This window comes from Pongo abelii, chromosome 8 (assembly GCF_028885655.2).
Source record: "Pongo abelii isolate AG06213 chromosome 8, NHGRI_mPonAbe1-v2.0_pri, whole genome shotgun sequence".
NCBI classification, from domain to species: Eukaryota; Metazoa; Chordata; class Mammalia; order Primates; family Hominidae; genus Pongo; species Pongo abelii.
Window position 1 is genome coordinate 127289726 of NC_071993.2, and position 144179 is coordinate 127433904.

General features: G+C 40.6%; 1 long non-coding RNA gene across 2 annotated transcripts; it reads left to right on the forward strand.

Annotated features, from left to right (window-relative positions):
- Positions 1-19256: 19256 nt before the first annotated feature.
- Positions 19257-78422, forward strand: LOC134762018 (uncharacterized). Of its 2 annotated transcripts, XR_010141455.1 has the most exons (4): positions 19257-19430; positions 27002-27140; positions 75283-75371; positions 78213-78422. It is a non-coding gene; the product is annotated as an uncharacterized LOC134762018 (long non-coding RNA). The 2 variants fall into 2 exon arrangements; XR_010141454.1 differs by lacking the exons at positions 75283-75371; positions 78213-78422 and adding an exon at positions 38916-39219.
- Positions 78423-144179: the final 65757 nt, after the last annotated feature.

A 144179-nucleotide genomic window follows, 5' to 3' on the forward strand; every position in this document is an offset into this window, starting at 1 on the left:
AGCCCCTATTGAAAGCTAGACATAGGCAGCCGGGCTTGTCTTAGGACCCTACTCAGTGACTGTTGACTGGACCAAGGGCGCACCTGACCAAGGAAGAAGCAATGTGGGTGGCTTGAGAAAATGAGATTCTCTGGAAATGTGAATGAATAACTGGACACGTAGTGGGGGTGGTCCTGGACATTGGCCTGCTAAAGTGGGAGCTAGAATGGGTACTGCAGGAAGAGTAAAACCTGTGGGTGGGTGGAATATGGCAGACAGGAAGAGCCTTGCTGGCAAGACAATCTGTGGGGAGAAGCAGATGAATGGAAGAGAGGGGGCAAAAGGGAGAGGGAGAGAGAGAGAGATGAGAATTCAGGCAACTGTGTAGGAGCCAGAAGCCTTGTATCTCTACTGCTGGTTTGAGTTCCTGTGTAAAGGCTCAGCTGTCCTTTACTTCCCATCCTTGGATGCTGGTGAGTCTGCCTAATGTCCCCTCCATGCATATCCTCTTTATCTATGCTCCCTTGAGATAGTTTTTGCTCCTTACAACCAGTCAGTCCCTAAATAGAACCAAAGTACCAAGGGTCATGGCACAAGAAGTGGACTCAAAGTGAAGTTTGACCTGGGTCTCAGTGCATCAAGGGGTGGGGAGGGTGAGGTCACAACCAACACATCTCTATTACAGGAATCAAAAGACATTTCTTAGGAGGCATCAGTGTGGCATGGGGACAGATTGGATGAGAGGGAGGTGAGGGAGAGGTGGAAGGCAACATTGAAGTTTCAAGTATGGACATCTGGTGGATGGATGTCCCATTGACAACAGAACTGAGGATAGGTTTTGCAGAGAGCAGGTAGAAAGGAAGCTATTCTGTTTAATTTTAAATGTATTGATTTCTCATCATCAACTGATCACTTTTACTGGTTGCAGATAATATCAAAGAGGTTGATTTTAATCAAGGGAATAGGCAAAGGAACCAACGAAGAAGCATCTTATATCCATCTTGAAGGAGAAATCATAAACACGTGAAGAAATCAAGTGTTCAAATCTTTCTTATATTTACAATTTTAGAATAAGTGTTCATTGGCATGTGAGTACAATCTTCTGGTTTCGATCTCTCTTGGGGACTTTCTTGCCTGCTATCTTCAGGATTTCATACAAGATTTTTGAAAGAGATCAGTAGGGGTAAGATAGAGCCTCTGGTTATAGTGGGGTGGGACTGGTTGAGGATGGGGAGGGTATGTCTATCTCCACAGTGAGGTGTTCCTTATGTGCAAATGGAACTTTGGGATAGGCTTTTGAAAACTGTGTTCTTAATGTAGTCTCATAAATAATTATCTGACACCTGAATAGTCTGGGAAAAAAAGAGTCTCTGCTCGAATCACTTGAACCTGGGAGGTGGAGGTTGCAGTGAGCCGAGATTGCACCACTGCACTCCAGCCTGGCAACAGGGCGACACAGTGAGACTGTCTCACATAATAATAATAATAATAAAAGAGACTCTGCTCTCTGGTTACCAGGGAATAATTTGTTTTCAATAGGTTGAAGTCCAAGGGCATCAGACTTGCATTGTTTGGGGCAAAGAGCCTTGAACTAGGAATCCTCGAGTTTGACATTTTTGCCCTGGTTTTACCACTGACCAGCTGTACTGATTTGGGCAAGGCACAGAAGCTCTCTGTGCCCCATTTTTTCACATGCAAACAGAAGTGGACTACATTTCTAGTGTGCTTTCTAGTTTTCAGGTATGATGATTTTATAATTCTTATGCTTTACTTAGCCATGAAAACCTCACCTAGGAGAAGCTGAGTGCTGAGTAAATGCGAGATATGGGCTGTTTTATACACATACCATAGAAAGAGAACAAAAGGTCAATATGGAAATACATAGCCCATATGCTCCTTGGTGAGTTAATGGTGCAGGAAAATCTCAATGTTTGTATCTATCTATCTGGAAATAAATATACTTACTGGCCAAGGAGATAATGGATCTGAAGCAATTTTTCACAATTGTGCACATGAGAAGCACATTATTTATTCCTGAAGACATGGAAAGGTGCTCATTACTGAACAGTGATAGAGGAATTATTACTAGTATGAAATTCATCAGGAGACCACATTCTCAGACAATATGCTTACAAGGCTCTCATTACACATTGCTCAGATTTCAGATGCTGCATAGAAAACAGTCTCTTGGGATGTTGTCTCATCCCTGTTTTTTTTTTTTTTTTTTTGGTCATAATATGGTCCCTGAATGTTAACCTTCCTGAGGAAAGTCTAAGATGTGGTCAACACACTTATTTGGATCTTATGAAGGTGGCATGAAATAATTAAGGGTAAAAGCATAGGTCATGGGTATGATTGATCAAATAACACTAAAGGCATTGTTAAGTCTATGACTTTTGTCTTGCTGGGAAATGTATAATTTGGAAGTTCACTTCTTGCCAAAGACCAAGGGTCTAGAAAGTAGAACTCTTCTCAGTTAGACAAAAGCAAATTATGGTGAGAAGCATGCATTTTGCAAAGCTCCCATGATCAGTATCAGTAGTTGTAGAGATCCTTGTGGTTGCTAATTGAAATGAGGATGTAAAACTAGAGAAAATTCAGTTCATGATGACTTTATATAAAATCTAAACTATGAGCAACTGAAGTCAGGGAGTTAGAGTATTCCAAACAGCTGTCATGAAAAACCAGCTATGAAAAAGGGAACATTGGAGGATAGACTAGAATGATGATGTGGATCACTTTCATTCACTCATTAATTCATTCAACCAACTTGATGGATTCAATTTCAGATATATTTGGTTTGAAGTTCCTTCTGCATTTCCAAAGAAAGATGACCAGTGCTATAAAATAGCTACTACCCTTTGATAAGGGCATGACCAATGGAGAAATGAAGGTCAGAGCTTCTTGAGAGTTTACTCTGGGCCAGACCATATAATCACTATTTCTCAGAAGAGAAGACTGAGCATTATAGAGGTTAAATAGCTTACCCTAAATCATACAACTAGGGATATGGCAAACCCAGGGAAAAAGCTTTCTATAACACTTTTTATAGAAAAGTTCAAACATACACAAAGGTAGAGAAAATAATGTAATGAGCCCAATATGTGGTTTCAGTAATTATTGGGTTATCTTGTTTTATCTATACCTGCCACTGGAATAGTTTGGAAGCAAATACCATTTTATCTGTACTATTTCAGTGTCACCTCTGAAAGATAAGGGCTTTAAAGAGCAAAACCCAATGCCAATATCATATCTCCCCAAATTAACAGTAATTCCTTATCAGCAGATGTCCAGTGTGAGGATGCCCCATTATCTCATACTTCTTAAAAAACTTTGCTTAAATCAGGGTCTAATAAGGCCCACATGTTGCAGTAAGTTGATATTTTGCTTATCAATTTTGATCCCTAATTTCTCCCTTTTGCAAATTATTTGTTGAAGAAATACATTAAAATTTCCTCTTCCACGTCTCATTTCTCTTTCTCTCCCCATAGGGAACCATTTTCAAGTGTTTACTATTTAGGCTCTGAGACCTTCTTATATCTCAGAGACGTATGCACACATATAAAATATATCTATTTATGTTGATATATATGATACATTTTACATGTGCATATGTATGCATGCCTTGGCTATTGCTACATGCTGGTTGATCCACCTAATCCTTCTAGTGGCTATACGGTAATTCCATGAGAGGTATTCCTGTACCCCAGTGTATCCCACTGACATAAATCTAGATTCTATTTTTTCTCCGGACTCTGACTATGAAACACAGTTTAGAAATCAAGGTTCAAATTCTTTCTGTTTTGTTGTCATGGACATAATATAAATAGCCACTAGCACTTGTAGAGTGCTTTATTCTTTACAAAACATTTTCATGTCTCTTTTCATACTTAATCATTGTGTAGAACATTGTGGCTTCGGAGTTAAAAATATTTCTCTTGCTGGTTGACAAGGAGGCTTGGTATAGGGATAAAAATTCTATTTCAGAATTATTATTACCCTATCTATTTGTAAACATTTAGCTACCCAACTTGTAGCGGCAATGTTACCAACATTGATGGGAACCTCCTGTGAGAAAGATGTACAGCCACCCAAGGGCTTGGGAGGCCATGGATCAGGCAGTGAGAGGTATGGGTCAACATCAAGGCGGCAAATACTGGAGCTGTTTGCCAAGAGCCAAGGAAAGAGGCATTTGCCCTTGGGAGTACAAAGACACATGAGGTCTAATCAGCCCAGAGGCCAAAACTGGGTAACTGAGGCTGACCCTGCCTCTCTTATATTCTTACTCTAGAATGGCACTCCTGACCCCTGCGCTCAGGGTCTCAAATGCTATTGCCAGGATCCAGCTTGTTCCACCTGGATCGCTGGAAGAGTGAAAGAGAAGTCAGTCTGGATTACTGAACATTCTGAATGGTGCCATACTAATATGATAATGTGTTAGATAAAATAATATGAAATTGCCAATATTTGTTATTTTTGACCTACAAAAATGCCACATTTAATATTTAGTACATTTCTAAGAACATTCATACCTAGAAGTAATAGTAGTTCTAAGTACAAGATACTTGCCCTAGGATAGCCATTTTTCTTCCTAGGAATAGATTAGCATTTTACCTAGTGTAATGGAAAAAACCAAACTACTTTCTCCTCTGTATTTACACTCAGCACTTAATACTCTGGCCACCAAAATGTGTGGGAGTGTCCTCACACTGACAATTTATTCAACACCAGCAAACTTTTCTATAATTTAATTGAATTCTCCCACTATCTACCTACAGATAGCATCAGATAACCCCTTAAGGGCTCAATCCCAAAAGGCTGCCCTCCACTTCAGATGCCAGTTGCAAATACCAGGTTCCAGGTTGTCACCCGTGCTTCTGACTGACAGAGGGTATCAGACCTGACTCCTCATTGGGTTTAATTATTTGTTAGAATGGAATTCAGGGAGACCCTTTATTTACATTTATTAATTGTTCACTTATTACAAAACGATGTAATTCAGAACAGCCATATGGAAGAGATGCACAAGGCGAGGTATGGTGAGGCTGTAGAGCTTCCATGCCCTCTCTGGGGGTGCCAGCCTCCTAGCACCTCCATGTGTTCAGCTACCCAGAAACTCTCTGAAACTTTCAGTTCAGGGATTTTATGGAGGCTTTGTTGTGTAGGCATGATCGATTATTAACTCAGTCTCCAGCCCCTATCCCCTTCCTGGACATGGGCAATAGGGATGAAAGTTCTAAGTTTCTAATCATGGCCTGGTTTTTCTGGGGATCAGCTCCTATCCGGAGTCACCTCATTAGAACAAAAGATGTTCCTATTACTCAGGAAATTCAAAAGGATTTACGAGCTCTGTGTGAGGGAGAAGTATCAAAGACCAAATATTATTAGAACAAAAGATTCTCCTAGCACGCTGTTGCTCAGGAAATTACAAGAGTTTTAGGGATCTCTGTGCCAGGAACTGCGGATAAAGAAAAAAATATATTTCTTATTACAAATCACAATATTTCATCTAGTACATAGGAGACTAAATTTAACAACTAGAAAGTACTGAGTCACCACATTTATTTTCTGGAGTTAAATAATAATTTTGAAATACTAGCAATGCATACAAATAATTGGTATTTGAGTAGTTTATTCTTTCTGTAATGATAACCGCTCTAGAGGGGAACCAGCTCAGTCATCATCTGTAAAATGGGAAAGATGGCACCTACTTTGTAGTATAGAATATATATTTGGATTCTGACAACAGAGGGGAGTTGATACGGTTTGAATGTTTGTCCACTGCAAATCTTATGTTGAAATGTAATTAATCGCTTATATTGAAGGTGGGGCCTCCTGGGAGTTGTTTGGGTCATAGGGGTGGATCCCTCATGAATTAGCTTGGTGACCTCCTCATGGTAATCAGTGAGTTCTTACCTGAGTTCACATGAGATCTGGTTGTTCAAAAGAGCCTGATACCTCCCTGCTCTCTCTTGCTTGCTCTTTCCGTGTGACATGCTGTCTCCCCTTCATCTTCCACCATGATTGGAAACTTCCTGAGTCCTCACCGGAAGCTGAGCAGATGCCTGTGCCATGCTTTTGGTATAGCCTGCAGAACCATGAGTCAATTAAACCTCTTTTCTTTATAAATTATCCAGCCTCAGATATTCTTTTATAGCAATGCAAAACAAACAAAAAAACAAAAAAACAAACAAACAAAAAACAGAATAACACAGAAAATTGGTACCAAGGAGTGGGGCATTGTTACAAAGATACCTGAGGATGTGGAAATGGCTTTGGAACTGGGTAATGGGCAGAGGTTGGAAGAGTTTGGAGTGCTCAGAAGAAGACAGGAAGGGAAAGTTTGGAACTTCTTAGAGACTGGTTAAATGGTTGTGACCATTTAATGCTGATAGAAATATGTACAATGAAGGCCAGGCTGAGGAGGGTTCATATGGAAATGAGGAATTTATTGGGAAGTAGAGTAAGGGTCACCCTTATTATGCCCTAGCAAACAGCTTCAATGTGTCCATGTCCTAGGACTCTGTAGAAGGTTGAACTTGGGAGTGATGACCTAGGGCATTTGGTGGAAGAAATTTCTAAGCAGCAAAGCAGTCAAGATGTGGCATGGCTGCTTCTAACAACCTATGATCAGATATGGGAGCAAAGGAATGACTTGAGGTTGGAACTTATATTTAAAAGGGAACCATAGAGTAAAAGTTTGGAAAATTTGAAGCCTGGCCATGTGGTAAAGGAAAGAGCATTTTCAGCTGAGGAACACAAGTGGGCTGTGTTCTACTTGCTAGAGAGAATTGCACGACTAAAAGGGAGCTAAGTGCTAGCATACATGACATGCAAAAGTCTTTGAAGGTGTTTCCGAAGTCTCTGAGGCAGCCCCTCCCATCACAGGCCAAGGTCTAGGCAGAAAGAATGGTTTTGGGGGCCAGGCCCAGGGCTCCACTGACCTGTGCATCTTTGGGACCCTGCTTCCCACATTCCAGCAGCTCTGTCTCCAGCCTCAGGTCAAAGGGACCCAGATACTGCTTGGGCTGCTCTGGATGGTGCAAGCCATAAACCCTGGTGGCTTCCATGTGGCGTTAAGCCTGCAAGCGCACAGAGTGCAAAAGCAAAGGAGATTTGGCAGCTTCTGCCTAGATTTCAAAGGATAGAAGAAGTCTGGGAGCCTGGGTGCCCAGAAAAAAGCTTGCTGCAGGGGCGAAACTCCCGCAAAGGGACTCTACGATGGCAATGTCAAGGGGAGCCCCCTCACAGATTCCTCACCTCTTTTTTTGTTTAAAAGAAATTACCCAGCCTCAGGTATTCCTTTATAACAATGCAGAAATAGACTAACGCAGGAGTTAATGCTGAATAGTTATTCCTGTTTTAAGAAAATTTATACTAGTGATAAATACCCAGATAGAATACTTGAGGCCCCCAATAATACTAAAATATTTGATGATGGGTTTTTGAAAAATAAACTTGACCAACTAAGCAAGCAACTTTGCGGAAAAGACCTTGTGCCTCCAAAAGGTGTCATGGAACAGAATGGAGACACCATGAGATGGTGAAGGTACAGCTTCTGGGCTACCATGGTTTTCCAGCTGGGTGCTCTTGGACAGAAAACACACTTGTTCTCATCTCAGAGGGTCATTGTCAGCATTAAAGTAAATGAAAGCAGCAGAAGCAAAGTGATTGGGACAGAGTAGCTTCTCAGCCTCTGCTAGCCTTATTTTCCCACCTCCAAAAACCAAGCACAAGTTTAATCATCTTCCCCTGGCTCTGAGGCTTAACATATTCTTCATTCCAGCACATTATTAATATATTACTAATGGAAAAATACAATTTAACTGTGAATTGCCAATTAATGAAACTCTGCTGTGGAGGAACTAATTTAAATCAAACCACTCAACAGATGATGGTAATACAAGAGCATGAAAAAAACCCTTTGAATAGAAGAGATTTTTGAAAGATGATGGAAGCATTCTGAGCATGTTATTCATAGACTTTTCTTGAGACATGATTAAAAATGTTTCAAATGGTATTAATGTTGAGACTTGGAGTTGCACAAGAAGAAATGGTCGGTGTAGAAACAGAACATGTTTGTATGTCAGAATACATTTGTGTGTTTAGTAAGACTTTAGTAAGTCCTGCAGATAGGATGAGAAAATCTGTCAGCCTATTTCTCTTTTTTCTTTTCAGGCTCTGGATTTTCAAGATCTGATTTTCTCCTTCTGTAGACCAATTCAGTTTCTGGCTTATGTCTGTGGAGTAGAATAATTTCTCTACCTCCATGTCTTCCCTGTCAAACTTACTGTCAACACTAAAGTCAAGATGACTTTATATAACACAATTCTGATCACATCACTCCCTGATAACGTGAGTCACCAACTCCCACAAAGTAAGCCATATAGCTTTAATATCTGAGTCAAGGACTGTCATCCTCTCATGGTATAGAGATGTGGCTAAAGAGCCTGGTCAATGGAGCCAGACTGCCTGAGTTCACACAAGTGAAGAGCTTAGAACCGTGCCTGGCATGCAGGGAGGGAACAGGAAAATGCAGTGGTGATGGTAGGCTCTGGGCTATCTTTGTCTCATTTCCATTCTGATCCCTCCCACAGAATCCAACATCATCTTTATTAATACTTCTTAGGAACTCTGTATTTATTATTTCATGTAATCCTTTTGACAACCCATGGAACTGGGTTCTTTAATTAGCCCTCTTTACAATAATCCCTTGGGATTATGCCACATTAGAATCACTTGGGATGCTTTTAAGACACTGATGCCTGGACCCCACACCTAGAGATTCTGAAATAATTGGAGTGGGACTCAAACATTGACTTTTATTTCTTAATTTCCTGGGCTGAGGCTAACATGCAGGTAGAGTTGTGGACCACTGAGTCTGGTGACTTGCCCAATGTCCTCCCAGGTCATAAGCCAGAATTGGTGGTAGGATGGACTTCAAAGCCCACATTCCTCTTCCTGAAGGGCTACTGGTCATCCTGTCCAGGCACTACCTATTCCAGGCCCTGGTGTCCTTGCAGGCACTGCTCCTTTAACCCCATGGACACTCTATTCCTTTACTTCTTCACCTAATGAACTTTTTTCCTTTTCCAAATTCCAGTTCATAAATCACCTTCTTCTCATGTGGCAATAGTCATTCCTAATTCTGAGCTGCTGCTGTCAGCTCTTGGGCACATATGACATTATATTGTAATCTGTTTACTAGTCTGGCTCCCCCTCCCAGACTATGGTTCTTTGAAGGCAGGTCTGTGTCATGCCTTTGGGGCCCAGTATATCGACACTCCTAGTGTAGATGTCAAGAAGCGTTTAGTGAATGAATGGATGAATGACTGCATGCATGGTTTTAAATCAGATTCTTCCCATGGCGGAAGGGTATACTTGTTCAGAGTCCCTAATTTTTTCCTCCAGTGATTAAATGTCTCCCCTATGTAAACCCTCCCTTTCCCTGTATGTAACTGATCCGGTTTCCTCCTGCCTCCCTCACCCCCACCATTGGACTATTAGGAAGAGGTGTTCTAAATGCCTGATTTGGATAACATCAGATGCATTCCCTTCCACTTGAGTGTTTCCAAGGTCAAATCCTTAAATGTGCTTTTAGGAAATGAGTCTAAAGCTCCATTTTTTCCTTTAAGTCTTTGAAGAGAGGGTAGGAAATAGAAATGCAACTTCTTATAATGGCATTCAAGAAAAAGTTTAAATGTCCTATTTTCCTGAGAATTCCAGAACCCAAGAGAGAAAGATAATTGAAACTACAGAGAAGAGCAGGGATTTGGAGGAGGGAAGACTGGATTTCTAAGCATGAGACTGAAGACTGTTGGTGCTGTAGCATGTGCTTTCTGGAGTTACTTATGTTCCTGACATCTGTTTGTAGGGGAGCCAGCAGCGCCCTGTGACGCTCCAGCTCTGAAGAGTTGCTGACCTCAGGGCCTTTCATTAGAGAGGTCCTTGCAAAGGGAAGATGCCTACTCTGCTTGGAGTACCTAGCTAAAATACTTCATATATCCAAAATCAAATCCCCAAAATCAGTGAAATATTTATTTATTGAGACAGGGTCTCGTTCTGTCACCTAGGCTGCAGTGTCGTGGTATATTCACAGCTCACTGCAGCCTCGACCTGATGGACTTAAGCGAGCTGGGACTATAGGAGTGTACCACCATGTCTGGCGAATTACATTTTTTGTTGTTGTTGCTGTAGAGACAGGGTTTTGCTCTGTTGTTCAGGATGGTCTTGAACTCCTGAGCACAAGCAATCCTCCCACCTCAGCTGCCCAAAGTGGTAGGATATTACAGGTGTGAGCTACCATGCCTAGCCAAATATTTTTTAACTGAAAGATTTATTATTATTTGGGTTTTTCTAAAGGGGGAGAAGTTAAACAGTGACATGGAATAATAACTGTTATTTACTGTGTCTGAAAGAGAAACTATATTGTGTTTAAATTTTCATCAGGAGAAGTTGACTCTCTGTGACACCACTGGGGATTATAGTTTTGACATGGTAAAGAATATTTTCTTATTGTATTGAATATTCACTTTAAGAAATTACCATAAAATATGAATAAACATGAACAGGGACTTTAGAATGGTTATCCTCTCAAATCCTCAGGGTATGTTTGTGGAAAGCTGATTTTCCTGTCTTAATAAATTCTAACTCTCCTAATAAAATAAGAGTGTTGAGAAAGAGTGGCTTGAAACAAGTTTTACATGAGTGAATTCTTTTTTTGTGAAGGTTTCAAAGAATAATTTTGTGGCATTCAAATTTTAAAAATCTGTTATGGGTCTCCAATTCTACTCTGGGCATTGATTTGTTTTTCTGCAAAAAGACACTTTGGTGGATTTCATAAGACATACTGGAGGGGAGGAGCCAAGATGGCCGAATAGGAACAGCTCTGGTCTACAGCTCCCAGCGTGAGTGACGCAGAAGACAGGTGATTTCTGCATTTCCATCTGAGGTACCATGTTCATCTCACTAGGGAGTACCAGACAGTGGGTGCAGGTCAGTGGGTGAGTGCACCGTGCACCAGCCGAAGCAGGGGCGAGGCATTGCCTCACTCGGGAAGCACAAGGGGTCAGGGAGTTCCCTTTCCAGGGGTGACAGATGGCACCTGGAAAATCGGGCCACTCCCACCCAAATACTGTGCTTTTCTGACAGGCTTAGGAAACGGTGCCCCAGGATATTATAGCCCGCACCTGGCTCAGAGGGTCCTACACCCACGGAGTCTCGCTGTTTGCTAGCACAGCAGTCTGAGATCAAACAGCAAGTCGGCAGCCAGGCTGGGGGAGGGGTGCCCGCCATTGCCCAGGCTCGCTTAGGTAAACAAAGCAGCCGGGAAGCTTGAACTGGGTGGAGCCCACCACAGCTCAAGGAGGCCTGCCTGCCTCTGTAGGCTCCACATCTGGGGGCAGGGCACAGACAAACAAAAAGACAGCAGTAACCTCTGCAGACTTAAATGTCCCTGTCTGACAGCTTTGAGGAGAGCAGTGGTTCTCCCAGCACGCAGCTGGAGATCTGAGAACGGGCAGACTGCCTCCTCAAGTGGGTCCCTGACCCCTGACCCCTGAGCAGCCTAACTGGGAGGCACCCTCCAGCAGGGGCAGACTGACACCTCACATGGCCGGCCAGGTACTCCAACAGACCTGCAGCTGAAGGTCCTGTCTGTTAGAAGGAAAACTAACAGAAAGGACATCCACACCAAAAACCCATCTGTACAGCACCATCATCAAAGACCAAAAGTAGATAAAACCACAAAGATGGGGAAAAAACAGAGCAGAAAAACTGGAAACTCTAAAAAGCAGAGTACCTCTCCTCCTCCAAAGGAACGCAGTTCCTCACCAGCAACGGAACAAAGCTGGACGGAGAATGACTTTGACGAGCTGAGAGAAGAAGGCTTCAGACGATCAAATTACTCCGAGCTACGGGAGGATATTCAAACCAAAGGCAAAGAAGTTGAAAACTTTGCAAAAAATTTAGAAGATTGTATAACTAGAATAACCAATACAGAGAAGTGCTTAAAGGAGCTGATGGAGCTGAAAACCAAGGCTCGAGAACTACGTGAAGAATGCAGAAGCCTCAGGAGCCGATGCGATCAAATGGAAGAAAGGGTGTCAGCCCTGGAAGATGAAATGAATGAAATGAAGCGAGAAGGGAAGTTTAGAGAAAAAAGAATAAAAAGAAACGGGCAAAGCCTCCAAGAAATGTGGGACTATGTGAAAAGACCAAATCTACGTCTGATTGGTGTACCTGAAAGTGAAGGGGAGAATGGAAACAAGTTGGAAAACACTCTGCAGGATATTATCCAGGAGAACTTCCCCAATCTAGCAAGGCAGGCCAACATTCAGATTCAGGAAATACAGAGAACGCCACAAAGATACTCCTCGAGAAGAGCAACTCCAAGACACATAATTGTCAGATTCACCAAAGCTGAAATGAAGGAAAAAATGTTAAGGGCAGCCAGAGAGAAAGGTCGGGTTACCATGAAAGGGAAGCCATTCAGACTAACAGCAGATCTCTCGGCAGAAACCCTACAAGCCAGAAGAGAGTGGGGGCCAATATTCAACATTCTTAAAGAAAAGAATTTTCAACCCAGAATTTCATATCCAGCCAAACTAAGCTTCATAAGTGAAGGAGAAATAAAATACTTTACAGACAAGCAAATGCTGAGAGATTTTGTTACCACCGGGCCTGCCCTAAAAGAGCTCCTGAAGGAAGCTCTAAACATGGAAAGCCACAACCGGTACCAGCCACTGCAAAATCATGCCAAAATGTAAAGACCATCGAGACTAGGAAGACACTGCATCAACTAACGAGCAAAATAACCAGCTAACATCATAATGACAGGATCAAATTCACACATAACAATATTAACTTTAAATGTAAATGGACTAAATGCTCCAATTAAAAGACACAGACTGGCAAATTGGATAAAGACTCAAGACCCATCAATGTGCTGTATTCAGGAGACCCATCTCACATGCAGAGACACACATAGGCTCAAAGTAAAAGGATGGAGGAAGATCTACCAAGCAAATGGAAAACAAAAAAAGGCAGGGGTTGCAATCCTAGTCTCTGATAAAACAGACTTTAAACCAACAAACATCAAAAGAGACAAAGAAGGCCATTACATAATGGTAAAGGGATTAATTCAACAAGAAGAGCTAACTATCCTAAATATATATGCACCCAATACAGGAGCACCCAGATTCATAAAGCAAGTCCTGAGTGACCTACAAAGAGACTTAGACTCCCACACATTAATAATGGGAGACTTTAACACCCCACTGTCAACATTAGACAGATCAACGAGACAGAAAGTCAACAAGGATACCCAGGAATTGAACTCAGCTCTGCACCAAGCGGACCTAATAGACATCTACAGAACTCTCCACCCCAAATCAACAGAATATACATTTTTTTCAGCACCACACCACACCTATTCCAAAATTGACCACATACTTGGAAGTAAAGCTCTCCTCAATAAATGTAAAAGAACAGAAATTATAACAAAGTATCTCTCAGATCACAGTGCAATCAAGCTAGAACTCAGGATTAAGAATCTCAGTCAAAACCGCTCAATTACATGGAAACTGAACAACCTGCTCCTGAATGACTACTGGGTACATAATGAAATGAAGGCAGAAATAAAGATGTTCTTTGAAACCAATGAGAACCAAGACACAACCCAGAATCTCTGGGATGCATTCAAAGCAGTGTGTAGAGGGAAATTTATAGCACTAAATGCCCACAAGAGAAAGGAGGAAAGATCCAAAATTGACACCCTAACATCACAATTAAAAGAACTAGAAAAGCAAGAGCAAACACATTCAAAAGCTAGCAGAAGGCAAGAAATAACTAAAATCAGAGCAGAACTGAAGGAAATAGAGACACAAAAAACCCTTCAAAAAATTAATGAATCCAGGAGCTGGTTTTTTGAAAGGATCAACAAAATTGATAGACCGCTAGCAAGATTAATAAAGAAAAAAAGAGAGAAGAATCAAATAGATGCAATAAAAAATGATAAAGGGGATATCACCACTGATCCCACAGAAATACAAACTACGATCAGAGAATATTACAAACACCTCTACGCAAATAAACTAGAAAATCTAGAAGAAATGGATAAATTCCTCAACACATACACCCTCCCAAGAGTAAACCAGGAAGAAGTTGAATCTCTGAATAGACCAATAACAGGAGCTGAAATTGTGGCAATAATCAATAGCTTACCAACCAAAAAAAGTCCAGGACCAGATGGGTTCACAGCCGAATTCTACCAGAGGTACAAGGAGGAGCTGGTACCATTCCTTCTGAAATTATTCCAATCAATAGAAAAAGAGGGAATCCTCCCGAACTCATTTTATGAGGCCAGCATCATCCTGATACCAAAGCCTGGCAGAGACACAACAAAAAAAGAGAATTTTAGACCAATATCCTTGATGAACATTGATGCAAAAATCCTCAATAAAATACTGGCAAACAGAATCCAGCAGCACATCAAAAAGCTTATCCACCATGATCAAGTGGGCTTCATCCCTCGGATGCAAGGCTGGTTCAATATATGCAAATCAATAAATGTAATCCAGCATATAAACAGAACCAAAGACAAAAACCACATGATTATCTCAATAGATGCAGAAAAGGCCTTTGACAAAATTCAACAACCCTTCATGCTAAAAACTCTCAATAAATTAGGTATTGATGGGACGTATCTCAAAATCATAAGAGCTATCTATGACAAACCCACAGCCAATATCATACTGAATGGGCAAAAACTGGAAGCATTCCCTTTGAAAACTGGCACAAGACAGGGATGCCCTCTCTCACCACTTCTATTCAACATAGTGTTGGAAGTTCTGGCCAGGGCAATTAGGCAGGAGAAGGAAATAAAGGGTATTCAATTAGGAAAAGAGGAAGTCACATTGTCCCTGTTTGCAGATGACATGATTGTATATCTAGAAAACCCCATTGTCTCAGCCCAAAATCTCCTTAAGCTGATAAGCAACTTCAGCAAAGTCTCAGGATACAAAATCAATGTACAAAAATCACAAGCATTCTTATACATCAATGACAGACAAACAGAGAGCCAAATCATGAGTGAACTCCCATTCACAATTGCTTCAAAGAGAATAAAATACCTAGGAATCCAACTTACAAGAGATATGAAGGACCTCTTCAAGGAGAACTACAAACCACTGCTCAAGGAAATAAAAGAGGATACAAACAAATGGAAGAACATTCCATGCTCATGGGTAGGAAGAATCAATATCGTGAAAATGGCCATCCTTCCCAAGGTAATTTACAGATTCAATGCCATCCCCATCAAGCTACCAATGACTTTCTTCACAGAATTGGAAAAAACTACTTTAAAGTTCATATGGAACCAAAAAAGAGCCCGCATCGCCAAGTCAATCCTAAGCCAAAAGAACAAAGCTGGAGGCATCACACTACCCGACTTCAAACTATACTACAAGGCTACAGTAACCCAAACAGCATGGTACTGGTACCAAAACAGAGATATAGATCAATGGAACAGAACAGAGCCGTCAGAAATAATGCCACATATCTACAACTATCTGATCTTTGACAAAGCTGAGAAAAACAAGCAATGGGGAAAGGATTCCCTATTTAATAAATGGTGCTGGGAAAACTGGCTAGCCATATGTAGAAAGTTGAAACTGGATCCCTTCCTTACACCTTATACAAAAATCAATTCAAGATGGATTAAAGACTTAAATGTTAGACCTAAAACCATAAAAACCCTAGAAGAAAACCTAGGCATTACCATTCAGGACATAGGCATGGGCAAGGACTTCATGTCTAAAACACCAAAAGCAATGGCAACAAAAGCCAAAATTGACAAATGGGATCTAATTAAACTAAAGAGCTTCTGCACAGCAAAAGAAACTACCATCAGAGTGAACAGGCAACCTACAAAATGGGAGAAAATTTTCGCAACCTACTCATCTGACAAAGGGCTAATATCCAGAATCTACAATGAACTCCAACAAATTTACAAGAAAAAAACAAACAACCCCATCAAAAAGTGGGTGAAGGATATGAACAGACACTTCTCAAAAGAAGACATTTATGCAGCCAAAAAACACATGAAAAAATGCTCACCATCACTGGCCATCAGAGAAATGCAAATCAAAACCACAATGAGATACCATCTCACGCCAGTTAGAATGGCAATCATTAAAAAGTCAGGAAACAACAGGTGCTGGAGAGGATGTGGAGAAATAGGAACACTTTTACACTGTTGGTGGGACTGTAAACTAGTTCAACCCTTGTGGAAGTCAGTGTGGCGATTCCTCAGGGATCTAGAACTAGAAATTCCATTCGACCCAGCCATCCCATTACTGGGTATATACCCAAAGGACTATAAATCATGCTGCTATAAAGACACATGCACACGTATGTTTATTGCGGCATTATTCACAATAGCAAAGACTTGGAACCAACCCAAATGTCCAACAATGATAGACTGGATTAAGAAAATGTGGCACATATACACCATGGAATACTATGCAGCCATAAAAAATGATGAGTTCATGTCCTTTGTAGGGACATGGATGAAACTGGAAATCATCATCTCAGTAAACTATCACAAGAACAAAAAACCAAACACCGCATATTCTCACTTATAGGTGGGAATTGAGCAATGAGAACACATGGACACAGGAAGGGGAACATCACACTTCGGGGACTGTTGGGAGGTGGGGGGAGGGGGGAGGGATAGCATTGGGAGATATACCTAATGCTAGATGACGAGTTAGTGGGTGCAGCGCACCAGCATGGCACATGTATACATATGTAACTTACCTGCACATTGCGCACATGTACCATAAAACCTAAAGTATAATTAAAAAAAAAAAAAAAGACATAGTGGAGACATTTGTAAAGCAGGGAGACACACAACTTGTATCAATAGGTCTCTACAGGTAAAGTCATCAAAAATCTCTACTAGATGTAGAAAAGGCTGAATTTTGGGTGCCTGGCCATCCCCAAACTTTTCATGGACCCATTTCCAGTATGTGATTTAGGCCTAGGTGGACACATTTGGTCTAAAAGATTCTCCATGACCTATTTTATATTTATTTTCCTTTTATCTCTTTTGGGAGAGTTGACAATCATCTCTAGGTGGATAGCAATAGCTACCAAACATTATACCTCCTGAGCTCCAGTGAGTTCATGTCTTACCACCTGCAGCCTGAGGTAATTTGATTTCACTTATGGCTAAGCAGAATGGTTTCTTAAATTCCTGAAAGACATAAGAAAGAGAAACTCAAGGAAGAACAATTTCTGCTGGAAAATGTGCTCTCCACACACCATAAATAGTGACTCCAAAAGTATATTTCAACCTAGAACGACTTTTCCATTTGTCCAGTGATAAAAGTGCTTGTCAGAAAGATAGTCTCAGAATGAATATCTGAGATATGTATCAATCACACAGTTTATTTATAGTTCTCTTGGTAAGCTTTCTCACCCTAATCTTTTCTCTCCTCTTTTTTTCTTTTAGGCCAAACTCCTAGTCTAGGCCTTTATTTGCATGTAAGTTATCTTTTTTGTTTGTTTGTTTTTTTGAGACACAGTCTTGCTCTGTAACCCAGGCTGGAGTGCAGTGACGTGATCTTGGCTCACTGCAGCCTCTGCCTCCCTGGTTCAAGTGATTCTCCTGCCTCAGCCTCCTGAGTAGCTGGGACTACAAGTGCACCCCACCATGCCTGGCTAATTTTTTTGTGTTTTTTTTTTTGGTAGAAATGGGGTTTCACCACGTTGGCCAGGCTGGTCTTGAACTCCTGACCTTAAGTGATTCACCTGCCTTGGCCTCCCAAAGTGCTGAGATCACAGGCATAAACCACCGTGCCTGGCCAAGTTATCTTTAAGATGATAGTTGGAATAGCATCTAAAATTTCCTTCTAGAATTTTCTAATATGTAATCAATATTGTAGTAATAAATAATATTTAATGACTTTTTAATAGGAAAAATTCTGATTCCTGACTAGCTTTTTGAGAGCAGATATAATGCTCTTTTTTTCTTTGCACTTTCTGAAACGGTTCTGGCACATAACATGTATTTGTTGAATAAATAAAAATAATTTTATTATAGCACATTGCTGATGTCATAGGAAAACAGTAACTGTTTCTGAAAGATTACAGTAGAAATAGAATGGAAATATGAATATAGGGATTTTATTTTATCTGCAGCGTGATAGAACCCGTGGAAGAAAATGTGAGAGGCACATGATATGAGGCTCCTGGTCTCTTTTTTTCTAACCCTTCTTCAAAGACACATCCCTTAATTCTTTGGTAAAGAAGAGAGCTGCAATAGGACATTAGTCAGAGGTTGATTGTTCATCCCCACACTTGGGTAGTAACATTCTGGAGTCAGGCAAGTGTGTCCAGAATTGGTGGGTTCTTGGTCTCACTGACTTTAAGAATGAAGCTGCGCATCCTCGCGGTGTTACAGTTCTTAAAGATGGTGTATCTGGAGTTTGTTCCTTCTGATGTTCAGATGTATTTGGAGTTTCTTCCTTCTGGTGGGTTTGTGGTCTCGCTGGCTTCAGGAGTGAAGCTGCAGACCTTAGCAGTGAGTGTTACAGCTCATAAAGGCAGTGCGGACCCAAAGAGCAAACAGCAGCAAGATTTATTGCAAAGAGTGAAAGAACAAAACTTCCACAGTGTGGAAATGGACCCAAGTGAGTTGCCGCAGCTGGCTCAGGCAGCCTGCTTTTATTTCCTTATGTGACCCTACCCACATCCTGCTCATTGGTCCATTTTACAGAGAGCTGATTGGTCCGTTTTGACAGGGTGCTGATTGGTGCGTTTACAATCCCTGAGGTAGACACAGTGCTGATTGGTGTATTTACAATCCTCTAGCTAGAGGTAAAAGTTCTCCAAGTCCCCACTAGATTAACTAGACAGAGAGCACAGGTGTGTTTACAAACCTTGAGCTAGACACAGGGTGTTGACTGGTGCGTTTACCAACCTTGCGCTAGACACAGAGTGCTGATTGGTGTGTTTACAAACCATGAGCTGGACAGAGTGCTGATTGGTGTATATACAATCCTCCAGCTAGACATAAAAGTTCTCTAAGTTCTCACCCAGTTAGGAGCCCAGCTGGCTTTGCCTAGTAAATCCTGCCTGCCAGTCCCGCCGCACCCGCACTCCTCCGCCCTTGGGCGGTCAATGGGACTGGGCACGCGGAACAGGCGGCGGCGCCCATCAGGGAGGCTCCGGCTGTGCGGGAGCCCAAGGGGGCACGGGGTGGGGGGTGCGGGAAGAGGGGAAGGGGGCGGGAAGGGGGGTTGGCTGGGGCGTGGCGGGCTGCACAAGGATATAACTGTCACTGTTTCAGATTCAGTATCTGTCACATCACATTCTCTATGCAGAAAGAGCCTACGAATGTGGCAACTGCCACAAGGCTGTTGAGTCTGTGCCAGCTACTTGCCATGGTAATTGGGAATTGTGGGAACGACAGGGAGGAGTAGGTTCAGCCTTCCAATAGCAGATTTTTAGATCTCTCTCTCTCTCTTTTTTTAAGGAATGGGAAAAATTTCTTATCAAGACTATCTTAGCTGTTTTGTCTAACTCTGGGACTTTGTCATTTAACCTGTCTGGACTAAAATTTCTTCTTCAATTTCTATGAGAGATATAAATTTAAAAATTTAATTTATCTTTTATACATGATGTTCATACGTATTTATGGAGTACATGTGGAATTTTGTTATATGTATAGAAGGTGTAATGAACAAGTCAGCATATTTAGGGTATCCATTACCTGAAGGTTAATACTTTCTAAGTATTAGGTACATTTCAAGTCCGCTTTTCTAGCTGTTCTGAAATATATAATACATTGTTGTTAACTGTAGTCACCCTACTTTGCTGTCAAACATTAGAATTTATTCCTTCTATCCAACTATATGGTTGTACCCATTAGCCCACCTTTCTTCATTTTCTTCACACCCTTCCCGGGAGGGACATAAATTTTTATGGCTACATTAGATATGATGAAATTGAATCCCTTTTACTTCAGTAGTTTAAACATTTTTGTTTTTGTAAAATTTATATGAACTCATTGTATTTTGAAAATCAGACAAGACAGAAAAACACAAAGATGAGAGGTAAGAAATAAATAAAAAATCTTACCACCCCAAATAAACAACTTTTATTAATATTTGATTAATATTATTCAAGTTCTTTCCTTATGTACAGAAAGAATAATAGACAAAAATAGTTTGGAAAAAATGGGATTACAGTATATTTTTATTAGCAAAACCATGAAGTTTCATTTTTCTTGAATTTAACTGAAAAAAAAGTGAAATGAAATGAGAAGAATTGTTGGATTTCAGAAAATGTTTCTATGCTGTTGACTGGTCTCTGAAAACTCTAATGCCCTGCAATACCTCATCGAAAGCAGAGAACTGACAAATATTTGTTGAATGAGTATATGAATATGTTTCAGTGTTTGTTTTTAAGAGGTGATTTTTCTTAAGATTATAATTCAGTCTTGTGTGGCCTCAAACTCAAGGTTGATTTTGTGTTTGTTCATGGGTTATAAATTCTTTTGCAAATATTTATTGAGCCCTATTTCCCAGGCACCATGGTAAGGGCTGGATACATGTCAACACGCCACAGGGGGTGGAGTGTGTTAAAACCTCTTCCTAGACCTACCTTTGCCTAAAATCTCCTGCTAGACCTACCTTTGCTGTTCTTTAGCCTCATCTGTGGCACTCTGCTCCTTGCCCTAGGACTCTAGCAACACTGGCCCCTGTTCTTCCCCTTAAATGCTCCTTCCTATCTTGAGAACTTTGGGTTGGTTACTGCTTCCATTGAATGCTCTTGTTTATCCTTTTGCCTGATTTCTCTCAACTCTTCCTTCAGCTCATATATTTCTTCCTGAGGGAAGCCCTCTAGAACCTTCCAAATAAACCAGATCCCTTTGTTGTACATCCTGCTCTATTTGCCTGTAGGCTTTTCACAGTGTGTATTTATATACTTACTTATTTGGTCATTCACTTGTCTTTTTCTGCCACTAGACTCTCAGTGCCATTGGGCAAGAGGCCTGGGTCCTCACCTTCATACCCTCAGTACCCAGCACGTCTTGGCCATGTTGTCTCAGACATTTAACTTTTCATATAACACATGGAGGTTAAATAAAACATGGTCCTTATCCTCAAGGAGTTTATGCTCTACTGTAAGTGAATCAATTATTGTAGTAGAGTATGAACATTGCTATGAGAGACGTATATTTGTACATCTTTGTAGGGAGTTTTGAAGGATGGGTAGGGAGGTGCTGGATTATGACGTGTCCATGTGTATGTGGAGGTAGTCGTGGTGATAGGGATGGGATGAGACAGTGTGGGAAAGAAAGCACTCTAGCCAGAGTCACTGAGTAGAAAGGCTCAAAAGCCTTAAATAGAGAGACATGTTCAGGGAAATACAGGTTATTCTGATACAGCTGAGGCCAAAGTCGGGTAGTGGAAAGGGAGAAAATTGAGGAAGATTATGTGCAGAATATTATTGGCTTTAAATGCTGCTCAAAACATTATGTTGCATAATGTAATAACACTTTTCTTTCAAAATGAAATTGAACCATTAGGTTAGCAGTGCTCATAGCATGAGAAAATGTATTTACTAGTTAGAAAAGGTTGCTTGGTTTGTCTCACTACACATCAAATAAATCTATTTTTTTAGTCTCAAGTTTTATTCTGATATTTACATGAAGCCACAGAGGTAAAACTTATTGTATAAAATAAAACAATAATTAAAGCTGTGGATAAAGTCTGATTATCTAAATAAAAGTAGAGGTTAAAGCTAGTTAATTTTGCCATGAAGGATTTAAAAAAAACCTCTTTTTTATGTCACATGGCCTTTTTTGGTGATAATTTTGAGGATTTTAGAATTATTCTGTGAAAAGTGGACAAAATGGGTCAGTTAAATTACAGATTTGTAAGTTAAGTGGAAATGCCTTTGTATGAAAGAACATTATTCAGGAAAGGAACAGCATGTAGTCTGTGCTTATTACTTCTGACAGGAGGACATTGAACAATATTTTGCTCTTCTGTGGAGTGAGAGAATACGTTTCATGAATGTGCTAAGTTAAACTGCTCCCCAGTATCTTCTACCACTAACATTCTTTCAGGAAATATGGATTCTCATCCTGGCTCTGCCAATACTAGGATGGCTGGACCCAGAGAGCTTGATAAATGTGCATTCCTGGACCCTATGCTCAGATTTCTGCTTCAGAAGGTCTAGAGTGGGGCCCAGGAACCAATTTTTAAAAAGTCCCTGACCAGATTCTAATGCATACTGAAGGACAGGAGGCGAAGTCTTCGGTCCATGAAAAACAGCAGTCTTCATAATGCAGGGAGCCTTGAAAAGCATATGAGAAATTCTATTCACCTGTCTAGGGCGCAGTAAGAAAGCTGGGCCTCTATTCAGGATGGTAGATGGGAAAAAAGAAGAGTCTGAGAAATTTGACACTTCTCAGACATTAATTAGTACTCCCATGAAAAATGGAATCACTAAACTACCCATTTAAAAAATAAAAAGCTCACATGAGAATAGAAAAACACCATGAGGATTATCACACTGGTGGATTTACATCACAAGAATTAGAGATAATAGGCCAGACGTGGTGGCTCATGCCTGTAATCTCAGTACTTTGGGAGGTTGAGGTGGGCAGATTACCTGAGGTCAGGAGTTCGAGATCAGCCTGGCCAACACGGTGAAACCCCATCTCTACTAAAAATACAAAAATTAGCTGAGCATGCTGGTGTGTGCCTGTAATCTCAGCTACTCAGGAGGCTGAGACAGGAGAATCCCTTGAACCTGGGAGGCAGAGGTTGCAGTGAGCCAAGATCGTGCCACTGCCCTCCAGCGTGGGTGACTGAACAAGATTCTGTCTCAAAAAAAAAAAAAAAAAAAAGAATTAGAAATAATAGCAATAAAATTTCCAAAAAGAGAAAAAGTTGGGCTAGAAACCACAAGACAAAAACAGGATAATATGATACATAAATAGGAATATTCGAAAAGAAACTACATAGAAATCATAGAAAATAAAATATGGCCATTATAAGAGAATATCCCTCAAATAATGAGTCTAAATGTAGATTAGACACAGCTGAAAAGAGAATTATTTAAGTAGGGGAAAGATGTCAGGAAATTATTCAGGATGTAGCATAGAGAGATAAGGAGAAAGAAAATATGAAAAAAAAAAGCCAAGGGACGTGAAGCAGAGATTGAAAGGCATACTGAGGCTCCGGTAGAAAAAATGAAGAATGTGTATACCCAGACAGCAACATAGTGAAATGGCAGCACATGAATGTCAAAGCAGAAATCAAAAAAGCTGCCAAGGATAAAATATTGATTATGTATGGGGAATGACAATCAACTAATAACAAGGCTCTTATCAGAAATAATAGGTGCCAGAAGATAATGGAATAATGAATGTATAACGCTGAGGGAAAATAAGAGTTCACCTAGAATTTTACACTCAAATTACCAGTCAGGAGAGAGGATGGTGAATAAAGACATCTAACAGTATATGAAGACTGGGAGGGTTTGCTACTCACAGACCCTGCTAAAAGAAATGTCTGAAAGATATTTACCTCATGGAGGCTGGGCGCAGTGGCCCACGCCTGTAATCCCAGCACTTTGGGAGGCAGAGGCTGGTGGATCACGAGGTCAAGAGTTCAAGACCAGCTTGGCCACGATGGTGAAACCCCTTCTCTACTAAAAATACAAAAATTAGCCGGGCGTGGTGGTGGGTGCCTGTAATCCCAGCTACTTGGGAGGCTGAGGCAGAGAATTGCTTGAACCCTGGAGGCGGAGGTTGCAGTGAGCCGAGATCGTGCCACTGTATTCCAGCCTGGGCTACAGAATGACACTCAGTCTAAAAAAAAAAAAAAACAAAAAAGATATTTACCTCGTGGTAAAGCACAATACAGAAGGAAATAGTAGTATGCAAGAAGCATTTGGTGGGGAAAACTGATGTTTGTGTATTAGGTTTCTGTAGAGAAACTGGCTCTGTATATGAGAGGAGATTTAAAATTTTTTTTTTATTTTACTTTAAGTTCTGGGATACACAAGCTAAATGTGCAGGTTTGTCACGTAGGTATACATGTGCCACGGTGGTTTGCTGCCCCTATGCACTCATCATCTAGGCTTTAAGCCCTGCATGCATTAGGTATTTGTCCTAATGCTCTCTCTCCCCTTTTACCCCACCCCCAATATGCCCTGGTGGGTGATGTTCCCTTCCCTGTGTCCACGTGTTCTCATTGTTCCATAAAAAAAGAACTCATTATTTTTTATGGCTGCATAGTATTCCATGGTGTATATGTGCCACATTTTCTTTATCCAGTCTATCATTGATGAGCATTTGGGTTGGTTCCAGGTCTTTGCTATTGTAAATAGTGCTGCAATAAACATACGTGTGCCTGCATCTTTATAGTAGAATGATTTTTAATCCTTTGGGTATATACCCAGTGATGGGATTGCTGGGTCAAATGGTATTTCTGGTTCTAGAACCTTGAGGAATTGCCACAGTCTTCCACAGTGGTTGAACTAATTTATACTCCCATCAACAATGTAATTTACTTTCCTACCAACAGTCTGGAGCCTTGCCAGCATCTGTTTTTTTCTTTTTAATAATAGCCATTCTGACTGGTGGGAGATGGTATCTCATTGTGGTTTTGATTTACATTTCTCTGATCATTAGGGATGCTGGCATTTATTTATATGTTTGTTGGCTGTTTGTATGTCTTCTTTTGAGAGGTGTCTGTTCATGTATTTTGCCAATTTTTAATGGGTTATTTGTTTTTTGCTTGTTGAATTAAGTTCCTTATAGATTCTGGATATTAGGCCTTTATTGGATATATAGTTTATAAATATTTTCTCCCAATCTGTAGGTTGCCTATTTATTCTGTCGATAGTTTATTTTGCTATGCAGAAGTTCCTTAGTTTAATTAGGTCTCACTTGTCACTTTTTTTTCAATTGCTTTTGAAGACTTATTCATAAATTCTTTTCCAAAGCAAGTGTCCAGAATGGTGTTTCCTAGGTTTTCTTCTAGGATTCTTATGGTTTGAGGTCTTATATTTAAATCTCTAACACATCTTGAGTTGATTTTTATATATAGTGAAAGATAGGGTTCCAGTTTCAATCTTCTGCATATGGCTAGCCAGTTATAGCAGCAACATTTATTGAATAGGGAGTTCTTTCCCCATTGCTTATTTTTGTCAACTTTGTCAAAGATCACATGGCTGTAGATATGCAGCTTTATTTATGGGCTCTCCATTCTGTTTCGTTGGTCTGTGTTCTGTTTTTGTGCCAGTACCATGCTCTTTAGGTTACTGTTACCCTATAGTACAGTTTGAAGTCAGATAATGTGATGCCGCTGGCTTTGTTGTTTTTGCTTGGAATTACCTAGGTTATTTGGGCTCTTTTGTGAGCCCATATGAATTTTAGAATAGTGTTTTCTAGTTCTGTGGAAAATGATATTCAGAGCTTGACAGGCATAGTGTCGAATCTGCAGATAGCTTTAGACAGTATGGCCATTTTAACAATATTGATACTTCTAACCCATGAGCTATTTTTACCACATTTGCAATTACTTCATTTAAGTCTTGAACTCCTCCAAATTACCCAGGAGGGTTGAAATCAACTTCTTCCAAATTCATGTTAATGTTGACATTTTGGCTTCCTCTCATCAATCATGAATGTCCTTAATGACATCTAGAATGGTGAATCATTTCCAGAAAGTTATGAATGTATTTTGCTCAGAACCATAAGAGGAATCATTATCTATGTCAGTTATAGCCTTATGAAATATATTTTTTTAAATAATAAGACTTGAAAATTGAAAATTCTCCTTGATCCATGGGATGCAGGATAGATATGGTGTTAGCAGGCATCAAAACAACATTCATCTCCTTGTCCATGTCCATCAGAGTTCTTGGGTCTCCAGGTACATTGTCAATGAGCAGCGATATTTTGAAAGGAATCTTGTTTGCTGACCAGTAGGTCTCAACAGTGGGTCTAACATCTTCAATTAACCTTGTTGTAACCAGATGTGCTATCACCCAGGCTTTACTATCCTATTTATAGAGCACAGGCAGAGTAGATTTAGCATCATTAGGAACCCTACAATTTTTGAAATGGCAAATGAACAGTGCCTTCAAATTAATGTCACTAGCTGCATTATCCCCTAACAGGAGAGTCAGCCTATTATTCAAAGCTTTGAATTCAGACACTAACATCTTCTCTGTACCTATGAAAGTCCTAGGTGGCAGCTTCTTCCAACAGAAGGCTATTACTCCGTTGAAAATCTGTTGTTTGGTATAGCCACTTTCATCAAGTTTGTTAGCTAGATCTTCTGGATAATTTTTGCTGCTTTGACATCAGCACTTGCTAGTTTACTTTACACTTTTATATTATGGAGACAATTTCTTTCCTTAAACCTCTTAAATCAACCTCTGCTAGCATCCAACTTTTTTTCTGCAGATTTTTTTTTTTTACCTCTCTCACGCTTCGTAGAAGTTAACAAGAATTAGGGTCTTCTGCTGGGTTAGGCTTTGGCTTAAGAGAATGTTGTGGCTGGTTTGATTTTCTGTCCAAACAAATCACTAAAACTTTCTTCACATAAGCAATAACGTTTTGCTTTCTTATCATTCATGTATTTACTGGAGCAGCACTTTTAATTTCCTCAAGGACTTTTTCTTCACCTCTACAACTTGGCTGTTTGGTGCAAGAGGCCTGGTTTTTGGCCTGTCTTTGCTTTTAGTATGTCTTCCTCACTAAACTTAATCATTTCTAGTCTTTGATTTAAAGTGAGAGAGTTGTGACTATTCTTTTCACTTGAACACTTAAAAGGCCATTGTAGGGTTATTAACTGGCCTCATTTCAATATTCTTGTGTCTCAGGGAATAGGGAGGCTCAAGGAGAGGGAGACAGACAGGGGAACGGCTGGTCAGTGGAACAGTAAGAACACAGACATTTGTTGATTATGTTTGTTGTCCTTCATAGGTCTGGTTCGTGGTGCCCCAAAACATTTACAATAGTAACATCAGAGGTCACTGATTACAGATCATCATCGCAGATATAAGAGTAATGAAAAAGTTTGAGATAGTGCAAGAATGATCAAAATGTGACACAGAGACACACAGTGAGTACATGCTGTTGGAAAAACGATGTGAATAGATTTTCTTAATGAAGGATGGCCACAAGCCTTCAATTTATAAAAAAATATAATACCTGCAAAGCATAATAAAGTAAAGATCAATAAGATGAGGTATGTTTACATTTTAAAGTATACAAAATAATACACAATCTTGCATATATATACTAAAAAAATAAAAATATAAAAATGGAACATATCTTTAAGATAATGGTTGTCCTTGCAGAAAAATAAGGAATGAGACAGAAGAGAGATACCAAGCATACTTGAAATGTATCTGTAATAGGTTTTTATGTAGAAAAATCCAGAGAAAACACAGAAAAATGACAAAATTCATAAATGATCTGTGCTGGGCACTTGGCTGTTTTAATGCATTACATTTCTGTGTGTTTGAAATATCTTATAGTGATATTTCAAAGCTCTAGAGTTATTCTTTTGTGCTATTAGGTTTGGGAATGGACAGAATAGATGACTCTCTGTCACCTTCCGGTTCGACTTTTGGCCAAGTCGATACATTACTTGAAAAGCGCCTTGATGAAGCTTATGTAGACCCAAGCCTCTTTGTGTTTCTGGGGAAGTTAATAAGAATTGGGCCACAAAACTGCTGAAGACTTAAAGGGAGCAGTTTAATCTTGGGCTGTCACATTGAGTAAGTGGCTTCTGTTCCAGCCATCTGTTCTAGTCATAGTGCACCACATCCCATCCTGTATGCTTGGCAGGGTCTCATTCCCATCATTATCCCTCAAAGAGCTCTAGACTGGAATTTTAAAAATTTCACATTGACACGTGGGGGAAATTGTTGACAGGAGAAAGGCTCTAGATGACATGTTTTCACCCCTGGCGTTTTTCATGGGAGAGGGAAGGGGTGTGTAAAAGTGTAATTAGATGATTCTTCAGAGTTTTGTCCAATCGAGCTCTGTGGGTAGCTCCCCCCGCAACCCCAGCAGAACTATCACCCATTTCTTGCCAATGTGTTCTTTTCAGTTACTCTTAATATCCCATCCAGAATTAGAGATGGAAGAAATAACCGGGTCAGCTCATCTTTGCTTTGCCAATGCAGGTGTTTTCTAGCATGTTTTCTGTGGTGGTGCCCAGTTGTTAATAACATGCCTGTGCACAGTGCAATTATTTTGATAGTACAGAGAAGACGATAAATGGAGCCTGTTCTGTGCTACAAGGACCGTTTCACCACAGCCCTTCTATGCAGCATCACTGGGGAAACTCATTAATTTCCACATCTGCATTGAAAACGCTTGACTGAGACTCCCTTGCAAATCAGGAGTGAGAAGGAATGGAATGTTTTGGGTAACAAGTAAAGCTTCATGTCACCTTGTTTTTAATGTCTTAGTTCTAGCCAGATATGGTCTAGCCACAGGAAGCGTATAATCATATAGTCTTAGATATTTCAGGACAGCTTTTGTTAGACAGGATCTGTCCTATGGTCCTTATAGCACTTGGCAGATGATGGTCACTGTAACTATAATTCCTTCAGCAACTGAACCAGCCTCTTTCGGCTATGAGTTATGTGGCTCTTAGCACCTGTACTTATTTTTATTGTGGCATATATTATTTCGTGTTGTAATGACTATTTGTCTCTCCCACTATATAGAGCCCTGTGAGTATAAAGATTGTATACTTGCCCTTCTTTCCTCAGGATCCCAGCATAGTATGTGGTACATAATTTGTATTTTGTGAATATTTTTGAATGGATCAATTAATCTTGATCTTAGGTCCTCATGAAAGAGAGGTGGTTATGATGCCTGAATTGTAGGGGTTCCATGGTTAGGTGGCATAGTTAGTGCTGGCAAATTACTTAAGAAAATATACAAATTTCATTAATCACTTTTTCATTCAGTAAGAATTTGAGTGTCTTTGAGCCAGGAAGCCAAGATGTTAGAGGTCATGCAGAGTCCAAGAGAGAAGATATATTCCCTGCCCCACAGGAGCAGGGGAAAGAAGAGAGAACTCAAATAATTAGAGTAATGAGATAGGATGCTAATTAGGAATGTTGACAAAAATATTTCAATGGGCTAGAAGTTGACAGTAGTTTTGGCTAGTTTAAAATAAATTGGTACTATCTGGTTAGGAAAAAACCTCTTCTGTTGGAGTTTTAGGGAGACAATAAGTATTATCCCTTTTCCCGTTCCCAGTTTGAAAAATATTTTTAATATGTGTCTCTTGAGAACAAGAACACTTTCCTATATGGCTACAACACCATTATTGAACCCAAGAAATTTAAAATGGATTCTAGGCTGTTTCAGTAGACAGAGCTGGGAAAAAAAGGTGTATTTCCCTCTAATTAAAAATCTCATCCAGTTCTTCCTCACTCTCTCGTGTTCTATATTTGCATCTCCCTTCTCCTTTTTGATAACTCTTTAAATCAATACATTTATGAATTTTTTCTATCTTTAAATACATCCAAGCGGTTTCAGGATTATAACACTAATATCACTACCAATAACAAACCTACTGAACAAAGTTCAAGATTTTTTGGCAGTTCTTTTGGCTCTTAAAATGTATCCCATGAAGTGTATGTAATCAGATGGTTGTGCTAAAACATTACGTGAATTATTTTTTGTTCTCTGTGTGGCACTGATATCAAGTTGATATACAATTCTATTAATTTGTTTCTTTTTACATTACATTTTAGGATTTTCTATGTCGTTTAATATTAATTTTGAAAATGAAAAACAGCTGCACGTTTCAAGTCAAAACTACACAAAAGATGTATTCAGAGAAGTCTCTTTGCCATCTTTTTTCTTTCTACCTCCATTTCTACCCTTCCCATAGATAACTTTTTATTAGATTCTAGGTAATCTTTATGTTTATGATAAATGACGTAAATATGGGTCTATTCTTCCCTTTTATTCTCATGCAAGAAGTAGCATGCTAAATAATTCTTTGGAACTTTGATTTTGAAAATTAACAATACATCCTGGAAGTTATTCCATATCACTCTATAGAAAGTGTTCTCATTCTTTCTGTAAATGGCTACACATTACTCTGGTGTGTGGACATACCACAAGCACATGACTCATCTACAGTTGGCCATTTGGGCTGTTTCTAACAAACAACATAGCAATGAATAACTTCTGCATATGCTGTTTCTTATTTGTAGAGGTGGTTTCTCAAGGTAAATTCTAGAAGGGGGATTTCTGGGTAATAAATTACCCACTTGCATTCTGAGTCAGTTTGAAACAGAGAAGTCAGGCAGATGGAGAGGAAAATGTCGGCTTTCTTACTCCTAGATCATTTGGAAAAGGTGGCTCAGATGCTTCCTATACTAAATCCCTGGAGCAGTCTTAACGACCCAGTGCAGGCTATTCTAGAAAACTGTGAGCAGACTCTCAATGGGCAGAGCCGCTACTGCTAAGCTTATGGCTTTGCCCATGGGAGACCAAAGCGCTTCCATTCTGCAGGAAGGCAGATGCCAAGGGATAGCAAAGAGATGGAGCCATGAGGTATAAGTATCCCAACTCCACCAGTCAGAGAAATCTCTCCTCCTCCCATGGGGAGAAAAAAGTAAGGGGCAGAGAGAGGCCAGGAGTGTTACTCTAACTGACGTCCCTCTATGTGGAAACATGAAGATGAAGGAAAATGTTCCCCCTTTCCTCAATGCCCTGTAGCCACTAGCATCAGGCTCTTTAGTGGACTCTGGTGGGGTGGGTGAGGGCTAGGAACATCTGAAGAATGAATAAAAATGAAAGAGTAAAACCTAGAAACCTTGGAGACTGTGAATCACATATTCAGTTGAATGGCCTAAAAAACTGTACCAGCTTCCCTCTGCTTGGTATAATTTAAAATTAAAATTAAGCTTAAAAATTAATTAAAAATGTAAATTAAAAATTCTGGGACCTCTTTGCCATGATAGAACATGTAGGGAAGGGATGGGGTGCACCGTGTGGACACGGCTGTGCTGGAGGTTGTGTTCGCTGCTCTCACACCATGTGGTTAGCGGGACGTCAGGGAGGATCACTATGTTACACATTTGGTTCTGCTGAAAATGTCCTACTTTTATTTTGACTGTAGTCACACCACTATAGGTGGGGTGACCATAAGAGATGGGGAGGCGCATATCATTCTTCTCATCTATAAAGTGTTGTGGAGGCATTCGGATTAGGAGAGGTGCATTTTTTATTTAAATTTTCCAGAGGCTGTTTGACCAATAGCTATGCTTTTAAATATTTTGTGTAAAAGGAGGGCAGTGCATTGAGTTGTCAATCTGGTAAATTTAAGAACATCAGACTCAAAAAAAAAATTAAAGAAAATATTTCCATGTTTCTCTTAGAATACTAAAAATTAAACATGTTCAATCACGTTTCATTGCAAGCATAAAAAATTTATACTCAGAACCTGATTGGAAGATTTTGGATTTCTGTGAAGTTTCATTTATTTTGAAATATATAAATTTTTTCTACTTACATTGTAGAAGTTGAAACCCTGGAGAAATGTTTAATAGAGAAGATGTGAATTCTTCATAGTCTTAGACCTCAAAGATAATCTTTTATATAGTTTGGTATAGAGCTTTCCAGTATTTTCCCCTTTCTGTCTCTGTGATAGCATGTTTTGCACTTTGTGCAGGGAAAATTCAATTATATTGTTTCGCAACTATTTTTTTTTCAGTCACCATATCCTTGATACTTTTGCAGCAGATATACACAGTCTATGAGCCTAGACCACCTCCCTTCTCCCTGAAGCTCCCTTGCATGCTCCCTAACTTACATCGTGCTAGGCGACTCCTTATGTTTTTATATAACCTCCCCGCAGAAAGAGTTGACTGGTTCAAGCTGTGTGAGTCAACATCTTTCCCTGGCATATTAGAAACTGAAATGAGGAATACATTTCCCTTTGAAGATGATATGAGGATATTTGGCTTAGGTACTCTCAATAGGGAGGAAGCCAACATAAAGCCAATGGCAGAAACACAAAGTGGGTACTGGCAAAGTGAGTCCCAGTAGCGTCTTAGCCCCTGGATTGAGCTGTTCTTTTCTCACAGTTTGGTTGATCAGTCACATTCTACTTCCTTGATTTGGAGGAGCCAGTAGCTTTTCTTTTTTTTTCCTCCTAACCTAGTTTGAATTATATTTCTTGCCGGTTATATTCAAAAGTGTCTTTATTAATACATCTTGCTATGCTAATGTATCAATATTGTCCATTTTTTTGGGTGGCTTATAGTTTATTAATATGTGAACTCATATTTTAAAACTCTTCTATTTATAATCATTTGCATTATCTTGAAGCTTTGACTTTAGACGATGTGGCAATGAGCATTCTTTTATACTTGCACAGCTGTTGAATATCTCTAGGGAAAAATCATAGTAGAAAAACGGAAAAGGCTTAGATGTTTTAAATTTTAGTAGATTATATCCAACTACCATCTCCCAAATTGTACCAATACTCCCCAAGATAGTGGCAGATAGTGTGGATATCCTTACAGCTAAATGTTGCCAATAGTTTAAATCTTTGCAAATGCAATAGGAGAACAATAATTTCTAGTTTTAACTTGCATTTTAAAATTATTCCTGTGCAGGAGTACCTTTAATATATTTATTACATACAGGAGGACAAAGATGAGTATTACAGTGGAGTTCTTGTTGGAAATAATACAAATCAGATGAGAGTGGAACACTGTGAAAAATGCTAAAAGAAAAACTATCAACTGAGAATTCTACACCTACTGAAACCATTCTTCAAAAATGGAGGTGAAATAAAGGCTTTTGTTGACATAAGAAAGTTGAAAGAATTCATCATCTTCAGAGCTCTACTATCAGAAATGCTGCAGAAAGTCCTATGGGAAGAAGGAAAATGACAGCAGAGGGAAATCTGGATCTACACAAAGGAATGAAGAGCCCCCCGCAAAAGTAACTGCATAGATAGGTATAAAATACTTTGAAAAAATAATTATTCAAGTCTCTTTAGAAGATACTTGTGGGCTTTCCTGTTATCTATTATTGTTTCTAAACAATACATTGTTTAAAGCAAAAAATAATAATTACATTGTGGGATTCTAACATGTAGAATTAAAATATGTGACAATAATAATACAAATGTCATAAATATGATAATAGTACAAATGTCATAAAAGAGGAAATAGAAATGTACTATTATAAGATTCTTATGCTATATGCAAAGCGTATAATATCATTTGAACACAGACTGTGATGAGTAAAACATGCATACCATGTGTCCTGGAGCAATCTCTAAAATGATGTCGAAAGGATTAGAGCTAAAAAGCCAACAAAGCAGAAAAATTGGAGCCATAAAAATACTCTATTAGTCCAAAAGAAGGCAGGAAAAAAGGAGCAAAGAACAGATGTGACAGAAAATAAATGGCAAGATAATAGATTTAAACTAAGCAATATCAATAGTCACATTACATGTTATTAGTCTAAACACTAATCAAAAGGCAGAGAATGTCATATTGGATAAAAATGGAAGATCAAGCTATATAGAAACTCACTTTAAATACAAATATATGTTAGTAAAAGAATGAGAAGATATATAATGTTAATCAAAAGAAAGTTAAAGTGGTAATATTATATCACATAAATTAGATTTTATAGCAAAGAATATTACCAGGGATAAAAAAGACCATTTCATAATGAAAATTGAGAGAACATAACAATCCTAAGTAATTATGCAATTAATAACAGAGTTTCAAAATATTTGAAGCAACAACTGAAATAATTACAAGGAGAAACAGATATTTACACAATTGCAATCACAGATTTAAAAACCATTCTATTAATAACCAGTAGAATAAGTAGACAGAAAATCAACTGGAATATGAATTACTTGAACAACACTATCAGCCAACTGGACTTAATTGACATCTATAGAATACGTAATCGGACAAAAGTAGAATACACATTCTTGTCAAGGGTATACAGAACATTTACTAAAATAGACTAAATTCTAGGTCATAACGTAAGTCTGAATAAATTTTAAAGGACTCATAAAATATGGCTTCTGATTGTAATGGAATTATGTTAGAAACAATAATAGAAAGATATAAGGAAAGTCCACAAGTATCTGGAAACTAAATAAACCCCATCTAAAAAACTCATGTATCAAAAAGGAAATTTATACTTTAAATTGAATAAAAATATAAATGCAACATATCAGTATCAACGGGATGCAGCTAAAACAGTATTTGGAGGAACATCTATAACACTAAATAGCCTATAGTAAAAAGAAGAAAGATTTCAACTAAATGCTATACATTTCCAACTTAAGAAACTAGAAAAATAGCAGCAAATTAAACCCAAAGTAAGTTTATGATGTGAAATAATAAGGATCAGAACAGAACTCAATTAAATAGGAAAAATTAAGAAAAACAATATAACAAAAATTTCATTCTTTAAGAAGATTAATAAAATTGCTAAACCTCTAGTCAGACTGGTCAGGAATAAAACATAGGAGGTAAAAATGATCAATATTCAGAAAATTAGAGAGGTGACATTATTTCTAATTCTACAGATACTAAAAGGATAACATGGAAATATTTGAACGACTTTAAGCCAATAAATTTGCTGATTTAAGTGAAATGGGAAAATTTCTTGAATGATCAAAATTCTCAAATCTCACTCAGAAAGAAACTGAATTTGAATAGCTCTATATCTATCTAATGATTTGAATTTATAGTTAAAAGCCTTCCCACAAAGCAAACCCAGGCCAAATGGCTTCGCTGGTGAATTCTCCTAAACATTTAAGGAAGAAATAATGTCACAGCTATACAAACACTTCCAGAAAATTAAACAGGACAAAATACTTTCCAACTCTGTAATTTCCAAAATACTTACAGACTAATGTGTCTTATGAAAATAGACGCAAAAATTCTCAACAAAATGTTAGCAATTTGAATTCAACAATATATAATTAGGATAGTACAGCATGACCAAGTAAGGTTTGGTTTGGAGACGCAAGGTTGATTTTACATTTGGGAACAAATTGATGTAATTTACCATATTAACAGACTAAAGAAGAAAAAGCCCTAAGAGCTCAATAGATGCAGAAAAAGCATTGGAAAAAAATTCAACATTCATTACTGTTAGAAACTTTCAGCAAATTAGGAACAGAAGAGACCTTCTTCAAGTTGATAAAAGTCATTTACCAAAAACCCATAGCCAACATCATATTTAATCATGAAATATCAAATGCAGTATTCCTCAGATGAGAAACAAAACAAGAATGCCTGCTTTTTACCACTTCTATTCAACTGGCCAGTTGATAAGGCACACGTTCTCTCTCTTACCCCTGCCAAAAAAAAGGGCATCGAGACTGGAATGAAAGAGGTAAAATTATCTTTATTCACTCATGACGTATTTATGTAGAAAAATTGATGGAATCTGCAAACATATTTTTAGAACTAATAAGTGAGGCTGGCAAGATTGCAGGATACAAGATCAACATACAGAAATAAATTGTAGTACTATAAACTGGCAACAAACAGAAATTTAAAGGAAAACCATGCCATTTTCAATAGCATACAAATGTGAAATACTTCAGGATAAATCTGACAAAAATGTATAAGATCCGTACAATAAAAACCATGCTGAGAGAAATTATAAAAGGCATAGATAAATGGAAATTTTACTGTGTTCACATAATAATTTTGAGAAGAACCAATATTATTCAGATGTCAGTTATTCCCCAAGTGACCTAGAGTTAATGCAATCGCAATTAAAACTCCACTAGGCATTTTTTTTGATAGACCTTGATAACTTGATTCAATACAATCCCAATTAAAATGTCAGTAGGCTTTTTTTCCTAGAACTAATGTGTGGGCCTCAAATTCATTCAGAGATGCAAGATATCTACTATAATTAAAACAGCTTTATTATATTAAAGAAAATAGTTGGAGGACTTATACTACCTGAGTTCAAGACTTATATTAAAGCCATAGTAATTAAGACAGTATGATATTGGCATCAAAATGGACAAGTAGTCAATGCAACAGAGTCCAGTACATGTAGTTAATTTATTTTTGACAAAGGTATAAAGGCACTTAAGTGTAGGAAAGACATTCTTTTTCAACAAATGCTATTGAAATAATTGTATATTCCTATTTTAAAAATTAATTTTTATTCCTATCTTATACCTGTATAAAATTAACTCAATGTGTATCATAGGTCTAAATGTAAAAGTTTAAATTTTAAATTATAAAACTTCTATAAGAATATATAGGAGAAAATATTTGTGACCTTGGATAGGGCAAGAATTTCTTAGAAATGATACCAGAAGCACAGTTCATTAAAAAAGATAAATTAGACTTTGTCAAAATTAAGACCATCTGCTCTTTGGTAGATATTCAAGAGAGTGAACATACAAGCTACTGACTGAGAAAATATTTGCAAATAAATACATCTGATAAAAGATATATGTCCAGGATATGTTATTAAAATGAAGAAAACTCAATAACAACAACAAAAATATCTGACAAAAATTGGGCAAAAGATTTGAATACATATTTCACCGAAGAAAATATATGAATGACAAATAGGCATAAGAATAGACTCTTAACATTATTATCACTCAGTTAAATGCAAATTAAAACTACAATGAGATGCTAATATCCAAAGTTCTTTTTTTTTAATTGATCTTATCAAATGTTGGCAAGGATGTAGAGCAACTGGAACTCTGATACACTGTTGTCAAGAATGTGAAATGGTACAACTACTTTGGAAAATAGTTTAGTAACTCCTTTAAAGTTAATCACATACTTGTGATCCAGGAATTTACCCAAGGGAAATGAAAACTTCTGTTCATACAAAGGCTTGTACACAAATATTTATAGCAACTTTATTTGTAACAGCCAAAAGCCAGAAACAATCAATGACAATCAACAGATAAGTGAATAATTATGATATATTCATAGAATGGAATAAGAGTCACCAACACAAGTAATGAACTATTGATATATGAAACAACGTGAATGAATCTCAAAATAATTAGGCTGAGTGATAGAAGCTCGACAAAAAATTTAACATGATACTGTGTCTTTGTTTCTGCTGCCTTAACAAAATAACATAAACTGGGTACTTTATAAATAGCAGAAATTTCTTACAGTTCTGAAGGCTAGAAGTCCCGGATCAGGGTGCCAGCATCGTAGGGCTCTTGTGAGGGCCCCATTCCAGATTGCAGACTGCTGGCTTCTCACTGTAACCTCACAGAATGGAAGGGATGAGTTAGCTCTCGGGGGTCTCTTGTATAATGGGTACTAATCCCATTAATTAGGTCTCTGCCTTCATGACCTTGTTGACTCTCAAAGGCTCTACCTCCTAATACCATCAACTTGGAGGTTAGGATTTCAACATATGAATTTGGGAGTGGGGACGCACAAACATTCAATCCATAGAAGTATGAGTCTCTTCATATAAATTTCTAGAAAACGAAAACTAATCTATAGTAACAGAAAGCAGATTAGTGGTTTGAGGGAGTGTGAGTGAGTAGGGGATGGCAGATGGAGCAGAATAGAGGGAGGGATTATAAAGGGATACAAGGAACCTTTTGCCATGTGGGATAGATAAATTATCTCGATTGCGTTGTTGGTTTCATGGGGTATACAAAGCTTACGAAAATGAACTTTTTAAGTATGTGTGGTTTGTTGTATGTCTTGTACCTCAGTAAAAAGGTTCACAGAAATGATGCCAAAGAAACCATCATTTACCACTGGTGCAGTGCTCTAGAACATGGGCATTAGAGGTGGACATGCCTGGGTTCAAACCCAATCCTGCACCTCAGACACTACTTTTTTCTGTAAGTCTATTTCTTCATTATAGAGGCTCAGACTGATGAATTAATATTATATTCTGCCTACAAAATGGGGATAATAATGCCTTTCCAACAGGGTTGTGGTGAGGATCAGATGCACTAACATGTATAAATTGTGTGCATCATAGTAACTACTCAATCATCAGTCCTTTTTATTATTATTAGCACATGTTTGGAAAATGAAGGGATAGTTCTTATGAAATGTGCTTTTGGCTCAATGGGAGACTAGTTCAGTGTGTCAGACGCAAATGAAAAGGTTGGTTTCTCACTTTAAGTGATCTTGCCACATTCTGAAATTGAGCCTCCTCACTTCTGCTCAGCAACAAGAATGCAAATGTGCCCTGAAGCCTTGTTTGCAGAAAATATGACATTATTCTTACACCAAGCAGGAACCATTCCCTTTGGAATCTCTGCATTGCTGCATCTGTCTCTAAGATTTCAGGAACATAAGTTATAAACAAGCATCTCTCTGTGGTTAATTCCAGTCAGTTGAAAATAAGGCCAGCTTCTAGAGACTAGGCTGGGGACCACGATTCCCCCATTGCACTAATCCTGCCTTGTTCCAAAAGCAACATCCTATAAGAATGGGTTTGTGGATTTGTGAAAGCATTTAATACAGAGAGATGCCTATTAGTTTTAAGCCTGACTTACTGAGTCCTCATGAAGGCTGCCTGTACTTTTACAAAAGTTTTAGAAATTGCAGTGCTCAGGATGGTGCTTTGACATTGTGCTGGAGTTGTAGGAATGATGGTAACATCATTGAATAATATTTATCTTGGGTATGTTGTAATCAGATTTTGATCCTAATACCAAACTGCTATAGAGGAGGGGGTAAACCTTTATTGTTTTTATGACTGATGGGGCTGTCTTTGTATTGTTGTTTACAAATTATTCTATAATATAATGCCTTCAGTCAGAGTATTTTTAAGATCAATCAGCAGAATTTTGTAATACCCCTGTCAATTGGCTCTCTTGTGTTATTTTTCACAGATAATTGAGCCAGTGGCACATATGGAGACTTCTTAGTCCACATCAAGATGGCAATGATTTGACCGTGTCAGTTACAAGGAGACTTTGCGCTCTCTGGGATGACTAGGCTGAGGGCCCTGTGAGAATAAGAACCAAGCTTGACTGTTTATGATCATATCCATAGCAACAAGCCTAGAGCTTGCCTCGTTCTCAGTACTAAATCAGTATCTGTTCAGTGGCTGATTGATTGCTGAAGAGTGCTACTCTCTCAGCTATTAGAAAAAACCCCTATCTCTGTATCATCTGTCTATCCACCCATCTATTATACTCCTTCCTCTGTTAAAAATACTTTTCCTGTATTCATAAATTTAATTCTAACAACTCTATGAGAGAGACTATTATTATCCACTTTTTATAGACAAGGAAACTGAGGCACAGAGAGGTTAAGCAATTGCCTGAGGTCCCACAGCTGGCGAGTTATGGAGCTTGTGTAACCTTATTTTCCATGCCTTAATCTCATTGATTTTTACAAGGACAGCCTGTTCTGTAAGTCCAGGTCTTTGCAATGTGGGAGAAATTGGAATAGGATAGATTTTATCTTTTGTACTTTTCCTAACCTCATGATTCTAATCCAAGTTGAAGACAGAAAAGGTGAAGGCCCAAATAAATTCAACTGTGTGTGTATGCATGTGTGTATATATGCATGTGTGCTTGTGTGTGTATGCATGTGTATATATGCATGTATGCTTGTGTGTGTATGCATGTGAATATATATGCATGTGTGCTTGTGTGTATGCATGTGTATATATATGCATGTGTGCTTGTGTGTATGCATGTGTATATATATGCATGTGTGCTTGTGTGTGTATGCATGTGTATATATATGCATGTGTGCTTATGTGTGTATGCATGTGTGATATGTGAATGTGTGATTGTGTGTGTATGCATGTGTGTATATATGCATGATTGTGTGTGTATGCATGTGTGTATATATGCATGTGTGCTTGTGTGTGTGTATATATGCATGTGTGCTTGTGTGTATGCATGTGTGTATATATGCATGTGTGCTTGTGTGCATGCATGTGTGTATATATGTGTGTGTGCTTGTGTGTATACATGTGTATATATGCATGTGTGCTTGTGTGTATGCATGTGTGTATATATGCATGTGTGCTTGTGTGTATACAGATGTGTATATATGCATGTGTGCTTGTGTGTATGCATGTGTGTATATATGCATGTATGCATGTGTGTATATATGCATGTGTGCTTGTGTGTATGCATGTGTGTATATCATGTGTGCTTGTGTGTATATATGTGTGTGCTTGTGTGTATATGTGTGTATATATGCATGTGTGCTTGTGTGTGTGTGCATGTGTGTATATATGCATGTGTGCTTGTGTGTATGCACAAGGGCACATATGTATGCCCTGCCTGGGCATAATGGAGAGAGGGCAGAGAGAACCAGCAAGAGCAACCTCAGAATCCCAGTGAGAATTCGTGATGACCCTGTCTGGAAACACAAGAATAAGACCTTTCTGACATTTAAAAAATTCTGTGCACGTATTTTAGGTGATGGCATTCCCCTGAAGAAGATTAAAATATGACATAGCTGAAAATTCTCTTGAAGCTGGGAAGAAGTAGTTAACATTTAATAACAAATTTTGACCCTTGAGCGTTAAAAGTATCTATCAGTGACTATACATACTCAATCCGATTTTGCTTTTCTGTAGCATTAATCATGGTGATATTTGGATTTTAAGGAAAAATAATTAGGAGAAAAGCAGAATTGGGGGCCCTCATCCATGTTCTACTTTCTAAAACTTCTATGGGTACATTTTCCTTAAGAAAGATGGTTTGGTCTTGCTGATGGCATAATTTCAATAATGAATAATTCAGAGAAGCAGGCAGTTGAGTGTTAGCTGAAGACAGGAAACGTATCTTTGAATTCCTCTTCATTTTATGGGCCTTTGGAAGCAGCTACCTGTCTATATAAAGCTCTCTAAGGGAAAAATGGGCACCATTCTTAGGCTAATGGGAAATAATGGTGTGATCAGTGAAGCTCTTTTCTTGGAAGCCTGCAATAGAGCTTAGCCATCTGAACCTCTCCGCTTCACTGCTCTGGTATCTGGACTATTATCAAAGAAGGGGTATCGAAATGGCAGACTTTTACAGGGGAAATCAGCAATCCACCTGAAGCAGTGCTGGTCTCTGGTGTGTGGATCTAGAAGGAACATAAAACTGAAAACTGATAAGGTGTCATTTCATCCAGCAGACCATGTAAGTGAAAATTCTGGCTTGCTCTGCTGTTTTCCATGTCCAGGATGAAAATACTTTTGCCTTTTGGATTCTGAAACTGTTACGCATCTGTGCTCGCTGGAGGAGAGCTGATGGAGGATTGTGTGTCATCAATCAAGAGGCTTAACCATCCTCTCTATTAATTAGGGGACAGAACACTGCTTCTATTTAACTGCCCCCTACCCCAGTTGGTGCAACACCCTTTTCAAGTGTTTTCCTTGCACTTTGTTGAAGACACACATAGGAGCGGATCTACCTATGCATAGGTGGATGTGTAGAAGTGAGTCAGATGAACAAGCATCTTTCTTTCCACATGCCCACTGCCTCCACCTTTGGTAGCAAGTCCCTGATGACTTGGCAGGGGCTTTTGATCATGTCGTGGGTAATAGTGGGGGGACATCCTAGCTCAAACACAAACTCTCCAGCCTCCCAGGACTAGAGTTGGGCAGTACCAATCATCCTGAAATACCCCTATTGCTCCATCCTTCTGACAAACCAGTGTGAGGTCTTCAGTATTTTTCAAGTCTCAATGATGTATCTTTGACTTGAGGCACCATGGTAATGGAAAGCAATTTCCATTCTTCCCAGGAACAAACCCCATGCCATCTCTTCATCCACTAGTCTGGCCCAGCAGGCCAGTTTCCTTATTGACTTTATTTCTATCCCTGCTAAGCCACATCTTCCTCATATACTGAATTTCATATATCTCCCTAAATTGTTGGTGATTTTAATTTTCTTCTTTATGCTTTGTGTAATGTAAAAGTGTTTTCCAATAAGACATTTATGATCAGAACTTCTTCCAAATACTAACCACCAAGTACATCCTACCTGTCTTCTATGATTTAACCCAACTTCCGTTTCCACTATGAATCATTCCCTTTCTTGGTGACCAACTGGGTTTTGTATTCCATACCTACTGTAACACCCATTTATTCATTCATTCCTCCATTTGCAGCGATTATTTACTGAGCACCTGCTATGAGCTGGGCCCTGTTCCAGAACACTCCGTGGCGTACATTGTTTACATTTCTGCCTCTCCCCTTGTAGGCCTTGAGTTCCATGTGAAGTATACATTTTTGCAGACTGTGATGGTTAATTTTGTGTTAACTTGAATGGTTTAAGAACATCTAGATAGCTGGCAAACTATTATTTCTGGGTGTGTCTGTGAGGGCGTTTCTGGAAGAGATCAGCATTGGAATCAGTAGACCGGGTAAAGGAGATCTGCCTTCAGCAACATGGGTAGGCATCATCCAGTTGGTTGGGGGCCCAGATAGAACAAAAAGGCAGAGAAAGGGTGAACTCTCTCTCTTCTTGAGCTGCAATACCTATCTTCTGTCCTCAGATGTTGGCACTCCTAGTTCTCGGCCTTCAGACTTTACCCCAGATTCCTCCGCAACCCCCGTGTGTTTTTCAGGCCTTTGTTCTCAGTCTGGGAGTTACACCATCAGATCCCTTGGTTCTCAGGCCTTCGGCTTAGATGGAATTATACCACCAGCTTTCTTAGTTCCAGCTTGCAGACGGTAGGACTTCTCAGCATTTATAACCATGAGAGCCAATTCCCGTAATTAATAAATGTCCTCTTCTATATTGATGTATAGCCTATTGGTTCTGTTTACCTAGAGAATCTTGACATACACAGACTGAATCTCTCTCTCTCTCTTGTTTTTTTGAGATGGAGTTTTGCACTTGTTGCCCAGGCTGGAGTGCAGTGGCGCGACCTTGGCTCACTGCAATCTCCACCTCCTGGGTTCAAGTGATTCTCCCACCTCAGCCTCCCAAAGAGCTTCCTTCAGGAGCTCTTTTAGGGCAGGCCTGGTGGTGACAAAATCTCTCAGCATTTGCTTGTCTGTAAAGTATTTTATTTCTCCTTCACTTATGAAGCTTAGTTTGGCTGGATATGAAATTCTGGGTTGAAAATTCTTTTCTTTAAGAATGTTGAATATTGGCCCCCACTCTCTTCTGGCTTGTAGGGTTTCTGCCGAGAGATCCGCTGTTAGTCTGATGGGCTTCCCTTTCATGGTAACCCGACCTTTCTCTCTGGCTGCCCTTAACATTTTTTCCTTCATTTCAACTTTGGTGAATCTGACAATTATGTGTCTTGGAGTTGCTCTTCTCGAGGAGTATCTTTGTGGCGTTCTCTGTATTTCCTGAATCTGAATGTTGGCCTGCCTTGCTAGATTGGGGAAGTTCTCCTGGATAATATCCTGCAGACTGTTTTCCAACTTGTTTCCATTCTCCCCGTCACTTTCAGGTACACCAATCAGACGTAGATTTGGTCTTTTCACATAGTCCCACATTTCTTGGAGGCTTTGCTTGTTTCTTTTTATTCTTTTTTCTCTAAACTTCCCTTCTCGCTTCATTTCATTCATTTCATCTTCCAGGGCTGATACCCTTTCTTCCATTTGATCGCATCAGCTCCTGAGGCTTCTGCATTCTTCACGTAGTTCTCGAGCCTTGGTTTTCAGCTCCATCAGCTCCTTTAAGCAATTCTCTGTATTGGTTATTCTAGTTATACATTCTTCTAAATTTTTTTCAAAGTTTTCAACTTCTTTGCCTTTGGTTTGAATATCCTCCCATAGCTCGGAGTAATTTGATCGTCTGAAGCCTTCTTCTCTCAGCTCGTCAAAGTCATTCTCCGTCCAGCTTTGTTCCGTTGCTGGTGAGGAACTGTGTTCCTTTGGAGGAGGAGAGGTACTCTGCTTTTTAGAGTTTCCAGTTTTTCTGCTCTGTTTTTTCCCCATCTTTGTGGTTTTATCTACTTTTGGTCTTTGATGATGGTGCTGTACAGATGGGTTTTTGGTGTGGATGTCCTTTCTGTTAGTTTTCCTTCTAACAGACAGGACCTTCAGCTGCAGGTCTGTTGGAGTACCTGGCCGGCCGTGTGAGGTGTCAGTCTGCCCCTGCTGGGGGGTGCCTCCCAGTTAGGCTGCTCGGGGGTCAGGGGTCAGGGACCCACTTGAGGAGGCAGTCAGCCCGTTCTCAGATCTCCAGCTGCGTGCTGGGAGAACCACTGCTCTCCTCAAAGCTGTCAGACAGGGACATTTAAGTCTGCAGAGGTTACTGCTGTCTTTTTGTTTGTCTGTGCCCTGCCCCCAGATGTGGAGCCTACAGAGGCATGCAGGCCTCCTTGAGCTGTGGTGGGCTCCACCCAGTTCAAGCTTCCAGGCTGCTTTGTTTACCTAAGCGAGCCTGGGCAATGGCGGGCGCCTCTCCCCCAGCCTCGCTGCCGACTTGCTGTTTGATCTCAGACTGCTGCGCTAGCAATCAGCGAGACTCCGTGGGCATAGGACCCTCTGAGCCAGGTGCGGGCTATAATCTCCTGGGGCACCGTTTCCTAAGCCCGTCGGAAAAGCACAGTATTCGGGTGGGAGTGGCCCGATTTTCCAGGTGCCGTCTGTCACCCCTGGAAAGGGAATTCCCTGACCCCTTGCGCTTCCTGAGTGAGGCAATGCCTCGCCCCTGCTTCGGCTGGCGCACGGCGCACTCACCCACTGACCTGCGCCCACTGTCTGGCACTCCCTAGTGAGATGAACACGGTACCTCAGATGGAAATGCAGAAATCACCTGTCTTCTGCGTCGCTCACACTGGGAGCTGTAGACTGGAGCTGTTCCTATCTTTTGTAACCTTTAAAGAAAAGGTAGTCAAGACTTTCACATTCTTTGTGTTGCCAGAGATGGAAGCTTGAGTTGTCTTCAGGGCTCAAAGCTCCTCACCTTGGGGGAAATTATTATTTGATGCATTTGGCTGTGCAAAAGATAAAACTGCAGTCTGAGTTTGGAATGGGTAATGAGGCATCCCCTGCCTAAGGATGGTGACTCCATTGAGAGTACAGTGACTCTGCAGAGATTTTATCTCAAATAGATTTGGCCTCAGGGAGTAAGGAAATGATCATAGAGGTGGTTTTTAATTTTTTTTTATTTTTATGGGGCTTATGAATTGACTCGAGAGACCTGACTGCTGCACTGGGGATAAGGGAAAGAGGGTCATTGAGGATCCCCGGTGAAATTATTTGGTCCACGGGGTTGTGATACCTGATTTTTTTCCAACTTATGCATTGACTTCTATTATGTGCTCCTTAAACTTTGGCAACAGGTCTGCATTTGCAGTTTGAGTAAAATTTTTGCAACTAGAGACTGGGTAGATTGCAGAGAGCTGGAGTAAAGTGGCAGAGCAGGTAAGAGGTGACCAGGTATGACAGGTGGGAAGCTGGAGGAGCAGGTCAAGGTGGAGCCATGGGATATGGATGCATTTCCCAAGTATCTTTGGGAACACTTGTTGTAGCTTTGTGGGAGGGGGCTCAGGTCAGGATTACTTTGCTATTATAGAAAATTGAATGGTAAAAAGGAAGAGAGGGATAGGGAGAGATTTGTTAAGGATACAAAATTACAGCTAGATAAGAGGGATAAGTTTTAGTGTTCCATACCTCTGTAGGATGAATATATGTAGGTAACATATTATGTAGTTTCAAATAGCTAGAACAAGAATATCGAATGTTTGCAACACAAAGAAAGAAATGATGTTTGAGATGATGGATATGTTTTACTTATACTGATTGGTGATCAGATTAGTATATGTATCAAAACATCACTGCGTACCCCATAAATATGCCATTATTATGTCAGTTAAAAAATTAAGAAGTTGGATGCAAAAAAAAAAAAAAGAGGAAATACTGGTCTCTAGAGGACTGTAAAACTTAGTTTGCAGCTGTTGCCACAGGGCTGCAAGGTGCCAAGAGGAAGAAGTACTGGTACTATATTAGTCTCCTCAGACTGCCACAACAAAATACCATAGGCTGGGCAGCTAAACAGGAATTTCAGGCAAGAGAAAGAAATAAAAGTCATTCAAATTGGAAGAGAGGAAGTCAAACTATCTCTGTTTGCAGATGATATGATTCCATACCTAGAATACCCCATAATCTCTGCTCAAAAGTCCTAGATCTGATAGACAACTTCAAAGTTTCAGGATACAAACATCGGTAGCATTTCTATACACCACCAATGTCCAAGCTGAGAGCTAAGTCAAGAACACACTCCTATTCATAATAGCCACAAAAAAAATAAAATACCCAGGAATACAGCTAACAAGGGAGGTGAAAGATCTCTACAAGGAGAGCGACAAAACACTGCTGAAAGAGTTTAGAGGCAACACAAACAAATGGAAAAACATTCCACATTCATGGATAGGAAGAATCAATGTTATTAAAATGGCCATATTGCCCAAAGCAATGTACAGATTCAATGCTAGTCTTATCAAACTACCAATGACATTCTTCATAGAATTAGAAAAAGCTAATTCTAAAATTCATATGAAACCAAAGAAGAGCCAGAATAGCCAAAGCCATCCTAAGCAAAAAGAACCAAATCTGTCAGTATCACATTACCTGACTTCAAACTATACTTTAAGGCCACAGTAACCAAAATAGCACGGTACTGGTACAAAAACAGATGAATGGAACAGAACAGAGAGTCCAGAAAAAAATGCCGCACATCTACAACCATCTGATCTTCAACACAGTTGACAAAAAAACAAGTAATGAGGAAAAGACTCTACCACTTTTATTTATGGTGCTGGGATAACTGGCTATCCATATGCAGAAGATTAAAACTGGACCCGTTCCTTACATCATCTGCAAAAATCACCTTAAGATGGATTAAAGACTTACATGTGAAACCTAAACTATAAACACCCTGGAAGATAATCTAGGAAATACCATTCTGGACATAGGTCCTGGCAAAAATTTCACGACGAAGATGCCAAAGGGAATTGCAGCTAAACGGAAGATTGACAAATGGGATCTAATTAAACTAAGGAGCTTCTGCACAGCAAAAGAAACTATCAGCAGATTAAACAGGCAACCTTACCTACAGAATGGGAGAAAATATTTGCAAACTATGCGACCAATGAAGGGCTAATATCCAGAATCTATACGGAACTTAAATTACATGCAAAAAACAACCTCACTAAAAAGTGGGCAAAGGACATAAACACTTTTCAAAAGAAGACATACATATGGTCAATAAGCCTATGAAAATATGCTCAACAACACTAACCATTAGAGGAAGAGAAATCAAAACCACAATGAGATACCATCTCACAACAGTCAAAATGGCTATTATTAAAAAGTCGGGCTGGCTGTGTTCGCCCACGCCTGAAATCCCAAGCACTTTGAGAGGTCAAGGTGGGCGGATCACCTGAGGTCAAGGGTTTGAGGCCAGCCTGGCCAACATAGCAAAACCCTGTCTCTACCAAAAATACAAAAATCAGCCAGGCACGGTGGCATGCGCCTGTAATCCCAGCTACTAGGGAGGCTGAGGGAGGAGAATTGCTTGAACCCAGGAGGTGAAGGCTGCAGTGAGCTGAGATCATGCCACTGCACTCTAGCCTGGGTGACAGAGCAAGACTCCATCTCAAAAAAAAAAAAAAAAGATGCTGACAAGGTTGTGGAGAAAAGGGAACACTTATACACTGTTGATGGGAGTGTAAATTAATTCAACCATTGTGGAAAGCAGTGTAGTGATTTTTTCAAAGAACTTAAAACAGAATTACCATTCAACCCAGCAATCTTATTACTGGGTATATACCCAAAGGAATAGAAATCATTCTATCGTAAAGTCACATGTATGACTGTGTTCATCGCAGCACTATTCACAAAAACAAAGGTAAGGAATCAAGCTAAATGTGCATCAGTGATAGACTGGATAAAGGAAATGCACATATACACCATGGAATACTATGCAGCCATAAAAAAGAATGATACCACATCCTTTGCAGCAACATGGATAGAATTGGAGGCCATTATTCTAAGCAAACTAATGCAGGAACAGAGAACCAAATATTGCATGTTCTCATTTATAAGTGGAGAACACATGGAGAACACATGAACACAAAGAAAACAACAGACAACAGGGCCTACTTGAGAGTGGAGGATGTGGGGAGGGAGAGAATTTAAAAATGGCCTGTGGGTACTATGCTTGTTACCTGGGTGACAAGATAATCTGTAAACCAAACCCATGAAACACAATTTACCTATATAACAAACCTGCATATGTACCCCTGAACCTAAAAGTTAAAAAGTAAAAGTATTTAATTACAAAAAAAAAAAAAAAGAAAAAGAAAACCAAACAAACAAATTTGTATTATTGCCATCCTGGAAGCTGGAAGTGCAAGATGAAAGTGCCAGCATGGCCGCGTTCTGGTGTGGGCCTTCTTCCTGGCTTACGTCATCCCACTGTGTCCTCATATGGCCTTTGTTTGGTGCCCCTGCATGAGAGGTGGGCTCACAATCTCTGTTATCTCTCCTTATAAGGGCACTAATCCCATTATGAGGGTTCTACCGTAATGACCCCCTCTGAGCCTACTACCTCCTAAACGCCCACCTCCAAATGCCATCCCATTGGGGATTAGGGTTTTAACATCTAAGCTTGGGGGCACACAAACATTTAGTCCATATCACAGTCCAAAGGAGGCATTGTGGAATAGCTGACATCTCAGCTCCCAGAATTAGAGAGTTTTTTGGCTGGGCCCAGCCATTTGTCTTTCAGAGGAATATGAATGCTCAGAACTGACCAGGTCAATTTAAGTGGGCCTTTGAAGACTTGCAGAGCAGGAGTCAGATCTGGCCCAGCAGCAATAAAAATGATAAATATCAGGACCTTATATGTATTGAGTGCTTCATGTGCTGTGCACTGTACATGTGTTATCATTAAATCTTCACAACTGTCCCATGAGAGGGGCATTGGCACCTTCATACAACAGATGGAAGATGGGTGCTCAGGGAGACACTGCAGGCTGCCTGGCTCCTGAGCAGTGGCTGTCTTGCTTGGAGGCTGAGATCAGTTTCAGGTGAGTTTACCTAGATGCTCAGGATCTGGAAAAGTGAATCAAGAGTAGGAGGACCCCACCCCCACACCTGGAGCCAATTCATCTATCCCTGAGGGACTGAACTCTAGGTTCAGGACCCCCTGCTGGGACCGATGCCATCCCTACCTCCTGTCCCCACTACCAACCAGCTGTCATGGTGTCTGTCCAGGTGAACTCCTGGCTGAAGTAAAGGTGTTCACTTGGGTGGGCTTAGCCCATGCTGCCCACAAAGTGAAGCTCATCTAGGCGTGTTCTGTTTCCCAGACTCCACAGCTGTAGGGGCCCTGTGCTCAGCATAGCCCAGGTCAATGTTGCTCCTGCATAGAAAGTGATCCACAAAGCACCTTAAAGCTCCTGAATGAAAACAACAACAATCACAGTCCTTGCTTAAGGATGTTGTTATAAATGGGGTCCCTGTGGTGCCTCTGTGGAAAAGGCCAGTTGGCAACTCATGTGATACAGGAGCAGATCTGCACTTAGGATGCTTCCTGCAAAATTAATGGACCTGGTTAACAGAGATCTCCATAAAATATAGATGGCCACAGTCCCCAGGGTGGAAATAGAAAGAGATCGCCCCTGCTACGGTATGTGATTTATTGAGGGCTATAATTTCACAAGATGTTTTGCAGAATGTATAAAAAGATGAGGTTCCTGGCCCCGAGGATTGCAAGCCTAAGACGGAAATCATTGAGTATTGAAGGTCAAACTCACTGCAATCTGCGATCGTTATCAAGAATAGACTTTAGGCAGACAGGCTAAGGACAGCTGTTAATTTTGAGGAAGTGTTTAAAGGAGATTAAGAATGATGATCTCTGAAGAAAGGCAGAATGTTAACTTAGAGCGAAACAAAAACGTATGTACATCTCGAAGGCCTCAGAGACAAGGAGCTATATTAAATGTCAAATTAAAAGACAAGTCTTCAATGATAATAAATGCCTGCATCTGTTAACATGCAGCAGAAGCCTGCCATGGGCTTGGTGAGACGTGGATTATTTCTGTTCTGATTGAATTACCTTGGTTATATCTTCTCTGGGGGCAAAAGCCTCCACATTTGAAAGAATTGTGGTTAAGCCTTAAGGTGAACTCTCTAGCCTGAGACAAGAATTTTAGGCATAGGAAGGAGCAGCTTTTAAACACACATATCTAAGCTGTTGTACTTAGTCTGATGAATTATAAAATGTCCCTACTGTCCCCTCCTCACTTCCATACCATTTCCCTTCTAGAAGCTTTGAAGAATTAAACTTGCACTTAAATATGCATCATCTGATAGATGTGACACACGTGTAAGTTACATTGTACAACCTCAAAGTATGTTAGTTATACTATTATCTGTTTAAATCCAGGTTTACTTTTTGAAAGCTGTAGTTTTTCCAACTGATTCATATTCAAAATCACAGGCTGGGCTGACAAGCTATTACCTCACCCCAGACAAAATATCTAGTTGTATGTACAAAAAAGGAAAAAGAAAAGCTTCTTGTTTCTCAGTGCTCAGAAGAACACATTTTCTTCAAAGAAAATGCATGGGTTCTATGCGTTGCCCATCCTGCTGTGCTGAACTTTGTGTCTGCAAGAGTCAGTGGAATCGGGATCATCAATGTGTTTCAAAAGCTCCATGGAAATGGCTCTAAAGGAGAAGGTGCTAGCAAGCAGTACCCACGCATGCTTCCCTACATGTGCACGTCTTGGCGGGACCTCCTTTGAATGGTTCTGCAGGTGGTTTGGACACTGCTCAAGAGTCCCCTTGGCTGGCAGGCAACGGACCACTAGTCAGAAATAATTGCTTCTCCTCCTTTTCTTCTCTTTTCTCCCCATCTCTTTCCCTCTTCTTTAGATATTACATTTGAGGGGTGAGTTGGCTGTGGCCTCAGGACCCAGTGGAGTGCAGCCATAGCCCCCTGAAGACCTTCACTTGCTCTTCAGAGGGTGCTGGAGCACAGTCGCTGAGCGCTTCCTGCTACTGGGCCTTTGGATCTGAGACCCGGGGCAGGCCTCCCTGGTAAAATGGGTTTGAGGACATAGAGGACCTCTGTTTCCTAAATCTAAGTGGCTCAACACTCCCAGCAGTCCACGGGGACTTGTCACCAGAGAGCACGAAATAGCAAGAGAAAGCCCTGTTTCGTCCCCACACCCAGGGCCGACATGGCCTGGCCGCTGTGTGGACAGAGTAAACCAAAGCCGTTCATCTTAGAGGGGTGAGAGAAGAGACCTCTCACCCGCAGCTCTCACCAGTGAGCATGGCACTGGCCTTGCCCTGTAGGCCAAATACTCCACCTAACAAAGGGTCCTCTCCACTGGGCAGGCAGCGTGGAGGGGGACAGAGAAGCCTTGAGATTCTTCCAGTAGAGCCCACTAAAAATCATCCTTGTATGTTATATCTTCTAGTACAACATCTGCTCTTTTTTGAGTGTCTTTTACTTCCACCACGCAGGAAGGCACCCAAGTGTGAATTCAAACAATTCTAAAAATCAAAACAAACAAAAACCCCAAGACTATGCAAAATTAGGATACTGTATGTTTTAGATACTGTTATGGCATATAATTATTGAAGTCAAGATGTTCCTAATATGCCAGCGGAGTTTACAGAATACTAGACGCTAGGTTCTATTTTCCCTTTATAGATGTGCTAAAAACAATCTCACTAGCTCTGTAGTGTGTTTTTGTGACATTATTTGAGGTTGTTTTGTCAAGATTGTTTTCAGTGGTAAACAGCTTCATTTTCTAAAAGCTTCAACTCAAATTGGTTTTAAGATCAAAGTGAAGACCTTTTTTTTTTGAATTTCCATCAGTTAAGTGTTTGTGAAATTTCAGGGATAAATTAATGGTTCAAAATGAAGCATCTTTTTTTCTTCTTGCTTTCTTTCCACTTTTCCCATCCAGCTAGGTGGTGGCTGTGCCTGTCCCATGCTGGGACACCGGCCAGAGCAGGTCTTGCCAGCCCACCAAAGGCTCCTCTGACTGCCTGAGTTTCCTATCACTGCTGTAACAAGTGGCAACAGGCAGAGTGGCTAAAAACGAAACACATTTAGTATCTTATGGCTCTTTAGACCAGAAGTCCCATACAGGTTGTGCTAGGCTAAAATAATTTGTTAGCAGGGCTGGTTTCTTTCTGGAAGCTCTAGGGGAGAACCTATTTCCTTGCCTTTTCCAGCTTCTAGAAGCCACCTCTCTCTCTCTCTCTCGGCCTACCTCCTTCCTGCTTCAAAGCCAGCAAGAGTGGGTAGGGTGCATTTCACATTGATCTGTTTTCTGCCTCTTCTTCCATTTTTAAGGACTTGTGATTAGATTGAGCCCATCTGGGTAATTTTGGATGCTCATGCCTTCTCAAGGTCAGCTGATCCACAACCTTAGTTGCACCTGCAACCTTCATTCCCTTTTGCCAGATAAAATGATGTATTGCAGGTTCTGAGATTAGGATGTGAACATCTTTTTTGTCTTTTTTTTTTTTTTTTGGCGGGGAGGTTGTTATTTGCCTACCATAGTGACGTAGGCCTCTCTTTTGGCTCTGTGTCCTGTTTCCTCTCTGCTCAGTCTAACTGTGCTGGGTGCCCACATTTTTCACTTTTTGAATGTATGTCAGCTTCTTTACCTGGCAGAATTCTCTCCGAGTTGTAGCAGGAGTGGCTGAAGCCTGGGGAAGCAGGGAAGCATGGTTAACCTGAAGAGGGCCCTGAGGTTGGAGGGGTGAGGTAGGACTGCAGAGAAACTGAGAATGGAAGTTCTGGGCCTTTATGGGAAAGATGGGAGAGCAGGACCTACTAAAGATGTGGGCCTCATTAGGTACCTCTTATAGGTGTGGCCCTCTCACTGGCTACCTGCTGCAGGTGTGGCCCTCTCTCATGAAATACCTGCTGCAGGTGTGATCTTCTCTCACTGGGTACCTGCTGCAGGTGTGACTTTCTCTCACTGGGTACCTGCTGCAGGTGTGGCCCTCTCTCATGGGATACCTGCTGTAGGGGTGACCCTCTCTCTCTGGGTACCTGCTGCAGGTGTGACCGTCTCTCACTGGGTATGTGCTGCAGGTGTGGCCCTCTCTCACTGGGTACCTGCTGAAGGTGTGAGCCTCTCTTGTTTAGGAGGTAGCTCCAGGTGGTGGTAATTGGGTGTGGCAGTGTGGGATGCAGATCTGGGCCTGTGCGAACCACTTGGGTAATCTGCAATGCCAAGAGCTCGCTGCTGAACAGTGAGGACTTCCTTGTGCCGGCCCCGAGTCAGCAGTGCAGCCTAGCTGTCTATTCCCAGAGAGCCACACCATCATTTACGCAGATTGTGGAAAAGGCACAGCAAATATTCAGTTTATGAAGTGGAGGGTGACAGCAATTTAGCCCAAGAGAATAATTGACTTAACTCCGCATGACCAGGGCCTGGGCGTCCCCTTTCCCACATACAGGAAAATCTATTCTTGGCCGAAATTACTGTTTGATTTTTCCTTCCATACTCTTATATTCCTGAAGGTGACAAATAGTTTTCTGACAAATACAAAATTTCTCTGAAATCCTGCTGCCTGCAGGCTGATTTTCTTCTTGTACATTGAAGTGACTGCCCACAGCCTGGATTGATCCAGCTTGTTTACAGTGGGGTGAAGCCATTGATTTTAACTAAGTCCTCATTCTAGAAATCAGCAGAATGCATCCATTTTGGCCCCCCATCCCATTCTCAGAACATTAATCAACTCGCTAAGTAATTCAATTTATGGGCCCCAATTAGCCTCTCTCCAGAGACCCAGAGAATTGAGATGTACTGTTCATTTTCGAAAACTTTGAGTCATTAATTTTGAATCCTCATGTCCAAAGTTCAGGGAACTTATTCAATAAGACTTTAGATCATTTTCTAGTTGTTTCCTTTTGCATCACGTACTTCAGTACTTACAGTTAGTGGGCAAAGTGCTTTGGGCTAGAATCTCTCTGTTGAAAGGGGTCCTGGAGATCACCTGGCACCTCTTGTCTCCACCATTGCTGGAATTCCCTTTCTGATGTTTTTTCTAAGTCAGCAGTCCTCAAACTTCAATGTGTATAAGAACCACATGGAGAGCTTGTTTAAACAGTGCTCTGGGCCCCTGATTCTGACTCAGTGGGTCAAGGTGGGGCTTGAGAATTCGCATTTCCCCCAAGCTCCCAGCTGATGTTGCTGCTGGTCCAGGGAGCCCATGTCAGGTGACGCTGCTCTAGGCAGAATTTTTGGGGGCAGCTGTGCAAGGAGAAGCTTCAGTGAGCTATTGGGAAGGAGGGCCAGGTGAGGTAGTCTCACCAGGTATTTTAATACCACAAATGTTTTGCCAAGATGACTACTTATGGGAGATTCTAGGTACAGACACAAGGCATTTGTCTCCCAAGAGGGTGGGAAAGGAGAAACGGAGGCAAACTGAAAACAAAAAACAACAAAAGAAATAGATAAGCTGTATGTGATTCTTAACTGTGCTAGTCCAGTTTTCTCTGCGATATGCAGAAAGAATTTCTGGGCAATATATCTGGTTACTTTTTAATGTTTCTTACTTGAGGCCGGGTGCTCATGCCTGTAATCCCAGCACTTTGGGAGGCCGAGGTGGGTGGATCACCTGAGGTCAGGAGTTTGAGACCAGTCTGGCCAACATGGTGAAACCTCGTCTCTACTGAAAATTCAAAAGTTAGCCAAGTATGGTGGTTGGTGCCTGTAGTCCCAGCTACTCGGGAGGCTGAGGCAGGAGAATTGCTTGAACCCGGGCGGGAGGGGTTGCAGTGATCCAAGATCATGCCACTGCATTCCAGCCTGGGCAACAGAGTGAGTCTCTGTCTCAAAAAAAAAAAAGCTTCTTATTTGAGTAATAATGACCACATAGACTATTTTTTTTTCCACCACTGCCACAGCTTTCCTGTTAATCCAACTCATTTAAGTTCAGGTGTGTTCCTTTTTTCTCTAGACTTTTTTAGCGAGCATACTTTAGGAAATTGAACTTCACTTGAAACTGAAACTACCCTCCCAAAATCATCTCCAAGGTAGGTAAAATTTTAATTGGCTTAATTTTCAGAAGTGCCTTAAAAATTATTCTGTTACGAATTGATGTCAGTGAGCAAGGAAACCCCTCCAAGTTCGTGATCTCCTGCCTGCACTTTCCGTTTCTTACCACGTTTTGAAAGCTGACATTGTTTTGCCATGTCTCTAAGGGAACAGTGACTTTGATGCAATGAAACTCTTTCTAAGGCTTAATATTAGTGATAATCATCAACAAATATGTATGACATGCCCATGCAAAATGTCAAATGCTTTAAGCATTTAGAGGGGGTGGTATCCTGATTTTTTGTTTTTTTTTTTTGTTTGTTTTATAAACGACACTCTGTATTTGATTTTTTAAATTGTTACATTTTTTAAAACACACAGATAATATATCAATGAATAAAAGTTAGAAAGAATGGGTAGGAAAAAGGAAAATATGTCTAACAACACCATGTTAATGAGGTTTCCTATTAGTAGTATCTTAATATGTTTTTTTAAATTTCTTTTCTTTTTTAATTATTATTCTTTAAGTTCTAGGGTACATGTGCACAATGTGCAGGTTTGTTACATATGTATACATGTGCCATGTTTATCCTGATTTTTTAATACACTTAAAGTATGATTTATAAGTGGATTTGTGAGGATGCAAATTTTTTTTTTTTTTTTTTTTGAGGCAGAGTCTCGCTCTGTCGCCCAGGCTGGAGTGCAGTGGTGCTATCTCGGCTCACTGCAGGCTCCACCTCCTGGGTTCAGGTCATTCTCCTGCCTCAGCCTCCCGAGTAGCTGGGACTACAGGCACCCGCCACCGTGCCCGGCTAATTTTTTTTGTATTTTTAGTAGAGACGGGGTTTCACCATGTTAGCCAGGATGGTCTCGATCTGCTGACCTCGTGATCCACCCGCCTCGGCCTCCCAAAGTGCTGGGATTATAGACGTGAGCCACCGCGCCAGGCCAGATGCAAATATTTATAGAACATTTGATTTGCTTTATAAGGTAGTTCACTAAAGGTTTTCCCTAAGTAGAAAATCCCCTCCTATTAAGATCTGATTTATTTTTAAAAAATTGGACACTATTTTTGGGAACAGAATGATTATGAAAATAAGGAATAGGCACAATGATGATCTGAGAGGTGAAGTAAACAGAAAGTCATAATGATGAGTTTGCTGAGTGTCAGGTTTTCAAGCTTTTTAGTTGCGTTGGCCATGACTAAACATTATTCTTTCTTGCATAAGAGTTTGAAGAAAGAGGCAAAACCCGAAAAGAGTCCCAAAGGGGATTCAATGGATAGACTAGGAAGGTGCTTGGAAAATTTGCAAATGATTTGGGGATGTGGTTAGGAATGAGTATAGAAAACAAGGAGAAAGGAGAAGAGGGTGGAGAATTATGTAGAAGACTACTACTTGATAAACTGCCACAAAAAGGTAATGGTCTACGCTATAAATGATGCATTGAAGCCAATTTTAGTTTTCTTTCCATAGCTTTTTTAAAAGTTGTAGTTTATTACCTTTAAGCATAATTCTAGATTTTTAAAACTATCTCTATAAGGCTTTATTTAAATTCCACGAGAGCCAGGCCAGGAAGAACAATCAAGCAGGATTCTTTAGTTCTGGTAATGACTTCCTCAATTCCCCACTGATTCATTTAGAGCTTTCTTTATTATTCCATTTTATTTTATTCTTTTGAGCAGCCATATCTGGAACAGAAAGCTTTTTCTAGGCCCCAAATATTTAGTGGCTGTGATATAATTCCTATTAAATGTTAAATGCTCACTGAACCCTTTCTTCTCAGCTTTCAGAATAAATTATGACTGCCCACATGTTCTGGGACCAAGTGTTTTTTGACTCGCAGTAGGGTGATAGAGAAGTTGTTGTCCATGCTTGATTTATTTCACAGCCCAGCAAGGCCACAGGTGCCTCACCTTAGTATTGCTAATTCCAATCACACTGCAAAGCCGTGGACTGGGTGTCAGTCTTGCTTATTAAAGAGAGCCAGAGCATTCCTAATGCAAGCCAAGGGGAGCAGCTTTAGAGAGTCTTAGGACACAGGGAAAGTCAGCTCTGATGCTCTCATATCTACCTTTATTTCCTGAGGTTTTGTCTTAAATACATTTCCCCTCTCGCCTTACTTCTCCCTCCACTAGGGAGTGCTTACTGTGCTTTGAGGTTCATTTCAAAGAGTGCTTTCTCTGAGATGTCAGCAATCCACCCTAGCATAATTACACTGTCCCCTGGGTCATCCTACAATTTTCACACATCTTTCTGGTGTGTGGTAGCAGTGGCCTCATTGTTGTTTGTTGTTTGCGTTTCTGTATTTCCAATTCCTAGCACAGTGCCTGTCAAGTGGTGTCTATTCAATGAAATGCTGAGTGTGCCTCTTCATCCATGTTTCACATACACAACAGAGATCTCCACATGCCCTTTGACCTGACCTAGGTCAATGTGTACGTGGCATAAGCATGCAAGTTTCAACTTTTCATCCAGATGCGTTGGTGCTCTATAGGCAGAGCCCAAATCACTTATACAAGGACAGAATGGTCTGGAGTTAGACCTGGATTCAAGTCCCACCTCTTTCTTTTGCCATTTAACCTTGGACAAGCACTCTTCTACCTAAGGCTGTTTCCTCTTCTGAGACAGAAACAGCACCTGTCATAAGCTTCATGTGAGGATTAGCACCTGTCATGAGCTTGATGAAATAATGCATGTAACATGCATGATCTCATGACCAGGACTTAACATGGGAGTCATGGAACCTGGACCTGAATGCTTTCCCCTCTTAAAATGTACCTCCAGAACACACACAAATGACTATTTTTGTAATGTGTATTTCAAGCTATTTGCTCTTCTACCCAGATTAACTTCAGCTAATCTGCTTTTAGCTCAGTCCTAAAAACGGTTGTCAAATATCATGTTTCCTCTCATTTTTATTCAGTCCATGAAGTTTGCACTAGTCTTAAGAACACTTGACCAGCAATGCCTCTCTCTGCACAATGAATCTGTCTCCCTAATGTACGAAGGGTCCAATCGTTCATGGCTTGGGGGCTACTGGCTTGCATTGAATATAATGCTCTTTTCCCAGGGCCAGGGTCAGGGGCTTACTCTAAGTGTGGCCCATCTTCTCTTGGTCTGTTGTGATTTGAGCCATCTGGTGACCTTAAAGAAAAATGGCAGAGTAACGATGGATCTAGGTGAACCCATCACTGACACTGAACAAAAACACCATAGAATAAAAGCCAGAACACAGCAGTGGCAGCATCGTCAGCATCAAGAGTGTGTCTTCCTGAGCGAGGGATTAGGATGGTTCCTCTTTACAGGAAAAAGTTTAGAGTCATAAAATGCCAGATTGTTGAAACCAGAAAAGAAATCTGTTGATCTCAGAAGTCCTTCCCCCAACTTTTCAGATAATAAAATTGAGAACTAGAGAGGAATGGAGGTAGCTTTCCTAAGACCACCCAGTGAATTAGTGGGAGAAACAGGAAAATGGAATCTAGAGCTCATGACTCTCCCGGTCATTGTTTTTCCCCAGAATTTATGGCTCTTTGGCCTAAATCAAAATTATTTTGAGATCCCTTGTTGTATTAGTCTTTTCTTGTACTGCTATAAAGAAATACTTGAGACTGGACAATTTATAAAGAAAAGAGGTTTGCTCACAGTTTTGTAGGCTGTACAGGAAGCATGATTCTGCTATCTGCTAAGCTTCTAGGGAGGCCTCGGGAAACTTACAATCATGGTAGAAAGCAAAGGGGGCATGAACACCTCACACGGCTGGAGCAGGAGGAAGGGAGGAGAGATGCTACATGCTTTTAAATAACCAAATCTCATGATAACACACTCACTATCATGAGAACAGCACCAAGAGGATGGTGCTAAACCATTTGTGAGAACTCTGCCCCCAAGATCCAATCACCTCCCACCAGGCCCCACCCTCCAACACTGGGAATTACAATTAAACATGAAATTTGGTGGGGACACAGATCAAACCGTATAACCCATAGACCTGGATGTCTATGAACACCAAAAGTGAAGGGAAATCAAATTTAGACATTTCTCTTCCTTCTCTAAACTCTGATTCACTACTTGATCTTTCTTTCTCTTAGACACTTGGTCTGCCTGTGTTCTGGTTTCTAGTTAAGGGAAATGCCATGACTCCTTTCAAGATGCTTTGTCTCCCTTAAGAACCTCAATGTCCTTGGTAGAGCTTTAGTCTCTTTTATGCCCCACAGACACCATCAATGTTCCTAAATGTTAGCTCAAGGAGCAAGTAAAAAAATGTGTGAATGAACATTGCTCTGACCTTGTTTTGAAAACAGCCCATCTGATTTACATTAGTATTGCTCTCATATCCTATCTGACCTGAATAGAAATTATTTTATGCCTAATGCCTTTTTTAAACTAGTATTGAAATCTTGTACTTTTCTGGGAATTTTCTGGCCCTAAATTAAGTATAAGTGATGTGTAAATTTAGACTTTTTATGATTGCAAACAATTCTTAACACGTTCCTTTTTCTTTGAAACCAAATTTATAGAGTCTATGCTTCTTATTTTTGAATGATTAAGATCTTTATCAACATTTGGATCTTGTTTGAAGTTAGGAATATTATAGCTTAGCAGTTAAGAGAAAGGACTCTGAAATCAGACTTACTCTGTTTAGATGCCTATGCAGCCTCTTACTCTCTGTGCATTCTTGGAAATCTATTTAAACTCTTTCCAAGCTTTAATATCCTCATCTGTAAAATGAAATAATAGGAGGTATTTCATAGGGTGATTGTGAAAATTGACGCAAAGAATGGATGCAAAGTAGATGGCTAATATCTGTCACATAGTAAATATGCAATAAATATTAGCTATGATGATGATCATAATGATAAAACATATTAATATGTGTGTAGGAAAAAAAGTGCCATTGAATAGGAAACTTGTTCCTGAAAAGTTGTTCCCGGAGATTTCCGGCAATCTAATAAATGATTTCCATCCTCGTGTTGGCTTTATATCCCATCAGCTGAGGTGGGAATGTTTCTTAGAATTCCTTGCCATGTCTGGTTCTGGGTTAGAGTGGGTCATGAGAGGAATTTGCATATGATTTAGAAGCCGAGATAAAGTGGTGGCCATTGTGCACTGCAGGTCAGTGTAGAGGGCATCCGATGGCCTCTCACCTTGTTACTGGCTCACTTTATTGGCACAGGGCAGCAGATGAGCCCACACCTCCTGTAGCTCCCACCAGAGCTCCTCCACCAACTTCTCCAGGTCCTGGGGCAGGTACTTGTGCAACTCCATGGCAAGGGATGCCATCTCCTTTTGCTAGTGACTATATCATCAGGTTACTGTGGTGAGTGGCAGACACACATTCCAGTTCATGTTGTGGGTTCCAGTTTGTCCCTGTGTGATCTAGAGAGTGTCTGCAGTTTATGTCTTATCCTTGATTTCTCCCTGTCTTCATGTCCAGCTTTTCTTCCTGACTTCATTCCTGCCACCCCATAGTGACGTCAAATTTATCACCAGATGCAAAGTCAACAGCCTTTGTAGACTTTTTCACCTGCTCATGATAACACACTCACTATCATGAGAACAGCACCGAGAAGATGGTGCTAAACCATTCATGAGAACTCTGCCCCCATAATCCAATCACCTCCCACCAGGCCCCACCCTCCAACACTGGGAATTACAGTGGTGTTTTTTTTTTGTTTTTTGTTTTTCTTTTGTAGAGATGGGGTTTTGCCATGTTGCCCAGGCTGGTCTTGAACTCCTGGGCTCAAGCAATCCACCCACCTCAGCCTCGCACAGTGCCGGGATTACAGACATGAACTACTGCACCTGGGCTAATAGTAGTTAATCTTATATCTCAGTATTTAAGTTTTAGATATTCACAAGGGGAGTCTGACTCAGCTAGATGAGGAACAAATGTGACCCAAAGATGGATAAAGGGTCTCTGTATCTTTTGGAAAGTGTGTTTTCAGGTATACATGTGAGGTGGAAGAATGATTTTGCTGTCTTTTTTATTTGGAAGTTAAGTACGGCTAACAGAGGTGTGTTTAGATGCCAAGTTGACCAGGGGTGGACTGTGGTAGCTTTATTATTTGTCAGTTTTTCTAAACTAAACCTTTCAAGAAACAAGATAAAATTATTCAGCATTAAGCTGCAGCAGGTGACTTTGCAATTTAAATGAACAAATAAAATGAAACTTTGAAAAGAACATCACTAGTATTTTGCTGAGTCTACCATCTATTCCGTCTATTAGGAAAAGGAAAACTCTTAATTCTGATTAATAGGTACCCAGAAGATGAAATGAAACCTGGTCAGTTAAGTTTTGGCAAAGGAAATTGGTTTCAGTAGGTTGTGGATTGAACGGAGAATTGTTTCAGAAATCTTGGAAAACCGTGAAGCCAACCTGATTCCTTCTGGTTAGAAGGCTTAACTGAAAACAGTTTAATATCCAGCTATTGGAAGCAAAGTCAGGGCTGTGGCTGAAACTCAAGTCTAGCAATGACCATGGCACAGAATGGAAAAGGTGCAAAGGAAACTCCTCTCCTCCTTGGCTGGTTGGGCTTTCCTGGGTCCTCTAGGGAGGGGGTTCTAGGAGCCCTCCTGATCCTTCCCCTTGAGGGTGGAAAGTCAAAAGAAGGTGAAAGTATTCACTAGACATTTTTCCTCTCTACAGCATCTTCTATAGAGACAGCTTTATGAAGTCTTCCCTCTGGTAAGCCTCAGGGAAACTTGATCATAAATGCAACAATTCATGTGCAAAACAACTTGCTCTGGGGCCATTCGCCTGCCTTCTCCAGCTGTTGCTCATCTCGAAGGGCCTGTTTAGCAGGTACCATCTGCTGGCTCCCAATGCCTTTTTGTCATCTGTGCCCTAAGACTTTCACAGTCTCAAAGCCAGCCAGAAGTAGGTGTCACTTCTTTGTACTGAGGCCAGGAGACGGCTGGACTCCAGTAGTTCCCAATGATCAAAGCATTTCAATATATTTTGATTCGTAAAAGATCTCATGATGTTACTTTTCATCAAGCTGAATAGACCCAGATGATGAACATAGCATCGGTGTAGTTGTTTTCTATAATCTAAATTTGAAAAATGATCAAATGGTGAGCCCAGAAATACAATGGGGTAAGCTTAGTCTAAATGACATTCTTACCAACAAGTAATGTCTGGAAACCAACCAACTGAATATACAAACTGACCAGAAACTCCCCCACTGCCTTCTGTTTCATTCATTTAACAAACTTAAATAGTACTTCTCATGTATAGCTACCGTTCTACTTACCAAATACTCTTCCCTTTAATCCTCACAACAGCTCTATGGATTAAATAGTAACATGACAGCATTTTACAGATGAGAAAACTGAAATCCAGAGAGGTTAATAAACTTGCCTACGGTCATACACCTAGTAAGTAGTAAATCTGAATTTAAACCCAGGCTGTCTGATTCCAGAATTCATGTTTTATGGATGAGGAAAATCTTAACAAAAGAACATATCAAGAAAACAGAAAAATACTTCAAAAATAAGCTATTGCTTTGGGAGGAGTTCACTTCCATCCATTTCCTTTGCCAGCTGTGGTATCATCATCTGTGGTATTGATTATTAAATACTATTATTATGTTAGCCAGTATTGATTGAACCTCTACTATATTTCAAGAATTATGATGTTTTTCCATGCACTTGCTCACGTGACGACAGCTGAGGTGCTTATCATCTTTATCCCTCTTTCACAGATTGTAAAACTAAGCCTCAGGGAAAGATGATAATTTGCCCAAAGTTACACAGACTTCCCAAGAAGTATGAAGGGTCATGGCTGTAGCCCTTGCCATACACATAAACTCTGCATGGAATTGAAGAAAAAGTACAGTCCTAAACTTTCATACATATCTGAGACAAATGTTAGAAAGAGAAGGGCTATTGGTCCCTGCAAGAAGCACCAACTAGAATGGTGGCCTCATGACAGGAGCAAGCTCCATTCCCCTGAGCATCAGGCTCTGGACATTTACAGGGTCCGGGGTCTCCAATAGAGCATGGGTCTAAGGGGTGGGGGAGCCACCACCTCTGCACATCACCACCTGCATTCTTGGCTGAAGTGGTTGGCAGTGGCATCATCATTTATTTATTCATTAGTCCATTCATCGATTCATTTGAGATTTATGGAGCACCTGTCATAGAGCACCAGGCAAGGTATCAGGCATTGTCGGTACCTGCCTGTACATCTCTTTTGAGGATTGAATTAGATAATGCAGGTGTATTAGTCCATTACTGCATTGCTATAAAGAAATACCTGAGACTGGGTAATTTGTAAAGAAAAGAGGTTTAATTGACTCACAGTTCTGCAGGTTGTACAGAACGCATAGCAGCATCTGCTCAGCTTCTGGGAGGCCTCAGGAAACTTACAATCATGGGGAAGGTGAAGCAAGAACAGGCATGTCTCATGACAAAAGCAGAAGCAAGAGAGAGTGAGGGGGAAGGTACTACACACTTTTAAATGACCAGATCTCTCGACAATTCACTCACTATCATGAGGACACTACCAAAGGGGAAGGTGCTAGACCATTCATGAGAACTCCGTCCCCATGGTCCATCCACCTCCCAACATGCCCCACCTCCCACACTGGGTATTACATTTCAATATGAGATTTGGGCAGGGACACACATCTAAGCTATATCAGCAGTTAAAAGGCTTTATGTAGCACTTGGCCCATTGTAAGTGCTCAGAATATTTACTCATTAGAAGTGCCTGGAGGGAGTTTCCAAATTACACATGCTCTAGGTCCAAACAGTATTAAACACCAACTGGAACTTAAAGACCCGGTCACAACAATTCCTCCAGAGGCAGGTACTATGATCATCTCCCTTTCACAGGTAATTAAACAGAGGCATAAAGAGGTCAAGTAACGTTCCCAGTGTTACACAGCTTAAGGAAGGACACACTCCCATAGCTGATTGATGCAGGGCAGAGATACCCTTCTCAGCCTGGCCAATCCTGCAACTCCTGGGAGATGTGAAATTACATGGAGATTCACAAATAGATGAGGGTGATGAAGCTGAGTTACCCTGAAACTCTTAGAACTTAGTAGAGGTTCCTGAACCTTGGCTAAACCTTGGCTGCTGCCTTTCCTGGAGTTGCCTCAGGTTCTGTCCTTCCCAAGCCCTGGCTGCTCAGTCCCATCTTTGCATCCATAAGCTCCCTACTGTGCTTCTAGAAACTCTCCCCCTTTTGTTTCTCAAGTTAGCCAGAATCAGATCCTTTATTTGCAACCACAATAATCTTGATAAGTATACCTCTGTTGAATTAGAAATTTGGAGGGATGTTTTATGTTTGGAAAAGGCGGCTGGAATGGCTCTGCACCGTAGTTAAAAAACACTGACCAAAATGATTGAGAAACTCTACCTCGTGAATATTTAAAGACTCTTAACTGAAATACATCATCTCTGTATAAATAGAGTCCAACTAATTATTTGTAATGAAAATATGTTGGCCTCACTTACAAATGTTCTGCATCTGTACTTTGGTTGCAAGCAATGGACATAATTTCATTTACGTGACTCTGTCCTTCTTAGAAGGAATGCTCCTTGAGTCAACAGAATTTAGCCTGGCTGTGGGCTGACCATCACAGATCATAGTCCAATCACCACAAAGCAAAGCAGGCCTTAATAACACTTATTTAGAAATAAGATTTATTGGCTTCAGTAGGAGCTGCTACGGCAAAATAATGCTTTCAGGTTAAAAATAAAACCTGGGGTTCCAGGAGATAACTTAGTAATGTACTACATAGAATATATGCAGATAATTAAATGTGTAGCTTAGTAATGCATTGTGTGGGTAGATTTCTGTACCTTAATAAAATATAGCAGTGCTGGATTATATGGATGGTGTGTCAGAATCATTTATTCTTCAACATCCATTGCATTGCCCTTACTCCATCACATGCTTCCCAGCCTCCTGGCAGTTAGGTCATAAGTGGAAGTGATCGGTGTTTCTTCAGTGCTGGAGCACTTAAAAGCTGGTAGGTAGTCCTCCATCTCTTCTATACCCTGCCTTAGCCACCTGGAAGCCATGTGCTGAGATGGCAATGTCATATGATAGAATAGTCTGGATTGCTGAGCCACTACAGAAAAAAGAATCAGCAGTCCATGAAAGACTTTGCAGAAGCAAATTGCAAATCTTTAGGTGTCAAGCCATTGAGAATTTGGAGAACATTGAAAAATGTTTATTATTTGGACCACTGCCTGTTATCCTGAATAATATGGTAGACAATCCCATTTTCTAGGTGTCTAAACCTTGGTACTATTGATATTTTAGGACAAATAATTCTTTGTTGAGGGGAGATATCTGTCCTGTGCATTGTTGGATTTAGCAACATTTCTGGCTTCTAACCATTAGATGCCAATAATGTACCCCCTCCCCAACCAGTTGTCATAACCAAAAATGTTTCCAGACATTGTCACATGTCTCTCGAGGAAAAATTACCCCTAATTAAGAATCACTGCTCCAGATAATGAGTGAGTTTTGTATTTATTGTATTGTTTCTACTATCTCCTTCACTGTGCTGGGTAAGAGATTAATATTACTGAGGCAGGAGGATAGGGTCTCGCAGCAGGGAACATAAGGCTGATTGATGCTGACTTCCTAGAACTAAATCAAATGGAACCACTTCAGCTATGACAGAAAATATCCCTCCATTTACATAGGGCATACACCAAGTAAATAACTTTGTAACTTTACTTCACCCCCTTCATTTACATAAGGCGTACACCAAGTAACCATTGGAAACCTCTAGATGGTATTTGAACCCCAGAATATTCTGTAACAGGGCTCTTGAGCCTCCATGCTCGGGCCCATTCCCACCCTGTGGAGTGTACTTCATTTTCAATAAATCTCTGCTTTTGTAGCTTCACTCTTTTCTTGCTTCGTTTGTGCATTTTGCCCAATTCTTTGTTCAAGATGCCAAGAACCTGGACACCCTTCACCAGTAACATTATATCCTACTCCATGGGCATACCACAGAGAACACTAGATTCAGTCAAGAGACCTAGATGTAAAATTAAGAGCTTGGGCAAATCACAAACCTGTTGCTGGGTCCTTTGGTTACATGTGTAAACCAAAAACCAAAATTCTAAGTCCCGCAACTGACTGTATGGACCCTCTTCTCGGTCAAGGGGATCCAACTAAACCTGAAAAACTAGTTCAAACCATGACAGGAATGGGAGGGGGTCAGATATGCCTCATTATACCTTCCCCTTGGAGTTCTGGCCAAAGATAGCAGGGTCCTGAAAGAAACCAAAGTATTTTACCCCAAACTATATTCCTTTGATATATTTTGAAATGGCCCTGCAAAGCTGTCTCTTGTGGGGGAAGTTCTTTTTCTATAGAGAATCTTATGGCCTTTCCAGGTCTTTTTCTGATCCTGAAGAGTTTGGCTGAGAATCTAGCACCTTTTAAGGGTCTGAACAGGAAACATTTGTCATCTACTGCCTCTCGGTGTGGCCACCTAGGAGGCTTCATCTGTGTAATAAGAATCTTGGTTTTCATAACCCCTTAGCTTAACCCAGACACTCCTTGCTATTGATTCCAAGTATTTAGATAATAACTTTTTCAACCTATTGCCAATCAGAAAATCTTTGAATCTACCTATGACCTGTAGGACCCCTGCTTCGAGTTGTCTGGCTTTCCAGGCCAAACCAATGTATGCCTCACATGTATTGACTGATGTCTTACATCTCCCTAGAACCTATAAAACCAAGCTGTAACCCAACCACCTTGGGCACATATTCTCAGGATATCCTGAGGCTGTGTCACAGGTCATGGTCCATAACTTTGGCAAAATAAACTTCAAAATGGATTAAAACCTGTCTCAGATACTTTTTGGTTTACACAAGCAACAGAAACTAATGGATTAACTAAAGCAAGAAAATGATTTTTTAGGAGAACAGGAATATTATGGAAAAATGGGGGATTTGAGCAATCAGGCAGGCTACTCCAGGGCTCTCAGCAGTAGATACTGTGGGCTGTTTCTTGGTTCCAACTGCTTTCTGCCTCAGCATTCTCTGCTTGGTTCAAATTTCTGGGAGACAGAGTCTGATTGGTTTTTCTTAGTCACGATCCTCTCTTTTAGCTTAGGGATGTGGTGGTGGCAGGGGTGATGGTACAGGAGGCAGCAGCAGCAGCTGAGTCTTATGATTAACAGCGTTACTAAAATCAAATGGATGTGGGAGGAGAACTTTCCTAAGGGAAAAGGAGACATCAGTATTAGGGGAGGGGACGGGAGGCTGGGCAAGCAGAAAGACCAGATGTCTATTACGGGGCCTTAGTTCCCATAACTTTAAGATGGGGATCATAATATCTGCCCTGCTTTATTCACTGTATTTTGAGAATCAAATGAGTTGAATGTAAAAGCCATAAGTATAAAAAAGGAACCTTGAGATGTCGAATGAGTTTGACTCTGGGACTTGTGATATACAAGGCTGCTGCCATGCAATGATAAGGCAGGCTTCTGGGACACGTGAGAACTCTCATTCCAGTAGGTGGTTAGCCAGGAGCTGATGATTTTGGATGGAGTTTTGTGGGACTTTTGGCTCTTTGAGACATCTCCAGAAGTAGCAAAGAGCATGATAAACTTGTATCTGTCCTTTCCCTTTTCAGGACCCCAACATCAGATCAGAGGTTGTAGGTTGTAGGGAGGTCAGGCCATGCAAAGCAATTCTGTTGCCTCTTCTGTTTAGAAAATCACTATTTCACCCTATCCTGCTTCCTTCCCTCCTATGGAGTAGAGTATATAAATGTTGTTATAGCAAAATAAGAGATTCTTAAGAAACACGTAATTCGGTCCTTTTTCCTTTTTTAAACAGGAAAAAAAAGTGTCAATAGAGGGAAGCTAATTTAAACCCAACCCCAAATCCAGAAAGCTATTGGAACTAGATGAATTCACAAGAACCTGAATTCAGGGATCAGGGTGTGGGATTGGAAGGTCATAGCCTCTGCAGAGTCTGATTTTAGGGTCAATGCAGAGCAGAGATTGTTTACCTGAAATCTATTTAACTCAAGACTTATAGTGAGTTCTACTATTTCTTGACAATGACATAATTAAATAAATCAAAGTTTCCGTCATTGTCTTCAAGGTAAGAGAGGGATAAATCAAGCTAGCATCAGCTTTTCCCAAATCCTAAATGTATTTACCTTCATTTGGAATGACCACTTTGATTCAATTGTGCTCTGTCACTCATCAGTAATTCCATCAGTGCAATTTCATGTACATAAATCTTGAGCTCTGGGGAGGATGTGCTTTGTAAATCCACTTAGCTGTAAAGACAGAACATTATAGTGAAAATGCATTGAAGGAAAAGTGGCAGACACCACACTATGGGTTTTTGATTAATTTAATGTGGAGGCAAAGAACAAATGTTAAAAGAAATTGTGTTCTTAATGCATTAGGGTCTGGGCGTCTCTGAGAACCAGGACTGGAAGATACACCCTCAAGCCTTCAATTCCTCAGACGCAGGCAGGAAGCTTGTTGAGAGAGAGAGAGAGAAAAATGTGTCTAGGGAAAGATGAGAGAGCTGATAGTGTTATTTCATGGTTTATATCATTCATTTTACACCTGGGTGACTGGACGCATTCAGTTGATCATTGAATGAATGCCTGTGGAGAGCCAACTGTGAGCTAGGTGGTGGGAAGCAAAAATAGGATATCTGCCCTGAGGACCGTACAGTTTAGTGGTACAGATCAATACTCACCAAAAAACCACACAGTGAATGCAATACTGTCATTGCAACAAGGGTTGTGAAAAGATAAACACATAAAGCTGTTGGAAATTATAATGGGGGAATTGACTCATTGAGGAGGTCAAGGGTGGTTTCCGTAAGGAAGAGAGGATTGAACTGAAATTCAACGGGAGAGTAGGAAGTAACTAGGAGAAGGGATTTGGAGGTGGGGGTGGAGAGGGAGGCTGTGTTTCTGGGTTTCAGAGGGCTGGTGAGATGGAGCCCAGAGGCTGGCAGGGTCAGACCATGCAGAGCCCTGTAGGCCAAGCCTTTAATACCCTCCTATTAGAGGATATGAAGCAGAAATGATGTGATGAGATTTTCACTTTTGAAAAGGTCACTTTGACATAAGATCCACAGCAATGACTTTGACATGGTAAGAGCCACACAAGAGCGGGTAGGAGGGGTCAGACTGAGTAGAGCATCAAGTGTCCTGGTAGACAAGAAGGAATCCAGGAACAAGGCCATCCCAACCTGGGTTGAGCAGCCAAACACTAGAAAGAGCAAGACGGGAAGTGAACCTACTTCTGAGGCAGTGGCTAGTCCAGCCATGGACTTCCTATGTGCAGCTGCCCAGGAAGTAACCACAGATTAGACTAGGGGAATAGCTTCACCTGGTGGGAAAGAAGATTAAGAAAGTAGTGCTGGTTTTTAATTCTCCCTATTTTAATTCTTGTCTCAGAGAAGCCATAGCCTGCCCCTCCTACAGTTCTCTTCTGATAAACTCTGTTTCTATTGTGGATCTAACTCTCTTATTTTATTGTAGAAAATGCCAAAAAATGTTAGCCATTGTTACAGAGTGTTTCAGGAGTTCAGAAGAGTAATTGTCTCATCCCTACGGGGAGCAGATAACTCTTGTTGAATGAAATTAGGGTGCCTTTTGAGCTGAGTATTGAGAGATGCTCCAATAGAGAAGTCAAGAAGTGCCCAGGAGACCACCAGGAGAAGGCAGGACATCCACAATTTAAAGAGGAAGCAGTCTGAGCAAACATTTAAAGGGAAATGACATTGTCTTTGAAATGGATGGTGGTCAGACATGGGATTGAGAGGCAGGAGGGTTTTACCTAAGAACATAGACTGTGCGCCCAGACTGCCTCAATGAAAATCTCAGCCCTGGCACTCCCTAGCTTTGTGACCTCAGGCAAATTCCTTTAGTGTTCTGTGGCTCAGTTTCTTTACCTTTAAAATAGAAGTAAGATCAGATTATCTACTTTATAAGGTCGTGATGAACACTAAATTTAGCACATGGTAAGTACCATGAAAATTTGCAGTATTATTATAGCAGTTGGAAGTCATGTTATAAACACAAATGGAGGCTGTAGCATGAAGAGGTCAAAAGCCAGGCTGCAGAGTTGGCAAATATTGGGGATTTTCCAGATAGTATTCTGTTTTTGATAACTAATTTCATTCAAGTCCTGTTAGAGATATGCTCTTAATGACTTGAATCCTTTTAAATTTACTGAGACTTGTTTTGTGACTGAGGATGTTAGAAAATGCTCCATGTGTATTTGAGAAGAATGTGTATTCTGTCATTGTTGGGTTGAGTGTTCTATAAATGTCAATAAGGTTAAGTTGGCTGATAATGTTGTTCAGACCTTCTATACCCTTATTGACTTTTTGTCTACTTGTTTAATCAGTTGTTGAGAGGGGTGTATTAAAATCTCTGACTGTAATTGTAGACGTGTAATTTCACCTTGCAGTTCTATTGGTTTTTGTTTCCTGTATTTTGGATCTCTGTTATTAGGGCATACATATTTAAGGTTGTTATATCTTCTTGTTGAATTGATACCTTGATCATTACAAAATGACTTTCTTTACCTCTGATAATATTTTTCTGCTTTAACATCTATTTTGTTTTTGTTCTACTTGTTACTTAGTAGTAATGCCACTCCAGCTTTTGCCTAGTGTCAGCATGATATATCTTTTTCCATCTTTTTACTTTTAACCTTTTGGTATCTGAATATTTAAAGCATGTTTCTTATACACAGCATATAGTTGGGTCTTACTTTTTAAAACTCCAGTGTAATAACCTGTACCTTTTGATTTGAGCATTTAGGTTATTTACATTTAATGTAATTATTCATATGATTGCATTTAAATTTGTCATTTTGCAGTCCTTTTTCTATTTGCTCCAATTCTTCACTGTTCCTTTTATTCTTCTTTTCTTGCCTTCTTTTGGATTAATTGAATACCTTTTACTATTTTATTTTCTCTGTTCCTTATGATCCGTAATTCTTTATTTTGTTTTCTTGGTGTTTGCTTTAAGGTTTATGGTATACATTTTAACTTATCATAATGTATATTCAAGTGATATTATGTCACTTTACATATAGTGTAGAAGCTTGGCAGTAGTTCATTTCCACTTCTCCTTTTCTAATCTTTGTGTTACTGTCATATATTTTAGTTTTACATATGTTATAAACCCCATGGTACATTATTATTTTTGTTTTGACCATCAATAATCTCTTAAGAAATTTAAACAATAAGAAAAAAACTCTCTATACCCAGGATGTTACTTTTTTGGTGCTCTTCATCCTTTTGTATAGATTTATATTTCCAACTGGTATAATTTTCTTTCTTCCTGAAGGACTTCCTATAACATTTCTTGTAGTACGGCTTTGCTGATTATGAATTTTTTTTCTACTTTTGTATGTCTTTAAAAAAATATTTCACCTCTGCTTTTGAAAGATTTTTTTTTTGCCAGTTGACATTTTTTTAGTACCTTAGAGATGTTCCCCTACTGTCTATTTAGGTGAATTTTTTTAAGCAAGAAATCTGTAATTTTTAGTTTTGATCCTCTATATTTAAAACACCTTTTTTTTTCCTTTGGCTGCTTTTAAAATTTTATCTTTCTCACTGGTTTTGAGCAATTGGATTATGATATATATTGGTGTAGTTTTCTTCATTTTCTTTGTGCTTGAAATTTGTTTAGATTTTTGGACCTGTGGGTTACAGTTTCCATCAAATTTGAAAAACGTTAGCCATTACTTCTTCAAATACTTTTTATGTTTCCCCTTCTCTCTCCTCTCTTTTGTGATCTCCAGTTACACATTTGTTAAGCCATCTGAATTCTTCCCACGGTTCACTGATGCTCTGTTAATTTTCAAGATTCTGTTCTCTTTGTGTTTCATTTTGGATGTTTTCTCCTATGATATTTTTGAGTTCATTAATATTTTTTGTTACACTTAATATGCTATTAAGCCTTTCCATAAACTTTTTAATCTCTGACAATGTGATTTTTTTTAGAGATGGAGTCTTGCCATGTTGCCCAGCCTGGCCTCAAACTCATGGGCTCAAGCAATCTTCGCACCTTGGCCTCCTGAGTACCTGAGATTATAGGCACATGCCACCATGCCTGGCTTCTATAAATTTTATTGAGCTTTGTACCATGACAGAGTTATGTAACTTGGAAACAGTTTGATTCTTTTGGATCTTACTCTTGAAATATTTTTAGGTGAGAGCAGAACCATGCTCAGTCTAGGGCTAATTATTTCGTACTACCTTAGTAAGTCATTTTGTGTGCTTTGCCAGTGTTCCATGATTCTTGGGGTTTTGTGGTCTGACTGGGAGAGACAGATATATCCTCAGTTCTATATAAACATTACTCACTATTACCTTTTATCTTCTCAGGTGGTACTTCCCCTAGCCTCAGGAAGTTTCTGCAAACACATTTGCTGACCAGTATTCAGCTGCATATATGAAGTGACCACTCTAAAAATCTCTAGAGTTCTCTCTCTGTGGAGCTCTTTCCTCTCAGTACTCATCCCAGTGAACTCTGGCTGCCTTGGTTTCTCTGGACTCCCAGCTCTGTCTGCTCAATTCAGGTAGTCTGCCAGGCTCTGTCTAGTATCTACAACTGGTATTGTAGCCTGGAAACTCACTTAAGGCAGTAAACTGGACCAATTGCAGGACTTATCCTGTTTGTTTCTTGTCTCTCAGAGATCACTGTTCTTCATTGCCCATTCTTTGAAAACCTTTATTTCCTACATTATATTCATATTTGGTTGACTTAGGTGGGAGGATAAACCCTCTTATTCCATATTGGCCAGAAGTATAAGTTTCAGACTGCAAAGTTTAAATCCCATTGTTTAGGCAATGCAGAAACATTAAACCAGGGGAATGGTGATCAGTTCTGGCTGTCCAGAAGGCAACTCTAGTAGTGTTCAGCAGAGGAGAAAAGAGATTGGAGAGAGGGAGGCTCATGCAAAGCCATAACATGAGGCAATGAGGACCTGGAAAAGGCATGAATTTGAGAAACTCTGAAGTCTGGGTATAGAAAGTGTCCTGAAATAAAATGCAAAGGTCCAAGTTTGTACAATAGAAACATGATGTAAAGTGCCATTGGCCTTCCATATCCATGGGTTCTGAATCCATGGATTCAGTCAACCAAAGATTGACAGATACGAAGACAGAAAAAGATGCTTGCATCGACACTGAACATATACAGACTTTTTTCTTGTCATTATTCCCTAAACAATAAAGTATAACAACTATATACATAGCATTTAAGAATGTATTAGGTATTATAAGTAACCTAGAGATGATCTGAAGTATACAAAAGGATGTGTGTATATCATATGCAAATATTACACCATTTTTTATATAAGGGACTTGAGCATCTGAGGACTTTGTTATTTGCGGTGGATTGGGGGCGGGAGGTTCGGGCTGGAACCAATCCCCATGAATACCAAAGGATGACTATAATGTGTTATAAATCTGTAGCATTTTGTGTGTCCCTGCCAATACAAATTGAAGGCTGTGTTAAGGCAAAAATTGTTGTTTCCCATAATGCCTTCCAAACACTAGATGCCAAACACCCTGAGAACTGGGGAGTGTGGGACTCATCAGAGACACCCTGAAAGGTCCTGCAGAGTCTGAGGCTTGAAATCTGTGGACTTAGATAACCTTAAGGACTTCCAAATGACTGTTCTTGTTTGGACAACATTTGAGCATAGTTCCTATGTGAAATCACGATGTTTTATTCATGTGCACTTGGAAACTTTGTGAATAGCAGAGAATATTTTAGAATTCTAGAAAGCAAATCTCCACATGTGTTTATCACAGAGCTTTTGAGTTTTCAAGTCATTTTGGAATGAGAAATTTTTTCTTCTAAACCACAAAATCTAAATGCAACTGGGATCTTTACATTTGAACGTTGTATTTCCTCCAAGTTACTGGTATGCCTAATGCTAAAATAATATATTTAGGATAATAAAGTAAAGTAGAGAATAAAAAAGCACAAGGCACAGTCAAATAAAATCAGTCTTGAGAAAATGTACCATTACCACTTTGAAGGAGTTAAGCTTAAATGGAATCTCTTTAAACTTAGTATGGGAATGCTTGTTCAAGGAACAAAGATCAGAGAATATTAACAAGTTTGTGTCATAGAAAGGCTATTAGAAACCTCTGAGCCCTGGGAGAGCAGTTCTAGTTCTAAAAATACTCTTTCTGTGATGAGAAATGACAGTGGGAATGGTGAGAGTTAGCACCTATGGCTGTGTGCTGGCTTCCTCTCAGGGTGGAAGGCTGGGGCCAAAATTATGCCTGCACTTCGAATTCCTTTAGGCTTCAGAATGACTGGCAGACCATCTCCCAAGATTCTTACTGATAATCCCATAAGGAGATCTCAAGGGAAATATAAACCTATTTACATGAAAACCCTTTCCAAAGCGAATGTTGATCAACAGCAAAAAGTGACCTTTCTTACTGCCTAAATTCAGGAAAAATGACCTGTTATTTCTCAAGCACTTGGGTACAATACAGTTACTGGGTAACTAATTTTATTATGGAGAAGTGGGTGAACAAGGTGGCAGGAAAAAGGAGGAAGAATAGAGAACTTGGGTAAAACAGTGAGATGAAACTCTTATCACCTATGTGGTGTCTTTTGATGCTAGTGTGACAAATTGGCTCCCCCATTTTCTATATTGGAATATTAACTCCCCTTCCCATCTCTGTTGATGCTTTTGGAAACACATGTTTGAAGGCTGCATGACAGCTCATGATGGTTACAGCTCTGTCTGTTTGAAAGGTCTTTCTCGTTTTTTAGGGACCCTGTCCTATCCCTTACAGCCCTGTTAGGGTGAGCCAGAATCCCTTATCCCCAGCCCTGCCAGAGGGAATGGTATGTGACCCAGGCTGGCAATTAGGAATTGCTTTCCTCATGCAAAGAATGAGAGATGAAGGATGGGCACAGGGCCCAGATAGGACCACTGGGCTTTTCCCTGGGATGGATGTATAGACACTGGGCAGAGAGTTCTACTTTGCACTAATGGTAACTAAGTCAAGTTGCTGGCTACAGAGATGAGGGGAAGGAGGATGCCACAAGGGAAATGTGGGCAGCAGAATCAGAGCCTGTCTTTGTAATTTTGTTAAATACCCAAATGAGGCCTATTTCATGACAGATGGAAGATTTTAGAGATTGATGAATTTTTCCAACAGCTTCATAATTGCAGTCACTTACGTTTGATATGAGTATGGCTTCTATCACATGGATATTAGCTATCATTCAATTCCTTTCCAGGCCTCCTGTCAAAATAACAAATGACCTGTATCAGAAAAGTGCCAGCTGGCAGAGACCATCAACCCAGGATTTCATGACCACCAGAAACGGTAGTTGCAGGGGGGACCTGCTGCTGTTTCTTTCTTCCTCAGGATTTGGGTTTTCCTGCAGGAAAGTATCCCCTAACTATGTACATGGATAGTTCTAATAAGAAGCAATCTTCTTAAGCACTTGGCAAAGTTGAATGAGTATTGGCTACCCTTCCTGTTGTAGACTGTTCTTTATAAATTGCGTTAGCTGGGAAGAAAATAGAAATCTCCAATTTATCAGTGGCTGGAGTTGAAATCATCCTATAAATGCAAGATTGGCGAAATCTATTACAGAGCAGAGCAATGAGAGAGATTGTTTACAGTTTGGTGTCAGTTTTGAGTTTGTGTAGGGATGTGGTGACCATGGGCCAAAGTTTTCGATACTGCAGTAAAAGAGAACCTGTTAGGGATCACCGGAAAGACTGTGTGTTACTGGAGGAAAGACGTGGATTCATTCTCTCCCCATGCTCATCAGAGACTAGAAACTTTGCTCTGTTCTCCAGGAATCTCCCTTTTCTTGGTTGATTAAGCACTCCTGTGGGAAGTGTCTGAGGCTACGACCAGTCCATTGTCTACAAATAGTTATTATGGATGAGAAAGGTGGATTCTTCTCTTATATGTGTGCAGACACATACTTATACACACATTGGAGTAATTTTCTCAGTGCATAGCAGCATGGGGATGAATCAGAGAACTTAGAAGATGTCATAGAAAGCATTTAATAGAGAGCTTAGCCATTGTTATGTGGAAACAGCCAGATAGTAATTACTTTAGGGCTTTCAGGCTGTACTGACTATTGCAACTATTCAACTTTGTGTTGTAGTGTAAAAGCAGTTATACACAATACATAAATATCTGGATGTGGCTGTGTTCCAGTAAAACTTTATTCACAAAAACAGGTGGCAACTGGGTTTAGCCCTTGGGCCCCAGTTTTCCGACCGCTGGTCTAGTCCTAGGCCCTTGGTGAGGAAATTGAAAGCCAAAATGATCTACCAGGCCCTGTAGGTAATAACTAACAGAGCTAAATCCAGATCTCAGACCCCTGAATCCCAATCAATTTCATTTCCACTGCCTCATGCTCCGCTGTTTTTTGCTCTTGAAGCCAAGTGGGAGAGTTATCTAGTCCTCCTCTCTCTGAAGGGCTACACATAGGCACTAGTGGTAAATTCTGTATAACAGGGCTCCTCTACTTAGGTTTGGTACCACCATCCTGGGTGCACAAGGCTGTGTTTCCATGTGTGTGCCACGTGTTGGAAGCAGGGCAATGTCAGGTGCCAGCATAGGCTTTAAGGGAGACCCAAGTCCCAGAAGGTCAGTTCTAACATCAGCATTTGTTAGCAACTGAGAACAAGTGCTCCAAAACACATCTTGTATCTGCTTATCTGAGTCAACCTCAGAAATCCCACAGTCAATTTTGAAGATACTTCTGCAAATTCTTGGAGAAAGATAATTCTTTACCTTCTAATGGAATGAGGTATGTTCAGGGCATTTTTCTGTGCCTTACTGCCCTCTTCCTGTCTAATATACCTCATTGCCATCCCTAAAACCTCATTATTCAGTTATTTACCCTTTTTAGATAGTCAGACTCACTTATCTCTACACCTTTAATCTTTATTTACTTGCTTGTAGCATCAATTATTTTAATCTTATCTCATGAATCACAGCTCCCCTGATTTTGAATTACTAGCTTAACTTTGCACTGAATATTCTGATTCACCTTTATTCCAGAGGTGAAATTTAAGCTGTAAATAGCTACAGGAAAATGTGTAAGAGCTAAAATCCTTTTTTGTTCGTATGTTGAAACTTTGCCTTATGAAATACTAAAAATATTTTATGAATTTAAGTATTGAAGATAAAATTGTGTCCCAAAACTCATTTGGCCCGTTTGCTGTCTCTCTCAGCATAAGCTAAACAGGATTGAAACGTCATTAAATCCAATTCAGCTGCTAATTTGTTAGTTATTGTTTGGTCATAGAGAACAGAAATACAGCCAAACTAACTTAAGCAAAACACAAAATGAAATTTATTGGAAGAAAACTGGACACAGGCCACAGAAGGCTATGTGGGTATCTATAGGAACTCAAACTAGGAACTGGCATGTCAGGGCCAAATTACCTTCCATGTCTCTCTGGGGCTTGGCCTCTTATCTCCTCTCATCTTTGCAGTTTCCAAAGAAACCGCACACAGCCTCGTCTAGCGTTCAGGACTCACAACTCCAAGTCTCCTCCTCTGAACCTTTTACCAGTACTTGTTAAACTAGACCTGTGAGACCTCTGGGCTCTGCAGGGGTGCCACAGGGCATCCCCAAATACTCAAGAATTTATCTAAACCAGCAAAGATGTAGACCATCTGGAGAATCCCTTTCTCTCTTATCTTGGCTTTGTCAGTTAGGTTTCTGTGTAAGAGAGGCATTTGGAAAAGAGGTTCTGCTGTCTATTTTGTGCTTCCATGGAATTGGTATTGAGAAGGATTGATTAAAACAACAAAACAGTAAAAACTCTAAGTTGTGGGATGATATTTTGGATAATTGTACTTTATCTGGTGGCAAATGAGTGAGTTGTCTTCTTTACCTTTAGAATGGGTTTCCTTTTAGTTCTTGGGACAAAAGAGTCCATTGGCTTTCTGGCTCTCTAAATCTAGGACAAGATGTGACTAAAGCAGGGATTGGCAAACTATGGTCCTCAGTCTAAATCCTGTTTTAATTGCCTGTTTTGTCAATAAAGTTTTATTGGAAAACAGCCATGCCCATTGATTTACATATTGTCTATGGCTACTTTTACATGACAATAGGAAAGTTGAGTAGTTGTCACAAGGACCATATAGCTCACAAGCTTAACATACTTACTATCTGGCCCTTTTCAGAAACTTTATCCCTGGACTAAAGAGATAAGACAAGAACAAATTTTACCTCAGTGGGTCACAGAGTGATGCCTCGGATGGCTCTGGAGTCAAAAGACAAGTGGTGGAAGAGTCTACAATGAGGAAATCATTTAGAGACCCAAGATCTCAATCTCGTAGTGGAATCTGGCCATGGACTTGTTTCAAAGAATATTAATAAACTAGGCTCCACCCAAGTGATTTGCTATATCAAATGTTTTCAGTCTGCGCTGCAGTTCAAATAGTTTGACAAGAAATAAATAAGCTACTGGGGAGTGTGAATGATGACCAGGATCTGGGTGTAGCTTATTGTGACATTGTAAACTGTGGACTAAACAATTTCTTCCGTTAAACGTCACTCGAACTGTTGAGCAGTTCTAAGTTAAAATCTGACAAAAACTAATAAGAAAATATGTGCTTGACAAATAATGAAAATACAACCTATAGGCAGAAAACTGCATGATTCAGAAAAGGATTTTGATATTTTTGTGTTAATTCCAGGATAAAGGAACAAGGCCCACCTGAGGCTTGCAGGAAGAGCCTAACTTGGTTTCCATGACAAAGTATAGCCACTGCTGTTTTACATTGCTCCTTAGGAGATGCTGCCAAAGAAAGTGGAGTATCCAAGGGAAGATGTTATATTGGTCACCTCTTCCTTCTGGCACCTGGTTAGCACTCCCATTCCCTTTTTCCCCTTACCCAATTTTCATCTCTATGCCTTCATTTTAATTTGATCGGCCTCACATCTTATTAACTGTTTTTCCAAATGTCCCTGGAGTGGTTTACCTTTTAAAGTGTCGTCGTTAAAGAAAACCAAGCAACTTTAACACTCGAAGAAAAATATTAGCTTTTATGACTGATATGGTGACCTGGTGGGAGGTCATTGTATCATGAGGGCAGGTCTTTCCCGTGCTATTCTCATAACAGTGAATAAGTCTCACAAGATCTGATGGTTTTATAAAGGGGAGTTCTGCTGCATACACTCTCTCTTGCCTGCTGCCATGCAAGATGTGACTTAGCTCCTCCTTTGCCTTCCTGCATGATTGTGAGGCCTCCCCAGCCATGTGGAACTGTGAGTCGAATAAACCTCTTTCCTTTATAAATTACCTAGTCTCAGGTATGTCTTTATTAGCAGCATGAGAACAGACTAATACAAAACTCATAGTAATGTCAATGATAGTGATATTAGTTATAACCTGGTAGCCATCATCTGCTGAACATCTCTGATGAGTAAAGCATTTGAAATACTTTATCTCACTTGATCATCATATCAGCCCTGGGAAGTAAACACAGTTATAATTACTATTTTACTAATGAGGAAATTCAGGCTTAGGGAGATTATATAACTTACAATAATTTATGTATTCCACAAATATATATTGGCTGACTGCATGTTCCTAGTATAGTGCTGGGTCTACCACCGTGAACACTTAGCCATGAAGTATGGAGTCTGTACCCCCCTAATGTAGACAGATAATATACAAACAACAATAAAAACACATGATTCCAAAGGGGAATAAGTGTTCAGGAGGAAAAGGACAGGGTGCTGTGAAGAACAGTAAGAGGCTACAATTAATACATGGCTGTCTGGCCCCAAGTTTGTCTAAACTCAAGCCTGTCTCTGAGGACTATGTTCTTAATTGACCTTTTTGTTCTTCCTCTATGATACAGCACAGCCTAGAGCTGGATAGATGGGACTTTGAGATCCCTGGGCCTGTCCAATATATCTTAGAGCTGAATTTCTCAATTGTCTACTTTCATCTTGGTCTTCTTTGGGTATGGAGACCCTATAGTCTTTCCCAGAAGCCTTTTCTACTATTTTTTTCTTTCTCCTTTTTTTTTTTAACATATGGGCAAGTCCCTTCCTTCCTGTATTCTTCCCTTGTTCCCTCCTGCCTTTCTTCCCTCCTTTCCTTCCATCATCTGTGTATATTACTTTATTTCTACCAAAAATATAATGTATTCAACAAATATTTATCTTTAATAAATTTATTAAATATTGAATACATTTAATATTTATTTAAATATTATTTATTATTAAATGAATAAACCAAAAACCAAACCAAGACAACTACCATGAATCACCTTCCAGTGGCTTCTGGGTGATCTCAGAGTAACACCAAGTCCTTAATGTGGCCTCTCCTGGTGTCCATTGTGGCCTATTATTAAATATTCAATAAAATTAATATTTATTTAATATTAAAATTAATATTTATTAAGTATTAAATATTTAATAAACTTATTAAATATTAAATATAAAGATATTTATCTTTAATAAATATTTGTTGAATGCATTATATTTTTGGTAGAAATATGCCAAATTTTTATTGGTAACAGGGCTTAGCAGAGTCTTCTCTATAAGTACTTATCGACTAAATGAATGTACTGGACTTAAAAGAAAACAAATTTAAAACAAACAGGATCCCTGTTTTCAAGGAGTTTACATTGGCTGAGCAGAAAGACACCTAGAAAGCAGGTACTAATGAGTAGGGTGCACTTTGGATGGCTCTCCAAAAATTCTACCCTGTGGAATTCTAACAGATTGGATTTGTCTCACAGTTCTTTGAAGAGCTCACTTCAATGGTTCCCAAAGCTCTGATTTGTAGTTTGCTCATTAACTGTGTCTATGGATCTCTTGATGCAAAAGAAGGAAATTTTTTCAAAGCTCAAATAAGGCTCTGCAGGTCACTGTCCAGGATGGATTTACTAGCACTATTTCCAGTGGCATAAATTTATTAGGATGGTAGTGAGCAGAGTGATGATGAAGGGGGAAAGGGGGTGGGAGTGTCATGTGAGACTTCCTCCGCCATGTGCAATGAACTTGGCTACACAGTCAGTATCCCCAAAGTTAATAATTTCCATTTGAATCATCAGCACTCCAAAGAATTTGATGGATATCCACAGATGAGCATGTGATTTACAGCCTCCTCCATAGAAAACTCATTCCATCAATAAAATACGTGTCCCTTTCACTCTAGGTCTACACAGCTCCTTGCCATTCTTTTTACATGCTGTCCTCTCTTACAGCCTTGGATTCTTTCCTAGGGCTGCTGGAACAAATTACCACAAACTGGGTGGCTTAAAACAATAGAAATGAATTCTCACAAAGTTCTAGAAACTAGAAGCCTGAAGTCAAGGTGTCAGCAGGGCCATGCTCCTCTGAGGGCTGTAGGGGAGGACTCCTCCTTTCCTCTTCCAGCTCGTGGGGGCTGCCTGCAATTCATGGCATTCCTTGTCTTGCAGAGGCATCACTCTGATCTTTTTCCCTGTGTGTGTCCGCGTCTTCACATCTCTCTCTGCTTGCAAGGACATCAGTCATTGGCTTTAGGTATCACCCCAATGCAGTACGAACTCATCTTTACCTGATTACACCTGCAAGGACCCCATTTCTAAGTAAGATCTTATCCACAGGTACTACGGGTTAGTGCTTGGACGTGTATTTCTAGGGTATATGACACAACCCACCACAAGCCTCACGCCTCCAAAATGTATCTGGAATCCTCACACTTCTCACTAGCTCCAGTGTGATCACCCTATCCTGACCACCATCTTCTCCTTCTTGGTGACTCCAGGCCTCCAGATGGGCCTCACTTCATCCTCTCCTGCCCCCTGTGGTCACTCTCTACCCCACAGCCAGTGTCATCTATTGGAAATGCAAATCATAGTGTTTCTTTCTAGGGAAAACCAAACTCGAACCACCACCACAAATCCCCTTCCAGTGGCCTCTGGGTGATCTCAGAATAACACCAAGTCCTTATGTGGCCCTTCCTGGTGTCCATTGCAGCCAGCCACAGTGGTCTCCTTCCCCTCCATCAAATGCCTGGAGTTTCCTCCTGTCTCCAGTTATGGGACTTGCCATGGCCTCTGCCCATGAAGCGCTGCATGACCTTGCAGGGCAGCCTTCTTCTTTTGTCCAGATCCCATCCCAAATGTCACCTTCCTGAGAGACACCATCCCTGGTCTCCTGATCTAGAATGTTTTTCCTGTCTGCCAGTTCCCCACACTGTTCCTCTTGTCCCACACACAGATGCCTTTCTGCACGACATTATAATTGCCTGAATTGTCTTGTTCATTTATTTTAATGAGGTGTGTCTATCTCTGCAGCCCACTAAAATGTCAGTCCCATTAGAGCAGGACTGGTCTCTCCTGGTCCCATGGTGTCCTTGGTGCCTGCACAGTGTCTGGCACTTACTGGGTGCTCAAAAGTCTCTGCTGAGTGACTGGATGGAGGGATGAAGTGACTATCCGTAAGTTGATGATATTTGGCTATCTGATCTAGACTGTGGGATATTGAAATAAAGCAATTAGAAGAAGAAGGGGTGCTGTTGGCAGTGAGCAGATTGGCCAGTGAGGGAGGAATCCAAGAATGGTGACACATGGCAACATCAGAGCTCAAATGTGTAGAGTGATCTGGGGACATTTAGTGTAGGGGCAAAGAAAGTGAGCCCTTCAATAGCTCATGCAAACCTGGCTCTTGTGAAGGGACTATCCCAGGTCTCCTCCACCTATGAGCGCAAATGAAGCTACATGAAGAGCAGGGACTCCGATCCCTTGCTCTTGTCCTCATCTGGCTCATGGTCTCCATCCATCCCCACCTGGCCCTAAGCCTTTTTGGTTTCCATGGGAGCCTCTCCCATGAAGTGTGTGGTGCTCTCAGTGAGATCTCAGGCCCTGTGCCAGGGTGCTCCCTCTCGAAGCTGCCCAAATCACCTGTCCTTGAGGGTCTGCACCCTGCTGGGTCCCCAAAGGCCTTTCCTCTAGCTCCAGTAAACACAGCAAACATTTCATGGCCCTTGCTTATGTGCCAGGCACCATTCTGAGTCCTTTATGTACATAAATGCACCTCATTTCATCAATCCAGACACTCTCCCCTACCTCCTACATTTTAACATCTGTAAAATTGGGATGCATCCTACAATGATATAGACCCAGTTGAATAGGAATGTCAACCCTGCCAACAGCCTTCTGAGGAGGGTGCTATTATTATCCTGCCCTCAAGAGGAGGCACAGGGAATTTAGGGAATCTCTGGTATGTACGCTGCTGAGCTGGAATTCAGCCATAGCTCAAAGCCCAAGCTATTCAAGGACGCACTTTATGCTACCCTGGTCACTTGGACACCAAACCACATCATTATCTGTCTCTCCCTTCTGTCCATTGCCTTTGTGACCAGGGAACTTAGAGCATGCATCCTCAAATAAGCTCTTTTCTCCTTTGCAGCCCATTTAAAGGCCTTCTTGAATATCAACTCATGTAGTTACACCCTCAGAAGGGTCACCAGGCCAACTATTCCACAAACAGACTCTGAACCCAATTTGGGTTTTCCCAGAGACTTTGTTTATAAGCTAAGTACTTTTAGCTGCAAGAAAAGAATCTCTCGACCACAATGACTTCACAGGAAGACACTCATTTTCTCACTTACCCAGAAATTCAAGAAAGGCCAGGTGGGAAAGGGGGTTCTATCTGGGAATAATTCAGCAGCTTAGAGGTGCTTTCAAGGACTCAGGTGTCTGCTATCCTTGGGGTATTATCATGGCTCCTGATCAGGTAGACATAGCTATGTCCAGAAAAGAAGTTATCTCTTTCTCATCTCTTTTTATTTAGACTCAAAACAAAACAAACTCCCTTCACCCTCAACTTTTCCACAAGTTCCCCAGAATGTTCCATTGGTCAAGTTTGAGTCATGCATTCAGGCTCTAGCTGCAAGGCAGGCTGAGGAAGCTGGTGCCTGGCCATATCAGTCTGGACAATGGCAGATGGGCTTCACCAGCAAAGGAGTGGGTGAGTTGGTGGGAACGGTTACAACAGTGCCTGTGAGTCCTGCTATTAATTGGCAAATTTTGTGCAATCAGAGATGTTCAATGATGCTGAACCTGAATATCCAAAAAAGGTTAGTTGAGCTCATTATTATCAGTATAAGCATCCGGGGAAGCAGGTACTATATTTTAGAATGTTTTCTATCCTCTATGTTTAAAAACAAAAGCTTTTGTGTATCACTTTTCTAGAAAATTCACTTTCCTGGAACCTTTATCCTCTGATAATTCCACATCGATTAAGCATGATTATAAGTGAATAACTTGCTCTTCTAATTGACCAATCACACCAAAGAAATCTCGGTAAGTGATTATTTGAGCTTCGACCAATTTATAGTCAGGCTGATTCTCAAACAGGCTTACTGAATTGTTTTTAGGGCCTTTCCCTATGTCTTCCTTTTCTCTTGCTTTTTCTAGCGGAGTAGAAAAAAATGGGCAAAACCTGAAGTTTAATTAATATCCAGACAGTTACACTCTGGGCAGAGCATTGTTGGGATGAAACACTTGAAACTCATGATTTCAGAGAGCTTTGGGGGCTTATTCTTGAGTACTTGAGTACAATATCCCTGTTTTTCCTGTGATTCTTAGATCCTTGCTATTAACTTCACAGAACCACTGTGTTTTGGAACCAAAAGGCACATTAGAATTTCAGAAATATTTCATTTTTAAATGAGTGATTAATGGTACCTTAATAATGCTTATTATTGATAGAAGATTTAACTTATTTTTCTTAGTATGGGGGAAACTGAGAATCACATGATTTGTTTAAAGTCACAAACAGTTACTAGCAGAAGACTCTAAACTGCAGCACACTCCCATGCCCTACTGGAACAATTGGAACAAACATAGTTGTGATGACTTCTTTGTTCTTTCTCTGATTTTCTTGTTGTGGTCTATGAGGAAATTCATCTGAGGATCAGAAACGCTACGACTCAAATAATATTTAATTATAAATGAGAAGAGTCAGAGTGGCCTCCTGCCAATAAAATTCCTTTGCTTTTAACCTTTGCAAATGCAACGACCAGAATAAATGACGCTCTGGATGGGCTCACGTAATCACATTTAGTTGCCTTTCTGACCTTATCTTGGAAAACATTATAAAGGCATGTTTTCTAAGTATTGTGTACAGGGTATGTGTAGGATACAAGATTTCTGTCAAAAACCACTCAAATCGTCTTTAAACAATTGATGTTCAAATATGAACTGTCTGCTTGGAATCATAAATATTTACAAGGCTGACATTTGATTATTTTTTATGAAAGTAGAGAAAACACTTCAGCTGCCATTTAGGTGTTTGGAGAGTTGTTTGCTTTTGTTTTTCGGAGATGTTTGGGCACTGCACTCGTTGTTATTGACTGCCTCCCTGGTCAGTTTTAGGAAGCTTCCATCTTGTGGCAGACACAAATGCCTTAACATCTTGGGAAATTCCCATTGCAGATTATGATCAGAGGCACAGGGTAGTTAAATAACTGGGCCAAAAGTCACAGAGCCAGTAAGTGGAGTAGCTGAATTGAAACCAGGTGGTCTGGCTTCTGAGTCCATTGTTATTATCCACTGTGCTACACTGCCTCCCATTGTATCTGCTGTAGTCACTATCCACTCATTGACTAGCTGCTCTTGTCAATATTCAGCCAAGCATTTGCAAATCCTATTGTCGCCTTTGTCACCTTTGTGTGGTGGTCAGATGCTCAGGTGCTGAGGAGAACTGGACAAGATTGGACAGGAGAGGTCTGTAGGCAACAGGCCCCATAAAGTCCACCAGAGAAGCCTGGCTCTAGAGACCTGGTCCTCCATGGACTGGGACACGACGATTGTAAAGGATCATCATCATGAAGAATGAAAAGCCAGGAGCTCTTTGGTAGCCAGGATCATACACTGGAGAACAGAAGAGAGCTGGGGTTTGGTGGTTACCTCAGCTCCTGTGTGTCCAGGATGGACTAGGAATTTCAGGGTGTTCAGTTGAAGGCACGTTCTCAAACTCTTACTGTATCCACAAAACCAGAGTCCAGCTCATATCGAGGAAACTGCAGGAAAAGAAAAATCAGTTTCAAGGACAGCTGCCAAGACAGAGTAGGTAGAATCTTGATTTTTTTTGTTGTTGGTGGTGGTGGTTTTTTTGTTTTTGATTTGCTCCAAAAGGCAAATAGTCAGGAAACTTTTATACGAGGCTTGAGCAGGAAGGGAGTTACTTAGTGACAAAAAATTTTTTGATACCTTTTTGGGGGAAAGGAAGAGAGATCAGACGGTTACTATGTCTATGTAGAAAAGGGAAGACAAAAGAAACTCCGTTTTGATCTGTACAAAGAAAAATTGTTCTGCTTTGAGATGCTGTTAATCTGTAAGTTTAGCACACACTTAATCTGTAGGTTTAGTGCTGGAGCTGGCTTCTGCTGGGTGGCTTCCTGAGTCTGGATTTAGTGACTTTGCATTAATAGTTTGAAATTGGCCACAGTAGGATTGTTCATACCATAGAAAGTGGTAAATTCTACGGATGAAGGTTCCTCCAACCCTGGTCCCTCCCCCTAGCCAGTAGTTAAACATTTACGAACACACTCATGGAAAGGAGTAAATGTCACAAAAATCAGTTTAGATTTAATTCCTTCCCAATTAGCAGGATGTCCTTGCTCTCGAGCCAGGCTTCCAAATCCTGCTGAAGTCACCACCTGGGACCACTTAGGCTTATTTTCCCCTTCTCCTTAACCAACTCTGCTCTCCTTTGTCTTCTGAAATTCCATTCTGAATGTGCCTCAATCCTTTCCCATCTCCATCCAGATGCTTTGGCCTAATTCTGGGCTACTCTTTTAACTGTGGTAGCAGCTTCCTAACTTGTGCCATTGGACAGAGTCTTGCCTTGCTTAGCAGCTGTCAACCCACACTTTAATCCCTGGGATGATCTTTCTAAAACACAAGGTGCATCTATTGCCAGGTACTTGTTTTAAAAGAAACACCTTAGCTTGTTGTGGAAGACTGGGCCACAATCTCTTTCCCACCCTTTCTGTCCAGCTTCATCTCAGGCTCCTTCCTTTGCCTCACCTTGCATTTTAGCCTCACTGAGCTCTGCTGCTGGAAGGAAACCCTGAGTCCTCACAGCTTTTTGTGCAAGCCATGATGATCACGCACACCCCATTATGTTGAAATCCGTGTATTCCTCTATCTCTCTCTGATCTGTGGTCCTCAATCACCAGGAAGATGTCTACTCCATGTAGTGACTATCATAGATCTCTATTGGTTTGTTTACTCATTATCACTCCTTCATCTTTTTCTTTGAGAAACTGTTTATCTCACCCCTACCCTGTTTCCATGGTCCCAGGTGGCCGCCTTTTGAGCCTCCATCCAAGACGATGTAGGACCTTGGCTCAACCTCCATCCAAGACGATGTAGGACCTTGGCTCAACCTCCATCCAAGACGATGTAGGACCTTGGCTCAACCTCCATCCAAGACGATGTAGGACCTTGGCTCAACCTCCATCCAAGACGATGTAGGACCTTGGCTCAACCTCCATCCAAGACGATGTAGGACCTTGGCTCAACCTCCATCCAAGACGATGTAGGACCTTGGCTCAACCTCCATCCAAGACGATGTAGGACCTTGGCTCAACCTCCATCCAAGACGATGTAGGACCTTGGCTCAACCTCCATCCAAGACGATGTAGGACCTTGGCTCAACCTCCATCCAAGACGATGTAGGACCTTGGCTCAAGATGGGCCAAGTAATGTCTTCTTTGGTATATTGGAACTGGAAGAGAGTGGAGGGAAAGCAAGCTTCTTTTCTCGGTGCCTGGAATGTAAGATGTAAAATTCAAAGAATGTCTAGCAGTCATATTCTTCTGATATGTGGACTGAGAGTGAAAGAAGCCAGTCTTCAGTAGAAGACATCACCTGCTGATGTGTAGCCAAGTAGAGATGAGAGACTCATTTGTGAAATTGAATAGCAAGTATGTTAACAAGAAGGTAAAAACAACTTCTTGTATTTTCTGGCAAGTTTTAATTAAGGAAAACTCTAAAATATTGATTAAAACTAGTCACCTCCCACCAATTTTAGTTAAAATTATAAGACAGCACAGCATGTATGACTCAAATCTCCTGCTTACTGCTTTTTGAGAACTTAAGTGTTTGATTTTTATTCTTCTTCTCGGACTTTTCATCTTTTAATACCAGAGGTATTGGTTTCAGTCATATGATAGGAAAGAGGGATTTCTGGATTGACTCTGTTCCCGAGGCTGGGCTGCCTTTAAGGTGTTGTGTTATTATGACATCTTTCCAGTAAAAAGCCTTGTTTGCTTCAGCTAGTTTGGATTGGGATTTTCTAGTAACTTCTGTAAAATATTAAAAATAATGCCTCCACCCAAGATATCCATGTCCTGATCCCTGAAACCTATAAACATATCACATGACATAACAAACGGAAATTAAAGTAGCAGATGGAATCAAAATCAATGATTTTAAAATAGGGAAATCATCCTGGATTATCTGGGTGTACCCAATATAATCACAAGCATCTTTAAAAGTGGCAGAGGGAGACAGCAAAGAAGTTCAGAGTGATGGGATGTGAGGAGGATTTGACCCACTGTTGCTGACTATGAGGATGGAAGAAGGGGCCATGAGGAAGGTGGAGGGGCTCTAGGAGCTGGAAAAGGCAAAGAAACAGATTCTCCCCAAGAGGCTCCAGAACGAACACAGCCTTACATTCCTTGATTTTAGCCCTGTAGGACCGGTGTTGGGCTTCTGATCTGCAGACCTGTAAGATGATAAATTTGTGTTGCTTAAGCCACTACGTTTGTTACAGCAGCAAAAGACAATTCATATACTCTAGCAAACTTATAACCATTAAGACCATCTCTGCTTTTAATATCTCAAATGTTGCAATTCTCTTCTATGAACACATTTCTCCATTTCTGCTCTTTTGTCTTAGTAAGATTCTTAATTCCTTATGTTTTCTTCAGTCTCTGCTTCCACACACACACATATTTCATTTTCCTCCTAATGATGCAAATATTCTAGCAGAGTTGCTGGCACATGAAAGGCATCCATTAGAGTAGTGATAGCAGTAGTGGTTTTGATTATTGTTATACTAAAGGGATTTCTTACTTCTACAGATCCTAGAACAATGCTTCCCTTAGAAGTAGTTGTGATGAAACATTTGTGAAATTGAATAGCAAGTATGTTAACAAGAATGTAAAAACAACTCCTTGTATTTTCTGGCAAGTTTTAATTAAGGAAAACTCTAAAATATTAATTAAAACTAGCCAGCTCCCACCGATTTTAGTTAAAATTATAAGACAGCACAGCATGTATGACTCACATCTCCTGCTTACTTCTTTTCGAGAACTTAAGTGTTTGGTTTTTATCCTTATTCTCAGGCTTTTCATCTTTTAATACCAAAGGTATTGGTTTCAGTCATATGATGACAAACTGAAAGCCATTTATGTTTTTCAAAAGATGAGATGAACCCATCAGCTCATACACATTATTCAATTAAGAACTTGTAATTTATGTTCAGCTGACCAAGTTGTATGCCTTCAGACCTTCCTATTGATTTTAATTTTATTTTATTCAATATTTTGAATGAACAAGCTGTCCCATAACTTGAGATTTAGTAGCTTTGCCTTCTCTAGAATTTTTAACTGCCTCCTGAAGTCTATCTATAGGACCTTTGTCATTAATGTGGGACCTGTCATATGAAGAGTTTGTGAGAACTCAGAATGTAGTTGTTGTAAATAGCAACCAAAGTTTTAAAGTAAAATCAGCATTTTGCTGAAATGTAATTCAGAAGCCTGCTTGAGCATAGTAGAAATGTGATTAGGGTAATTTGCCTGGGTTTTAATGAACAGACTGCAGAAATGAGGGGACACTTGGTGCAGTTTGTAGCCAGGCTTGGGAGCCGGAGCTCAAATCTCAGTTTGATATTAACTTGTGGCCTTAAGTCAATTACTTGACTCTTCATTTTTATGTTTTTTAAAAAAACTGTGGAATGCTTCAAATATGCAAAACAACATAACAAACTTACCTTCTAGCTTTAATAAGTGTTAACATTTTTTCATATTTGCTGTGGCTCTTTTTTGGGAGGTAGGAAAGAAAACACTGCAGATCTGTGTGAACCCCCCTCTTGCATGCCTCCCACTTCCCCAGCCCATTCCTCTCCTTCTTTCTGTGGAGTAGCTTCTACCATAAAGTTGGTTTGTTGTACTCTTATGTCTTAAAGAATTAGTTCTACATGTTTTTAAACTTTGCATAAATGGTATCCTACTGTACATATTTTGCAGCTTCCTTCTTTTACATACCATTTTCGAGGATTAACCATTCAGCATTGCTCTTAGTCATTTGAAATGCTTTGCCATTTTCTATTAGACAAATATGTGACAGCTTATTTTTCTATAATTCTATCCATAGATTTTAAAATTACGCTCAGTGAGAAACGATGTAGCAAGCATTTTTGTGCATAGGCTTGAGGGAGAGTTTTTCTAGATTAGAAAAGTAGAAAAGGAAGTGTTGGGATTTAGTGAATGTGCATCTTGAACTTCCCCAATCTTGTCACATTGCCCTCCGAAATGACTGGCATACCAGCTGTGTGTGACAGTCTTGTTTCTCTGCATTCTTACTGTTTTGGTGGTCCCCAAGATTACTCCTCAGTTCAGCAATTTCCTAGAAGGACTCACAAGACTCTGTAAGTGTTATTACCACAGCTAGGATTTATTCCAACAAAAGGATACAAATCAAGATCAATAAAGGAAAAAGTCGTGATGGGCCAAGACTTGGGAGACTAGCTTACAGAATCCCTTCACAATGGAGTGGTACAGAACATGCTTATTCCTCCAGCAACTCACTGCAACAAGTGCTATGAGTTTTCTTTTCTTTTCTTTTTTCTTTCTTTCTTTTTTTTTTTTTTTTAGACAGAGTTTTGCTCTTGTAGCTCATGGAGTGCAATGGCGTGATCTCGGCTCACTGCAACCTCCACCTCCTGGGTTCAAGTGAGTCTCCTCCCTCAGCCTCTTGAGTAGCTGAGATTACAGGCACCCACCACTGTGCCTGGCTAATTTTTGTATTTTTAGTAGAGACGAGGTTTCACCACGTTGGCCAGGATGGTGTCGATCTCTTGTTCTTGTGATTCGCCTGCCTTGGCCTCCCAAAGTGCTGGGATTACAGGCGTGAGCCATCGTGCCCAGCCGTACTATGAGTTTTCTATCCAGAGAAGCTTGTTTAAGCCTAAAGGTCTAGAGTTTTAAATGGAGTCTGGTCATACAGCCTTTGTGACTAGCTATAGTTATTGAAACTCCAGACCTGCAGAAGGAAAGCGAATGTCCGCCACAAACCCCAGAATTTGCACAAATTGTCTAGACAAGCTGGTACTACATGGTTAAAGGCTCTAAGTATTTAAAATGCCCTATCTGTTAGTAGCACAGGAAATAGCTCAGTTACCAGGAGTCAGCCAAGGGCTGTCACACAGCAGGCCCCGCTGAGGATGCACAAGATTTGAGCAATCAGGCCTGCTGAGTTCATTTTTCTGCACGTTTGACAACTTGATATTTTCATCATAAACTTTTAGTCAACTTGATGAGTGTGAAATAGAACCTCATTTGTATTTTAATTTGCATTTCCTTGATTACGAGTGTGACCAAGTAGGTTTCCTCTTCTCTGACTTGCCTGTTCATTTATAATGCACATTTTTCCATGAAAGTTTTTCATATTTTTTTTCTTGATTTGCAATTCTTTCCACATTTTAAATATTAAATCCCTTGTTGGATGTATGCATTGCAGATATCCTCCCCTCATCTCTAAATTGCATTTCTTTTCCATTCCTGGCTTACTGAGTTATTTTCTATGAATGAAGACTGAATTTTCTTGAATGGTTTTTCTTTATTCATAGTCTCTTGTGGCTGCTGGAACAAATTGCCACAAACTGGATAACTTAAAATAACAGAAATTTATTCTCTCACATTCCTGGAGACCAAGTCTAAAATCCAGGTGTCAGCAGGACTGGTTCCTTGTGGAGGCTCTGAGCAAGAATCCATTCCATGCTGCTCTTCTAGGTTCTGGGGGCTGCAGGCAATGCTTGGTGCTCCCTGGCCTGTAGCCGGGTCCCTCCAGTCACAGAATCTGTCTTCACAACACCTTCTCCTCTGTCTTCCATGTGTGCCTCTTATAAGGACACCTGTCACTGAAATTCAGGCCTATCTAGATAATCCAGGATGATTTCCTCATCTCAAGATCCTTAATTATATGCACAATGATACTTTCTCCAAATACGTTAACATTCACAGTTTGAGGGATTAAGATGAGGATATATATTTTTTGGGGGGCCAACATGCAGCCCACTATAACTGAGATAAGACTATCATTTTCTCCTTTCATCTGTTATTGTAGTAGATTATATTTAAAGATATTCTAATGTTGACCCATTTTTGCACTCCTAGGATAAATTCTAGTTGGCCCTAATGTTTTTCTAACCCATCTCAGTGCAACCTGAAGGGCCTAATATTTTAATTAAGTGTGTGTGTGTGTGTGTGTATGCGATAGAGCCAAATTCAGTTTCTTTCTTTCTTCTTTTCCTTCCTTTCTTTCTCTCTCTCTCTCTCTTCCTTCCTTCCTTCTTTTCTTTTCTTTTCTTTCTTTCTTTCTCTCAATTTTTTTTTTGACAGAGTCTAGCTTTGTTACCCATGCTGGAGTGCAGTGGTGTGATCTCTGCTTACTGCAACCTCTGCCTCCCAGGTTCAAGCAACTCTCCTGCCTCAGCCTCCCAAGTAGCTGGGATTACAGGTGCACACTACTGTGCCCAGCTAATTTTTTTTTTTGTATTTTTAGTAGAGATGGGGTTTCACCATGTTGGCCAGGCTGGTCTTGAACTCCTGACCTCAAGTGATCCACCTTCCTCAGCTTCCCAAAGTGCTGAGATTACAGGCGTGAGCCAAATTCAATTTCTTTATATTAATATTTAACATTTTTATATCTGTGTTCATAAATGAGATTAAATTACGGTTTATTTTGTTGCCTGGTTTTGATTCAAAAGTCTCATAAAATGAGGCCTTCCCTCTTTTCTACTCTCTGGAATAGTTTGTAGAAGATTAAAAAAAACTTACCTGTCTAAATGTGCTTTACCTTCCTCGGGCTCTGTTTCATCACAGGTCAAGTGAGGATATTGCTGCCATCAACTTTGTGAATTGTTGAAATTTTGTGAGATGAGCCATGGTAAAGGACTTGGCACACAGTGAGTGCTCAGTAAGGTTGGCCATTGTTACTAACTTTGACACCCATTTTGAAGAGCCCTTAACTTTGCAGTTGTTGGCACTTCCTGAAACTGTCCTCTTTTGAGATTTCTCTGAACTACTTCAAAGCCTCACAGTGAGAAGCATCTGGTGTAGAGGAGTGAACATTCTGAACGAGAATCTCAGACAATCTGGCATGGTCACTTATTGCCTGGGTAATATTGATCAAAATACTTATCCCCTCCTTTTTTGTTTTAGAAAAGAAAGAAATTCTCTTCTGTTTCTTGTGCAGGGACAGCATGAGTTTTTGTTTGTTTGTTTGTTTGTTTTTTGTCTGTTTCTTAAGTTCCAGAGAGATTCTCGTCTGCAAAAAGAAAAAATAAAACCCTCAAAATCCCCAAAAAACATACTATGAGGAGTTGCTGCTCTCTGTGTCTCAGCTAATCCTCTCCCTACCTGAAGAAAGAGATGAGTCGCTTTGTCCCCATCTACTCAGTTCCATCCACTCAAGCAAAGAACTTACCTTATCTCACGGGGACAAAAATAATTTGTTCATTAATGGGCCAAGCAGATTTCATTTGTCTTTTAAGTGTGTCCAAGTTGATTAGGAACAATATTCAACATAATAAGGGGCACCATTTATTGAGATCTTATTTCATTCAAGACACCTTGCTGAAGTCACTACATGCATCCCACCAGCATGTTGTGAGTCTGCCAGTATTTAGTTATATTCATTTTGTAGATGAGGACACCAACACTTGGAGAGGTGAAATAATATGTCCAAGGTCACAGATGTATGGATATTTATTTAATCCTTAAACTTATTCCCTTAATCTGACCAAGCCACAGATTTCCCAGAGATTAGCTGATGGAAATCCCAGAAGGTCTCATTCAGAGAAGAAGAGACTGGGATCCCAAGTATCTCTGAGCAGCCAGTGTGAGCTGGAGTTGGCCCAGGTGGTGGCTGGAACATCATGGGACCTGCTGCATGAAGGGACAACTGTTTGGTCACTGTTTGATCACAATTTGCTATGCGCCATTTGCCATGCAGAGCATTCTCATGTATGTTAACAAACTTGATCTTCACATCCATGCTAAAGAAGTATAAACACCTGAGCTTATCTAGAAGGATCCAAAGCACAGTTCAGGCTATTTGTCCCAAGTAGTCATTGCCTGACTTTAAAAATGTGGAGGGGCAGTAAAACCATTAGCATACTGTTAGTAAACATGACTGCACTTAACTAACTGCACTTAACTTTGTTAGAGGTTTGACACATAAAATATGACCACGACTGTGCTGTCTGCTCCAAAGGTCAACAGACCCTCCCCTGGGATTCTCCAAAGCTACAAGGAATGATTAATGAGCCTCATTAGCCAGGGTAATTGGGTGTTAGGAGAGCTACAGCTTTTGCCCTGATGGGAGTAACAGACGCCAACCCAGACATGCTGCTCAGCCCTGTTATTAATGAGGCTCACATAAGTTTTAAGGTACTTTCAAAAACTCCAACCTGACTCTTCTTTGGGTTGGTTAAAGAAGAAATGAAAACAAATCGGAAGGTCAGTTTGGGTAGCTTTTAACAGCTGGTGTAAAGGACTCAGAAGTCATTATCTCAGTCATAGAAGCCTTTTCCATTCAGTTTCTTAACAATGGTAATGAGGAAAATAAATGTGAAAAGAATGTCTTAGTAATGATGTATGCCATCTCAAAGCCATTTTATCACATAATGCCAGGATGTTCAAGAAGATGACAGTAGTGCTTCTGGGAGGCCATTCTTCAAGGAACTGGTGACATAAATTGCTATTAATTGGTGACATTAATTGCTATTTGTTTAAAATAGCACCTTGCATTTAATCTAATTTCTGGAGCCATCTCTTTGGCCTTTTGAAGTGGCCCACACATAATTTCTTTTGATCAATGCTATAATCACACCATTGTTTCATCAAAGATGGCTTCATAAGTGTTTGTTGAGTGAATCTAAGCTTCTGGTGGTAGTGGACCACATTGACTTGGTTCTGTGTTAAATTTCTGGAATACAAAATGAGCCTGGATTGCTGTTTGTGTCCAAGATGGGAGCCGGTACTACCTTTGATACAAAGATGCAGAAGATGTGTTTCCTGCCCTTCAAAAAGCTGACCATCCAGCATATATCAGGATGAAAGGCAGGCTTCTTATCATACGCCACTGGTGTTTGGTTGGCTGGTTGGTCATGGCTGCCTGGAGTGCTGTGTGGAGAAAATTCTGAGACTTCATCTAGGTTAGTGGAAAAAAAACCACTGTGATCAAAGAAAACATCTATCATGGACGAGTTGGGTAGGAAGAGGGTGCAATGCTACATATTTTCCATCCCTATTTCAAAGAGCATAAATAAACATTATATCACAAGTGCCAAGGAGCACAGGAAAGATAGAAATAATACTTGGTGGTTGTTCACATCAGGGTGAAAATACCTTCCCCTCCAGGGCCAGTGGTTGTTCTGTCCACTGTGGACAGACCCTTTGTGTGCCTTATGGGGGAGGAGGCTTGCGTCACACACAGCTTGGCACCTGTGATGGCAGCTGGTCTATGGAGATGCTGCTGAGAGTCCAGCAAAACTGCTTTTGTAACTGACCACAAATCCAGTTTGGGGTTGATAAACCCCAAACACTCCCTGGTCTTTGGAAACATTATAGAGTTTATTACATAGAAGAGCTTGACTTTTAGATCAGATGAGGGGGTTTTGTTTCTTATGCCCATAATGCAGCTTTAAGAAGCCTCCAGGTTTGCGGATGGGGCTGGGTTAGAGACCTCTCACAGCAACAAGCTTACTACACCACCCAGCACGTGGAATTCAGCATGAGACTGACTTAAACCATACAGCGATTTATTTTCGCAATGACACAAAACTTACATACATGCTGAAATTAAGTGGCCTCTTACTGGGTTTTTGAGTTTCTTCTTTCTCTCCTTTCTTTGCTGGTGCCCTGGGTATGTATTTACTTTGCTATTGGGTAACCCAGTCCTGTGCTTTATGGTCATCTAGAGCCTGTGCCCTTATTCACTCCAGGCTTTACCAGCTGTAGGTCTGGTCTCTGAAAAACAGGCTTTAAAGAAACTCGTACTGATGCCATTCCCAGTGGCATATTTGCTTTGCCCTCATAGGCAGTAAAGAGATCATTAGCAGAACCGACAGAACAGGCAGGATCAGAGGAAATGCTCAGTATCTGGAAGGAGCTATAATTCTTCTGACACCTCTGCTTTCGGGAGCATGGAGTCTGCTAGAGAGGGGCACCTCCGAACAGTCCAGTGGGCTTCTTGGTGCTGCCCCCACCCAGGATTAAAGCCATCTCAAGTTCTCATAAGGCCCTAAGCAGCCAGCCTGCTAGATTGAAACTAGGCATTGAGAAATCCCTTGACTCTAAGGAATCCTGGTTATAACACTCTGAAAAAGACCAATCTGTTCCCCTGTATATCAACAAATCTAAGGAGCCCCATCTGCCCCCACATCCTTCAATAAAGAGGTTATTAGTAGCCAGTACTTCTGACATCCATTGCATGAAGGAACACAGTGTTTGCCATGTCGAGTGAACACCCATCTGGGTGAGGAGAGGCTAGCAGGGTTGGGTGGAGATTTCCTCCCTACCTGTGACTTGCTTTCCCAAGCAGTGTCTAAAGGCGTGTCTCAGCTTTGCTGTTCATTGGTTAGTCTTATGGCAGAGATGCTCATTTGGACCATCAGACCCAACACATTTCTTGCCTGTGTGTTCTGCCCTGGACTAGACATTAAACATTTGAACACAGCGTCTGCCTTCACTGGGACTCAGTCCAATAAGGGAGAAAGACACACAGACATTTATGACCCAGTGCCATAAGGGCTGTCTTAGTGGAGTCACCCTTTACTCCTCTCTTTCTCTCTCATATTTCATAATCTGTCCTGTTGGCTTCTAACCAAGGTGGTGAACTGACCACCTCTGCTCAAAATCCACTGTTGTCTCTCAATTCACTTTAGAATGTCCAACCAGGCTCCACATGCCTGCTCCTTGAAGTCTCTTCCAAATGCCATGTACTGCTCACACACTCTGCTCCAGCCAAACCTGTCTCCTGTCTTAAGCCTATCTGAAATGCTTGGGACCAGAGGTGTTTGGGATTTGGGATTTTTTGGGGGGAATATTTGCATTATACTTACCAGTTGAGCATTCCAAACCCAAAATCCAAAATAGTCTAATGAGAATTTCCTTTGAGCATCATGTTGTTACTCAAAAAGCTTTGGATTTGGGGGGACCTCAGATTTGGGGTTTTCAGATTTGGGAGGCTCAACCTGTATCTGTCCTCAGCCAGGAATATTTGTCCTCTACAAATGGGTAACTCCCTCTTTCAACTTTGTGTACAGATGTCACCTACTCTGTGAGGTCTACCTGACCCCCTATTTTACTTTTTAAACTTATTTTTTATTGAAGTAGGATATATATATATGTAATTTACCATCTGTACCATTTTTAAGTGTACAGTTCAGTGGCAGTAAATATATTTATATTCTCCCTTTTCCCCCTCATTCTCCCTTTCCTCCTTCCTTCCCAGCCTTTGGTAACTGACCCCCTATTTTAAATGGGAAGCTGCCTTCCCACCCTTGTACTCTGTGTACTAACGTGTTTGCTTTGTGTCTCTGTGTCACATTTTGGTAATTCTCACCGTCTTTCAAACTTCATTATTATTATTTCTTTCAATTATTATATTTGTTACAGTGATCCGCCATTGGTGATGTTTGTTACTATTGCAGTTGAAAACAAACCGTGTTCATAGATGGCAAACTTAATTGATACATGTTGTGTGAGTTCTAACTGTTCCATAGACCAGCTGTTCCTCCACCTCTCTTCTCCCTATTCCATGAGACACAACAGTGTTGAAATGAGGCCAATTAATAACCCTACAATGTCCTCTGAGTGTTCAAGTGAAAGGAAGAGTCCCACCTCTCTCACTTTAAATCAAAAGGTAGAAATTATTAAGCTTAGTGAGGAAGGCATGTTGAAAGCTGATGTAGGTCAAAAACTAGGCCTCTTGTACCAGTTAGCCAAGTTATAAATGCAAAGGAAAAATTCTTGAAGGAAATTTAAAAAGTGCTCCTCCAGTGAACACATAAATGATGAGAAAGCAAAACAGCCTTATTGCTGATATGGAGAAAGTTTGAGTGGTTTGGAGAGAAGATCAAACCAGCCACAACATTCTTTTAAGCCAAATTCTAATCTAGAGCAAGGCCCTAACTCTCTTCAATTCTATGAAAGCTAAGAGAGGTAAAGAAGCTGCAGAAGAAAACTTGGAAGCTAGCAGAGGCTGGTTCATGAAGTTTTAGGAAAGAAGCTTTCTCTATAACATAATAGAGCAAGGTGAAGCAGCAAGTGCTGATGTAGAAGCTGCAGCAAGTTATCCAGAAGATTTAGCTAAGATTACTGATGGAGGTGGCTACATCCAACAGATTTTTGAGGTAGACAAAATACCCTTCTGTTGAAAGGAGATGCCATCTAGAACTGTCATAGCTAGAGAGCAGAAGTCGATGCCTGGCTTCAAAGCTAAAAAGGATGGGCTAGCTCTCTTATTAGAGGCCAATACATCTGGTGAGTTTAAGTTGAAGCCAATGCTCATTTTCCATTTTGAAAATCCTAGGGCCTTTATGAATGATGCTAAATCTACTCTGTCCATGTTCTATAAATGGAAAAACAAAGCCTGGATGACAGCATACCTGTTTACAGCAGGATTTGCTGAAAATCTTAAGCCTACTGTTGAGACCTTTTGCTCAGAAAAAAAGATTCCTTTAAAAAATTACTGCTTATTGACAATGTACCCAGTCATGCAAGAGCTCTGATGGACGTAGACCAGGAGATACATGTTGTTTTCTTGCCTGCGATTACAGCATCCACTATGCAGCCCATGGATCAATGATTCATTTTGACTTTCAAGTCTTATTATTTGCAAAATACATTTTCAAGGCTATAGATGCCATAGATAGTGATTCCCCTGATGGATCTGGAAGGTCAGTTGAAAACCTTTTGGAAGGGATCGCTATTCTAGATGCGATGAACAACATTTGTGATTCATGGGAGGAGGTCAAAATATCAACATTACCAAGAATTTGGAAGAAGTTGATTCCAACCCTCCTGGATGACTTGGAGGGGTCCAAGGCCTCAGTGGAGGAAGTCATTGTAGGTGTTGTGGAAATAGCAAGAGAACTAGAATTAGATGTGGAGCCTAAATATGCAACTGAATTGCTGCAATCTCATAATAAAACTTGAATGAATGAGGAGTTGCTTTTTATGGTTGAGCAAGGAAAAGTAGTTTCTTGAGATGGAATCTACTGCTGGTGAAGATACTGTGAACATTTTTGAAATTACAACAAAGGGATTTAGAATAATCCACCAACTTAGTTGCTAAAGCAGCAGGTTTTGAAAGGATTGACTTCTAATTTTGAAAAAAGTTATACTGTGGGTCAAATGTGATCAAACAGTATCACATGTTACAGAAATATCTTTCATAAAAGGAAGACTTAACCAATGTGGTAGACTTCATTGTTGTCTTATTTTAAGAAATTGCCACAGCCACCCCAAACTTAAGCAACCACTATTCTGATCACTCAGCAGCCATCAACATTTAGGCAAGACCCTCCACTAGTAAGAAGATTATAACTTGCTGAAGGATCAGATCATTGTTAGCACCTTTTAGTAATAAAGTATTTTAATTAAGGTGTGTGCATTCTTTTTAGACATAATTGTGTACTTAATAGACTACAGGATGGTATAAACATAATTTCTTTCTTTTTTTTCTCTCTCTTTTTTTTTTTTTTTTTTTTTTTTTGAGATGGAGTCTCACTGTGTCGCCCAGGCTGGAGTGCAGTGGCGCGATCTCGGCTCACTGCAAGCTCTGCTTCCTGGGTTCACACCATTCACCTGCCTCAGCCTCCCGAGGCGCCCACCACCACACCTGGCTAATTTTTTGTATTTTTAGTAGAGACGGAGTTTCACCGTGTTAGCCAGGATGGTCCTGATCTCCTGACCTCGTGATCCGCCCGCCTCGGCCTCCCAAAGTGCTGGGATTACAGGTGTGAGCCACCACACCTGGCCGGTATAAACATAATTTCTACATGCACTGGGAAACCAAAAAAATTATGACTTATTTTATTGCAACATTTGCTGTATTGCAGTAGTCTGAACTGAACCCAAAATATCACTGAGGTATACCTGTAGTATATTTCACTTATGTGTTGTTTGTTGGCTGTTCTCTCCAGTCGAAATGTAACCTCCACATGGCAGGGATTTTTACCTGTCAGTTTATGAATATATCTAGGACCTAGAGTGTTACCTGGTATATGGAAGGCCCTCAGTGAATATTTGCTTAGTGAATGAATGCCTGCATGAATAAATGCCTGAATGAATGAATGTATCAGTGCACAGAGCAGAAAGCAGAAAGTGACTATCCTAAGGGGGTAGTATAAATGTCTGAAAGGTTTCAACCATGAGGAGGCTACTTCTGGGCTGGGAGTTTTCCAGATGGAGGGTGAGGAAGGAGAAGAATTGGGCAGCTTTTCAGGTAGAGGGAACGGCAATTATAAAGTCACTGGGGCCTGGAAGAGTTAATTTAACACTTATTATAACACACTTATTATAACAATTTTATGCCATCGAGGTATGCCTGTTCCCAGACTGTTTATTCTTGTAAATAATACGTCATGTTCTTATAAAATAGTCTGAAGTTTTGTAGGCATGGCAAAATCTGAGTCACAATTATTTTGGTTTGCAATAGTGCTCTGAAAACCAAATTCCTCTCAGAAGATTGAAATTTGAAATCTGAAACTGTGGGGGTATTCTCACCCATTCCTAACAGATTCCTAAGATGTTCAAAAGTGTAAATCTATAAAGCTGTGTAGCTAGAAATTCAAAGACTCAGATTTATTGATATTGATTCTATCTCACAAGGAAAGGTAATGAAAATGTCATTGGAAGTAGCTGGTTGGTGGAGATCTCTCCACCCTTAACCATGATGTCTTTCAGAGAATGAAAGCTGGCCGAGTTCGACAGCTTCCATTCTGCATCTCAGAGAACTGTAATAAGATGACCCATGAAATGCTGGCTTGATCTTTCATTTGTAGGAATTCAAATATTTGAAGTAATACTCTCCTAATTTCAATGAGCTTATAAAGAAGGTTGAATAAAGAATCAAAAATTCTGTATCTGAAATTTAAAAAACAACAATAGCAAAATGCTACAGCAAAGACATGGTGTAGCATAGTAGAAAAAGCACTAGATTGCCGGGCATGGTGGCTCATGCCTGTAGTCCCACCACTTTGGGAGGCCAAGGCGAGTGAATCACGAGGTCAGGAGTTCGAGACTAGCCTGGCCAACACAGTGAAATCCTGTCTCTACTAAAAATACAAAAAATAGCTGGATGTGGTGGTGTGCACCTGTAATCCCAGCTACTCGGGAGGCTGAGGCAGGAGAATTGCTTGAACTCATGAGGCAGAGGTTGCAGTGAGCAGAGATCGTACTACTGCACTCAAGCCTAGTGACAGAGTGAGACTCTGTCTCGGAAGAAAAAAAGAGAAAAGAAAAGAAAAAGCACTAAATTTTAAGTTCAAAGCCCAGGGTTAAAATACTGGCTCCATCCATGTGACCTTGACCAAATTGCTTTACGTTTCTGAGCCCAGATTGCCTGAGTTATAAATGATAGGTTTGTTATGTGAGTAAGGCCCAACACAGGCCTCAACAATTGTTAGTAATGTAGGAATCTGAAAGTTATAATTCAGGCAGACATGCGTGAACATTGTATAAGTGAAAAGGAAGTTAAATCTAGAAAATGTGAGTCAAAATGATGGAAATGTAAAGATTACGGGAAGAGATGACAGTGACTAGAGAATACCATTTTATATTTTCTAATGTTATTGATGAAGTTGGTATTCATTACAACACCACCGATTCACTTGGGATTGAAAAGGGATGCCATCTGCCTTGCCGGGGAATCAAGTCATAACTCATTACTGTTAGAATGAGATCATTAAGATGACACATTGCCAACATAAGGAACACTGTCACAAAGCTCTGGAAAAATAAGCAGCTTAGGAAGGGAGCCTCCGTTGATAGGAATTGTTGAGTGATTATAATATTGTGGCTCAACCTTTATCCCAAACCCCGCACCAGACATTGGCTGAGGAAAATAAGAAGGGGAAAAGTTGTATCTAAGGGAAAAGACAGAAGCACTTTCCTTAACTGACCTGTTATTTACAACCTATGTGCTAGACAACTTGTCATCATCTTTGGCTAAACTCTTTTCTATGTTTGAGGAATTCTCTACTTTCGGAGGTTTGGGAGGAGGCAGAATCTCCTGGGAGGGGATGACAGAGCCAGGTCATTCCTCTTGAGGACCCTAACATCAGAGAATAATCTCTGGCCTCATCCAGTTCTTTGTTGCCCAGGCAGGACTTGAACTCCTTAGCTCAAGCAATCCTCCTGCCTCAGCCTCTACAGTAGCTGGCACTACAAGTGCATACTACCCCCTGGCTATTTTGTTTCATTTTTCTGTTAACATTTCAAATTGACACATAAGTGTGCATATTTATGGGGTACATAGTGATGTTTTGATATACACAATGTATAGTGATCAAGGGTAATGAGCATTCGGTTTTGATTGAATGTAACTTGCAAGAGAGTGAATGGCAGGATTTGAGCACAAAATGAAGTAGAGCATGCAAATGAAAGTACTTTGCAAATTGTAGAGTGCTAGAAAAAATGTTGATTCTTTTTAATTTTCTCCCTTCCAGGGTTATTTACAGACTAAATGAGACAGTGTATATCTAACATTGCTTTGTGGATGCTATCAAGTGCTGGCAAATGTGTGGGGGAATGAATGGAAAACTTCATCAATTTCTAGGATGGTAAATTGGTGCTGCTATTTTGGAGAGCAATTTGTCAGCCTTCAGGGGAAACTGAATATGCACATCCTCTAAGACCCAGCAGTTTCACTTCAAAGAAAATTTCTTATATGCACAGAGACTTGTACAAGCATATTTATCACAGCATTGTTTGTAATAACAAAGGGCTGGAAATAAACCAAATGGCCAATGACAAGAATTGATAAATGTGGTAAACGCCTAAAATAGAATGTCACACAGCAGTTAAAAAATCATTTATTCACTAAGCAAAGGACAAAAAGCCTCAACAGAAAAAAAAGACAAAAGACTTGAATAGTCACTTTGCCAAATATTCAATACACGTACAAAAACATGGGCAAGTACATTGGTTGTCAAGGAAGTTCGAATTAAAGCCACATTTTGCAGGTACAACACTGGCACAAATTTAAGTCTGATGATACCAAGTCTTGCAGAAGGTTGAAGCTACTGGAAAACCTGCCCTCTGCTGGTGGGAGTGCAAATTGCTGCAAGCTCTTTGGACAGTAATTTAGCATCATCTAGTGAAGTTGAAGATGTGTGTGCTTGAGACTCAGCAATTCCCCTTTGTGACATCAGGATGCTCCTGCACATATGCTTAAGAACATTCATGCCAGCTTTGTTTGTAATAACAAAAACCTGGAAACAACCCAAATGTCTGAGGATGGGGAATGGATAAATAATGGTGCATAGTTATGAAAATGAATACACAACAGCTACAAGCATCTACTGGAATGAATCTCACATGCATTATGTTGTAGAAGAATATGTATAATTCCATTTATGTAAAGTTTAAAAGCATGCACAACTAAATGATATGTTATTTGTGAGTATATGACATATATGATAAAGGCAAAGAATAAATAAAGTAAGGAAAGGTAAGACAGTAAGAGTTTGGGATACTGGTTACCTATTGTGGGGAAGGATGTTGGGGACAGGTGGGACACCTTGGGGATTATCTGATACTGGCAATCTAACAGGTGGTAGGTCACCAGGTGTTCTTACTAACTTCAATACTCTATATATCCTAACACTGATAAATCTCAAGTAAGTAATACTGAATGAAAAAAATCAAGAGTCAAATAGTACAGTCCTGTTTGTGAAGAAAAAATAACCCATGTGAATAAAGTATTGTTAAGGATGCCTCTCTATGTAAATAAAGCCGTACAGGGCAGCTACATGTTAAATTCATTGGCGTGTGCACATATAGTGGAATGATAATGGGATTAGGGACTGAGTGAAGGGGAGGGCAGTATGTAACATTTCAAAATAGTAAAGATGAAAATGGGGCTGTTTGTGAACTCTTGATGCTTGTGTGCCATGAACTGACTTGAGGTGGTTAAATTAATCAACTCGCTCTCTTTCCATGCATCTGATATCCCAAAGGGAAAAAAAGGTTGCTTTGCAAATTAGAATAATCAGAATCAAGTATGAACCATTAAACATGTTTTGCTTGCTGGTATATTAAGGATCACACTGGATATACAGTAGAAAATAAAGCTATTTGCTAATGTGTCTTGAATCTTTAGTCAAAAATCTGTCATGAACTGAGACACATGCTAAATTTCCTTCTTTTTTCCTCTTTTAAAATAAGTAAGTTATAAGGGATCTTTGGGTTGATTTAAAATGACCACCAGCCATTATTACAGCACATCTAAGCTACTGACATGGCCTCTTTGCTGTTTACACTGACTTATAGTTGTTCTAGACCCAACTCTATCCTTTTTAGGCTGGTCAAAAGTTCAACACCAATATCTTCACTCTAAAAAACTTTAACTACATAATGACGAAAACGATAAGGCAGAAAACTGAAAACAAAACAAAACAAAATCCTATAATAATTGAAAAGAAAAAAATAAAAGTGTCCTTATTTTCAGAAGATATGTATCTAGAAAATCCCAGTGAATTAATTGGAATGGAACTAATAAAACAATTCATTCAATGATATGGCCAGGCAGAAAATGAAGATAGAAATATAAAAAACTTCCTTATGTATATGTGCATACCTTAGTTAGAAAGCAGGATGGGGGAAAATCACCATTCATAAAAGTCACCCTTTCTGGGGTGCTGGGTTCAAGGTCTCTCATGGAAACAATCCCATTTACTTTTGGCCCTCGCCCCGTCACCCTGGTCTGCACCCTGTCCAAAGGGCTCTGTGGGGACAAATGCCATGGCACCTCCTCTACTGCCCTTGACACATGTTTCTTTTTACAACACTTAAGATCTGTAGCCCTGCCTGTGACACAGAAAGCTTTAACATTCTCCCACTCAAGGCAGTGCCAGCTCCTCAGAATCATCTCCAATCACATCACCAATTCAGAAGGCTGTGTGTTTGTATCGCAGAAGAGCCCATTTGGCTGGTTTTCCCAGAAAAATGGAACAGTCTCCTCAAATGGACTACTGAAATCGCTTCCTCCTGTCAAACTGAAATGGCTTACTTAGAGTTCTGAAATAACTGACTTCTTTTTACATTGTTAGCTTTGATGTTTCAAAAAGCAACAGTTCTGAGCAAACTTCTCTATAATGGTAAAAACTCTGAAGTCATGGCTTCTGGGGCTAGGAGTTGAAAAAGTCAAGAGATAATTTTCTGGGGTGATGGAAATGTTCTATATCTTGTCTTGGGTGGTGGTTCCACAGGTCGGTTTTTGATTTATCGTCAGAATCGTTTTTGACGATTATATCGTCAAAAATTATTGAATAGAAGACTAATGATCTCTACACTTTATTGAATGTAAATCAGATTTCAATTAAAAAGTAGCTGTAATTCTCAAAAGTTCGGATACATTAGAATTGCCCAGAGTCTTCATAACTATGCAGAGGTTTAACCTTGAAGATTGTCAGTAGAGCATTGATGGGTGGAGGAAGCTGTATTTTTATCAAGCATCTCCAGGTGGTTCTCTCATTATCCTATGGGAGACACTGACTTAGGTTCCGAGTTTCAGCCTGAGCACTCCAGACATGGTTCTCGGAGTTTACAGGCTCCTGTGCAGTGTGTAAGCATCGGATGGGCTGGCTTCCTCTCCCCATTGTATCCCTGACCTTGCTGAGCATGCATCCACCTGGAAGTTTCTAGGGGCATTTTCTAGTGACATAGGCCCAGAGTCTTTGGCCACCTCTACTCCAGGCAGAACAAAGAAGCACAGCTAAGTCAGAGAAATGGAGTTGCCTGCAGGAAAGATGTTGTATTTGCTTTAAATGTCCAGAAAATGCTGATGTTTCCACAGGTATCCCCACCTTTCTTCTGAGATGGGATTTGAAATTTACTAACAATCTCACTATAGAATCAAGTCTTCCTGTAACTTTTACCTCACCCTTGATTCATGGCAGAAAGTTCACTACTGGAGTCACTGCTGTAGGATGAGGTGGAATTTCTTCCTGTAAATCCCTGTTAGAATGCAGAATAACAAAGTAGCAAAGAGCTTCAGAAATTAGATACAGGAACAAATGCCAGGGTGACTAAAAGAAAAATAATCAGCCTGGGCAACATGGTGAGACCTTGTGTCTACTAAAAATAAACAAATTAGCTGAGTGTGGTGGCAAACACCTGCAGTCCCAGCTACACAGGAGGCTGAGGCATGAGAATCGCTTGAATCCGGAAGGTGGAGGTTGCAGGGAGCCGAGATGGTGCCACTGCACTCCAGCCTGGGCAACAGAGCGAGACTTTGTCTCAAAAACAAACAAACAACAAAAAAAGAAAAATAATCAGGGTAGGAAAGGAAGTGGTTTGCTACCCAATGGACCAGTAACAGGGCCTAAGAGTAAAAGAAAGTGTGGATTAAGTTACCCTGAATATACCCCTATTGAGGAATCATTTCTGTTTTGGGAAGAAGAGAAGGTTGTAAAGTAAAACTGAAATCTGTGTATCCCTGGGAGCCAAGCAGACAGTTCTACTAGGGATGTCCATTAGATATCTATTACTGCATTACAAACCATGCCAAAACTTGTTGCCTTAAAAAATTGAACATTAGTTCCTAGTTTCTGTAGGTCAGGAATTCTTGAGTAGCTTAGGTGGGTGGTTCTGGCTCAGGGTCTCTCACGAGTCCTAGGCTGCAGCCAGCTGAAGGCTTGACTGGGGCCGGACAATCTGCTTCCAAGGTGGTGCACTCATTTGGCTGTGGGCAGGAGGCCTCAGTTCCTCAGCAAACAGACCTCACCCTAGGGTTGCTTGAGTAATCACAACATGGCAGGGGGCTTCCTCCAGAATAAGTGATCCTAGAGAGAGAAGCAAGGAGGAAGTCACTGTATCTTTTATGATGGAGTCTCAAAAGCCATACCCCATTATTTCTTCCTCCTCCTATTTGTTAGAAGTGAGTCCTTAAGTACAGCTCACATTAAAGGAGAGGAGAATCAGGCTGTACATTCTGAAAAGAAGAGGATCAAAGAATATGTGGACATATTTGAAAACCAATATAGGGTCTCACCCCTTCACTACCTATGAAGACACTACACACACACATACACAAATATACAAGAAGAGGGCATTTACCTATGCTTTAGAGTGAGAGGTAAACATCTGCAGGAACCCTTAAACATCTTACTGTCTTACATGTTATTATTTGAGTCAATAGATCCTTTTATTGTTAAAAACATTTCGAATTAGATTTCTGTCCCCACAGATGACAAAATTTTAACTGCTACAGAAGGCAATGTGTTATGGCTATCCTGCAAGTAGGCAAGTAGAATGCAGCATAGAAAGACAAGAGCCTTGTGCCCAGAGATAGGGATGCCATCCCAATCCAGTGGAAAAAATCATGATTAGTCTAAAGCCAGTTGTGGCAATTCCATTACCCTTGTCATGTAGTTGGCTTAGGTCAGTGATTCTCAAACTTGAGCATCAGAATCAGCCCCACTTTCTGACTCAGTGGGTCCAGGGTGGGCCAAGAATTTGCATTTCTTTTTTTTTTTTCTTTTTGAGATGGAGTCTCACCCTGTCCCCCAGGCTGGAGTGCAGTGGTGCAATCTCGGTTCACTGCAACCTCCGCCTCCTGGGTTCAAGCAATTCTCCTGCCTCAGCCTCCTGAGTAGCTGGGATTACAGGTGTCCGCCACCATGCCCAGCTAATTTTTGTATTTTTAGTAGAGATGGGGTTTTGCCATTTTGGCCAGGCTGGAAGAATTTGCATTTCTAACAAGTTCCCAGGTGATGTTGCAGCTGCTGGTCCAAGCACTGCATACTGAGAACTGCTGGTTCAGGCCAATGAAATGGTAGAGGGAGCAGATTTCAAGCAGGCTCCTGAAGAAGATTTCCTAGGTCTTAAAGAGATCCAAGGAAGAGGCAGGGTTGTGTTTGCTTGTTTTCTGCTTTCTGATGTTTGTGTGTGAAAACGTGCTTCCAGAAGCAGTGATCTTGTGACCAAGCGGAGTGAGCCAACAAGCTAAGGCTGGCAGAGCAGACAGAAGCCTTTGATAATGCTGAGTTTTCGAATTGATGAGCCCTGAAGCTTTCTACAGCCACGCTTGTATTGTCAGATGATAAGTTTTCCTATTGACCAAGTCATTAGGAATCAGGTTTTCTGTTTTCTCAGCTGGAAAACAAATGCCAACCGCATTCATATACAAAATGTTAAGATTTATAATGCACGCTGTGTTCCAGAAAGCAGCACCACTTTACACCTCCTCCAGCAAAACATCTGAGCATTTTCTCCACACTGTTGTCAACACTGGGTATGGCATTTAAAAAATCTCTACTAGTAGGTGAAAAATGATATCTCTGGGTGTTCATTTGCATTTCCATGATTACAAGTGAGCTCGAAGATTTTCTAATACACATTCTTCTGGAGGCAGATGCAGTGTAGACAACGAGGCTGCACTATAAACACATCTCCATGATAATCACCATTCATTGCTTTTGCTCACTCAGGTGGGACTGAAAATACGTGACTTAGGCTGTAAGCTTGGGTACACTGTTGCACTTGGCAGAAGCTGTTTTGGGGCAGAGGCTTCAAATCTATCCTGATAAGTGGCAAAGAGAAGAACCTTATCCCCAAGATTTGTCTTATGCCTTTGGATCTCTTTTGCTTGAGAAACGTCCTTGTGTGGTTGTCATTTCTCTCTTTACCAAAGTGGTCAGAAGTGTAAACTGTGCTGACACAGGCTTCCTTTCTAAAGCTGTATTAACAATGCATTCTAAATGCAAGGGAAAATCCTCAGGCATTTCACTGCTTCATAAAGCAAGATGCAGCAGCTGCCCGAGGGCTGGGTGCTTGTCCGTTTGAAGATAATTACAGCAGGCGATTTGTATCTGCCTTTACCTCTAGCATCATGTATTAGAGTGATCAAGCTTTAGAAGTAATATTTCTGACCAGGATAGGTGGGGTCAGTTGGATCATTTTCTACCAGTTCCCTAAAGCTAAGAATTACCAGGATTCTTGCTCAAAGTCTGCTCATGTGGTATTCTTTCCCCATTTATATTTGCAATTGGAGGCAGCTTGGAGAATAAAAAATTGCCTAAGAAATGTGGTTCTCCATCGGAGAGGCCAAAAGTTCAGGTTGAATAAGCCACAGTGTAGGCATAAACTGTGTTTTCTTTATTAATCTGCCGCGCACACACACACACACACACACAGCCTAGCACTCACTCATACACTCTGTGCTCAAAACTGTATGTTCAGAAATGAAAGTACACAGACTTGTATTTGGACATTCTCTTATTGATCTGTAGTTTGATGACATCTTTATTGGCACATTGGAGTGATGCTCTCTGGCTACTCAAATAATTAAGTTATAGAGCTTTTCGATGACAGTGGAAAACTGGGACCTCTAGCCTGGCTAAAAAATGATGGCAGTTTGTTACTTGAGGATGAAGGCTAACTACTTGGCTGTTTCAAGAAGGCTTACAGAAAGACACTCCTTGCTTTCATCATGACTGAGAACCCAGATGTCTGCCGTGTGAACCCAAAATCCCGAATATGTTGAGACTTCTTCGGTGGCACTGTCTGGCAAGGGTGACTCACATTGCCCAAGCACCCACAGGCTGGTTTATAAAAGCAGCAGCCTTTATTAATTTAGATTCAAGAGTATTCATGTGAAGAGGAGTCAAACAATTGAATCCTATGGCCCAGAAGTTTCTCTCCCCAGGTGACAGTTCAGTGGGAAGCCAAGTTATCATTAGAAATGTTGTTTGTCAAGTAAGAAGCTAAGGGACCGGTCAGGCAAGAAGAAAAGTGTTGGTAAACACAGAGGTGAGAAAGCATCTCTTACTCAAGAAGCTGCAGGTGTTGCAGTATTCTTGGGGGCTAAAGGCCCAAGGTGGGTGTAGCAGGAAATGAAGCTGAGGAAAGGTAGGCAGTGGGTAGCTCATTCATGATGTGTATCATGTGCAAAAAGATCGATTTTCTTTCCTGCTCCACCTCCCTCTCCGCAGAAAGAAATCCCATTATTTATTTCTATTGTAAAAGCAATAGCTGTTTATTATAGAACATATCAACAAGCAAAAAGAATCAAAATATTAACAATCATCCCTCCTACCCAAAGATGATCAACCTCATGCCTTGTTGAGCACCCGATTCTGTCACTGTTCGGAGTGCCACTATGCAACCCACACAGACCTAGGGGGACTGAACAAAGGGGGCGAACGCAGGAATAAAAGACAAGAGACAAAAGAGTATATTTGGAAGAAGGGGTCAGGGGCACCTTGCCTCTAGTGGACAAGGGCCCTGAGCTTTACACAGCCCTCCACATTTATTAGGCAAAAGAGATAGTGAGAAGGGGGGTGAAAGAAGGGGTCAGCTGCTTGGTCAAGAGTAGGCTTGCCAGACTGCATTCTCTAGATGTCCCAGTAGATAACCTCAGGGAGCTTGGCACCAGGAAGCAATTGCCCTCAGCAAACCTTCTGGGGCAGGCACAGTTGTGAGTTTGCCCACATTCTGTATTCATGATGAACAGTTTGCTGTTTGGTCATATAGCCTCAGTGGAATGCTGAGTTGGTCATGTCCCATGGGCCTTTGGCTCCCTGCAATGCCTCAATCCTTATTCTTCTGTGTGTGAGCAATCAAATACTATTTTCTAAATTTCCTTTTCACTTAACAATATATCCCAAACATATTTTTATGTCAATAATATATTAATATTTCTGCCACATCTTATAAAATGATACAAAGTATTCTGCTATATTTATGAGCCAAAATGAACAGTGGTCATTCAAATACCACTTTTTCCTTTCACAAATAATGCTGTGGTGAATTGCTTTTTGCATATATCTTCGGCATATGACTGTTCTTTCCATAGGACAAATTTTCATAAACGAGTTGACTATGTCAAAGGGCGTAAAGAAAGGGAATCTTTTGTCATGTCCACACCTTCTTCAGTGTTTTGTCTGAAATACCTTTACAGCACAGAATAATAAATACATTCTGAGAGTTGAGTCCAAAATGGCCATTCAGACATGACAATATTTTAAAGTCTTGGGTTTCAACTTCAAGTTTTATATAACATTTGCAAATGACTCTATGTTATATAGACATTGATAAAAATGTTTTTCCACTCAAATCTTTGAGTAAAACCTGCTGTTTATTCTGCAGCTTCCTATAGCTCTTGGCATAACTCTTAGTACCTATTGGAGAGGTGTATCTCCAAGCTACAAGATTAATATGGATGCTGAAGAGCCCCTGGAGGATTTCTGTTGGGGAATAATGTGTTCAGACGATCAGATTGGCTAGCATGAGAGAGAAATTGGAAGGTGCTGAGACAGGAAGCAGGAGGCCTGGTTAGTGGGTTGCCAAAAGTGAAAGTGGGCTGTGCTTACACCAAGCTGGAAGTGTGGGGGTGGGGTTGGCAAAGAGGGTTGGAAAGTGGGATGTGAAATTGTCAGACTTTGCTTAATTGATTTGTAATGAAGAATAAGGAAGAGTGAGGAATCTGGGATGATAAGTGTGTTTCCTTTTTCAATCTGACAATCAAATGGGAATTATGTTCCCATCATGTTTCCTGTTCTGCTTTGACCAACAGAAAGCTCACAGCTCGGTTAGTGATCAATAACCGTGCAGTCATGAGCCGCAACAACAACGTTTTATTCAACAATGAACCGCATATTCTACAGTGGTCCCATGAGATTATAATTCTGTATTTTTACTGTACATTTTCTATGTTTAGATACATAAATACTTAGCATTGTGTTACAACTGCCTACAGTATTCAGTACAGTCATGTGCCATTCAGGCTTGTAGCCTAGGAGCAATAGGCCCTGCCTTATAGCCTAGTTGCAGGAGGCTGTGCCGTCTAGGTTTGTGTAAATACACTCTATGATGTTTGTAAACCAATGAAATCACCTAATGATGAATTTCTGCAATTGTATCCTATGGGGTAAGTAGGTAAGCGATGCATGACTGTATTTGTATTACTTGTGATGGTGGTTGACTTGCCTGATTCTAATTTTCTGATTCTGGAAGATGTCTCTGATACGTAATTGTAACTAGGCAGTGCATAGTATGTAGGTCAATAATAAATACAAACTGGCTCTTAAGCAAGGCAAGTCCTTTCCACTGGTGACATAAATTCATGAATCCAAGGACAGAGGAACAATAAAGGATATGGATTAAAGCTAAGCATGGCAAGGTGGGCATTATTCAGATTGTGAATAGAGTGGATGAATCCATACTAATCTAGGTAAACTGGGTTGATTATTTATAGAATTTAAATTTTTAAAATTTAATTCAACCAAGCAACTCTTTCCTCTTCCTTCCCTGTTTGTCATTACCAAATAGCCACTTTTACTACTTTTTGACGCTCCTTTAAAATATATCAGTAAGTGTATTAGAAATCAGCGTTTAGTCCCAATATTAGCTTATTTTAAATAGAAACTTTGAATTCGTATCCTGAAACCTTCAGATTTCCTTTCATTTGATCCAATTCTTGTGGAGCAGCTCTCTTAGTTACTTGTATCTTTTAATCTTCATCTTTTTATTTGTGCTCCTCTCTTCTTAACTTATGGAGACAGAAATCAAGGCTCCAGCTTGATGCTGGGGTGCTTGAAACTTGAGACTTGGAGAAGCTGCTGTTTGTCCTGAGGCAGGCATGGGCTCTTCGCTGTTTATTTCTTTTTATTAAAAAATGTTTTCCCCTTTCTTAACGTTTTTCTTGATTTTATTTTCAAAATTGGAGAAAGCAAATTGGATTTTCTCCAGTGAGCATGCAAAAGATGATTCTGCACCTTTCTCTTCTCCGCTTCCTCCCTTTCTTCCTTCCTTTCTTAGGATGCTTGCTATACTTTTCCTTGAATTTTTCTCATTCTTTCGAGGAGGAGATGGACTGACTTTAAAAAACCCTATACATACCCCCAGAGGAAGGCCAGTCCCATTTACTCAACATTGTATGAGCTCCTTCCTCATCCCTCATCCTAGCCTTTTTTTTTTTTTTCTGGGCTCTTTTAGGGAAAATCGTTGGGAACCCTGATATTTGCATTGAGCCTTACCTATTAATTCAACAGTTGAGAATTAGTAGTTTGTTACTGGAAATAGTGCTTAACAACAGAATCTGTGCTTTGTCTCTGTGTATTAAAGAGGAGATTATTCTAGAAAATGTAGGTCATTTGCACAGGTGATCTATATTCTGAAGAACTTTTATGCCTTTAGAAGGTTTCCAGGAGGGTGGGCAGCTCATTAACTACTAAAGTGAAATAAAAGACAGGTTTTAAAGGCAATCTCTGACCAACCTGAGAAAATGTCAACAGTTGGTAAAAAAAATATATATATATATTTGGAAGTTATGTTGTCTTTTGAGTGTCTGGTAAAACTTTAGTTATCTGAGAAGGAGGGGCAGAACAAGGTGGCTGTGTAGAAGTATCTACCGATTGTCTTCTTGCAAAGACATCAATTAACAACTATCTGTGCAAAACAAAACAAGACAAAAAAAAAAAACGCCTTCACAAGAACCAAAAATCAGATGGGCACTCACAGTACCTGGTTTTAACTTTGAATCACTGAAAGAGGCACTGAAGAGTGGGAAAGACAGTTGTGAATCACTGATGCCACCCCGCCTCCATCCCCTGGCAGTGGCTGCATGGTGCAGAGAGAGAATCTGCCTGCTTGGGAAAGGGAGACTGCAGCAATTGTGAAACATTACATTAAACTCAGTGCTGCCCTGATATAGCAGCAGGCAAAACTGGGCTGAACTTAGCTGACACCCACCCCTGGAGGGAGTATTTAAACCAGCCCTAACCACAGGAGACTTGCCCATTCCAGGAGTCAAAACTTGAGTTCCAGCAAGCCTCACCACCATGGGCTAAAGTTCTTTGGTGTCCTAAATAAGCCTGAAAGGCAGCCTAGGCCACAAGGACTGCAATTCCTAGGTGAGTCCTAGTGCTAAACTGGGCTCAGAGTTAGTGGACTTGAGGAGCACAAGACCTACTGAGAGACCAGCTGTGGCAGCTAAGAGAGTGCTTGGGCCATTCCTCCCCCAACCCTCTGCTGTACAGCTTCCCCACACCCCAAGAAAAGACTCTTTCTTTCTGCTTGAGGAGAGAGGAAGAGTAAAGAGGACTTTTGTCTTGCATCTTGAATACTAGCTCAGCCACAGTAGGATAGGACACTGGTCAGAGTCGTGAGGCCTCCATTCCAGGCCCTAGCTCCTGGATGACATTTCTAGACACACCCTGAGACAGAAGGGAACTGCTTCCGTGAAAAGAAGGACCCAGTCCTGGCAGGACCCATCACCTGCTGACTAAAATGCCCTTGGGAGCCCTCCCACTGCTCTGAAGTCTGAGTCCCAGGCCGGGCAGCATTCACTTCAAGCTGACTGAAAAGCACTTGCGCCTTAACAGCATAGTAGTGGTAATGTGCCAGTACTCACGGGCCTGTGGTGGTGGCGGCCATGAGGTGAAGCTCTTCTGCCTGTGGAATAGGGAGAGAAGAGCGGGAAGGACAGCACTTCATGTTTGAGTGCCAACTCAGATGCAGTAAAATAGAACACCAGGTAGACTTCTAAGGTTTTTGACTCCAGTCCCAGCTTCCAGTTGACATCTCTAGATCTGTCTGGGGCCTGGGAGAACTTGGCATTCTGAAGGGAAGGACATAAACCTGGCTGGCTTTACCACCTGCTGACTGTGGAGCCCCAGGGCCTTGAGCAAACCTCAGTAGTAGCCAGGAAGTGGTTGCTCTTGGGTGAGACTCAGTGCTGTGCTGGCTTCAGGTCTGACCAAGTGCAGTCCCAGGATGGTGGCCACAGGGGTGCTTGTGTCACTCTACACCTAACTCCAGGCAGCTGAGAACAGAGAGAGAGAGAGAGAGAGAGAGAGAGAGAGAGAGAGAGACTCCATTTATTTGGGAGAAAGTAAGGGAATAGAATAAGAATCTCTGCCTGCCAGATCTTATCTAAGACCATCAAAGTGGTACCTCTATGAGTCTGCAAATCCCACATCATTACTAGGCTTAGGGTGTCCTCAAATGCAGATATGGCTTGGATCACTATAGCTAAGTCCTTTTGAATACCTAGAAAGTCTTCTCAAGAAGGATGGGTACAAACAATCCCAGATTACAAAGACTATAATAAATACCCACCTCTTCAATGCTCAGACACAGATGAACATCCACAAGCATTAAGATCATCCAAGAAAACATGACCTCACCAAACAAAGTAAGTAAGTCACCAGGGACCAATCCTGGAGAAACCGAGATATGTGGCCTTTCAGACAGAGAATTCAAAATAGCCGTTTTGAGGAAACTTAAAGAAATTTAAGCTAGACACAGAGAAGGAATTCAGTATTCTATCAGATAAATTTGACAAAGAGATTGAAATATTAAAAAGAAATTCTGGGGTTGAAAAATGCAGTTGACATACTGAAGAATGCACCAGTCTTTCAATAGCAGAATTGATCAAGCAGAAGAAAGAATTAGTGAGCTTGAAAAGACAGGGTATTTGAAAACACATGGAGGAGACAGAAGAAAAAAGAATACAAAAATGAAGCATGCCTACAGGATTGGAAAATAGCCTGGAAAGGGGTAATCTAAGAGTTATTGGCCTTAAAAAGAGGGTAGAGAAAGAGATAGGAGTAGAAAGTTTATTCAGAGAGATAATAAGAGAGAAAGTCTCAAACCTAGAGAAAGATACCAATATTGAAGTACAAGAAAGTTATAGAACACCCAGCAGATTTAACCCAAAGAAGACTACCTCAAGGCATTTAAGAATTAAACTCCCAAAGGTCAAGGATAAAAAATGATTCCAAAAGTAGCAAGAGAAACAAATAACATATAATGACACTCCAGTATGTCTGGCAGCAGACTTTCCAGTGGAAACCTTACAGGCCAGGAGAGAGTGGTATGACATGTTTAAAATGCTGAAGGAAAAAAACTTTTTCCCTAGAATTGTATATCTGGCAAAAATATCCTTCAAACACAAAGAAATAAAGATTTTCCCAGACAAACAAAATTTGAGGGATTTCATAAACACCAGACCTGTCCTAAAATAAATGCCAAAGGGAGTACTTCAGTCAGAAAGGAAAAGGATGTTAATGAGCAATAAGAAATCAACTGAAGGTATAAAATTCACTGGTAATAGTAATTGTACACAGAAAAACACAGTATATTATAGCAATGTACCTGTGATGTGTAAAACTACTATTTTAAGTAGAAAGACTAAATGGTGAACCAATAAAAAATAATAACTACAAATTTGCAGGACATAGACAATACAATAAGATGTAAATAGAAACAACAAAAAGTTGAAAAGTAGGGGGATGAAGTTAAGGTGTAGAGTTTCTATTAGTTTTTTTTTTCTTATTTGTTTATGTAAACAGTATTAAGTTGTTATCAGCTTAAAATAATGGGTTATAAGATAGTATTTGCAAGTTTCATGGTAACCTCAAATCTAGAAACATATAATGGATACAAAAACGAAAAGCACGAAATTAAATAATACCACCAGAGAAAATTATATTCACAAAAAGGAAGACAGGAAGGAAGGAATTAAGAAAGAGAAAAACCATAAAACAACCAGAACACCAATAACAATGGCAGGAGTAAGTCCTTATTTATCAATAATAACATTGAATGTAAATGGACTAAACTCTCCAATCAAAAGACATAGAGTGGCTGAATGGATTAAAAAAAAAAAAAAACAAGACCCAATAATCTTGCCAACAAGAGACACATTTCTCCTATGAAGACACACATAGAGTGAAAAAGGGGGATGGAAAAAGATATTCCATGCCAATGGAAACTAAAAAAGAGCAGGAAGAGCTAGCTATACCTATATTAGACAAAATAAATTTAAAGACAAAAATTATAAGAAGAAACAAAGAAGATCACTATATGATGATGATGGGGCCAATTCAGCAAGAGGAAATAACAATTTTACATATATATGCATCCAACACTGGAGCACTCAAATATGTAAAGCAAATATTATTAGAGCTAAAGAGAGAGATAGGCCCTAATACAGTAATAGCTGGAGTCTTCAACATTCCACTTTCAGCATTGGACAGATCTTTCATACAGAAATCAACAAAGAAACATCAGACTTAATCTGCACTATAGGCCAAATGGACCTAACAGATATTTACAGAACATTACATCCAATGGCTGAAGAATACACATTATTTTCCTCTGCACATGGATCATTCTCAAGGATAGACCATATGTTGGGTCAAAAAGCAAGTCTTGAAACATTAAAAAATGTTGGAGTAATATCAAGTATCTTCTCTGACCATAATAGAATAAAAGTAGAAATCGATAGCAAGAAGAATTTTGGAAACTATACAAACACGTGGAAATTAAACAATATGAATCTGAATGACCAGTGGGTCAATGAAGAAATTAAGAAGGAAATGGAAAAGTTTCTTGAAACAAATGATAATGGAAACGTAACATACCAAAATCTGTGGGATACAGCAAAGGGAGTACTTACTAAAAGGGAAGTTTGCAACTATAAGTGCCTACATCAAAAAAGAAGAAAAAACTTCAACTAAACAACCTAAGGATGCATCTTAAACTACTAAAAAAGCAAAAGCAAACCAAATCCAAAATTAATGGAAGAAAATAAATAATAAAGATTACAGCAGAAATAAATGAATTTGAAATGAAGAAAACAAAAGATCAACAAAACAAAATGTTGCTTTTTTCTGAAAAGATAAACAAAATTGATAAACCATTAGCCAGACTAATTAAGAAAAACAGAGACAGAAGACTCAAATAAACAAAATCAGAGATGAAAAAGGAGACATTACAACTGATACCACAGAAATTCAAAGGATTATTAGTGGCAACTATGAGCAACTATATGCCAATAAATTTGGAAATCTAGAAGAAATGTATAAATTCCTAGACACATACAACTTACCAAGACTGAACCATGAAAAAATTCAAAACCTGAAAAGACCAATGACAGGTAATGAGATCAAGGTCGTAATAAAATGTCTCTCAGCAAAGAAAAGCCCAGAACCTGATAGCTTCACTGCTGAATTCTACCAAACTTTTTTTTTTTTTTTTGAGATGGGGTCTCACTCTGTCACCCAGGATGGAGTGCAGTGGCGCCATCTTGGCTCACTGCAACTTCCGTCTCCCAGGTTCAAATGATTCTCCTGCCTCAGCCTCCTAAGTAGCTGGGATTACACAGGTGCACACCACCATGCCCGGCACACACCTGTAAACCCAGCTACTTGAGAGGCTGAGGCAGGAGTAGTAATTTTTTTGTTTTTTGTATTTTTAGTAGAGATGGGTTTTCACCATGTTGGACAGCTGATCTTGAACTCCTGACCTCTGGTGATCTGCCCTCCTTGGCCTCCCAAAGTGCTGGGATTACAGGCATGAGCCACTGCCCTTGGCCCATACCAAACTTTTAAAGAAGAACTAGTACCAATCCTACTCAAACTATTCCAAAAAATGCAGGAGAGGGGAATACTTCCAAACTCATGTCATGAGGCCAGTATCATCCTGATACCAAAACCAGACACAGGCACATCAGAAAAAGAAAACTACAGGCCAATATGCCTGATGAATACTGATGCAAAAATCCTCAACAAAATGCTTAGCAAATTGAATTCAGCAACATATTAAAAAGATTGTTCTTCATGACCAAATGGGATTTATCCTAGGGATGAAAGGATGGTTCAACATATGCAAATCAATTAATGTGATACTTCATATCAACAGAATGAAGGACAAAAACTATATGATCATTTCAGTTGATGCTGAAAAAACATTTGGTAAGGCTCAACATGCCTTCATGATGAAAACTCTAAAAAAAAAACTAGGTATAGAATGAACATACCTCAGTATAATAAAAGCCATATACAATAGACCCACAGCTACTATCATACTGAATGAGGAAAAACTGGCAGTCTTTCTTCTAAGATTGGGAACATGACAAGGATGCCCACATTTACCACTGTTATTCAACATAGTACTGGAAGCCTTAGCTAGAGCAATCATACAAGAGAAATAATGAAGAGCATCTGGATTGGAAATGAAGAAGTCAAATTATTCTTATTTGCAGATAATATGATCTTGTATTTGGAAAAACCTAAAGGCTCCACCAAAAGACTATTAGAACCGATAAACAAATTCAATAAAGTTGCAGGATACAAAATCAACATACAAAAATCAGTAACATTTCTATATGCCAACAGTGAACAATCTGAAACAGAAATCAAGAAAGCAACCCCATTCACAATAGCTACAAATAAAATAAAATACCTAGGAATTAACTTAAGCAAAGAAGTAAAAGATCTCTACAATGAAAACTATAAAACATTGCAAGAAATTGAAGGTAACATAAAATGGAAAAAGATTCCACGTTCATGGATTGGAAGAATCAATATTGTTAAAATGTCCATACTACCCAAAGCAATCTACAGATTTAATGTAATCCCTGTCAAAACATGAATGACATTCTTCACGGAAATAAGGAAAAGAATTCTAAAATTTATGTGGAACCACAAAAGACCCAGAATAGCCAAAGTTATCCAAATGCAAAAAGTACAAAACTGGAGGAATTACATTACCTGACTTTAAATTACACCACAGAGCTATAGTAACCAAAACGGCATGGTATGGGCAATAAAACAAACACATAGACCAATGGAATAGAATAGAGAGCCCAGTGATAAATCCATACATCTACAGTGAACTCATTTTTGACAAAGGTGCCAAGAAGCTACACTGGGGAAAAGACAGTCTCTTCAATAAATGATGCTGGGAAAACTGAATATCCATCTACAAAAGAATAAACTAGAACTCTATCTCTTTCCGTATACAAAAATCAAATCAAAATAGAGTAAAGACTAAAGACTAAGACCTCAAACTATGAAGCTACTAAGAGAAAATATTGGGGAAACTCTCCAGGACATTGGAATGGGCAAAGATTTCTTGAGTAATAACCCACAAGCCTAGGCAACCAAAGCAAAAATGGACAAATGGGATCTCATCAAGTTAAAAAGCTTCTGCACAGCAAAGGAAGCAGTCAACAAAGTGAAAAGACAACCTACAGAATGAGAGAAAATATTTTCAAACTACCCATCTGACAAGGGATTAATAACCAGAGTACATAAGGAGCTCAAACTCTATATGAAAAATCTAATAATCCAATTTAAAAATGGGCAAAAGATCTGTATAAGCACTTCTCAAAAGAAGACATACAAATGACAAACAGATATATGAAAAGGTGCTCAATATCATTGATCATCAGAGAAATGCAAATCAAAACTACAATGAGGTATCATCTCACCCCAGTTAAAATGGCTTTTTGTTTTCCCCAAAATTCAGGCAGCAAGAAACGCTGGAGAGGATTGCAAGCATCTGTGGAGTCATTCTATTTTTAAATTCACCTTCCAACTGTTTTCTTAAAACCATTGACAAATATATGAACTGGTTAATCTTTCTAAATATTGTCTCATTACAAAAGCTTTCATTATTTTCCAGATTAAGTAGAAATCATTGAATAAAAATAACTCCAAATTATTAAAAAACAAACAAAAATGATCCAATGATCTGGAACATTTTCTTCCCAAGCAAAAGGAGTTGAAAGTTCATTCTTGAGCTGAGGCAGACAAACCATTTGGCTTTCTTCAAGGCAAATCACAGGTAAACATGGATTTAGATTATGTCTGTTCTAGCAAACTTTTTATTCATATGAAAAGGGCCTACATAAATATCAGTTCAAAGCAGAGAAATATGCTTTGGATAAACCAGGGAAGTTTGTTTCTGCAACAATATCAGTAGGTTGAGTGTTAGATAGACCAAAGAAGGTGTCATTTGTCACCTGGAAGGTTGAGAGAGAAAAATCCATTGAAAACCGAAGATGGAAGAGACTGATACTGCTGTTTTGGATTTATGAGAGTCCAGAGGTGAGAGTTATAACCAGGCATTCCCTATTGTAGACATTTGCCAATTTATGCCCTCATGTTACAATGAATCTTCAGAAGGACTAAGCGTGGACGCTATTATTAAAGCTAATTAAATCACTCTGAATTATAGCTTAACCAGGGTATTAGCTAACAGAATGGTCATCATACTGTCTGGAAGAAATAAATAGATGGGCATTGGTTGAGTAAGGAATTCCACTGCTTGGGTTTTTTGTTATTTTTCATTCAAAAATAAGCTCTCTGGAAATACTAGAAATTAAGACCCACTATGCTTTATCTCTTAGCAGTGCTGCATAATAGTGGTCTGACCCATGTTCATTGTTGAGAGGCAGGAACTGATTTTCTTGTGTAGTTTTTTTAAAAATCACATTTGCCAAAGTAATTAAATGAAAGGTTAATTGACAACAAACTTCCTATTGCACTATAGTCACAGCTTACATATGAAATAGCATATTTTGTTTCTCTTTTTGCATTTCAATATGGCAAAACCATTGATGTTTGAGGGACAGGCAGAGAGCAGATTAGTTTCCAGGATCTAAACAATAACCAGAAAATGGCTTATAATGAAAATCCAAGTTGAATATCACCATTGTGACAAGAAAAGGGAGATGTAATGAACCCAACAGCATCATCTATAGAAAAAGTAATTTAAAATGTTCACATAAAGTACAGCTAGTTTGGAGTGCAAATGAGCAGGAAAAGGGTTTTTAGAATCCATTTGGATGCATGTGGAGTGCATTTGAAAGTGATGTTGTATCAGACTAGATATATATGTGTGTTTGTGTGTGTGTGTGCACAAATGGATGCCTGAGTCATATAGATATATGTATATATATATGCATAGATGTATATATGTATATCTACATATGTAAATTTACAAGTATATTTGGCAAAATGAATGCAGCGGAGGAATGTGATTAATCAAATTATTTTTTATAATCCCTGTAGTTTGAAAAATAATTCACTTAGCTGGATTATGGCATGGAAGAAATCCTTAAAAAGAATCCCAGGAACCTGCTACGTCTCTGTGAGGGTCAGTTTATGTGTCAACTTGCCTAGGACATGGTACCTGATTATTTAACCAAAACAGTAGTTTAAGTGTTGTTGTGAAGGTATTTTGTAGATGTAGTTAGCATCTATAAGCAATTGGCTTCAAATAAGGGGATTGCCTTAAGAGCAAAAACTGAGATTTCCTAGAGGGGAAATTCTGTCTCAAGACTGCAGCATCAGTTCCTGTCTGAGCTTCTATCCTACTGACCATGTCAATTTCAGACTTGCCAGGCCCCACAATCAAATGAGCCAATTCCTTAAAATAAATAAATCTCTTTAATTATTATATGCATTTGTATGTGTATACATGTGTATGTCTATTTATATCTATCCTACTGGCCCTATTTCTCTGGAGAGCCTTGACTGACAGTCTCAGATAACCTTCATATACTAGACAGTTCCAGCCTTCCTTGTACGTTGCCTGATTTGAGTCTGAACTTTCAATGACCTCACTTGATTTATATTTAAATTATTTCATATTCATTTAAACACAGATATTAAAATGTGGTGGAATTCTGATGAAAGTTTTCACTGAGGGAAAGCAGCTGCGATAATGGAGTGATATTCCGTACCATACTTATTCTTCAGAGATCTGAAGCTGGGATTTCTTTCCTTGAGGTTTATGTTCTTTTTTTTTTTGAGACGGCGTCTCGCTCTGTCGCCCAGGCTGGAGTGCAGTGACGCAATCTCGGCTCACTGCAAGCTCCGCCTCCCAGGTTCATGCTATTCTCCTGCCTCAGCCTCCTGAGTAGCTGGGACTACAGGCGCCCGCCAGCACACCTGGCTAATTTTTTGTATTTTTAGTAGAGACGGGGTTTCACCGTGTTAGCCAGGATGGTCTCAAGCTCCTGACCTCATGATCCGCCCGCCTCGGCCTCCCAAAGTGCTGAGATTATAGGCGTGAGCCACCGCGCCCGGCCTGAGATTTATGTTCTTATATAGAGACACAGGGCAGACTCAACATGGTAATGCAATTTATTGATAGGTAGCTCTTAGACTTTGGATGCACAATGTTTAAGAGGAATATGATGCTATCAGTTTTCTTTCTTTATTTATTTCTTCTTTCTTTTATTTATTTATTTATTTATTTATTTACTTATTTATTTATTTATTTTGAGACAGAGTCTCACTCTATTGCGCTGGCTGGAGTGCAGTGGCACAATCTCGGCTTACTGCAACTTCTGCCTCCCAGGTTCAAGCGATTCTCCTGCCTCAGCCTCATGAGTAGCTGGGACTACAGGCATGAGCCATGCATGACACTTGGCTACTTTTTTTGTATTTTTAGTAGAGACAGGGTTTCACCATGTTGGCCAGGCTGGTCTCAAACTCCTGAGCTCAAGTGATCTATCTGCCTCTGCCTCCCAAAGTTCTGGGATTATAGGTGTGAGCCAACGTGCCCAGCATTTTTTCTTCCGGGTTCAAGTGATTCTCCCACCTCAGCCTCCCCAGTAGATGGGACTACAGGTGTGTGCCACCACACCAGGCTAATTTTTGTATTATCAGTTTTCTTTAAGTGAAAATAGATAGTAGGACGAGGATTTTGAAGTTTGCGAGCAGTTTTGAATTCTTTGGTCTGATGTACAGTTTTACATTTTCTACCATTACTAATAGAAAAGAAAAAAATATTACCAGAAGTAATCTAAAACCTGGATGATTTGTTAGATGAATGAGCTAATTGCTGTTATTGAGGATCTACAGTTTACCTGGCCACTGACTTTCAGGCAAGCAACTTCAGTATCCTGGAACAAAAGTAAGGGTGCAATTTGTCCCCATCACCCCCAAACCCCCCTTTTCCCCAGAGGATGGGGAGGGGTCCTCTGGCTGGTGAGTTGAGGGGATGGCCAGACATTTCTTGGGATCAGCCTTCCTGCAGGATGGGTGTGTTCTGCCTACCTTGCCCTCTCCAGGGTGCTAAGAGGCCTCACACTGTGGAGAAAGCCAGCGATTGCTCAGTTCAGCTTGCGCCTGGGCAGCCAAGTTCATTTCTAAAGTGCTAGGTGCCTTGTTGTGGCTGCGCATGAAAGCCATGTCCAGAATTTATAGTAAGAAAGTGAAGTGGAGCTGCCACTTTGATCTCTGTTGGTCATGTGGGTCTTATTCCTCAATTAGTTTCTAACTCTAAAAAGTGAAAAAACGGAATGTCATTTAACTACCTAAAGTCCCTACGATATCAGCCCGACACTTCTTGAGCACCACACCAGACGGGGTTCTTGATTGAGCACAATCATGGATTGAAAGAGTCACTATTTTTAAAATGTTCATATTACCCCATGCAATCTACAGATTTAACGTAATCCCTATAGAAATATGACTGACATTCTTCATGGAAATAGAGAAAAGAATTCTAAAATTTATATGGGACCACAAAAGACCCAGAATACCAACTCGGGTTAATTTAAGCAGAAAAGGAGTTTGTGGCAAAAGATTAGGAAGCCCCAGGGGAAGGCTGGAAAACTACACTTGGGTAATGGTCCAGTGCAAGGGAAGCCAGGCAGCCAGAACTGAGGGTCACCCATGGTTCCAGCCTGGTTAGAAACCCCGCGCCCTAGGGTACAGGTGGTGCCCCTGGACCTGGGATGCAGCCCCTCTACACTGTCCCTCCTTTTCTGCCTCTGTCACTCCCAGGTCACAAGTGCAGGCTGGGGCATCCTAGTTGCTGAGCTTAAGTCACCAGTAAGCCACGTTAGGGACAGCAGGACCAAGTGAAGAGCATCTGGGCCTTGACCTCTATAGTCGGATGTCCCTGCATCCCACCAACTTTCAAACAGACGAAGAGCACCGAAAAAGACCCCTCCCAAAAGAAAAACCAACAAACATTCCCTGCCAGGGCTGTATCTCCACATTTATTCTTCATAGCTACTATTATTGTCCCCATTTTACAGATTAAGATGTTGAGCTTTAGAAAGGCGATGTGCCCTCCGTATAGCCACACAGCTAAAAAGCCATCTGACTCCATAGCCCAAGCACTGAACTGCTCCAACAACTACCCCTGAGCTCTTCATTTTCATACAGCAGATTGAGGGACACACTTCATTGTATCATCTTAGCTCAGGCTGCCATCGCAGAATACCATAGGCTGGGTGGCTTAAACAACCAAAATTTATTTTCTCATAGTTCTAGGGGCTGGAAGTTTGAGACAGAGGTGCCAGCATGGTTGGTTCTGGTGAAGGCCCTCTTCGTGGATTGCAGACAGGGTCTTCTTGCTATGTCCTGACAGTAGGAGAGAGAGAACAAGCTCTCTCTGTTTTGTTTATTCTTATGAGGACACTCATCATATCATATCAGGGCCCTAACTTTATGACTTCATTTAACCTGAGTTACTTTTGTAAAGGCTCAGTTTCCACAAAGTCACATTGGGAGGTAAGGGCTTCAACATATGAATTTTGAGGTTTACAATTGAGTCCAGAGCATATACAATTAAGACCAACCCAAATGCCCATCAATGATAGACTGGATAAAGAAAATGCAGCACATATATACCATGGAATACTATGCAGTCGTTAAAAAGAATGAGTTCATGTCCTTTGCAGGGACATGGATGAAGCTGGAAACCATCATTCTCAGCAAACTAACACAGGAACAGAAAACCAAACACAGGACATTTTCACTCATAAGTGGGAGTTGAACAATGACAACACATGGACACAGGGAGGGGAACATCACACACTGGGGCCTGTTGGGGGATGGAAGTCTAGGGGAGGGAGAGCATTAGGAGAAATACCTAATGCATGTGGGGCTTAAAACGTAGATGATGGGTTGACAGGTGCAGCAAACCACAATGGCACATGTATACCTTTGTAACAAACCTGCATGTTCTGCACATGTATCCCAGAACTTAAAGTAAAATTTAAAAAGACTTTCCTGCCAAAAAAAAATTTTAAAAAAGACTTTCCTGGTCTTGGTGGTTTTGCAAAACAATCTCAAAACATGCAGCTGATTTCCTAAAGGCTTTCCAACTTAGTATATTTTTCAACTTGGCAACAGCATCTTCTCACCAGATGTTTTCAAAAATCTCTTAACTTTAACCTGAGGATGTGGATGTATTTTTGTTTGGGGATTAAAAGTGTTTTCTCCTCTCAGTTACTGAATCTTCTCTTCACGGTTCAGCTGATGCTAAGGGCTTGCCATTTGCTGTAGTGAGCTGGGGAGATTAGAAATTGTAAATCAAAGTCCAATCACATTTACCCTCAGAAAATCTGATGATCACAGAGAGCCTCCTCCCAAGTCCTAAAACTACCTCCTCCTTGAATTCTCCTACTGTGGTTATGTTGCATGTCTGATCATTCTAACAGTAACTTACTCTCGAGCATGGCTGAAAACTTAAACCAGATGGAAACAGTTACATTTTAATTAACTCCCCCGAGAGTAAGAAATCGTGTTAATTTAAAAAAAAAACAAAACCCATTCTGCATTTTTCTCCCATGTGATTTCTGCCTTCCATTTGCTCATCCTTGTGTTTTTGGAATTGAGTCTGACACAGGTGAAGCCTGTGTAGGAGGCATCCTGGGTGCAGATGCAGTTGCCTGGTTTACTGTCTAAGGAGACCATCGTGGTTTCCTTAGCTGGAGCCCCACTTAGAAACCCGAGACATCAACCCTCCTGAAAGGCCAGTGGGCCCCTGTGTAAGTGCTCCGACCACAGTATCCAAAGGAGATCAACCAATGCACCCAACGCTGTGCCCACAGTTGTCAGGGGAATGAGTAGGGAAAGGCAGCACCTGCCAATCCATGAGCAGGAGTGGCAGGAATGGGCATCAGAGCCAGTCACAAGCTTCTGAGATGGCTCAGTCCACTTCCAGCTGTGATCCAGGGACAGAGCCAACCTTGCAAACAAAGTAGGGGGATACAAGATACTAAGTTTAGCTCTATATAGTGTAGACTTAAAAAATGGTATCTTTTTATTTTATTTATTTATTTTTATTATACTTTAAGTTCTAGGGTACATGTGCACAACGTGCAGGTTTAAAAAATGGTATCTTAAGAAAAACAGGAGTTTACTTTTCTCATCTAAGGAGAAGTCTATAGGTGGGAAACAAAGTATAAAATTGGGACTCCATAAAGTAATCCCAGGCTCATCTACCTTTCTGTTCTGTCATTCTTAGTATACAGCTTTGAATCTTTAGGTCGCTTCTTGGCCACAAACCTGCTGCTGGAGTGACAGCTATCACACCTAAGTTCCAGGCAGGGAGAAGGGATACGAAGGACAAAAGGCATATGTCAATGGAATTGTCCTCTTCCAATCCCTCTCCTCCTTCTAGGAAAATTTCCCAGAATCTACAACTCTTGTCACCTATCCAACAACTTTTCTCTGCTCATGTGTCATAGACCAGAACTTGGTTGTTCATAGACCAAAATGTGGCTACTCCTATCTTTAGGTGATGCTGGGAGATACAGGTTTGTTTGTCTGTTTTTAACCTGGACACATTGCCTCTTGAGAAAATGTTGGGCATTAGAAACAATCAGTGTGCCTGGAGGGTTGGCTTGAGGAATTTCACCATATTGTGAAATTATCATATTTATGAAATTATCAAAACAAACTCTGGCTCACAAGGTTTGCCATGAGCTGGCCTCTGCCTACTTGTCCTAATTGTTTTTTTGTTTTTGAGACAGAGTCTGGTTCTGTCACTCAGGCTGGAATGCAGTGGCACAATCTCAGCTCACTGCAACCTCTGCCTCCTGGGTTCAAGCGATTCTCCTGTCTCAGCCTCCAGAGTAGCTGGGACTACAGGCGCCTGCCACCACGCCTGACTAATTTTTGTATTTTTAGTAGAGACGGGGTTTTACCATATTGGTCAGGCTGGTCTCGAACTCCTGACCTCAGGTGATCCAGCCTCCCAAAGTGCTCAGCCTCCCAAAGTGCTGGGATTACAGCCTCCCAAAGTGCTGTCTCAGCCTCCCAAAGTGCTGGGATTACAGGTGTGAGCCACCTCTCCTGGCCCTAAATTTTATACTTTCTCTGTCTGAATTTTTGTGTGGCTGGCTCCTTAAATGTCACTTTTTCAGAGAAGATGTTCCTCAAGTTTAATGCATCCTCCCCACCCCCAGTCACTCTCTGATCACCCAGCCTATTTTATTTTCCTTCTGCAGCTTTCAACATGAGACACTGCTATGATCTGAACGTTTATTTTCCTCTGAAATTCAAATGTTGAAATCTAATCACCAAGGTCACAGCGTTAGGAAGCGGGGCCTTTGGGAGGTGATTAGGTCCTGAGGCTGGAGCCCTTGTGAATGAGATTAGTGCCCTGATGAAAGGGAGCTCAGAGAGCTGCCTTGTTCCTTCTACCAGATAAGGATACAGCAAGAAGGCATCATCTATGAGGAATGGGTCTTTGTCAGACACCCATCTGCCAGTACCTTGATTTTGGACTTCCTAGTCTCCAGAACTGTGAGATATGAATTTCTGTGAAGACCTACTATTTGATACCACAACAGAGTGACTATAGTCAATAATAACTTAATTGTACATTTTTAAATAAGTAAAAGAGTGTAATTGGATTGTTTGTAACACAAAGGGTAACTGAGGGAATGGATTTAAATAACATATAAAAAAAGAAAAGGAAATAGAAAAAAAGAAAATGGGATTTTCTTTACTTATAATGGAATACTACTCAGTCATAAAAAAGAATGAAATCATGTTTTTTCCAGCAACATGGATAGAACTGGAGATCATTATTTTAAGTGAATAACTCAGAAAGTTAAATAATACATGTTCTCACTTATAAGTGGGAGCTAAATCATGGGCACATAAGGACCTAGAGAGTGGAATAATAGATATTGAAGACTTGGAAGGGTGGGAGTTGGGGACGGGGTGAGGGATGATAAATTACTTAATGGATACAGTGTATACTATTTGGGTGATGGCTACACTAAAAGCCCAGACTTTACCACTTCGCAATAGTAACAAAATAACACTTGTGCCCCTGAATCTATAAAAAATTAAAAATCGAAAGTGTTACTTGCAAAAAAAAAGAAAAGAAAAGAAAACGGAATATGATTCTGTTGTTTAAAAGCCTCCCAGGCTAAGGTATTGCGTTATAGCAGCCTGAACACATGGACAGGCAGGCTTCTGTTCATTTGTCTACAGCCTGTGTCCCCCCACCAGAATACAATCCCTTGGAGAGAGCAGGCATCTGTGTGTCTTGTTCCCTGCTGATGACATCTCAAAATTTCTGGAGGAACATAAATGATGAGCTTACCTAAATTTGAAAAGAAACCACTTTAAAACAAATCACTTCAATGTCAGTTAACCTTTTATATGACAATGGATAAAGAACAACACCTCACTGCTCCACATTTTTCTCCAGCTCCTGGTTCACATTTGGACCTCAATCGAATCACAAATTAGTACCTGACCTGGACCTCCAGGGTTATTCTAAAATAGAAGGAACCTTGATTGCAAAATCTCAACAAGGCACAGCTCTACCGTGCACCTGTGATCCATGATAGTGAGATTGATGTCTGTGGAGCCACAAGGAGAGATGGGTACATCCCTATTGCAAACAGTGGCAGTCCCTGGAGGGCTGGGGACTTAGAAAGTCATTCCAGGCCTGAGCCTTGGAGAGGCTGAAGGGAGGGCCAGGTTGGCAGCTGGTCCAGTAGGCTGAGAAGCAACTGAGACTCATAGTCTTAAGTCAGCCAAGAGTATTCCTTGGAGGCAAATGTGGAGCTTCCTCTCCCCAACTTCTTCTTCCTTTTGAAGTGGAGAATGCCTCTGCCCAATCCTGGACCTCTCTTAGGCTATCCATTCTAGGGACATATTTACATTTTTATTTTCTGCTTCCTGAAGCCTGGAGACTTCATCATTAAACATTTGGCTTGGGAAAGGATAAAATGCCTTTATCAGTCAAGGCTCTCCAGGGAACAGAAGTAGTAGGGGATGTATGTATGTGTATGTACACACACACACACACACACACACACACATACACATACACACACACACACACACACACAGAATACCTCCCCAACAACACCTAGGCTAGTATTTGAATAACTGGACACAGCCACCCATCCATGTTGACACACAGAACTAACCATCATGGTGTCCCTGGGAGTAGTCAGGATTGGCTGATGCTCCACCCTCTCCACCTCCAAAGGGTAGGAGGACAGCCTCACGTTTACATTTCTACCCGATCAGATGTTCATATACTTTGAACAAGAAGATGAGTGACTCCCCACCTACTTCTCCTGTGTACTTCAGACCACTAAGTGCAGCAATAGCTGTGCCACAGAGCTGCACCCTTGACAATGAAGACCCAAGAGAGAAACAGGGTCACCCTGCAGCTATGCATCAGAACCACTGGGTGCTTGCTAAAATGCAGGTTACTTGGCCCATCCATACTCCTGAATCAGAATATCTGCATTTGAGCAAGCTCTTCAGGTGAATCAGTTGCCCAGTCGAATTTCAGAATTGCTGCCATTCATGAATCAGTAAAGCCCTTGTGGTTTTACCATCCAGCAAATCTCTCTCAGGCTGGGCTGAAAGGCATTATTTGAGGGTAATTTTCCTAAGATATTTACAATTAATAATTCCATTTCAGCTTTTTTCTTTCTTTTAAAAATTGTTATTTATTTTTTAGAGATGGGGTCTTGCTTTGTCGCCCAGGCGAGAGGAGTACAATGGCACAATCACGGCCCAACTGCTGCCTCGAATTCCTGGGCTCAAGCAATCCTCCAGCCTCAGCCTCCTGAGTAGCTTGGACTATAGGCATGTGCCATCATATCTGGCTAGTTAAAAAAAATTTTTTTGTAGAGATGGGGGTCTCACCATCTTGCCCATGCTGATCTCGAACTCCTGGGCTCAAGCAATCCTCCTGCCTTGGCCTCCCAAACTGCTGGGATTACAGATGTGAGCCACCGTGCCCAGCCATTTTCCCTCTTTACATCCAATTTCACAGAGCCGAATTGAATGATTTTAATTCATGTAATTATCTAGAAGTCAGCCTCCTATTCTCACCTGGGAGATGAATGTGGGCAAGAAAAACAGTAGCCCCTCTTCTCTGTGGGGAATAAGTTCCAAGACCCCTACAGGATGCCTGAAACTTCAGGTAGTACCAAATTTTTATGTTTTATCCAATACATACATACCTGTGATAAAGCTTAATTTATAAATTAGGCACAGTAAAAGATTTACAATGATAATAAAATAGAACAATTATAACAATATATTGTAATAAAAGTTATGTGAATGTGGTCTCTCTCTCTCTTTCAAAATACCTTATTGTACTGTCCTCACCTTTTTTCTTCTTGTGATCTATTAACCTGATAACTGAGACAACTGCTAAGGGAGTAACGGGTGAGTAGACAGTGTGGAGACGCCGGACAAAGGGATGATTCACATCCTGGGTGGGAAGGAGCAAGATGTCATCACACTACTCAGAATGGCATGACTGTAAAACTTATGAATTATTTCTGGAATTTTCCATATAATATTTTGAACTGTAGTTGGCTACAGATAACTGAAACTGTGGAAAGTGAGGTTGTGGATGGAGGGGACCACTGCAGTAAGCAGAAAACTCGCTCATCTGCATCTCTACATGGCTCTCTTTGCAGCTGCAAGAGTTGTGCTGGAAACCCAGCGCCTGTGTTGGGGAGGGCATGTGCTTATTTTATTCCCCTTGTGTCCTGTGAGGTCTCTTCTTTGTGGAAACTCCTTTCACCACTTGTTGAGAGCTGTCTAGTTTAAGACTGTTCAGCACCTAAAAGCCCAAATTCTGCAACTTGTGTGTAACTCCCATATTTATTTAACATGCCATTTAATGTATTTCAATGTAATATGCATTTGTTATGTATCTACTGTGTAAGCATTATGCTAGACTCTGGGAGAAGAGGCTGAAATAGATACAAAGGTAACTAAAATGAGGCTCCTGCTGTGTAAGAGCTGTCAACCTATTGGGAGAGACATAATTAAACAACTAATTATGTGAGTGCAAGGAAATATAAAGTAAATGCTGAAATGGAGGTACAGCAACATTTGAGGAGTGATTCAAATAGTGGAGGGAGAAGGCTGCTCCGAGGCAGTGTCATTGCTGCAGGATGAGGAGAGGAAACAAGTTGTCTAGAAAGCAAATGGGTTCGCATAAGGGAAAGCAGGGGGAACATCGGTGTGGAAAGCATTCCGTGCATGAAAGATGGGTCTGCATTTCTGTTGCAGGTTTTAGTTCATAAATCTGAGGACAGTGGAGACTCTGTCCCTGCTAATGTGCTTTACAAATCTCAGCCTCGGTACCTGGAGCCCCGGGTGGTCAAATGAGCCCCATTCACTGTGCAACCAGCCAACATCACCAAAACCCTGGTTTACATTTGGGCCTGGGTCAGCCATCTCAGCTCATCCCTCCTGCCCTCAGAAGCAGCCAGTGTGCTGTCTGTAAACTATCAGTCCTGATAAATGAGGCAAGAAGTGCAAAGCTCCCAAAGCCAGTTTAGTCACACTCCAGCTTCACTCATTTGCCATAAACCAAACTATTATCTAAGAATTACCCTCAAGTACCCTGTGAGCCCTGCTGGGGGCTGCAAAAGCTGCATACAGGTGCTCTGCCTCCAGAGCTTGGGGACACAGAGAGTGTTCTGTGGTCATACCACACACATCCTGTCACTCACAGTGATGCCTTTAGTGGCTAGATGCTGAAAGGTCCTCCCTTGGTCAGATTCCCTCTCTCTTTCAGGGACCTATGTGCTCAGTCTTTTGAAGTCAAGTTCCCTGCTCCATTTCCTACCTCCTTTGAAAGTACCACATACAAACATGTAAATCACATGACGTTGTAGGTGGGCTGTGTTTGGAAAGCAACTGAAGCACAGCAAACTACATTGAGATCCAATTCTGCAGCCCCAGCAGTCACACCGGCACGTGCTCTTTGGGGCCGGCTTGGTAACTTTGTGATTTGTGTGAACCGTGCAATGTAGACTCCAGGTCTGGCAGAACCAAGAATGTTCAAACACTACAATGATGTGATTGTTTTAGTCAGGAAAACTCAAACCAGCAAGCAAGTTTTAGTTAGACTCAACTAAAACTTGCTTGAGCTAAAAATGAACTAATTGGCTTATGTAATAAAGAAATTCAGGGATCAATCTGGGTTCCCAGCTCTGCTTCCTCCTCTATTCTTAGGCTGGTTCTTTTATTAAGTGGCAGCTCCCAGCTTACATGGTCCTCATTGCTCCCAATCCCAAGCATCCACTATAACAAGTCACAGGAGGACTCTGGTTCTGCTCTGGCCACATGGCTGTCCTTGTGACCAATCCCTGTGGACAGGGAAGGGACTTCTGGGTTATCTCATCACTAAGGAGCAGGCAAGACAGTGTGACCACCTGGCAGGAGAGGAAGGACATTGCCCAAAAGCAAGTGCCTTAGATAGACAACCAGTGACCTCTGTATTGCCTGGGTTCTGTCTTCCAAAGTAACAGGTGCTTCTAATATTTGAAGCAGGGTGTGAATGCTTTGCCTGAGGCTTGTGAATGGCATGCTTCTGATTCCATACCCTCCTTTTCCAAGTGACTTTGGCCTTCCAAGACTCTCTGGGTTCATGGCACACCTGACTCATAGAGGGAAGGGTTTTTGACCCTGGGTCCCTGCACTGGCTCTAAAGTCAGGCATGGCTCTGAATATGGCAGGACAAGAGCTCTCCTGATTGTCTAATTGATTTTTCTGTTTCAATCCTGTTAACCTAATGCTACCCCTCAGAAGGCTGAAGAATGCGCACCAGCGTGTTACATCTACCTGCTTAATTTCCATTTGAGAGATTTATGTGAGAGATCAGGCACATTATTACCCTTGTGTGGGCACTCAGCAGTGTTTTTGAATTAAGATTGATTACATGGATAGCCACCTACACGAATTGCTTAAAAGTCATTAATTCATGGTTAGCATTAACTTGTTTGATGGATATCATCAAACGCAAATCAGAAAGAGCCATCAGCTCATTTCAGGGAGGATGGGGACATGTTGCTTCTAGCATTTCCGCATGATGAATTACCTAGTGATGGGTTTTTGTCAGTGTGGTCCCCTGTACCACCTGCTCTCCAGGTATCTGAGGAATCAGTTTAAAGTGCAGATTCCTAGACTCACATAAACTGAATCACATTCTCTGGGGATGGGGCCCAGGAATCTACATTTTCAAACACGCCCCCCAGTTGTTCCTTGTATGCACTCAAGTTTGAGAACCTTGTCCTGGAGTTTCCATAGTGCTATTCTGTGGCTATTTCAGAGTGTGAAAAAAAGCAAGAGGTGACTTTGTGGGCACTGAGAGATGTCTGGCTCACCAAAAAGTTGCTTCACTGCATGCACAGCCAGGCAATTGCAAAATCAAGAATAAGGAAGGTCAGAGAAGAAAGAATTTGTACAAACAAATGTGGCAACACGGTAGGACTGAGTAAACACAGTGTGGTGTTGACTTTGTAGCTGTAGGGAGATTAAAGGTTTGGACTCTACTGTATTGTGGGATCTTCCAATCAGATCAATGGGGAGGATCCAGAAAGCCTGGTGTTAATTAGAGCACAGCACCTCAGACTTGAGGGTGGATCAGAATCCCCGGGGGGCTTGTTAAATCACCAAATAACACTTCTGAGCTTCACCCCCAAAGATCCGGATTCAGTACGTCTGGGGTGGAGCCCCAGGTTTTGTATTTTTAAAAAGCTCCTAAGTGGTATCCATGCTACCTTAAGTGGATCACCTTTGGAGTATTGAGGTAGAAGAAGCTTAGTCAACCTCCAGGACTGGCCATGCCTCCTTCCCCATCATTCCAGCTCAGGAGATGCGCACATCTTTCTGGAGTTCTACTGGGGACCAACAAGAGGATTTGCCACATTCTTGCTTTGTGCTTGTCACTATGTGTAGCATTTTACTGTATCTTTTTAAAGCCCAGGTTGTCTGAAATGTAGGACATTTGCAACCCTGTGCTCAGCTGCCTTAACAAGAAACAGCTGGGCCCAGGTGTGGGGTAGGAGCACAGCTGTTGATGAAGGGAACAGAGCCCTTGAACTGAACAGGATGGCTTGTCTTTTGAGGGGTTAGAGGAGGAAAAAATGTTTTCCCTCTACCCTCCAAGGTTCTCTGGCTCAGGCTCTGGAAATGAAACTGACAAAGATGGATTAACAAGAGAAAAACAAACAAAGCTTATTAACATGTGCATTGTGCATACCCACGGGAGAAACTCAGTCATGAGTAAAATCAAAGGGGTGGCTAAAACATGGGGCTTAGATCACATCTTAGCAAAGAACAATAAACTTATAGAGACATGACAAGACAAAGGAAAATGAGTTTAGGCTTCCAAGGGCAGCAAACCATGGACAAGTAAATATATGGGGGAAAACTAATGGAAGATAAAGTTTAATAAGATTTGTTATGTAGATTCCTGGTGCTATCTCTGGGCCGATAAGTGTCTAGAGTCATCCCTGGTGATTCAGAGTCTAAGCCTGCTTTTAGGCAAATGTGGAAATGTGGGGGAGGGCAGAGAGCTTTGATGGCATCTGCTGTTTCTTGAGTGTCTTCGGCTCAAAATAATCCTTGTGCTAAAGTGGCAGATTTTGAGATGATCTATTCAGATCCCTTACAAGAACCTTTCTTCCTCTCCCTGCCTCCTTCTCCTTCTTCCTTGTCCTCTTTCTCACTGTCAGCCACGTCTCTGGGTTTTCTCTCTCAGAACTCCCTGTGACTAGAGACAACACAGTGTTTCTTCTGAAGATGAGCATCTTCCCTCCTACCCCAATCTCTTTGCTCCATAAAGGATTGTACCTAAACTGGGTTTCTGGAGCAGATGAGATAAAGGCATTAAAGTACATGGCACAGCTCATATTCTGCATGAATTTTAGATCTTGGGGAGTTCTCAGCGATTATTTCCAGGCAGTACTTCTGCACATTCTACCTTTTTTGTTGATTTCAGACTTTGCTAATTGATCTCTGTACTTTTTTCACCAGCCTTGGACGCAGCTTCACAATCTTCAATACAATACAGAAGCAGCTGAGTTTGGATTTTTTAGAGTGAAGATTCTTTATACTCTAGATCTAATAAACTTCAGATTTTACGTCAGGGAGGCATGGAGGCTCAGTAAGGCACAGAGCTAGGTCTGGAAATCCAGGTACCCTGGCTCTAAGCCTGACATTTTTTTCTTACCCTAGTAAATGATCAGTTTTAAAGAATATTGTCTAGAAAGCTTGGAATTATACCATAAATTTTAACAGCTAAAATGCAAATTTTATGTAATTTTTTTCCTATATGCCTGGAAATTTCTTAAGTGTTATGGAAATTGTAAAGGACTGAGTATGTAAATAGCTGTTGTTAAATGGTGAGTCTAAAAATTGACAACCTGTTAACTTCTAAGGATAATTAGCAGATTAGTTGATTCTGTGCTATTTATAATTTAGGGTTGTAACTAGTGATTCATTTATTTCACAGAGAAAGGAGGAACAAGATAGCTGAATTTGCAAATACTTTGGTGTCTGGCATTTGCAAATAAAGAAAATAGAGTATGTATCACTTTGTTGAACTCTTGTCCCACACACTATTTTTATGTACCAACAGGTCCTAATGAGTACGCTCACTATTATTCCCATTGAACTTACAGCTCTCACATTGGAAGTTGCATTTGTTATGGCCATTCACCAAAAGGCATGTAGTGCTGTGTCCAAAGTGGTGCAATGACCAAGTCCAAGATAGAAATCAAGGTCTGTAGAGGGACCTCTCACTCTTTATGCACTCTCCTGGGCTTCCAGTTCTTTTTTTTGAGACGGCGTCTCGCTCTGTCGCCCAGGCTGGAGTGCAGTGGCACGATCTCGGCTCACTGCAAGCTCCATCTCCCGGGTTCACGCCATTCTCCTGCCTCAGCCTCCCGAGTAGCTGGGACTACAGGCACCCGCCACCACGCCCGGCTAATTTTTTGTATTTTTAGTAGAGACGGGGTTTCACCGTGTTAGCAAGGATGGTCTTGATCTCCTGACTTCGTGATCCGCGCACCTCAGCCTCCCAAAGTGCTGGGATTACAGGTGTGAGCCGCCGTGCCCGTCCCCAGTTCTTATACTGAATGCCACCTTGTGTACTCTCAGTTATTATCAGACATCAGGAGGAAGGATTTGGAATACATTCAGTGGAAGTCATTCCCATTAGAGGTGGCAGGAAGTCCTAGCTGAGATCCTGCCTCATGGCTGATAGCAGCTCCTCTGCTAACAACACAGTTCTTTCTCATTTCATCCTTTCCCTCCCTGTCCTCTCTCTGTAGTTGGTATTTCTTTGCCAAACCCTCAAGCTGGATTAATTGATAACTTCAATAATGTGGTAAAGAACCTGAAGTTATTTTGCCCAGAGAAGGTGTATAAAGTAAGCTGCATAATTTTCATTCATGTTTACCCATGAGCAAGCCATCTGCTTACTCATCATTGCTTTTGGAATTTTGGCCCCGGCATTGGAAAAGTGCTCAGATTAATTTTAACTTTAGGGATAATTAAGTCCATAAAATGTGTGTTTGTTGCTCTTTGGTTGAAAGTAGTAAGAAGAGGAGAAAATTGGAAAATGAAGTGGAAATGTTCTAGAAAATTAGCTCAAAGTAGATCTGTTAAAAACTCTGGAGAGGATATTAAGATAATTTCCTAAGACAACTTCTGAGCAAGAAAATAGACCAGATAACATCAATTTGAAAAAGAATATTCTTGTTGAAGAAAACATAATTTGACTTTCTTTTCATGTATTCCTAGTTTTCCAATAAAATGCTATATATGTAATGTTATTGTATAGAATTATTTTATATGTATACTTATATATACACACCAAGAGGCCAACTGGGAAAAAAATTGGATGATAAGGCAGTCAAGAACTTACAGATTGTCTATTAAGATTTTAAATTCACTTATAGAAGAGTTGTAAGAATAAATGTAAATGGATTCTTTATTTGGACTTGAATAAATTAGAAAGAATTAAAACTGGAAAACATATCTTTCTTCCCTTTAGATTGAATTGACTTGCTCTGAATTGAGCCCTGAATAGCCCCATAATACATGTATTAGTTTATGCCTTTCAAATCCCTTTCTCATCCCTGTAGCCTTGGATCTTTCTGCAATTCTGGATCATGCAATGCACTGGTTGTTTTTTCACTCCATGTTACAGAGGAGAAAACAATAGTTCAGCGAAGCTGATGACTTGTTCAGCATGAAGCAGCTGGTAGTGGCAAAGCTGGAAATTCAATTTGGGTCAAACACCTTTTGTTTGTTACTAACAGGTATTGAATGTGTGCTCTGGAATAGGTGCTGGGGCCGAAGGCAATAGAGTCAGTCCCTGGCTACAGGGAGCTCTCAACAACAGGGGGAATTTCTGCATACACAGACTATGTGAAACTAACATTCCCCAGAGCTGGGGGCTGGTTGAAGGTGAGCAGGATGAATAAGGTGGGGAGTTGAAGGGGTTAGACAGTTGGAAGACAGAGAGCCAAGGAAAGGGGTGCAAATGTCCTGAGGCTGGAAGACACGAATATGGCTCTTTACCCACAACTTTGTGCCCTTTGAACACTTTCACTCACCAACACGTGAAATTATGATTGAAATCTATTTTTATTTTGTTGGCATTCCAAACTATACAATGAAACTAGAAGTCCCTAAAAATTGGAATCCCTTATTGACTTAAAAAAGATGAATTCTCCTGGGGCCTAGCTGTATAGTTAGAGTTAGACTTCTGGTTTTTATTGATGCTGTCAATGAGGAAAACTTGTCTTTTTGTAAAGTTTCAGTTCAGTTTTGCATTAATTTCTTTGACATAAGAAGGTAAAATCTGTCTGAGAAGAATATTGGCTAACTCAAATCTGTCCTTTTCATTAGTAACACAGTTTGAATAATATATACTTACTGATTGTTTTGTGACAGAACCACAAAAACATTATAAATGATATTTTAAAATTGTAATGAAATCACCGTCAAGTTTTTTTTGTTCAATACTTCTTGAACAGCAGGTGATAACATTCAAAATATTGATGTATGCAATTTTTTCTGGGCTCTGCCAGGATGATTAATGGTTTGGCCTTGATTTGAATTGTGAAATAAGTATAAGGCAAGATCAATTACGGGTGTACTTGGACTTCATTATCACAGAACAATCAGTAAACTCAGCTCTGTTCTCTGAACGTATATGAAGAGAGAGAGGGGGCAGAGTATGAGGATGGAATGGTCTGGGCAAGTCAGCTACCTGTGCGCAAATGGTGCTTGCTGTGACAATGTCTTCTAATTGAATCAGTATTACAACACAAGCTCCTGGCCTTATTAGCAGCTTCATTTTATTTTTCTGATTACAAAAGCATATATCCTCACTGTTAAAAATTCACATACTATGAAATGTCTGACTTGGAACGTGAGAATTGTTTGGAATCACTGTCTTTCTCTCTCATCTCAGAGAAAACCACCATTGAGTTGGGTATTCCTGCAATTGTTTTCTGTGCTGGTACTAACACTCATTGATCTATTAACAAAGAAAACATCCAATAATACATTGTGAGCTTGATTTGTGGCTTAATCTCTCTATGCATTAAAAGAAAACCAACCCATATGCACCTGGGCTGCCTTAGGTCAGACTGTGTCCCTGGCTAGCAGCCGGCCTTGCCCGCAGGTCCACTGTCCTTTAGTAAGGACTTTTTTTTTGGATTTTGTAGTAGAATTGATCAGGATTAAGAGTTTCCTGAGCTGGAGTCATTTAAATGTGCCTTGTATGTAAATGGAGGTAATAATAGTACCTACATCATAAAATTATGCTTGCAAGGATATGAAACTGTTTACATAAAGCACTTATCCCAGTGCCTGATATATTGTAAACTCCCAGTAAATGACCGTTTATATTCCCTTGCTAGATGTGCAAGCTCCTGAGGACAGGGTGCTAGCTGTTTTCCCTTCTATCTCCCAAGGTCAAAGATTGGCCCACCAAGGTTGTCAATAAATATCTGTTGAAGGGATGGATTCCTTCTTGTTGCCTCCTGTATTAGTCCATTTTCATACTGCTATGAAGAAATACCCAATTCTGGGTAATTTATAAAGAAAAAGAGGCTTAATGGACTCATAGTTCCACATGGCTTGGAGGCCTCACAATCATGGTAGAAGGTGAAGTAGGATCAAAGGCATGTCTTACATGGCAGCAGGCAAGAGAGCGTGTGCAGGGGAACTGCCCTTTATAAAACCATCAGATCTCATGAGACTTGTTCACTATCATGAGAACAGCACGGGAAAAGCCCATCCTCATGATTCAGTTACCTCCCACCAGTTCCCTCCCATGACACATGGGGATTATGAGAGCTACAATTCAAAGTAAGATTTGGATGGGGACACAGCCAAACCATATCACCTCCATTGAGCTTACTGACCAGGGGTCCATCAAGACCCCTTCAAGACCACATGTGTGCTTCACACTGGAAGAAGAATCTGGAAAGAAGAGTTGGAGGGTCAGAGAAGGCAGAGCCTGCAGTAAGGCTGGGAAGCTTCCAGGCAGGTCTTGGTGTTAAAGAGGGGCCATGCCCCAGGGGCTGGGGGCAGGGTCTGTGGACAGCTGTTCCTCTGTCTCAGGTGAGCCTGACCATGCTTCTGGTCAACAGGATGGCATTTGGGAAGAAGAACTGGATGCAATATGGGAGGACAAACTGGAACCTCCTGGCCAATAGTTCAGCCTCTCTTTTCACCTTACCTGACCACGATAACTTTCTGAAAATAACAGCTGCTGCTCCACTTCTCCCTTTCAGATCTTGGGCAGATTTCTCCTCTGGCCAACTTTACATCAGATCCACATACATAGAAGGCATTCTAGGAAATGTCCCTGCCCAGCCAAGGTGACTCAGTCAGTGAACCATCATCTAAAATCCATTCCTGTGTCTGCTGGAATAAAACACTCAGGGCCCTTCAGTCTTTGAGCTGCTAATGAATCCCATAGCTTTTTGCTCGGACATTCAGAATAGTTTTAACCAGCCAGCTATACCAAGTTAGATCTCTTCAATCCCATGCACAGAGGGGCCTGCTGCCCAGGACAGATATGCACAGACACCCATTGTGTGGGGCCATCATCTCCCAGCCTAATGATGTTGAAGTATATTAGCTGTTGTAGCAGGCAAAGTCTCCTGGGATTTCTCTAGTCTATAATTGGCTTTTACTGTTGTGGGTTCTGTGAGTGTCAGAAATAATGAGGTGACATTTGGGGATGACATGGCATCATTAGAGGACTGGTAATGCAGATTGTGAACATGCATTCTTGTAAGGAAGAATAATAAATCAAGTAGAAAAATGCTTGATAAGTAATAAGGGTCACATCTAAATATATGCTCTTTTGGTGTATATTAATGCCAGCAACTAATAATTTATAGGTCCTGTCCTCCATGGGGCTTGCGAGTCCCCTGCTGAAATAGTATTTCTCAGGCCACTGGAAAAACCCATGGTGAGTGTCAGTTAAGAAGTTTGAAGATCATTTGTGCCACGTACAGGGTTGGGTGGGATGCAGATTAATTCATCAGGAGTGAGAGGAAGGGCATGTAACAGCCTAGCTTTCCAAAATGGAATTATTTTGAGCACATTTTTATATGCCCCTACATGATTCCAACAATATTATGTTTTCCCCAAAAATAGCAATTTTTAACAGTCATTAAATTGCTGTGACATATGAGTGAGCAGCATTTCCCCACCAAGAAACACTGCAAGCTATATATTTTAACACTGTCGGGAACCAACCAATGCAAATAGTTGTCTCTGGCTGTAGAAGTTCTTTTTCTCGTTCTCGTGCACCAGGTATTTATAAGATCGAACAGCTCTGCTCATTATAAAATTCAGAACTTTTAGCACCAATGTTCGTAGTCAGCAGTGATAAGAAAGGGAAGGCTGGGAGAAACATTAGTGGGTTTCCTGCTATGTGCCAGGCTTTTCCATACAAATAGTTTCAAATATCTCATCCCTTGCTCTCATCCTCCACCCCATGCCAATGTTTAGTATCCCAATGATGGCCCCATATCAAATGCTCTGAGAGACAGCAGAACATATATTAACACTGGTCCCTGCCTGCCCCTGTCTGCCTCCATCTGTCCTTCCTTGGGTATCTTTTTTGCCTCCAACTCCATCTTTTTTTGCTTGCTATGTCTAAAAATCTCTCCTTATCTTTAACTTTTTTTTATGTTGATGAATAATACACATACAGCACAGAAAAGTACATAAATCATAAGAGCTCAGCTTGGAATTTTCCTAAACTCTAACCAGCATCCTAGAAGCCGCTTTGTATTCCCTTGTAATCACTACCCTTCCCCGTGGACAGCCCCTCTTCTGACTTCTAACAGCATTGATTCATTGGCCTGTTTTTACAGTTCATATGAATGGAGTCACGTGGCTGCTTTCACCTAGCATTCTGTTTGTGAGGCTCAACCATGCTGTGTGTCGTTGTAAATTGCTCATTCTCATTGCTGGACACTGTGTCATTGCATACATGTTCCACAGCTTATCCATTCTACTGTCCCTGGACACTTTTGGCCAGTTATGGGCAGTGCTCCTGGGAACCTTCTAGTATATATCTTCTGTTGAACATATACTTGCATTTCCATTGATTATATACCTAGAAAAGAAATGCTGGCTTCCTTTATTATAAATTTTACCTGTTCTTCAATCATCTCAGTCCTCATTGAAATGAAAAGGGAGTCTTGAGTGATGCTTAGGCCATAAACTCAGGTGTGTAAGAAATAGAATTTTATTTTTTAAAATTTAAATCAATTTTAAGCTCCAGACCGGGAAAAATCCAATTTTAGTCATTTTTTGATTCTCCCACTTCCAGTGTAGTAACCCAGATCAGAAGACAGAGGAAATGGTCTCTAGCCCTGTCTGTTCCCAAGCTGACAAGGTTCAGGCCAAAATGGTTTTCTGCGCTATGCTTGGGGTGTGGGAGTTTGGGGAGGCTAGGACTCTTGACGTCTCTGAGATATCCTTCTGGGTCCTTCCTGGGTGGCTATCTCTTTGTTGGGAGCCATATTCCTGCTGCTCTCAGGGAAATCCCTTCCCTTCTCTTCCCTTCCCCTTCTGCTCCTCTCTCTCTTTCTTTCTCTCTTTTCTTTCTTCAGGGTCTCATGCTCTGTTACTCAGGCTGGAGTGCACTGATGCGATTAAAGCTCACTGCAGCCTCAAACTCCTGGGCTCAAGTTATCCTCCAGCCTCAGCCTCCTGAGTGGCTAGGACTACAGGGTGCACCACCAAGCCTGGCTAATTTTTTTTTTTTTTTGGTAGAGATGAGGTCTTGCCATGTTGTGCAGGATGGTCTCGAACTCCTAGCCTGAAGAGATCCTCCCTCCTTGGCCTCTCAAAGTGCTGGGGTTGCAGGCATGTGCCACCACACCCAGCCTCTCTTCTTTTTCTGTGGGAAGACACTGCATTATCTGGCTTCTCAGAGCCCCTCTGCCTCTTCCTCAAGCTGCGCTCAACTCTGTGGGCTGGGATTTTGGAGAACAAAAGTCAAGAAGTCTTGCAGGCTGGTTGAATTCTGCTCTGGCATATTCCTGGCCTGAATATTCAACACAGAACCTGCTACCATCAATGCGGAAAGGTGACAATTCAGGAGAAAAATATAAATCATCTCAAAGTCTCCCAGCTCTTTGCTTGGCTAATGTGTTGGGGAAAGGGGTGACACTGGTGACATAGGTTGACGCTTAACACAGCTGCTTGCTGTGTGGCCTGAGAGGCCATCTGGGCACCACCTGAGCATGGCGGTTTCTCTCTTACAGGACTCTTGTGAC